We start from the raw sequence: 144,179 nt of genomic DNA on the forward strand, positions 1-144,179 counted from the left end.
CAAACCAAATAGAAATGTTTTTATCAAACTAAAACTAAATAAAAAACTAGTAAATCAAGTCTTCAAACTAACAAATAAAAATCTAAAAACTAATAGAAAACCCCCACGAATATTAGAGGTAGGTGCCCCAAGGCCCCAAATGCGGTAGTCCGGCCCTGTCTAAAATAGGGGTGTCAAACATATGGCTCTATGAGCCTATTCAATGCATCCCACAGGTGGTTTGAGTAAAACAAATTCTTGATATAGACTGTTATTCTGCTAACAATATGCTTATCCAAATCAATGTGACATCACAGAAGCTACGGAAAAAACTATGTTAATGCTGTTTTCACTACCTCATTGACTCCAGCTCTCTCCAACCAAAATGCCACGATATTGACCTTGGAGGCCCACGTTGGGATCAGACGGGCTGCAATCGGCTGTAAAAAACGTTGGCCGTCATAGTAGTTCAATAGAGCCTCACATTTTAACCACATTTCAATTCTGTAACCTTTTGTTCAAGTGGCCACAGATTGGATCAGTTTCTGGAAGAGATTGCTTCCTGAATCGGAAATGTTGTGCCCGTTTCAAGGGCACATGGCTGCTACTCTCCACTCTTATCGAAACCTGACGGTCAACATTGTTGACACAGCTCTCCATCCTGGACCCAGCACAACAGTTACTGGTTAAAATATGCAAAGTGTTTGTCACAAGTCCCCAAAAACCTCCAATATCTCAAGAGGGGTCATGCTGAGAGCTCAGTCTCAAGTGACACTACTACTGTGTGTTTAATCACAGCAGTTTGGAATCATTATAAAGTGCCAAAAGCATAATTGCTTGAATGTGACATTTCATGTATCATGTTATATAACATCCTGAAACAGTAATCCATCTCCTTAAAGTTCTCATTAGCACCCTTGTGATCTTACAGAGAGCAGAGGTCAAACACCTCTAACACTCATTGATTTCTATCACAAGACAAGTTTTTGAAAAATATATCTTTGTGCATCTGTGTCTCTTTCCTAAGTATGCTACAATCCAGTTGTTCCACACTTTGAACTGTGAGAGTGTCACATGCTCAAGTAGGGAAATACTTCATGATTGTGGCCATTATTTGATAACTTCCTGTGTGATATTGTCTTCGTAATCTTACCACATTAAAGTAAATGTTGGCCATCAATACATGAACCAGAAGTAAGATGGGCCTGTATATTTGAACCATAAGAAATATGCATACTGTAAATGTGACCAAGCTGACAAACATCAGTTTCATGCATTTCTTTTGGTTGCCTTCAAAGTTTGTAGGCTATGTATATTCTAAAAATGTTTACTTTGAAGGTTAAAAGCACCTTAACAATTTGGTTGTAATTTCCCCCAAAATTGGGGGAAAAGATCAAAGTTTGCCTAACAACGATCCCTGTCCAATATGATACCATCTCCAGAATATTATTCATTTTTCAGTTAGTTTGGTTCAGTCCAAAAAGCACTTTGATTTGTAACTTTGGTTCCATCAGTGTCTCTAATGAATGCCATATATCTGTCTCTCAGTGCATAGTGGCTTTGATGATTTGAGGGCACCTTTTACTTTGAGCTGTGTTCATCCAGCATCAATGGAGTTTAAATCTACCGCTAGCATGCTGTATGTCTCACATGTTAGCTTGATCCAACAATCTATGTCATCTAGGGAAAGTTGTAGAGTGTGCTTTGATCTAACACTGTTCTAAGAAGATACATAATGGGGATGATGTAAGTGGATGCAGGGGAGCAGTCCATAAAATTAATACATTCTTTGCAACCATTTTGATATCCATCATGTGCAGGTCTACAGGGCTGACTGTTCATACTAGAGAACCCCAAAGATTTTGAACACACTATAGACTACATAAGACTACATAGGATTATAGAGGAAGCTGGCTGACCATTATTATGTGGTGGAGAATGAGGCAACACTGAATAATGAGGTATTCAGAATGGCCTCTCTTCTTTGTGAGGGGGGCAACTTCCCTCTGACCCTACAAACAGTGCTGATACAGTAATTAACAGCGGACAGACAGAGCCACTGAGACCCCTTTTCACAGAGAGAGTGGAGCAGCCAGAAAAATGTTCCCTTGACAAAGTGCAAGCACACTACGGTACAGAAGACAAGCCCTGTGCTTTGCAAATGTAATCGCAAAATGATGCCAACACGCCTCTGAATGAGCCAAAGAGAGGAGGAAGCTTCTAAAACGCTGGAAAGGTACTCAGGAGCTGATGACATCGTGCCTATTTTTTCTCCTTTCTCCCTCTATCTATCCATTGGTGCATGAGAGAAGTATTTGATGTATGAGGGAGAAGGGAGGAAGTGGTAGATGAAAGGGATGTATCACAAGTGTCAGGGGATGAACTGTGTTTATGCCAAAATCACTGAACTCCACCTGAAAGGATCAAACAAGTCAGGGACTAACCTAACGTTGCAGGCGTAAAATAAATGCTGTCGGGGAGGGAGGAGTGTGGAGGTTCTCACCTGCACTGTTGAACCAATCCAATAAAGTTTAAAATGGAGTGTTGCATCAAAAGTTGCATCAAATGCTCTCTTTCCATTTTCCCTGAAAACCAGATGCATCTGGTTGTTTCCTCCCCACAGACGGTGGTCAGGGTCAGACCCTGAGAGGGAGGAAGGAATATAGAGAGAGAAGGGAGGAGAAAGATAGTGTAAGCTTATGCATGTGTACACACAAAAATGCAATCCTGTATTTTAAAAAGAACACACAAATAAAGCAAAAGAGAACTGTATTTCATGAGGTGGTTTGATGTCATAGTCCTAAAGGCTTGTTTTATCATGAAATATATTTTTATTTCATTATTAATGGAAATTCAATATTGTGTTTGTTTGCATATCACCTCTACAGTCACCTTTCGTGCTACATTTCATGTAAAAAAAAACTAGCTGGCAGCCTACTCAGAGCTATTCTGGCCATCTGTATCTTCACATAAGCTCCAATAACTTTGAAAAGGTTTCAACTACAGGCACTTGAAGACAATCTCTGGATTTGTTGTGTAGTATGTATTGTGTAACAATTTATTACACAATACATATTGAACAACAAATCTGCATTCTGCAAGATGTAGAAATAGATAACAGACTTAAGGTCATCCAGAAAAGGTTTTTGTTGTCATTGTGGATGTATTGTTGCATAAATCAACTATAAAGAAATTATTATTCTGGTGTGTGTGCGTGTGCATGTGTGTGGTTGCAGTATCTTGTAGCCAAGACCCTCATAGCTTTTTAATCTGTGCTGGGACGCTGAGGAGCCCCATGGCATGGGCAATAATACTCTCACAGGACCTAGACAGAGTGGGGCACTGATGGGATCGGCAGATAGCTTTATGTCCCCTTCCCTCCAGGACAGTAGCTGTTACGGATACAAGTATCCTGTGTGTGTATCCTGTGTGTGTGTTTCTTTTCTCTCCGTCTCCCCTCACAGCTGAAAATCATCACTCCCCAATCAGTCACCAATCCAATCATCAATCAGAAGACACACCTCCTCCTGTTTCCTACCCTATCACAGTTCCTTTCCCTTGGTTTAAAAACCCTGTCAGTTGTTTGCTCTAGAGCTCAATCGCTCTGTAAATGCCATGTCTGTAGGTCTTTGTGGTTCACTCTCTTTGTGTATTAACCTCTCTTTTGTTTGAGCACCTCCATAGCACTTTGTCCTCACCTGTGAGTATTGTTTTTGGTTATGGTGTTTGTTTGCTTGTGGGAAAAGGGAAACCAAAACAAGTCGCCCATGGGCATACACTACCCGTAGGTAGACTTTGTTAAATACACTAGTGAGAACTGGGCAGACCACCCACTGTATTTTTGGTTAGTTAGCTGTTGTTAAAGTAGGCTAGTCCTAGCTTAGGGGTGTTTTTGAAAACATATTGTTTCTTTCCTTGGGTCCAGCTCAGCCCCTTTTCCTGCTTCCCCCCCCCCTCCCCCCCCATTACTGTGTTTTCAAATAAACCTTGAGTTTGCCGGTAGATTTCAGTTGTCCTGGTTATTTCGTTCACACTTTTACTTTGTCACTATTATAATTTGCCTGAGTTATGTTACGGTTCTCATTACCATCCCCCCCCCCTCTAGACTGTTGGGCCAAAAGGGATTCGTAACATTAGCATTGAGTTTAGGGAGGAGGGAGAGCATTAGAGAGAGACAACAAGAGTGAGAGATGGAGGTAGCGAAAGAAAGTGTATCCTGTAACAAAAGTGAAAGGGGGAATTGTCACTGAGCAATGTCACTATAGTTCGATTGCTTTTATTGCAGATGCACAGAACTATATTTATTGTAAGTATTTACAAAGATATCAACAGCTTTTCAAAAATTGCTCTACTGTGTAACCAAGATACACAATGAGAACTTAATAATTATTATTATTTGACCATCTTGTCCTGTTAAGTATTTTTCAAATTCTAGGCCCAGTCCCCTAACTATAATCAACACAGGCTTGTATACAGTGCATGGACAGTCTCTCTTCTTTGCTATTGTGAAATTGAACACTGAGTAGCAAATGAGTAATAATAAAATTTGAATATCACATGCACAGGTTCGCAGATGTAGTTTTATATTTTACCAGGTAAGTTGACTGAGAACACATTCTCATTTACAGCAATGACCTGTGGCATAGTTACAGGTGAGAGGAAGGGGGGGTGGGGGGTGGTGGTACTCAACTTCTCGTTCCTAGTGGTACCTGAACCAAAAATGTTTTGGCCCAAATTTTGCTCCACCATGATTACATTGCATGTTCATTTATAATTATGTCCTCACTCTTGGTTGATGGCATTCCAATTGTCCTACTACACCTCCATGTCAGTGTCAATTATTAGTTAAATTGACTATTCTCTCATTAATTTGACTTGCATATTTCAGCTATTTTAGTTTTTTCTCTATAATTGTCTAATGTTGGTGGGGCATATTACTTTGTTTTAATGTTATCCTTAATCACTATGATGAATAAAATGTTTTCAGAGCTGAGACTGCTGGTTATCAAAAGGTCATGACAGGGTAATTCTACACAACACAGACCCCATTTTAGGTGTTTCTAAAATCACCTATGGGAAAAATGAATGGTGGAAAAAGAATTTGAACCATTTCCTTGTTTGACCGCTAGGTTTTATGGGTATTATTACACCTCCACTGTGGGGCTTTATGAACTTAGTTTTTATGTCAATGTGTGTAAAATATGTAAGTTGAGCTATGTTTGGCCCAACACTTATTTGCTTTAGTTCAGGTAACACTTGGAATGATAAGTTGAGTTAACAAATTTCTGTGGAACCAGTTACTTAATAATAATTACTTGAAACTTAATATTTTTTAGTGTATATGCTCATGCACGAGCACACACACACGGCCTATTCACAGAGCTTTTAACTTTCTCAATTCAAACAGGCTCTTTGCATGCAGATATTCATATGAATGTACTAGCAACAGACGATAACAAACACTGAAACAGACGCAATAAACTGGACTACATGAACCATATCTTGCAATCATAGATCTCTTACTATAAACAATCAGTGTCCATTCTCGCTCCAATGTCTTCTCCACGTCCTGATGAACCCATTAGCTGTTGTCCTTCAGTTTCTGTCCGTTAGACGCTGGGTCTACATCATAGACTGGCAACTGTGGAAACACATCGCTCTGTGGTGTCTAAGGTGTACCAACAGTGCCACCATTAGACAGGCAGATGTATTTATTCAAAGGGTTTTGAAATTGCAGATTAAGTTATCACAGTGAACATAAAGGCAGATTTGATGAGTCTGAATACTATGAGTCTTTTTTTTTTTAAATAGCAAAGACATTTTTGTAAATCAAACATACCTCAACAAACTTTAGGCCTCTGAGCTGTCAGCCTGCGTCTCTTCTCACAGTAATGTGTGTAGCCTACCTCTGACTTAGATTAAAGGGACAATCTCCGATTGCACAAGGATGAATCGCTGTTATTCTGAGTGGAATTCATTGTCATCCATCTTTCCTCCATCTCCTTATCTTGTAAGTGGAGCATCAGTCAGATTTCATGATTTATTAAATCACTTACTAATTAAATAAATATTCAGTGTGCTAACACATAAGCTTTTGGTGGAGTGTGATGATTTTCTTTATTGATGATGGCAGAAAGACGTTGTTGGTTTATACACATCAGCCTCCTCCATTGTTTTGCTTTGAGGTGTTGATGTGATGGAATTGCTCCAGTGGTGTGCTGAAATGGAACCTCTTCCACCACCCAAGATGAGACGTGGTCACAAAGAAATAATGAATAAATATTGATTGTGCGTACAGTGCGAGGAAGAGATCTCGGACGCGAGAGAGTTCAGCCTTCCAGCCCGAATTGGTTTCTGGGGCTGTGGCAGAGTGAATTACACTGTTAGACTGTGCCTAATGCCGTTCCCCTCAGTTCCATGACAGGGAGGGAGCAGGACCTTGTACAGAAGAGAAGGGGGGGAGAGAGAGTACATAGTTGTTGTAGGGTTGCCTCTGCATTACATTTGAGGGTATTTTATGTGTGTGTGTGTGGTGAGGAGGTGGTATAATGTTGTGGTTTATTATGACCATTGTGTATGACATGGCAGGACCCAAGACACTCACAGAGCATTCAGAACATCCTAGTCTTTCTACGGAACCAAATTATGTATGAGCTGCATAGAGAATTAGCTTACACTTTTGACTTGCAATCCTTGACTCCCTCAAATCAAAATAAAAAACAATTGTATTGGTCACATGTGTTTAGCAGATGTTATCGCAGGTGTAGCAAAATGCAGTCTTCATGGATGCTGTCTGTCTGGCTTTATAAATAAATGTACTTGCCCCTGAAACATTTTAATATGTGAATGTGAATTTGAACACGCTCCAGAGGAGGACAATAAAAATGTATACATGCATTGATCCAGATGTAGCTCCAAGTGAAAGGACTCTCAGTAGCTAGAAACATGAAGAGGATACAAGTAGCTAAAATAAAAACTAACAAAGTATGGATAAATGTCACACAGACATGCTATTGTCTCGCTCCCCAGACTGCCTCTCAGATGTAATGAAGGCTTTGCATTGCTTCTGTCAAACAAAGGCTTTAGGGTCATACTGCCCCACTGTAGCAGATTCTCTTGATATCATAGAAAGTGTAAGGGCAGAGAGACAGAGGACACTCAACTATCAATCTCTTATTACTTCTCTTTATTACTCTTAGTCGGTCTGTATCTCTGTCATTGTCCCAATGTCTCTCGCTCTCTCTATTAAATTCAATTCAATTTCAATGTAAGGGCTTTATTGGCATGGGAAACATATGTTTACATTGTCAAAACAAGTGAAATAGGTAATAAACTAAAGTGAAATAAACAATACAAAAATGAACAGTAAACATTACACTCACAAAAAATCCAAATTAATAAAGATATTTCCCACATCATATTATGTGCAAATAGTTAAAGTACAAAAGGGAAAATAAATAAACATAAATATGGGTTGCATTTACAATGGTGTTTGTTCTTTACTGGTTGCCCTTCTCTTGTGGCAACAGGTCACATATTGCTGCTGTGATGGCACACTGTGGTATTTCACCCAACAGATATGGGAGTTTAACAAAATTGTGTTTGTTTCCAAACTCTTTGTGGGTCTGTGTAATCGGAGGGAAATATGTGTCAGACATTTGGCAGGCGGTTAGGAAATGCATCTCAGTTTCCACCTTATTTGTGGGCAGTGTGCACATAACGTGTCTTCTCTTGGGAGCCAGGTCTGCCTACAGGGGCCTTTCTCAATAGCAAGGCTATGCACACTGAGTCTGTACATAGTCAAACCTTTCCTTAGGTTTCGGTCACTTTTACTCACAGCTTTGTGGAAGTTACCTGTGGTGCTGATGTCTAGGCCGAGGTATGAATAGTTGTTTGTGTTCTCTAGGGCAACGGTGTATAGATGGAATTTGTATTTGTCAACTGGACCTTTTTAAGAACACCATTATTTTTGTCATACTGAGATTTACTGTCAGGGCCCAGGTCTGACTGAATCTGTGCAGAATATTAATGTGCTGCTGTAGGCCCTCCTTCGTTGGGGACAGAAGCACCAGATCATCAGCAAATAGTAGACATTTGACTTCAGATTCTAGTAGGGTGAGGCCGGGTGTTGCAAGCTGCTCTAGTGCCCTTGCCAATTCGTTGATATATATGTTGAAGAGGGTGGGGCTTAAGCTGCATCCATGTCTCACCCCACGGCCCTGTGGAAAGATGTGTGTGATTTTTGCCCATTTTAACCACACACTTGTTGTTTGTGTACATAGATTTTATAATGTTGTATGTTTTTCCCACAACATCACTTTCCATCAATTTGTATAGCAAACCCTCATGCCAAATTGAATCAAAAGCTTTTTTGAAATCAACAAAGCATGAGAAGACTTTTCCTTTGTTTTGATTTGTTTCTTCGTCAAATAGGATGTGCAGAGTGAATACGTGGTCTGTACGGTAATTTGGTAAAAAGCCAATTTGACATTTGCTCAGTACATTGTTTCCACTGAGGAAATGTACGAGTCGGAGGGTAATGATAATGCAGAGGATTTTCCAAAGATTGCCGTTGACGCATATCCCACAGTATTTATTGGGGTCAAATTCGTCTCCACTTTTGTGGATTGGGGTGATCAGTCCTTGGTTCCAAATATTAGGGAATATGCCAGAGCTAAGGCTTATGTTAAAGAGTTTAAGTATAGCCAATTGGAATTTGTGGTCTGTATATTTTATCATTTAATTTAGGATACCATCAACACCACAGTCATTTTTGGGTTGAAGTGTTAGTATTTTGCCCTGTAGTTAATTCAATGTAATCTCTCTCTCTCTCTCTACACAGCCTATCTGTTGCTTTTGAGCTACACTAAACTATGTATTCTTTACTGTTATATATTTGGAGCTATGCACACTAATCTGTTTCAAAGTTATGTTTGTGAGTGATACGCACAGCATATATCTTTTCCTTCACAATTATGTTTTGGAGCTGCTACGCACACACTATATCTGTTTCACGCTGATGTTCTCTGAGGTCGCATTGTGCACGGCTCCACTGACCTTAACTCCCATGGCTCGTTTGGCAACGGACAAGTCCATCTGTATTTTATTCTCCCGGTCGTGCACATGCATCTGATTACATCACTGATTCTGCCCCGGACCTTCCCTCCTCTGTGGCAGAGCACGTCATCGAGGTCTTTAGCTCTGGTAATTACCCATTGCTCATTGGGTTTGATTAATACATTGTGGCTGCTGGCTAGCCCTAAAATGAGTCACCCTCTGTTCATTATCTCAGTGGCGGCTTCACCCTACCAGGGCACCAGCGGCCATCTTTCACTGGCCTGGTGTCACCTTACTGACAGGCTAGCTAAAGCAGCTGTTATCACAGCCACTAAAATCAAAGTCCAGGATAAAACAACTCCATACACTCACTCTAATATGGATATTACGTAGGGTGTTCTCCTAGTTGTGTGTTTGAAAAGAATGTGCAGCAATCTTGAATATTGGAGTCAAGAGCCATTCCACTTCTTACCCTTATTTGATCTGTAGAGTAATATATGTTCCCAGAAGAAGTCACCGGTGTCGTTTGGTACTACCATGGTTTTGTATGGCAGTCTTCTGTGGTATCGTAATAGTATTGGTACTGTTTTTTACATTTCAGTACTGTTTCAGTCCTGAGCTCTAGTAGTACACTGTCTCCTAAGCCATGTTTGGTGGCTCTCTAAGCCAAGCAAACACACACACACACACACACACAGTTCTTAAATGATCTCTCTGCCCATATCAGCACTCCCTATCTTAATAATGTAACACTTCCTATTTTCCCAATGACATTCACTCCCATTATTCTCCAGTAAATGTTGGTGCAGGGGAGGGTTTAGGGATGAAAGCTATCTCTTTATGTTATCAGCATGAAATAATATTACGATAATAATCATGGAACAGGATGTGGGGATGAGGATGTTTGGGTTAGTTTGGTCTCTTTCTTCTTCTTTTCTTCTTGTAAAATGTGATGTGTTTGTACTGATGAGTCTGACATCAGAAAAACCATTAGCAAAAATATATATATTTTTTAGGTGATTTTCCATTTCTCTATTCTGTCTTGTATCCTGCAGTATTTGCAATTACTTTTGAGCGCTGTGATTCTCCCATTGTAATTGCTCACTGCATCACTGCACTGCAGAGTATTACTAAGGATGCAGGTCTCATATTAAACTCTCTGTCACGCCTTGTTCTAAGTATTTTGTGTTTTCTTTAATTATTTGTTCAGGCCAGGGTGTGACATGGGTTTATTGAATTGTCGTATTGGGGTTTTTGTAGGCATTGGGATTGTGGTTGATTAGGGGTGTGTCTAGTATAGGCTTGGCTGCCTGAGGCGGTTCTCAATCCGTCAGGTGATTCTTGTTGTCTCTGATGGGGAACCGTATTTAGGTAGCCTGGATTTCACTGTGTATTTCGTGGGTGATTGTTCCTATTTCTGTGTAGTTTCACCAGATAGGCTGTAATTAGATTTCACGTTCCGTTTGTTTTGTATTTTGTAATAGTTATTTCATGTATCGCGATCCTTCATTAAAGATCATGAGTAACCACCACGCTGCATTTCGACTCTCTTTTGACAAACGAAGAACGCCGTTACACTCTCTCTTTCCAGTTAATGTAGAGGGTTAAACCAAGTCTGGCCCCATCAAGAGACAATGTATCATATTTATCCACAGCAAAGTGGAAGTGGCAGTGCTACTGTACACCAAGCACAATTGTAATATTAAAAGGCAGTAGTGCTATAATGTACTGATCATTAATTGATGGTATACTGCAATGTAGTTGTCAATTAAAAAGGTAGTAATAGTAATAGTGTAGAAGTAGTAATAGTGTAGAAGTAGTATAGTAGTAGTATTAGTAGTAGAATTAGTAGCAGTAGTAGTAGTCATCGTCGTAGTAGAAGGAGTAGTACTGTAGTAGTTGTAGTAAGGGTTAATAGTTCTATAACTACAGCAGTAGTGATAGTAGTATAGTGGTAAAATACATAATATATTGCGCTACTGATAATATCACAGAGTATTTCTAGAAATAGATTTAGTACATATAACGCATGACATCAATCCTTTATTGTTAGCAGCAAAAATATGAGTGTGTCCTCTGAGGCGGTTGCTGGCCATGTGGAATGAATTGAGTGCACTTCCGGGTAGGCAGAAAGGCTCTGGAAGCTTGACCACAGTGTCAGCAGGTTAAATCTCAGAGGCCCAAACCACTCTCCCTGTGCCCTTGACCAAGGTTCCCTTCCAGGGAGGATACTTGGGAAATTAGGCCGAACAGCAGAGTGGAAGATTTGTTTAGAAATGTCAGATGAAGCCTCTTTCAAACACTTGCAGGGTGATTTTGGTACTTGCTCCAAGAGACGAATGGATGGTTGCAAATTTTTGTTTGTCGTGCATTACCAACAGCTAGATTTATTTTTCACAGTCAGCAACTGGAAGAGTCACCAAAGCCTTCGACTTTCTCATCAGTACAACACTAGATCTGGGCCTGTACATGGCTGCACTCACAAGTTGGTTGACATTCTTTTTTTCCCATTTTTTTCTGGTAATGTCTGCTTATCCCACTTTCACTCCCATCTGAGTAAGAAGTTACCCACTGGTGTCACGACTTCCACCGAAGTCGGTTCCTCTCCTTGTTCGGGTGGCGTTCGGCGTCACCGGTCTTTTAGCCATCGTCGATCCACTTTTCATTTTCCATTTGTTTTGTCTTGTTTTCCTACACACCTGGTTTTCATTTCCCTCATTAATTGTTGTGTATTTAACCCTCTGTTCCCCCCATGTCTTTGGGTGGAATTGTTTGTTGTAAGTGCTTGTGCACATGTTTACTGGTGCACGTCGGGTGTTGTACCCATGTTGGTTATTTCTTCATGCCGTTGGTTTTGCAATTAAACTGCTCTGGCTATTACCTAGTTCTGCTCTCCTACGTCTGACTTCCCTGCCACCAGTTATGCACCCCTTACAACTGGGCACAAACTTGAATGAATCAATGTTGTTTCAACCTAATTTACCAAAATAATGTGACGTGGAATCTACGTTGAAAAAACATTGTTTTTGAAAATGGAGACCACAGGATGATGTCATCCTGGTAATTAAATTTCAGCATAAACAACCTCAGATCTTCAACTTTATATAAATTATCAGAAAAAAACTATAGGCTGCGCAGCACCTTCAAATGTAATATTTAGTGATGTTGAATTGTGTTTGGTTGTCAAGAAAATATAAACATTTGAAGGTGATCAAATGTTTGAAAGAAATCAACCATAACTTGAAACCCTAGGCCTTTTGTATGTCTATTTTTAGTTGAATTCTGGGTTGATTTGAAGCAAATGCTATGTAGGCCTAAACATCATCCTTGATGACATATGAGTGATAAATTATAGTCACATTAAATTAGCTCTGTTAAGCCTATCCTCTGGACTGACATTTGGGTGACAACTAAACCAAAAATTCAGACATATTTTTTTTAAATTGGAATTTGGATGGTATAGTGATAACACATTGGAAATTCAACTAACTTTTGGCTGTCTTTTTGAGTGGGTGAATATAGGTTGTAATCTCATGACCAACATCAACCAAATATTACCCAATTATCCACTTTGAAAAGAAAGTGTGCCTAGTGGGTAGTTCATCCCTCTGGAAGGCACAGTGCTGTTGCCTGATATGTAAACATCAAACAAACATTTTTTCCAGCAACTTCCTCTCCCTGACGTGCAACTCATTAAATGCATCTCTTCTCTCTTTGAGTGCAGGATGATTTCAGCCATGTGTCGCCTATCTCCTCTGCCTCTAGTTTGTAGGCCTTAACATGCTTTGAAATCTCCTAAAGACAGTGGTCATGCCCAAATACCCATACTAGCGTACTACATACTTAGACTGCATACTATGTACTCATCGTTGCATACTATTTAGCATATACCGTTTAGTAAAAAGTAGTATGCCATGGCCGAACGCAGTAGTGGCTCCTGACTGGCTGAGTAGGTCCAGGTGTGGGTGAATTCTTCCAAATTCAACAGACATACATCGATTAACCAGTTTGATAATAGCTCATTTCCAATACGATTGATTTCTCTAGACTCTGAATATAATAGGAATGTGATAGTCTGCCTACTCAGACTATCACATTCAACCTATATCTGTAGCCCAGGACTTGGTTCTATTTCATCATATTTATTAGTGAAACCAAAGTGCTTTAAAATATACTGAACAAAATTATAAAAGCAACATGCAACAATTTCAATGATTTTACTGAGTTCCAGTTCATATAAGTCAATCAGCCAATTCAAATAAGTTAATTAGGCCCTAGTCTATGGATTTCACATGCCTGGGAATACAGACATGTTGGTCACAGATATCTTAAAAAAAGGTAGGGGCATGGATCAGAACCAGTCAGTATCTGGTATGACCAGCATTTGCTTCACGCATCGCAACACATCTACTTCGCATAGAGTTGATCAGGCTGTTGATTGTGGCCTGTGAAATGTTGTCCCACTCTTCAATGGTTGTGCGAAGTTGCTGGATATTGGCGGGAACTGGAACACGCTGTCGTATACATCAATCCAGAGCATCCCAAACATGCTCAATGGATGACATGTTTGGTGAGTATGCAGGCCATGGAAGAACAGGGACATTTTAAGGTTCTAGGAATTGTGTACAGATCCTTGTGACATGGGGTTTTGCATTATTATGCTGAAACATGAGGTGATGGCGGCGGATGAATGGCACGACAATGGGCCTTCCAAATCTTGTCACAGTTTCTCTGTGCATTCAAATTGCCATTGGTAAAATACAACTGTGTTCGTTGTTCGTAGCTTATGCTTGGCCATACCATAACCCTACCACCACCATGGGGCACTCTGTTCACAACGTTGACATCAGCAAACCGCTCGCCCACACAACACCACACATGTGGTCTGCAGTTGTGAGGCCGGTTGGACATACTGTCAAATTCTTTAAAACGACGTTGGAGACCATTTCTTTACAATAAGCTAACATTACAATCTCTGGCAACAGCTATGGTGGACATTCCTGCAGTCAGCATGCCAATTGCAAGCTACCTCAACATTTGAGATATCTGTGGCATTGTATTGTGTGACAAAACTGCACATTGTAGAGTTGCGTTTTATTGTACCCAGATCAAGGTGTACCTGTGTCATACTGTTTAATCATCTTCTTGATAGGACACACCTGTCAGGTGGATGGATTACCTTGGCAAATGATAAATGCTCACTAACAGGGATGTGAACAAATTTGTACACAACATTTGAGAGAAATAAGCTTTTTGTGCATATGGAACATTTCTGGGATCTTTAAATTTCAGCTCATGAAACATGGGACCAACACTTTACATGTTGTGTTTATATTTTTGTTCAGTGTATATAAATGAAATCAAATAGCCTAGTACACACAAACTTTTCAAATGTTCAAATCAAAAGGCTATTGCACAGAAAAACATGGACAGTTGGGTGCATCGCAAATTCAGAACAGCTGGACAGCAACACAATAAGCTGAAGAACTGATCATTGGGAACGAGATAAGAATGACTGCTAAGGCATGATCCATAATTTAAAAATTAAATTAGGTAGCCTAGCCGACAAAACTAAAACAATCCTTATGTTTAAATCAAAATCCCTGATTAACATGACATCCATAACTCAGCAACATCCCGAGTCCCCTGTGCCAGCACATTCAGAAATCAAAAGGGTTTAGATTTAATGTAAAAGCTCTGACGAAGGCCAAGAGAACAAGACATTTTCAATGAGAAAACAGAAATTCACTCTGGACAAATATATAGATTTTTAAAGATTTCTGTTTAAAAAAATGCAGCATACAATGCAATACTCGTGATCATATTAAGTAGCCTAGTAATTGTTGTTCGGCTTCTTGAATAGAACTAGGGCCTATCACTCGCAGTCCACCTTTTCAGTGCATTGTGGTAAAGTGTGCATCAAATTCTACTTCATTAAGAGCCGAAATGAGAATAACATCCTGGCATTTAAACCATACTCGGTTTTTCAAAAATTAACATAGGCCTACTATAAAACATTATATTTTTGCATACTGAGAACGCGATTGTGTCGTTTCCAGCTATTTGTTGATTTCAGTAGCGCATCCCCATAACTAATTCATCAGCTGTTGTCAAAGCCAAAATGTGTATGACATCCAGGCTTTTAACATGTGCTAGATCTTCAAAATGTTGCATACTATTAAACTGTATTTTTTTTGCATAATCAAACGCCCTACTATTTAGGAAGTAAGTATGGGTATTCAAGTACTGTTATTCGGACAAGGCCACTGTCATAAAAAGGTTGTATTGTCTCAGTACTCCACTTCATTTAAAGAAGCACCCAAAATCTATAGTACAACAATTTGTTCACTTTCTCCCTCTCGTTCTCTTTATCTCTGTATGTTTGTGTGTGTGTGCCTTCCAGTATGACTGTCATCTTGTACTCATTCCACACTTGTCAGTATACTGCTAACTTACACTACTTATAAATATGTTAATTTGCCCCTATTCACACATGTTCAACATCTAAAGAAGCTTGGGGCCATTGTGGGGGAGTTATATCAAAGTCTATAAAACCCTAAATAAAGCATTGAGGATTTATCAATCTTCTCTAATTGCTGTTTATTCAGTTTCTGGCTGATCTGTTGAGCTTGATGATGTCGATGTTGTTTTGTTATAACTGAGGCGTGGGCAGTGACGGTCCCTGTTGTGGAAGACAAGCTGACAGGTCAGGAGCAGCCATATGCTGCATCTTCATTTCCCTGTTGTAAATCAGGGAGAGAGTAATGTGCCTATGTCTCGATCACACCAACAGCGGCAATGCACAAAATGGTATGCTACATCATCTGGATATGTGTGCCACAAAAGTTCAACATTCACCTTCTACCATTTCTATTCAGCCATCTGCGCATATAATTTGATAAATCCAAAGTATGCACCACATAGAACGCACTGCAACTGCCTCTGCAATGCAAATCTGCAAGGCTAACGCAGCGTACCATTGAAAACGAAATGTCGCTGTCAGTGTGATCGAGGCATGAGGCTGAAACAAAGGTGTGATTGTCTACATTGTATAGGTTGTTTTCTGTGAGCTACAGAAACAGCAGGATGGCTCATCTCCTCCTACTGGAGAGTTGATCAACTTCTTATAACAGACCTAATGCATTACATTTTCACAGGACAGCCTTGAAATAACCCTTCAACTCTTAATCTTCCCCAACCTCGCTCTACTCATTCAAATCCTCAACCGGAAAATGTTATTTAGAAGAAAAAAGTGTGAACCTTGGTGCAAATGAAGATAATGTCTGGAGATGCGGAGGGAGAACATCTGACAAATTGCACAGCGAGAAAGAAATGAATAGATTACCCAATGTCAGACTGTGACTGTGCGAAAAATGTGCTGCCACTGATAAGTATTCAACTTCACTGACTAATTGGTACTTTTGTTAAAGAAATCAAGCAGCTATGGAAAACTATTGTGTCACATTCAGGATTCATTTCAACAACCGGTCAGGAAACAAATGTCCTGTTTGTTTGCTTTTTTGATGTCATTAAGAGCATGTTGATATGACAGAGGTTGTGAGAGGTGTCCTTATGTTGTTATTTTGACTTTCAGGGATAGTAAAAAAACAACTGATTTATCCTGTCCAAAGATTTGAAGCTGGAGCAAACAACCAAAGCTCAGCACCTGATCCTAAAAGCTCCTATAAATGTCCAGCACTCGTTGTACAAAAGGATCTCTTCAGTTACTGGAAAATCAACCAAATGTTTTTACAGTCCAAATATTGGCTGTGAAACTTTGTAAAAGTCGCTCTTTTAGGGCTATAGAAACGAAAGTGACCTTGAGATCAGAATGCAGTCTTCACTCTAGTAACATGTCACAAGTTGTTACCATCAGCAGGACTCTGGTATTTCCCCAGTAAGCAGAGTAGTATTGATTGGCGGAGCACTCCTTTCACACCGCTGAGTGGGAGAATGGCTGGGTGAAGTTGTTTCACAAATGGCTGTGGCAATGTTTGGAAAAAGCTAATGCACAATGGCTGTGCACCTAGCCAGACCACAGCAAAATTGTTTTTCTATGAGCTCAAACGAGACTAAAAATCTACCTGCTGTTGCTCAGACTCAAATCACCTCCAGACTACCATATCACACACATGTACACATACACAAACCCAGAGAAATAGGAGAGAGAGTAATCAATCCATAGTATAATTCCACTACTATTAAGTCATAGTCAGTGTGTCTCTGGCTGTAAGCAGTGGCCTGAGTAGAACATTGAGGGGACTCAACTAACCCAGTATCACAGATTATTGTGATAGACACAAATTGCTTATTGGAAATTTGCGACAGGCACACTAATAATACTTTTTTCATGTGCAGTACACAATTTTGTATACAGTGCATTTCAATCACAGATATCAACCGTAGGTAACATAAATGATAGGAGGGAGATTGGTCAGGAAGGATGAGTGGGTGTATAATGGAAATGTCTATTAACCCAAAGGTTGCGTGTTATCTCATCATGGACAATTTTAGTATTTTAGGCAACTTTGCAACTACCTATTACTGTTTAGCTACTTTGCAACTACTTTAGCATGTTAGCTAACCCTTCCCCTTTAACCTAACCTTAACCCTTCAACTACTTAGCTAGCATGTTACCTAAACCTAACCTTAACCCTAATCCCTAAACCTAACCATAAGCTTAACCCCTAACCCTAATTCCTGACCTAGCTAAAGTTAGCCACCTAGCTACCCTAGCTAACGGAATTTGTGGAATATACACAAATGCGTTATGACTAAAGGAAATCGTGTAACACACAAAAACATGTGTCCGTCATTCATTTTGAATAAGTCATTTGTGTCTATTTCAAAATAAGCCGTTATAGTGTGTTTACTCAACAGGGAACCATCTTCAACTCCATCCTCAACTCCCCTGCACTTCCTCACAAATAATACAAAATAAAAATAACTCGAATCTGTGTCACGACTTCTGCCAAAGTAGGTCCCTCTCCTTGTTCAGGTGGCGTTCGGCGGTTGACGTCACCGTCCTTCTAGCCATCTCCGATCCACTTTTCATTTGTTTTGTCTTTGTTTTTCACACCAGGTTTCAATCCCCCAATAACTTGTTCATTATTTAACCCTCTGTTCACCCATGGGGTTTTGTGAGTAACTGTTTTGTATGTAGTAAGGTCTGTTTATGTGGACTCTCTTTTGTATCGCATTTGATTCATGTTGAGTAAAGTATGTTTATTTACTCATATCTGCTGTCCTGTGCCTGACTCCTAACCAGCTACACACAGAGCTCATTACACTGTGAAATATCCTGCAGTTGCAGTTACTTCAGAAGAGATGCATTTGCATTTAATCTCATTTTGGTTGGTACAAAATACTGTTCACATCCACGTCCTTCCAAATATTCATTAAGTTTCACAGTACCCTAAAAACACATTGTTGTCTCCCACAGTGTTTTACTTTCACAATAACTCATGGACACAAACTGCTTATGGAATCTAAAAGCTAGATAATACATTTCTACACTGGTCATTGTGAAAACTAAGACTCTCACACTGTACATCAGGCAACATTGGATGCTTCATAATGGAGTACTGATTCATACGCTGTACCTGTATACACTCAGTTAAAATCTCTATTTATATAGTCATCTGAACTTTTCACATAAGTTGCTTTCCTCACCCACAGTAACATGATTATGCTGTTTGGTAGGTGTAAGACATAGTGAACATGAGGGGAGAGGTGAAGAAGTAGAGGTAGTTGAGACTCAATAAGAGGGTGATCTACAAATCTCCTGTTTTACTCCAGTCTCCCAGAAAGAGGAATAAAGTGTCACAATTTTCCCACGCCACATTCATGACAAAGTTACAATTCATAGCAAATTACATCCTCAACATGTGATAATTGTGGTAAACCAGCGTGTGTACAATACAATTGACATTACTGTATAGTTGTGTTCTTAACTCTCTGCCTCAGATCACAGTTATGACTATGAACATAACTCTGGATCAGCATTATAATACATTTTTTAATGAGGAACATAGGATTCTCTAACAAGAGACCTGATTTGAGGAGAGTTTAGTTAAACCCAGTTTAGTTAAACCCCACACCATGCTGGAGGGCTTGTAAAGGTGCATTTAATCAAGGGTTAAAAAGACAGGATGTAGACCTGGTCAACCATTAAAATGTTATACTTGGTGGGCTGAAACATTCCCTAGTCTCCTTTCTTAAAGGCCCCTTTTTCACTCTGTACATCTCCACAGCCGTCAACTAGGTTAATTAGTCCCTCACCCCTGCACTTAAGAAAGGCTGTGTTTTTAACCTTTGGTCTTATATCTAAAAATGATACAGTATACATAGTATGGAGACTAATGTGTCCATGCACAAAGGTGTGTGCAAATTCACTATGCATGTCTGTTCCCCATCCATATACTCAAACCAAATCTATGTGAAGCCTTTTTCAGTTAAAAACATAGTACTGTATGGTCTCATAGACCTTCTTTCTTACAGAGAGCTCATTTGAGGAGTGAAAAGTCAGCCAGAGCAGCAGTTGGTGTTTGACATCCAATGCCCAGAGGGACTCTATTAGCTCAACAAATCGTTATGTAGGCCAAGAGCACAGCCAAAATATCCCTGGATCTATCTAGCTCTGCTGAGACCTGCTTTAACATACAACATCTATAGACTTTTTGTCTTTTAAGACTAAAAACCTCTCCTTGTGGAACTGTTATCCGCTCTGTGTTTTAGCACCTTTTGTGTGTGTGTCATTTAAGGTGCCATCCCTGAAATGAAAAACCCTTGTTTCAGTGTCTTACCAGAGCCATCATGGCAAAACATGGAAATTCTCTGCCACAGTTTTCCCATGTGAATGGTGAGCCTAAACATGTTGTGTTGACTGTGACTGTACTGAAATATGCTTCTCGCAGTGTGGTCTTAAAGGCAAATAAACTTTTAGGCAAATTAAGTTCAAGGCAAGAATCATGCCCTGAGTAACCTTACCTGGGATTTGGAGACATAAGTGTTAGAGTAATATGTAAATAAATGAGACTATTATGATAACAGAGAGTAATAGTGAAATTAGACTACAAACTGTTTTGAGAGCATGGAACTTTGTTCCCCACAATTAACTAAATAATTTGAGATGAATAACTGTTTCTGTCATGAGAGACTTGTGTATTTGGTGACATCACATTTCTTTGAATATAAAATGTGAATTCTAATATATCTGGTCTTAGCAATTAGGATCTGTTCTTCGGGGTGCTGAGGTATTTAACCTGATCAAGCTAAGCTATAGGTAGACAGACGAGCAGAACCAAAAGCAGGTGAAGGGTGGGGTGGTGGTGAGGAAAAGGCTCAGCAGCAACAACGTTTGCCCAAATACTGCTGAAGATCCGATTGAATGGACTACAAAATACAGTTGAAGACAGAAGTTTACATACACTTAGGTTGGAGTCATTAAAACTTTTTCAACCACTTCACAAATTTCTTGTTAACAAACTATAGATTTGGCAAGTCGGTTAGGACATCTACTTTGTGTATGACAAGTAATTTTTCGAACAATTGTTTACAGACAGATTATTTCACTTATAATTAATTTAATCACAATTCCAGTGGGTCAGACGTTTACATACACAAAGTTGATTGTGCCTTGAAACAGCTTGGAAAATTACAGAAAATTGTCATGGCGTTAGAAGCTTCTGATAGGCTAATTGACATCATTTGAGTCAATTGGAGGTGTACCTGTGGATGTATTTCAAGCCTACCTTCAAACTCAGTGCCTCTTTGCTTGACATCATGGGAAAATCAAAAGAAATCAGACTCAGAATTGTTTTTGTAGATCTCCACAAGTCTGGTTCATCCTTGGGAGCAATTTCCAAATGCCTGAAGGTACCACGCTCATCTGTAAAAAACAATAGTACTGAAGTATAAACACCATGCGACCACGCAGCAGTCATACCGCTCATGGAAGGAGACACCTGTCTCCTAGAGATGATCGTACTTTGGTGCGAAAAGTGCAAATCAATCCAAGAACAGCAGCAAAGGACCTTGTGAAGATGCTGTAGGAAACAGGTACAAAAGCATCTATAGCCACAGTAAAATGAGTCCTATATCGACCTAACCTGAAAGGCCGCTCAGCAAGGAAGAAGCCACTGCTCCAAAACAACCATAATTAAAGCCAGACTAGGGTTTGCAACTGCACATGGGGACAAAGATCGCACTTTTTGGAGAAATGTCCTCTGGTCTGATGAAACAAAAATAGAGCTGTTTGGCCATATTTACCATCGTTATATTTGGAAGAGAAAGGGGAGGCTTGCAAGCCGAAGAACACCATCCCAACTGTGTAGCACGGGGGTGGCAGCATCATGTTGTGGGGGTACTTTGCTGCAGGAAGGACTGATGCACTTAACAAAATAGATAATATCATGAGGGAGGAAAAACATGTGGATGTATTGAAGCAACATCTGAAGACATCAGTCAGGTTAAAGCTTGGTCGCATATGGGTCTTCCAAATGGACAAATGACTCAAAGCATACAGTCGTGGCCAAAAGTTTTGAGAATGAGACAAATATTAATTTCCACAAAGTTTGCTGCTTCAGTGTCTTTAGATAGTTTTGTCAGATATTACTATGGAATACTGAAGTATAATTATAAGCATTTCAAAAGTGTGAAATATGTTTATTGACAATTACATGAAATTGATGCAAAGAGTCTATTTGCAGTGTTGAACCTTCTTTTTCAAGTCCTCAGCAATCTGCCCTGGCAATTAACTTATGGGCCACATCCTGACTGATGGCAGCCCATTCTTGCATAATCAATGCTTGGAGTTTGCCGGAATTTGTGGGGTTTTGTTTGTCCACCCGCCTCTTGAGGATTGACCACAAGTTCTCAATGGGATTAAGGTCTGGGGAGTTTCCTGGACCCAAAACATTGATGTTTTGTTCCCCGAGACACTTACTTATCACTTTTGCCTCATGGCAAGGTGGTCCAACATGCTGGAAAAGGCATTGTTCGTCACCAAACTCTTCCTGGATGGTTAGGATAAGTTGCTCTCGGAGGTTGTGTTGGTACCATTCTTGATTGACGGCTGTGTTCTTGGGAAAAATTGTGAGTGAGCCCACTCCCTTGGCTGAGAAGCAACCTCACACATGAATGGTCTCAGGATGCTTTACTGTTGGCATGACACAGGACTGATGGTAGCGCCCACCTTGTCTTCTCCGGACAAGCTTTTTTCCGGATGCCCCAAACAATCGGAAAGGGGTTTCATCAGAGAAAATGGCTTTACCCCAATCCTCAGCAGTCCAATCCCTTTACATTTTGCAGAATATCAGTCTGTCCCTGATGTTCTTCCTAGAGAGAAGTGGCTTCTTTGGTGCTCTTCTTGACACCAGGCCATCCTCCAAAAGTCTTCGCCTCACTGTGCATGCAGATGCACTCACATCTGCCTGCTGCCATTCCTGAGCAAGCTCTGTACTGGTGATGCCCTGATCCCGCAGCTGAATCAAATTTAGGAGATGGTCCTGGTGCTTGCTGGACTTTCTTGGGCGCCCTGAAACCTTCTCCAGAACAATTGAACTGCTCTCCTTGAAGTTCTTGATGATCCAATAAATGGTTGATTTAGGTGCAATCTTACTGGCAGCAATATTCTTGCCTGTGAAGCCCTTTTTGTGCAAAGCTATGATGAAGCCACGTGTTTCCTTGCAGTTAACCATGATTGACAGAGGAAGAACAATGATTCCACGCACCACCCTCCTTTTGAAGCTTCCAGTCTGTTATTCGAACACCTGTGTTAACGAGAGAATCACTGACATGTCAGTTGGTCCTTTTGTGGCAGAGCTGAAATGCAGTGGAAATGTTTTTGGGGGATTAAGTTCATTTGCATGGCAAAGAGGGACTTTGCAATTAATTGCAATTAATCTGATCACTCTTCATAACATTGTGGACTATATACAAATTTCCATCATACAAACTGAGGCAGCAGACTTTGTGAAAATTCATATTTGTGTCATTCTCAACTTTTGGCCACAACTGTACTTCCAAAGTTGTGGCAAAATGGCTTAAGGGCAACAAAGTCAAGGTATTGGCCATCACAAAGCCCTGACCACAATCCCATGGAAAAGCTGTGGGTAGAACTGAAAAAGCGTGTGTGAGCAAGGAGGTCTACAAACCTGACTCAGTTACGCCAGCTCTGTCAGTAGGAATGGGACAAAATTCACCCAATGTCACGCCTTGGTCATAGTATTTTGTGTTTTCATTATATATTTGGTCAGGCCAGGGTGTGACATGGGTTTATTTTGTTGTGTTTCGTATTGGGGTTTTGTAGGCATTGGGATTGCGGCTGAGTAGGGGTGTAGCATAGGTTTGGCTGCCTGAGGCGGTTCTCAATCAGAGTCGGGTGATTCTCGTTGTCTCTGATTGGGAACCATATTTAGGTAGCCGGGGTTTCACTGTGTATTTCGTGGGTGATTGTTCCTGTCTCTGTGTAGTTGTTCACCAGACAGGCTGTATAGGTTTTCACGTTCCGTTTGTTGTTTTTGTATTTATATTAGTTATTTCATGTATCGTCTATTTCTTAATTAAAGAACATGAGTAACCACCACGCTGCATTTTGGTCCGATCCTTGTTCTACCTCTTCGTCAGAGGAGGAGATAGAAGAACCCCGTTACACCCAACTTATTGTGGGAAGCTTGTGGAAGGCTACCCAAAAAGTTTAACTTCTTGCGTTGAGCCATCCGGGATCGTGACTACAGCCTCAAGGCCATTACCATAACGCAACGTTAACTATTCATGAAAATCGCAAATGAAATGAAATCAATATGCTAGCTCTCAAGCTTAGCCTTTTGTTAACAACACTGTCATCTCAGATTTTCAAAAATATGCTTCTCAACCATAGCAAACTAGCATTTAGCATTTAGCGTTAGCATTTAGCATTAGCATTTAGCGTTAGCATTAGCAGGCAACATTTTCACAAAAACATTCAATAAATCATTTACCTTTGAAGAACTTCGGATGTTTTCAATGAGGAGACTCTCAGATAGCAAATGTTCAGTTTTCCTGAAAGATTATTTGTGCAGGAGAAATCGGTCCGTTTTCTGCGTCATGTTTGGCTACCAAAAAAAATAAGAAAATTCATTCATCCAAACGCCAAACTTTCTTCCACATTAACTCCATAATATCGACTGAAACATGGTAAACGTTGTTTAGAATCAATCCTCAAGGTGTTTTTCACATATCTCTTCATGATATATCATTACTGGAAGTCTCCTCTCTGTCTCAATCACATGGATGAATGCGAGCAGCTTGGAGATTACGCAACAATTTCAACAAAGGACACCGGGCGGAACCCTGGTAAATGTAGTCTCTTATGGCCAATCTTCCAATGATATGCCTACAAATATGTCACAATGCTGCAGACAACTTGGAGAAACGATAGAAAGGGTAGGCTAATTCGTGGCGCTTTCACAGCCATATAAGGAGACAATGAAAAACAGTGCTCATTTCCTGTTTGAAGTTTCATCTTGGTTTTGCCTGTTGCATCAGTTCTGGGGCACTCACAGATCATATCTTTGCAGTTTTGGAAACGTCAGAGTGTTTTCTTTCCAAAGCTGCCAATTATAGGCATAGTCGAGCATCTTTTCGTGACAAAATATTGCGCTTAAAACGGGCACGTTTTTTTATTCAATAATGACATAGCGCCCCCATAGGATGAAGAGGTTAAAGAAGTTAGGGCATATTTTGGCAGCCTGTAGTTTATCTATCGTACATTCATCCTTGTGTTCATTCAATCCCTCAGTCAGAACAGAACATTCTCACGTGACCAAACAGTCGAGATGAGGTTAAAAAGTGAGATGCACCATTACTAATGTCTGTGGTATATGGCTGCACATAATGTACCTGTACATAATGTATTTAGCCATTCAGCAGACAGGGTGAATGGAACAGAGTTTTACTCCACATATAAGGATTCTGCATTGAATGCCTAGAATTTGTCTACCATCAACAAAATTCAATTTTAACCCCTGACATGCAGCCAGACATTGTTTAACCTCTTGCTCCTACCTGACACGCAGGCGTCCCATCTAGACATCTGGAAATGCAAATGCGCTACGCTAAATGCTAATAGTACTAGTTAAAACTCAAACGTTCATTAAAATACACATGCAGGGTATTGAATTAAAGCTACACTCATTGTGAATCCAGGCAACAAGTCAGATTTTTAAAATGCTTTTCGGCGAAAGCATGAGAAGCTATTATCTGATAGCATGTAACACCCCAAAAGACCCGCAGGGGACGTAAACAAAATAATTAGCATAGTCGTCGCTACACAAACCGCACAAATAAAATATAAAACATTCATTACCTTTGACCATCTTCTTTGTTGGCACTCCTAGATGTCCCACTCCTAGATGTCTTTTTTTCAATTAAATCGGTCCATATATAGCCTAGATAACGATCTATGAAGACTGTGTGATAAAGGAAAAATAATAGCGTCTTATAACGTAACGTCATTTTTTTTAATTAAAAAAGTTGACGATAAACTTTCACAAAACACTTCGAAATACTTTTGTAATGCAACTTTAGGTATTAGTACACGTTAATAAGCAATCAAATTGATCACGAGGCAATGTATATTCTTTAGCTGTCCGTCTGGAAATAATGTCCGGATAAATCTCAACCAAAATATCTGGTCGGAGACCTGAACAAATGGCTTGTCTCTTCTTCGTTTGACCAAGAAACAAAAGGCAAAGCCTGTTGACATTAATATAATAATATAATAATAATATAAATGACAAGACTGTTGACATTGTGTGGAAGCTGCTAGGGTATTGCAACCTCAGCCCCATTTATTGTGGTTCGTCTTTATCAATGGGTTGAAGTGGCGGATGGATATATATTTCCATTTTCAGTGATCAGATTTTCCTGCGCTTTTCGATGAAACGCACGTTCTGTTATAGTCACAGCCGTGATTTAACCAGTTTTATAAACGTCTGAGTGTTTTCTATCCACACATATGCATATACTATATTCCTGGCATGAGCAGCAGGGCGCTGAAATGTTGCGCGATTTTTAACAGAATGTTCGAAAAAGTAGTGGGTAGGAGTAACAGGTTAATCTATGTGTTGATCATTCCTGATGTCTCCCAGTGTTGACAGAAGCTGTGTATGTTAGGGTGCTGTTGGCCACACTCCTTTTTCTGTGCTTCACCTGGTCCAAGCCCTCCATGGTACAGCCAAAGATCAAAGCCATTCCAAAGTTTTTGGGTACAGGATTATTTTATTAGACTCATTTTAGTTTCAAATGCAAACTTCGAGGAACATAGCATGGTCAACAATATTTTCTTCTTGTCTGCTCTACCATTAAAAATGTTTAGGTTTATTGAAGAGTGAACAAACTCAATCAACGCAAGTAAGTATGACACCTACAATACAGACACTAATGAATTTGATTAACCAGACATGTTCGGAAAGAAATTAGAATGATGAGGTTCACAAACCTTCTAATGACATACTGGAACAATTTCACTTTTAGTTAGATTCAAATAGTTAATTAAACTGAGTCTGTTGCTTTAAGTTGTCCATTATTGACCCTTTTTCACTGGTTTTCCAGTAATGCAACCTATCATCATACCCTCAGGGACACAGTGGGGTTTATAGCACAACCATTAATAAATGCATCCTCTTTCTTGTCAATATACTCAGTGCTTTGATGCTCTCCCATCGCTGAAGGTAACTCACTGACATTAATCACAGCAATAATTTGTTATTTGATTAACATTTAATTAAACAATTAAATGAATGTAACGGCAATGTTTAAAGCAGCTGTCCTAATCTGTCGCTAATGAGCACAGTAATTCCCTCACAATTGAAATTCCCCTAAACTCATAATCATTGCTTATTTATAATCTGAAAAATTATCTGAAAAACAACAAATGCATCCAACAAGTTTTTAGAGTCACAAGCTTTATGCAGTCATTGCGTGCTTGGAATATCACACCAAATACTACACTTCTGACTATTTTATTTATAACAATCTTTAGTTGTGTCAATAACGTTGACCCCTACCTTTTTGAAAAAACAATTATTACTTGTTCAACAAAATCTCTTTCTCTGAATAATTGTATTAGTATAAAATAATATAGTAAATGGATAAAAAAATGGATTTTATACAGTCATTATTGCTCATCTTTATCAAGGGTGTCAATAAATTGACCCCACTGTACATCAATACTTCAGGGTGACACGGCACATTACTGTTGTATCTGTGGGGAAAATAGTCTAATGTCTTCTTACCGGTAGATCCAGGAAAAGTCTAAACATGTATGGCAAGGCTATCCAGTTAAAAAGCTTCCGCCTATAGCTTGTTAAAATAACATTTTTCATATTTAATAAGCCCATAATTGTTATTAATACATTATTTTCCATCTCAATTACTAGAACAAGTTGAACAGCAAGACAAAGTAGCTGATCGTAGACTACAAGAAATGGAGGGCCGAGCATTCCCCCATTCACATCGAAGGGGCTAGAGTGGAGCGGGCCGAAAGCTTCATGTTCCCCGGTGTCCACGTCACTAAGGACCTATCATGGTCCAAACACACCAAGACTGTCGTGAAGAGGGCATGACAATGCCTATTCCCCCTCAGGAGACTGAAAAGATATGGCATGGGTCCTTAGATACTTATTTTCCAACATAATTTGCAAATAAATTCATTAAAAAATCCTACAATGTGGTTTTCTGGATTTTTTTTCTCATTTTCTCTGACATAGTTGAAGTGTACCTATGATGAAAATTACAGGCCTCTCATCTTTTTAAGTGGGAGAACTTGCACAATTGGTGGCTGACTAAATACTTTTTTGCCCCACTGTAATTGACAACTTAGGATAGAAAACACTCTAAAGTTTTCAAAACTGTAAAAATATTGTCTGTGAGTTTAACAGAAGTGATATTGCAGGCGAAAGCCTAAGAAAAATCCAATCAGGAAGTGACTCGTATTTTGAAACCGTTGTGTTCCTATGCATCCCTATTGGCCATTGAAAGGGATATCAACCAGATTCCTTTTTATGTGGCTTCCCTGAGGTGTCTACAGCCTTTAGACATAGTTTCAGGCCTTTATTTGGAAGAATGAGCGGAAACGACGACATTGCGTCAGTGGCCAGCTGAGGGCTCTCAGAGTGATTCTTGCGTAAAAGACAGAGGTAGTCATTTTTCCTCTCGGCCCTACTGAAAAGCCAATTGTCCCAGTTGATATATTATCGAATAGATATTTCAAAAACACCTTGAGGATTGATTATAAAAAACGTTGCCATGTTTCTGTTGATATTATGGATATAATTAGGATTTTTTTTGTTGTTGTCGTGACCGCTATTTCCGGTGGATTTCTCAAAATAACATGACAAACAAACGGAGGTATTTTGGGTATAAAAATAATCTTTATGGAACAAAAGGAACATTTGCTGTCTAACTGGGAGTCTCGTCAGTGAAAACATCTGAAGAGCAAAGGTAAACGGTTAATTTGATTGCTTTTCTGATTTTCGTGACCAAGCTTCCTGCTGCTAGCTGGACATAATGCTATGCTGGGCTATCGTAAAACTTACACAAACGCTTGTCTTGCTTTGGCTGTAAAGCATCATTTCAAAATCTGAGACGACAGGGTGATTAACAAAAGGCTAAGCTGTGTTTCCCTATATTTCACTTTTGATTTCATGAATATTAAGATTATTAAGATTATTTGGCCGTTGCGCTATGCTAATTAGTGTAGTTGATGACAATTCTCCCGGATCCGGGATGGGTAGTTCCAAGAGGTTTTTAACATCAGAAGCCTCCTCCCTAAGTTTGTTTTATTCACTGCTTTAGCACACCCCGCCAACCCTGATGTCCAAGCCGTGTCTAAATCCTGGTTTAGGAAGGCCACCAAAAAATCTGAAATTTCCATCCCCAACTACATTTTCCGCCAAGATAGAGCTGCAAAAGGGGGCAAAGTTGAAATCTACTGCAGAGATAGTCTGCAGAGTTCTGTCATGCTATCCAGGTCTGTGTCCAAACAGTTTGAGCTTCTACTTTTAAAAAAATCCTCCTTTCCAGAAATAAGTCTCTCACTGTTTCCGCTCATTATAGACCCCCCTCAGCCCCCTGAACACCATATGTGGATTGATTGCCCCCCATTTATCTTCATAGTTTGTACTGTTAGGTGACCTAAACTGGGATATGCTTAACAACCCGGCAGTCCAACAATCTAAGCTAGATGCCCTCAATCTCACACAAATTATCAAGGAGCCTACCAGGTACAACCCTAAATCCGTAGACACGGGCACCCTCATAGATATCATCCTGAACAACCTGCCCTCTAAATACACTTCTGCTGTCTTCAACCAGGATCTCAGCGATCACTGCCTCATTGCCTGCATCCGTAATTGGTCTGTGGTCAGAAGATCACTCCTCATCACTGTCAAACACTCCCTAAAACACTTCAGTGAGCAGGCATTTCTAATCAACCTGGCCCGGATATCCTGGAAGGATATTGACCTCATCCCGTCAGTAGAGGATGCCTAGTTATTATTTAAAAGTGCAAATCCAGATAGCTGATGTTCTGAAAGGGGCTGAAAAATCTCGGCCCCTATAAAATCAGCTGGGCTAGACAATCTGGACCCTCTCTTTCTAAAATTATCTGCTGCAATTGTTGCAACCCCTATTACTAGCCTATTCAACCTCTCTTTTGTGTCGTCTGAGATCCCGAAAGATTGGAAAGCTGCAGCGGTCATCCCCCTCTTCAAAGGGGGAGACACTCTAGACCCAAACTCTTACAGACCTATATCTATCCTGCCCTGCCTTTCTAAAGTCTTCTTAGGCCAAGTTAACAAACATCACTGACCATTTCGAATCCCACAATACCTTCTCCGCTATGAAATCTGGTTTCCGAGCTTGTCATGGGTGCACCTCAGCCATGCTCAGGGTCCTAAACAATATCAAAACCGCCATCGATAAAAGACAGTCCTGTGCAGCTGTCTTCATTGACCTGACCGAGGCTTTCGACTCTGTCAATCACCTCATTCTTATCGGCAGACTCAACAGCCTTGGTTTCTCAAATGACTACCTCGCCTGATTCACCAACTACTTCTCAGAGTTCAGTGTGTCAAATCGGAGGGCCTGTTGTCCGGACCTCTGGAAGTCTTTATGGGGGTGCCACAGGGTTCAATACTCGGGCCGACTCTGTTTTCTGTATATATATCAATAATGTCGCTCGAGCTGCTGGTTATTCTCTGATCCACCTCTATGCAGACGACATCATTCTGTATACATCTGGCCCTTCTTTGGACACCATGTTAACAAACCTCCAGATGATCTTCAATGCCATTCAACACTCCTTCCATGGCCTCCAACTGCTCTTAATTGCAAGTAAAACTAAATGCATGCTCTTCAACCGTTTCCTGCTCGCACTCGCCCGCCTGACTAGCTTCAATACTCTGGATGGTTGTGACTTAGGTATTTGTAGTTGTCCACATATTCTAGGTGTCTGGTTAGACTGTAAATTCTCCTTTCAGACTCATATTAAGCATCTCCAATCCAAAATTAAATCTAGAATCGGCCTCCTATTTCGCAACAAAGCCTCTTTCACTTACACTGCTAAACCCTCGTAAAAAAATCAAATAAAATTGTATTTGTCACATACACATGGTTAGCAGATGTTAATGCGAGTGTAGCGAAATGCTTGTGCTTCTAGTTCCGACAATGCAGTAATAACCAACAAGTAATCTAACTAACAATTCCAAAACTACTGTCTTATACACAGTGTAAGGGGATAAAGAATTTGTACATAAGGATATATGAATGAGTGATCGTACAGAGCAGCATAGGCAAGATACAGTAGATGGTATCGAGTACAGTATATACATATGAGATGAGTATGTAAACAAAGTGGCATAGTTAAAGTGGCTAGTGATACATGTATTACATAAGGATGCAGTCGATGATATAGAGTACAGTATATACATATGCATATGAGATATATAATGGTACTTACCATACATTATTCAAGGTAGCATTGTTTAAAGTGGCTAGTGATATATTTACATCAATTCCCATTATTAAAGTGGCTGGAGTTGAGTCAGTGTCAGTGTGTTGGCAGCAGCCACTCAATGTTAGTGGTGGCTGTTTAACAGTCTGATGGCCTTGAGATAGAAGCTGTTTTTCAGTCTCTCGGTCCCAGCTTTGATGCACCTGTACTGACCTCGCCTTCTGGATGATAGCGGGGTGAACAGGCAGTGGCTCGGGTGGTTGATGTCCTTGATGATCTTTATGGCCTTCCTGTAACATCGGGTGGTGTAGGTGTCCTGGAGGGCAGGTAGTTTGCCCCCGGTGATGCGTTGTGCAGACTTCACTACCCTCTGGAGAGCCTTACGGTTGAGGGCGGAGCAGTTGCCGTACCAGGCGGTGATACAGCCCGCCAGGATGCTCTCGATTGTGCATCTGTAGAAGTTTGAGTGCTTTTGGTGACAAGCCTAATTTCTTCAGCCTCCTGAGGTTGAAGAGGCGCTGCTGCGCCTTCTTCACGATGCTGTCTGTGTGAGTGGACCAATTCAGTTTGTCTGTGATGTGTATGCCGAGGAACTTAAAACTTGCTACCCTCTCCACTACTGTTCCATTGATGTGGATAGGGGTGTGTTCCCTCTGCTGTTTCCTGAAGTCCACAATCATCTCCTTAGTTTTGTTGACGTTGAGTGTGAGGTTATTTTCCTGACACCACACTCCGAGGGCCCTCACCTCCTCCCTGTAGGCCGTCTCGTCGTTGTTGGTAATCAAGCCTACCACTGTTGTGTTGTCCACAAACTAAATGATTGAGTTGGAGGCGTGCGTGGCCACGCAGTCGTGGGTGAACAGGGAGTACAGGAGAGGGCTCAGAACGCACCCTTGTGGGGCCCCAGTGTTGAGGATCAGCGGGGAGGAGATGTTGTTGCCTACCCTCACCACCTGGGGGCGGCCCGTCAGGAAGTCCAGTACCCAGTTGCACAGGGCGGGGTCGAGACCCAGGGTCTCAAGCTTAATGATGAGTTTGGAGGGTACTATGGTGTTGAATGCTGAGCTGTAGTCGATGAACAGCATTCTCACATAGGTAATCCTCTTGTCCAGATGGGTTAGGGCAGTGTGCAGTGTGGTTGAGATTGCATCGTCTGTGGACCTATTTGGGCGGTAAGCAAATTGGAGTGGGTCTAGGGTGTCAGGTAGGGTGGAGGTGATATGGTCCTTGACTAGTCTCTCAAAGCACTTCATGATGACGGAAGTGAGTGCTACGGGGCGGTAGTCGTTTAGCTCAGTTACCTTTCTTGGGAACAGGAACAATGGTGGCCCTCTTGAAGCATGTGGGGACAGCAGACTGGTATAGGGATTGATTGAATATGTCCGTAAACACACCGGCCAGCTGGTCTGCGCATGCTCTGAGGGCGCGGCTGGGGATGCCGTCTGGGCCTGCAGCCTTGCGAGGGTTAACACGTTTAAATGTCTTACTCACCTCGGCTGCAGTGAAGGAGAGACCGCATGTTTCCGTTGCAGGCCGTGTCAGTGGCACTGTATTGTCCTCAAAGCGGGCAAAAAAAGTTATTTAGTCTGCCTGGGAGCAAGACATCCTGGTCCATGACTGGGCTGGATTTCATCCTGTCGTCCGTGATTGACTGTAGACCCTGCCACATGCCTCTTGTGTCTGAGCCGTTGAATTGAGATTCTACTTTGTCTCTGTACTGACGCTTAGCTTGTTTGATAGCCTTGCGGAGGGAATAGCTGCACTGTTTGTATTCGGTCATGTTACCAGACACCTTGCTCTGATTAAAAGCAGTGGTTCGCGCTTTCAGTTTCACGCGAATGCTGCCATCAATCCACGGTTTCTGGTTAGGGAATGATTTAATTGTTGCTATGGGAACGACATCTTCAACGCACGTTCTAATGAACTCGCACACCGAATCAGCGTATTCGTCAATATTGTTATCTGACGCAATACGAAACATATCCCAGTCCACGTGATGGAAGCAGTCTTGGAGTGTGGAGTCAGCTTGGTCGGACCAGCGTTGGACAGACCTCAGCGTGGGAGCCTCTTGTTTTAGTTTCTGTCTGTAGGCAGGGATCAACAAAATAGAGTCGTGGTCAGCTTTTCCAAAAGGGGGCGGTGCAGGGCCTTATATGCGTCGCGGAAGTTAGAGTAACAATGATCCAAGGTTTTTCCACCCCTGGTTGCGCAATCGATATGCTGATAAAATTTAGGGAGTCTTGTTTTCAGATTAGCCTTGTTAAAATCCCCAGCTACAATGAATGCAGCCTCCGGATAAATAGTTTCCAGTTTGCAAAGAGTTAAATAAAGTTCGTTCAGGGCCATCGATGTGTCTGCTTGGGGGGATATATACGGCTGTGATTATAATCGAAGAGAATTCTCTTGGTAGATAATGCGGTCTACATTTGAATTCTAAATCAGGTGAACAGAAGGATTTGAGTTCCTGTATGTTTCTTTCATCACACCATGTCTCGTTAACCATAAGGCATAAGCCCCCGCCCCTCTTCTTACCAGAAAGATGTTTGTTTCTGTCGGCGCGATGCGTGGAGAAACCCGTTGGCTGCACCGCCTCGGAAAGCGTCTCTCCAGTGAGCCATGTTTCCGTGAAGCAAAGAACATTACAGTCTCTGATGTCCCTCTGGAATGCTACCCTTGCTCAGATTTCATCAACCTTGTTGTCAAGAGACTGGACATTGGCAAGAAGAATGCTAGGGAGTGGTGCATGGTGTGCCCGTCTCCGGAGTCTTTTTTCGGAGTCGTTTTTTTGGGTCGCTGCAAGGGATCCCTTCTGTTGTCCTGTTCGTAAGGCAGAATACAGGATCCGCGTCACGAAAAACATATTCTTGGTCGTACTGATGGTGAGTTGACGCTGATCTTATATTCAGTAGTTCTTCTCGACTGTATGTAATGAAACCTAAGATGACCTGCGGTACTAATGTAAGAAATAACACGTAAAAAAAGTTTTAAAAATTACATAGTTTCCTAGGAACGCGAAGCGAGGCGTCCATCTCTGTCGACGCTGGAAGTAGGTGTAAAACTCACTATCCTATCGATTCTTCACTTCGCCGATGTCAATTAAATATTGCCTCCAACACTCTACTCAGCAAATTGGATGTAGTCAATCAAAGTGTCATCCGTTTTGTCACCAAAGTCCCACAACTGTGACCTGTATGCCCTCGTTGGCTGACCCTTGCTTTATATTCATCACCAAACCCACTGTCTACAGGTCATCTATAAATCTTTGCTTGGTAAAGCCCCGCCTTATCTCAGCTCACTGGTCACCATAGCAACACCCACTAGAAGCACGCGCTCAAGCAGATACAGCTGAAGTCGGAAGTTGACATACAACTTAGACAAATACATTTAAACTCAGTATTTCACAATTCCTGACATTTAATCCTTGTAAAAATCCCCTGTCTTAGGTAAGTTAGGATCACCACTTTATTTTGAGAATGTGAAATGTCAGAATAATAGTAGAGATTGATTAATTTCAGCTTTTTATTTTCCATCACATTCCCAGTGGGTCAGAAGTTTACATACACTCAATTAGTACTTGGTAGCATTGCCTTTAAATTGTTTAACTTGGGTCAAACGTTTTGGGTAGCCTTCCACAAGCTTCCCACAATAAGTTGGGTGAATTTTGGCCCATTCCTCCTGACAGAGCTGGTGTAACTGAGTCAGGTTTGTAGGCCTCCTTGCTCGCACACGCTTTTTCAGATCTGCCCACAAATGTTCTATGGGATTGAGGTCAGGGCTTTGTGATGGCCACTTCGTTGTCCTTAAGCCATTTTGCCAAAACTTTGGAAGTATGCTTGGGGTCATTGTCCATTTGGAAGACCCATTTGCGACCCAGATTTGACTTCCTGACTGATGTCTTGAGATGTTGCTTCAATATATCCACGTAATTTTCCTCCCTCATGGAGTCATCTATTTTGTAAAGTGCACCAGTCCCTCCTGCAGCAAAGCACCTCCACAACATGATGCCGCCACCCCCATACTTCACAGTTGGGATGGTGTTCTTCGGCTTGCAAGCCTCCCCCAATTCTATTTTTGTTGATTTGCCCTTTTCGCACCAAAGTACGTTCATCTCTAGGAGACAGAACGCGTCTCCTTCCTGAGCGGTATGACGGCTACGTGGTCCCATGGTGTTTATACTTGCCTTCTATTGTTTGTATAGATGAACGTGGAACCTTCGGGCATTTGGAAATTGCTCCCAATGATGAACCAGACTTAGCCTATCAGAAGCCTCTAAAGCCATGACATCATTTTCTGGAATTTTCTAAGCAGTTTAAAGGCACTGTCAACTTAATGTATGTAAACTTCTGACCCACTGGAATTGTGATACAGTGAATGATAAGTGAAATAATCTGTCTAAACAATTGTTGAAAAAAATTACTTATATGCACAAAGTAGATGTCCTAACCGACTTGTCAAAACTATAGTTTGTTAAGGAATTTGTGAAGTGGTTGAAAAACTCATTTTAATGACTCCAACCTAAGTGTATGTAAACTTCCGACAACTGGTCATCCCCAAAGCCAACTCCTCTTTTGACCGTCTTTCCTTCCAGTTCTCTGCTGCCAATGACTGGAACGAGTTGCAAAAATCACTGAAGCTGGAGACTTATATCCCCCTCACTAACTTTAAGCATCAGCTGTCAGAGCAGTTTACCGACCACTGCACCTGTACACAGCCCATCTGTAAATAGCCCACACAACTACCTCATCCCCATATTGTTATTTATTTTTTCTCTTGCACCACAGTATCTGTACTTGCACATCATCATCTGCACATCTATCACTCCAGTGTTAATGCTATATTGTCATTATTTTGCCACTATGGCTATTTATTGCCTCACCTCCCTAAAAAGAAATGGTCCTTTCACTGTCAACTGTTTATTTTCAGCAAAATTAACGTGGAAATATTTGGATGAACTTAAATAACATGAGTCAACAACAAACAAACTGAACAAGTTCCATAGACATGTGACTAACAGAAATTTAATAACGTGTTCCTGAACAAAGAGGGGGGGGGTCAAAATGAAAAGTAACAGTCAGTGTCTGGTGTGGCCACCAGCTGAATTAAGTACTGCAGTGTATCTCCTCCTCATGGACTGCACCACATTTGCCAGTTCTTGCTGTGATATGTTACCCCACTCTTCCACAAAGGCACCTGCAAGTTCCCAGACATTTCTGGGGGGAATGCGTTACAGGCCCTCACCCTCCGATCCAACAGGTCCCAGACGTGCTCAATGGGATTGAGATCCGGGCACTTCGCTGGCCATGGCAGAACACTGACAATCCTGTCTTGCAGGAAGTCACGCATAGAACGAGCATTATGGCTGGTGACATTGTCATGCTGGAGGGTCATGGTAGGATGAGCCTGCAGGAAGGGTACCACATGAAGGAGGATGATGTCTTCCCTGTAACGCACAGTGTTGATATTGCCTGCAATGACAACAGGCTCAGTCCGATGATGCTGTGACACACCGCCCCAGACCATGACGGACCCTCCACCTCCAAATCGATCCCGCTCTGGAGTGCAGGCCTCAGTGTAATGCTCGTTTCTTCAACAATAAACGCGAATCCAACCATCACCCCTGGTGAGACAAAACCGTGACTCATCAGTGAAGAGCACTTTTTGCCAGTCCTGTCTGGTCCAGGGACGGTGGGTTTGTGCCCATGGGCGACGTTGTTGCCAGTGATGTCTGGTGAGGACCTGCCCTACAACAGGCCTACAAGCCCTCAGTCCAGCCTCTTTCAGCCTATTGCAGACAGCCTGGGCAGTAATGGAGGGATTGTGCGTTCCTGGTGTAACTCGGACAGTTGTTGCCATCCTGTATATGTCCTGCAGGTGTGATGTTCGGATGTACCCATCTTGTGCAGGTGTTGTTACACGTGGTCTGCCCCTGCGAGAAAGATCAGCTGTCTGTCCTGCCTCACCGTTGCGCTGTCTTAGGCGTCTCACAGTATGGACATTGCAATTTATTGCCCTGGCCACATCTGCAGTCCTCATGCCTCCTTGCAGCATGCCTAAGGCACATTCACGCAGATGAGCAGGGACCCTGGGCATCTTTCTTTTGGTGTTTTTCAGAGTCAGTAGAAAGGCCTCTTTAGTGTCCTAAGTTTTCATAACTGTGACCTTAATTGCATACCGTCTGTAAGCTGTTAGTGTCTTAACGACCGTTCCACAAGTGCATGTTCATTAATTGATTATGGTTCATTGAACAAGCATGGGAAACAGTGGTAAACGCTGTACAATGAAGATCTGTGAAGTTATTTGGATTTTTACAAATGATCTTTGAAAGGCAGGGTCCTGAAAAAGGGACGTTCTTTTTTTTGCTGAGTTTATTTCCTGGTCTTTTCTTACTTTTTAACTCTGCATTGTTGGGAAAGGGCTCGTAAGTAAGCATTACACCGAAAAGTCTACACCTGTTGTATTCAGGGTATGTGACAGATAAAATGTGATTTGAACAATCGTGAACCCAGTGTGCTATTCAAAGTGAATGCACACCAGCTCACTTTGCCTTTCTTGTAAGAAGTGTGGGCTGCTTCGATGGCAAGATGTGAGTTACGGGTGAGAGGTACTGAGAACAGGTCATTTTGGAACTGAGCACACATCTCAATTGTGAGTGACTGCCTCAATTTTCTTAGGGCTAGGCATCCCGTCAGCGGAACACCAGTCGACAACATCCGGTGAATTTTGAGGGTGCGCAATTCAAATAAAAAAATCATAATATTAAACATTTATGAACATACATGTTCTTATATCGGTTAAAAGCTTAAATTTTTGTTAATCTAACTGCATTGTCCGATTTACAATAGCTTTTACATCGAAAGCATACCATGTGATTGTTTGAGGACGGCGCACCACATCAACATATTTTTCAACCAGCACAGGCTTCATAAAATCACAAACAGCGATTAAATAATCACTTACTTTTTGAAAATCTTCCTCTGTTTGCAATCCCAAGGGTCCCATCTACAATATGCATGGTCGTTTTGTTAGATCAAATCCTTCTTTTTTCCCAAAAAGTCAGTTAGGTTGACGCCATCGATTTCAGTAATCCACTCGTTCAACATGCAGACAAAGGAATCCAAAAAGCTACCGCTAAACTTTATTAAAACAAGTAAAACCACATTTCTATTTAATACTCAGGTACCCTAAAGTGTAATTAAACTATAATATTTTATACAGAAAGAAGTATGTTCCATAGAAAAGTAAAATTAGCAAGTGCGCGTCCTCTTCGTCGCAAAACTGAAAATTCTTCCTAATTTTGGAAGAAACAAGCCTGAAACCTTGAACAAAGACTATGGACATCTAGTGGAAGCCATGTGAATTGCAATCAGGGAGCTGGAATTGCATAGGACCCATAGCTTTCCATTGAAAGAGCATGGAATCTCCCAAAAAATTCTGGTTGGTTTTCATTTGGATTTATGGCTACCATATCAATTGTGTTATAGTCTCATACATTATTGTAACATTTCCACAAACTTCAAAGTGTTTTCTATCCAATGGTACCAATTATATGCATATCTTGGCTTTTGGGCCTGAGTAACAGGTAGTTTACTTTGGGCATGTAAGTCAGGCAAATATTCAGGCAAATATTCCTAGCAAAATTTGAAATTGTGTATTTTACATTAGATAAAAGTACAGACAGAGATAGAAAATGGTATATCATACACTGCAGTTGAGGAACAATGGAAAAGTAATTCTGCTTTGAAAGTTGATAAACTTGTAACCCCACTTTTGAGAAAATGGCCATTGAATATTTTGGTACACCTACTGGAGAGCTCTTCTTTGTCTACACCCATTCAGCATCGTTCACACACTCTTAAGTATTAGCCCCATCTCTTTAAGGATTCACATTAGAGGCCATTATTTAACTAATTCCTATTTACAATGACGGCCTAGGAACAGTGGGTTAACTGCCTGTTCAGGGGCAGAACGACAGATTTGTAACTTGTCAGCTCGGGATTTGAACTTGCAACAATTCCGGTTACTAGTCCAACGCTCTAACCACTACCCTCTATGGTTCCTGGCTGATGTTTTGGTCACTTTTGAATGCTGGCGGTGCTTTCACTCTAGTGGTAGCATGAGACGGAGTCTACAACCCACACAAGTGGCTCAGGTAGTGCAGCTCATCCAGGATGTCCCATCAATGCGAGCTGTGGCAAGAAGGTTTGCTGTGTCTGTCAGCGTAGTGTGCTGAGCATGGAGGCACTACCAGGAGACAGGCCAGTACATCAGGAGACGTGGAGGAGGCCGTAGGAGGGCAACAACCCAGCAGCAGGACCGCTACCTCCAACTTTGTGCAAGGAGGAGCAGGAGGAGCATTGTCAGAGCCCTGCAAATTGACCTCCAGCAGGCCACAAATGTGCATGTGTCTGCTCAAATGGTCAGAAACAGACTCCATGAGGGTCGTATGAGGGCCCAACGTCCACAGAGAGTCTGGAGACGCCGTGGAGAATGTTCTGCTGCCTGCAACATCCTCCAGCATGACCGGTTTGGCGGTGGGTCAGTCATGGTGTGGGGTGGCATTTCTTTCTTTTTTCTTTTCAGCCCTCCATGTGCTCACCAGAGGTAGCCCGACTGCCATTAGGTACCGAGATGAGATCCTCAGACCCCTTGAGACCATATGCTGGTGCGGTTGGCCCTGGGTTCCTCCTAATGCAAGACAATGCTAGACCTCATGTGACTAGATGTCAGCATGTGACTAGAGTGTGTCAGCAGTTCCTGCAAGAGGAAGGCATTGATGCTATGGACTGGCCCGCCCGTTCCCCAGACCTGAATCCAATTGAGCACATCTGGGACATCATGTCTCGCTCCATCCACCAATGCCACATTGCACCACAGACTGTCCAGGAGTTTGGCCACCTCATCAGGAGCATGCCCAGGTGTTGTAGGGAGGTCATACAGGCATGTGGAGGCCACACACACTATGGAGCCACATTTTGACTTAGTTTAAGGACATTACATTAAAGTTGGATCAGCCTGTAGTGTGGTTTTCCACTTTAATTTTGAGTGTGACTCCAAATCCAGACCTCCATGGGTTGATACATTTGATTTCCATTGATCATTTGATCAATGTGATTTTGTTGTCAACACATTCAACTATGTAAAGAAAAAAGTATTTAATAAGAATATTTCATTCATTCAGATCTAGGATGTGTTATTTTAGTGTTCCCTTTATTTTTTTGAGCAGTGTATATTTTATTTAAAAAATGACATTATTCGATGATAGTGCCTGCTAAATCAGGGCATCAATATTGTTGAGAAAAAATAGCAAAACGTTTGTAGTTCTCAATGGCTAATGTTATATCTTTCAAAAACGGCGTGGTAGAAAGGACTGTCAACACATACTGAATAGCTCACATTATAGACAGAAGCATGCTACATGGCAGACCAATCCAAACTCATCTCCCGTCATGTCCAGCCCATCCATTATCACAGCCAATCAAGGCTTGCGGGAAGGTTCCTGTCTTTTTTTGTCTTTATGGATGAAACACAAGTTTGTTATTAAGGCACTTGAACGTTCACATGTTCCAGAAGGCATTTCTGCCAGAAAAATAAAATAAATAACAATATTTATGTTCAAATGCCACTCTTGTGAAGTAGTGACGTGCGACATACGCCTAGTTTCCTGAAAGGAGTCACAATTTAACTGCAGTGTCTGTGAAAGAGCTGAATTGAGCACACAGCCTACAGATGGCAGTAGAAACTCACTATGTGACATGGTTGCCCAGTCTGTTGCACTGAGATAGCAGAGATTACTACAATTGAATAGAAAGTCTAAATATGTATATGTAAGAGGCTGTGCCCTAACAGTCTTAACAGTCTTAACTAGCTGACTTTTCTTGCCTCTCATTCTGCATGACTTCTAATCTGAAAATGAATTAAACAATCAAATATAATTCAAGGTCAAGGCCACTCACCCATTCCGTAAGGGAGCAGCACAGGGAAAGGATACTACAGTATTCCAAAGTATTGGGACACAGTCTGGAAATATATACTGTACAGTTTTAAACAGTGTGCTCAATGTGACACATTTTATTCATTTTAGCAGCACGAGTAGCGTTTACAACAACATCATGGTTGAGCTGAATATTGTCCTTGTGAATGGTGAGTTTCATTATAGAAGCCCTTCTATGTAATAGAAAAGGCATACACTTTAAAGACACTTAAAGGCACTTTGACAACTTTTGAATAGTTTTTCAGTAAGTTCATTCAAATTGTTTGTTTCTTTCAAGGTGAGTGGGGAGATTGAAAAGATTGATTCCGTAAACATATATTCTGAAAGTAAGTGCCTCTGGTCTCTGCATATAAACAGGAATTCAACATAATAAAAAAATACAATGTTACTTCCTGGTACTATTTTGGTGCATCCTAAAGAAATAAGCTTTAGGTAATTAACATTTTACATTGGAATTCGCAGGTACCCGGTAAATAGTGCACTGTAAAACCATGCATAAAAAAATGCTTCCTGCATTTAGGTGAGGACTCGTTGGTGTTTCCTGAGGGATATTAAACTCCAAATAATTGTTCTGGTGGCCTCAGAAGATCCAGCGTCAAAGTAAGTTGAATTGACTTAATTGATATGAAATTGATCCCAACCCTTCACAGTAACTCCAACTCTGGATCGGGAATGACTAAAAGGACTTTTCTGACCAGCATCCCATTAACAACCCAATTAGACAAAATCACTGTCACTGTCGGAGCAGGTGATATGAATGGACAGAGCCCCTTTGAGAAGGTACAGTAAGAATGTACTTTTCATTTCAAGGTTATAAAGTTGAAAAAAAGCTAATTGTATCCACTTTGTGTCAGTTAATCATACATTGTCTTGTTTGTTGGTGTACATCCTCCATATAGGTTGTGAAGAACAATGTTGAGACAAATGTGTATGATGGCTGGCCAGGTGTGGTGGAGGTGGGAGGCTGCATTCCGAGGAGGAGCAGAGAGTAAGGAATATGATGGTTGCACAGAAGAGTTCCTTTACAGAGCTGTCCTCATTATTTGATATGTAAAATATTACTTGTTGATGTCTATTTCTAGTTTACTTAAACTCTATCAGTTTATTTATCATTTTAGAATTGATGTATGATTTTAGAATACTTGTGTATAATAAATCTATTGATTGTACATCATCTATAATCTTTGATAGATAATGTACAAAGGGACTTCTCTTTCTCCACCTGTCTTACCCTAGAGGCTGTTAAGCAAATGGTAGAAGCAAAGTTGGGAGTTAAAGTTTCAGAGCTACATGTAAACTTAGGAAAGCAAGTAAGATGGAGTAAGGGAATGAGAACAAGAACAAAGACATTGTGTGTACAGTAGGAGTGAACCAAACCAAAGGTGGCCTTTGAACTCTCTGTGGGCTGCCTTAGCTGTGTCTGCAGAGCTAGCCCTCTGTGATTTCATAAGCTTGCCCAATCTGTGGCATCTGCTGCTAGTGGCCAAATTCCAAAACAGGGAAAGGGAAGACACTCAGAACCCAGGGCTGTATTTCATTCAGTGAACAAGGGACAAGGGAGTAAGCAAGGACATAAGCGATGGAGCAACTTTCTGGAATGAAATGCAGCCCTAGCAGAGCCTGAGAAGGTGAGAAGACAAAAAGACCATAAACAGCTAGAAACTCCCCCCCACACACACACACCTAGGTATAGTCCGTCCAGCCCAGTGCTGTCCAGCTCCTGAAAGTAGCCAGGGTGGTGACTGGTGACAGTGACAGCCATGACACAGTGTGCTCTCTTCCTGGCTTCCTGCTCTGTCAGGCCCAATTACCATAATCCCCCTTCTGTCCTTAAGTCCGCTAAGAGTGGGGAGTCAGCCAGCAACAGGTGGCTGAAAAGGGTCAGCTCTTCTACAATGGCCATGCTCAGAAGTCCTTCCCCTCACTCACACACATACAGTACACACACTCCTATCTCTCTCTCCCTCTCTCACACACACTACCCAGCCTTCTTTCTCTCCCTCTCTTTATACAATCTGACTCATAGCATGACCTTGCAATAGTTGAGATTTGATTTGTGGCGTTATGGATCCCTCCTCAACCAGCCAGGACAGCCAGTCTTAAGGAACACCTTGTAAACTAGTATTGTCTGGAGTACAGTACAGCACCCCTGTCTGTTGTTGTCACGGTGCCAGAGGGAGAGCTTGGAGGCTCCTCTTCGCCCCCGTCCATCTGCCCCCTCCCTGGAGCATGCAGGAAGGGTGGACAGAGCAGAGCTGAGCTGAGGGAGAGCCTGGAGCCTGGCCCTGCCTAGAGGAGTGGAGGGACTTAGAGGAGCTACACCTGAGCAGGCATACGGAGTAGAGCGACCAGCACATCCAGCAGTATGGGGGCATCTTATTCAAAGAAGGTAAGTCGGCTTCCTATTCTAAGACAGGTTGGAGTTGCTGTTCAACACTGTTCATTTGTCATACTATACTGCCCAAATACATCTTGTTAACCATATATATGTTTGCATATTTATTTATTTACCTGTTGATGGTGTAGTTTAGGTATAAGGGGGAGTCACATGAGTGGGCCTTTGTGCTAGAGTACAACTTATAACTAAGCTGTTATCTAATTTGCTGAATACTTAGGATTTATTTGAAGACTCATAAAGAACCAAGAACACCTTTTGGCTTAAAATAGACAGAGACACTTGTGTCTGTTTACAATAATACTATATTCAGTGTATGGTAACTGTGGACATTACAGACTAACAACATAACTTAATCACTTGGCTGAACTTCACATAGAACATAACAACTTGTATTACTTTGTCTTGACACTTGTCATATTAGCGGTTTGAATGGCAGGATTACCAACCTTGACCTTCCCATTGTTTCCCATCACACAGCCATGCATGAATGTAACTGTGCATAATGCTGGGTATGAAGGCATTTATAGAGAATGTAAATTCTGCAAATACTCCAGAGGTTTCTCATTATCCAGGGAACCTCATTGTTGGCTGTTGATCAGGCATATAATGTCCAACAGAGTATGCACACTGCTGCATTCACAAATATTTGAGCTATGGGGTGGGACACGCCTGTTTAAGGGTGTGGATCGGGGTGTGTTGACACCATGGAGCCACCGAATGTGAGCTGACAGCTGGGGTTCCCAGAGGGTTACTAGGGCAGCATGGGATGCATGCATGTGTCTTAATCATTTTAGTCAATAAGATTCTTGCTACGTAAGCTTAACTTTCTGAACATTCGAGACGTGTAGTCCGCTTGTCATTCCAATTTCCTTGCATTAGCGTAGCCTTTTCTGTAGCCTGTCAACTATGTGTCTGTCTATCCCTGTTCTCTCCTCTCTGCACAGACCATACAAACGCTCCACACCGCGTGGCCGCGACCACCCTAACCTGGTGGTCCCAGCGCGTACGACCCACGTGGAGTTCCAGGTCTCTGGTAGCCTCTGGAACTGCCAATCTGCGGCCAACAAGGCAGAGTTCATCTCAGCCTATGCCTCCCTCCAGTCCCTTGACTTCTTGGCACTGACGGAAACATGGATCACCACAGATAACACTGCTACTCCTACTGCTCTCTCCTCGTCCGCCCACGTGTTCTCGCACACCCCGAGAGCTTCTGGTCAGCGGGGTGGTGGCACCGGATCCTCATCTCTCCCAAGTGGTCTTTCTCTCTTTCTCCCTTACCCATCTGTCTATTGCCTCCTTTGAATTCCATGCTGTCACAGTTACCAGCCCTTTCAAGCTTAACATCCTTATCATTTATCGCCCTCCAGGTTCCCTAGGAGAGTTCATCAATGAGCTTGATGCCTTGATAAGCTCCTTTCCTGAGGACGGCTCACCTCTCACAGTTCTGGGCGACTTTAACCTCCCCACGTCTACCTTTGACTCATTCCTCTCTGCCTCCTTCTTTCCACTCCTCTCCTCTTTTGACCTCACCCTCTCACCCCTCCCCCTACTCACAAGGCAGGCAATACGCTTGACCTCATCTTTACTAGATGCTGTTCTTCCACTAACCTCATTGCAACTCCCCTCCAAGTCTCCGACCACTACCTTGTATCCTTTTCCCTCTCGCTCTCATCCAACACTTCCCACACTGCCCCTACTCGGATGGTATCGCGCCGTCCCAACCTTCGCTCTCTCTCCCCGCTACTCTCTCCTCTTCCATCCTATCTTCTCTTCCCTCTGCTCAAACTTTCTCCAACCTATCTCCTGATTCTGCCTCCTCAACCCTCCTCTCCTCCCTTACTGCATCCTTTGACTCCCTATGTCCCCTATCCTCCAGGCCGGCTCGGTCCTCCCCTCCCGCTCCGTGGCTCGACGACTCATTGCGAGCTCACAGAACAGGGCTCCGGGCAGCCGAGCGGAAATGGAGGAAAACTCGCCTCCCCTGCGGACCTGGCATCCTTTCACTCCCTCCTCTCTACATTTTCCTCCTCTGTCTCTGCTGCTAAAGCCACTTTCTACCATTCTAAATTCCAAGCATCTGCCTCTAACCCTAGGAAGCTCTTTGCCACCTTCTCCTCCCTCCTGAATCCTCCCCCTCCCTCCTCCCTCTCTGCAGATGACTTCGTCAACCATTTTGAAAAGAAGGTCGATGACATCCGATCCTCGTTTGCTAAGTCAAACGACACCGCTGGTTCTGCTCACACTGCCCTACCCTATGCTCTGACCTCTTTCTCCCCTCTCTCTCCAGATGAAATCTCGCGTCTTGTGACGGCCGGCCGCCCAACAACCTGCCCGCTTGACCCTATCCCCTCCTCTCTTCTCCAGACCATTTCCGGAGACCTTCTCCCTTACCTCACCTCGCTCATCAACTCATCCCTGACCGCTGGCTACGTCCCTCCCGTCTTCAAGAGAGCGAGAGTTGCACCCCTTCTGAAAAAACCTACACTCGATCCCTCCGATGTCAACAACTACAGACCAGTATCCCTTCTCTCTTTTCTCTCCAAAACTCTTGAGCGTGCCGTCCTTGGCCAGCTCTACCGCTATCTCTCTCAGAATGACCTTCTTGATCCAAATCAGTCAGGTTTCAAGACTAGTCATTCAACTGAGACTGCTCTTCTCTGTATCACGGAGGCGCTCCGCACTGCTAAAGCTAACTCTCTCTCTCTCTCTCATCCTTCTAGACCTATCGGCTGCCTTCGATACTGTGAACCATCAGATCCTCCTCTCCACCCTCTCCGAGTTGGGCATCTCCCGGCGCGGCCCACGCTTGATTGCGTCCTACCTGACAGGTCGCTCCTACCAGGTGGCGTGGCGAGAATCTGTCTCCTCACCACGCGCTCTCACCACTGGTGTCCCCCAGGGCTCTGTTCTAGGCCCTCTCTTATTCTCGCTATACACCAAGTCACTTGGCTCTGTCATAACCTCACATGGTCTCTCCTATCATTGCTATGCAGACGACACACAATTAATCTTCTCCTTTCCCCCTTCTGATGACCAGGTGGCGAATCGCATCTCTGCATGTCTGGCAGACATATCAGTGTGGATGACGGATCACCACCTCAAGCTGAACCTCAGCAAGACGGAGCTCCTCTTCCTCCCGGGAAGGACTGCCCGTTCCATGATCTCGCCATCACGGTTGACAACTCCATTGTGTCCTCCTCCCAGAGCGCTAAGAACCTTGGCGTGATCCTGGACAACACCCTGACGTTCTCAACTAACATCAAGGCGGTGTCCCGTTCCTGTAGGTTCATGCTCTACAACATCCGCAGAGTACGACCCTGCCTCACACAGGAAGCGGCGCAGGTCCTAATCCAGGCACTTGTCATCTCCCGTCTTGATTACTGCAACTCGCTGTTGGCTGGGCTCCCTGCCTGTGCCATTAAACCCCTACAACTCATCCAGAACGCCGCAGCCCGTCTGGTGTTCAACCTTCCCAAGTTCTCTCACGTCACCCCGCTCCTCCGCTCTCTCCACTGGCTTCCAGTTGAAGCTCGCATCCGCTACAAGACCATGGTGCTCGCCTACGGAGCTGTGAGGGGAACGGCACCTCAGTACCTCCAGGCTCTGATCAGGCCCTACACCCAAACAAGGGCACTGCGTTCATCCACCTCTGGCCTGCTCGCCTCCCTACCACTGAGGAAGTACAGTTCCCGCTCAGCCCAGTCAAAACTGTTCGCTGCTCTGGCCCCCAATGGTGGAACAAACTCCCTCACGACGCCAGGACAGCGGAGTCAATCACCACCTTCCGGAGACACCTGAAACCCCACCTCTTCAAGGAATACCTAGGATAGGGTAAGTAATCCTTCTCACCCCCCCTTTCTCCCCCAACAAGATTTAGATGCAAGTGGCTGTTCCACTGGTTGTCATAAGGTGTATGCACCATTTGTAAGTCGCTCTGGATAAGAGCGTCTCTAAATGACTTAAATGTAAATGTAAATGTCTTCTCATCAGGGGTCTTGTGTCATATCTGAGGAATTTATGACAGTCAGATTAATGGGAGTATATCTGACCTGATTCATACAATATATATTTCTGTGCTATGGTGAAGCCAGCCTGGAGTCAACAAGTGTTAATTTGAATGAGCTGTGAAGTTAAGAATTTTGTTAGAAGAGAACACATTACAATATCACCTACATCAGACACCTGCAGGTGCTTTACCCTCATTGATATAGATTCACTGGAGTTTGCTGCAGATTTTTTTGCATTGCTTTGTTTACCATGCCATTGTCTGTTATGTTATGAAATACAACCATCATGACATTCACGGATCTCAACACAGTGTGACTGTATCTTAAGGTATCTCTTGTCATTTTCACCAATGAAATGACTCAACCTTGCCCAACACCACCACCATTTCAACTACAAAGTCCAAATCAGAATTACCCCCATGGGTAAATATTAGGAGGAGGCATATGCGCTCTCTATTTTTGCCCCACACATCCATTAGTGGAGGGGAGGATGGAGAGATAGAGGGAAAGTGCACTGAGTGATCGAGTGAGAGAGGGAAAGAGCACTAGGCTCTCAGAACAGTGAAAATGTCACTGCACGACCAGGCTGTAATTTCATCCCCTCTGCCAGTTTCCGGGCCCCGCTTGGCACCATGTGAATACCCGGTCAGCCTGGACCTCACTAAACAGCGCCGGTACCAGCCATCAGCCCCACCAGCACAAAACAACACTCCCTTTCACTGCGACTAGCACAGAGACCGGAGGGGAATGGAGGAGGAAACTATTTGGCTGGTGCTTCCCCTCTTCTTGTGTTGCTGGAATGGGTGGGTGTTTGGGTGGTATGGCCTAAATGTAGCAAGCATAAACAACGTAAGAAGTGAGGCGTTAAGAATCATACTCACATGCTTCGCTACACCAGCTAAAGGAGGCTGTAATTATAATGAGGAAATTTTGCTCTGATTAATTTTCATAACAATTTCTGGTTATTTAATGTAATAGAATATTATGTAATAGAAAACAGTTCATTAGACAACTAGCTGTAACGTGAGATTCTATCTCTCCCATTGGATGGCTGGCTTAGTTTTATAAATCTATAACCTATAAGAAAACCTGTCTCAGGAACCATAACAAACTCCCCTTAATCACAGAGGGGACGAGATGGATGTAACACCATGGGGAAGAGATTGATGTAACACCAAGATATTTGATTTGGCTGCACCCATGATGAGAGCAGCATAGTTATGGCACTCCGTGTCTGCACTGATAATACTGTGATTGCTCTACTGCTATCTGGGACATCAAGTAGAGTTAAATCCGTCTTGTGCCAAAGACCCACTGAGGCAGATTAAGGCAATCAGAGAAAATCCCTGTCTACATTACCCAACGGACAGTCTAAAAATACTGGTTACCTCTTAGAAAGAGTTTTACTGTGAAGTACCTGGTGTTATGGTCTCAGGCATGCAGAGAAACGATACAGTATCAGTGATTTGTTTCCTCAAGGATCTAAAGTTATCCTAAATCTTGCCATCTTCTTTTCAGACTTAATTGCAAAGTAATGTGATATAACAGCACTATAAGAATGCCGAATAACAACCATTCCTCTGTTACATTTCCTACTACACAACCAGAAGAGTAGGTTATGTGTAGGTATTTGTTGCATAACTGTTTAATTAGACATCCAGACATAAGAACAGACCCATGCAGCTATTTGGAATTCTTTTCTATTCAACTGTCTGGCTCATCAAAGGGGTTCTTTAGTCACTATTGTCTGTGGCCACCAACACTATCTAAATCAGAGAGGGAGAGAGATGTTTGAGGGAGATGCAACTAGAAGGTGGTTAGTAGCCTACAGGTCCTTAAAGTGCTGGGTCATGGCTAAGTACATGTGTGTATGTGCTACGAGTGTTTAACAAAGGAAAGTGTAGTGTCTTAGCTCTTATAATACAATACAATACGAAATACTCTGAATACAAGGAATTGAACTGGAGCTTCACATTTACTAAAACGAGTTAGTACCAGAATAACGTAGAACACTGCGCATGACCAAGGGTGCCCCATTCTTAAAGGGGACATCAGTAATTAACAGAACAGAAAGTATTCTGAATCCCCAAACAGTTGACAGTCAATGCACAATTGAACTGGAGTACACAGGGTACAAAAGAAAACATCTATTTTGAAATCTACTCACTACTCTCAATGTTATTTTCCATAAGTACCATTAGATCAGTTGTGGAGTTTATGTAAACAGTCACACCATTCTGATTGAGAGCTTTGGGAGTAAATCAGTGCATGGTTGAGGTGAAGCACGGTATGTTTAACATCTGTATTGATCTGGCTGTAGTGAGAAAGTAAGGGGTAGGTTATCGTAGGCAGATGGCTACACCGACTTAGGAAACATCCATTAGTTAAGTTTGGCACACCAGATATACTGCTTACGTATTACTCACACAGAGATGGTAATGACGCTAGGACTTCTGACTAAACCCCTCAAGACCAACAATAACCTCAGATTCTGTAATGCAACGGTTTCCTGTTACACCATTCAATGTTCAAGACGCTCAGAAGACCAGGACAAATTCCATGCTTGAAAACGAACGTGAGCTACAGTGGGGCAAAAAAGTATTTAGTCAGCCACCAATTGTGCAAGTTCTCCCACTTCAAACGATGAGAGAGGCCTGTAATTTTCATAATAGGTACACTTCAACAATGATAGACAAAATGAGAAAAAAATCCAGAAAATCACATTGTAGGATTTTTAATGAATTTATTTGCAAATTATGGTGGAAAATAAGTATTTGGTCAATAACAAAAGTTTCTCAATACTTTGTTATATACCCTTGTTGGCAATGTCAGAGGTCAAACGTTTTCTGTAAGTCTTCACAAGGTTTTCACACACTGTTGCTGGTATTTTGGCCCATTCCTCCATGCAGATCTCCTCTAGAGCAGTGATGTTTTGGGGCTGTTGATGGGCAACACAGACTTTCAACTCCCTCCAAAGATTTTCTATTGGGTTGAGATCTGGAGACTGGCTAGGCCACTCCAGGACCTTGAAATGCTTCTTACGAAGCCACTCCTTCATTGCCCGGGCGGTGTGTTTGGGATCATTGTCATGCTGAAAGACCCAGCCACGTTTCATCTTCAATGCCCTTGCTGATGGAAGGAGGTTTTCACTCAAAATCTCACAATACATGGCCCCATTCATTCTTTCCTTTACATGGATCAGTCGTCTTCGTCCCTTTGCAGAAAAACAGCCCCAAAGCATGAGGTTTCCACCCCCATGCTTCACAGTAGGTATGGTGTTCTTTGGATGCAACTCAGCATTATTTGTCCTCCAAACACGATGAGTTGAGTTTTTACCAAGAAGTTCTATTTTGGTTTCATCTGACCATATGACATTGTCCCAATCTTCTTCTGGATCATCCAAATGCTCTCTAGCAAACTTCAGACGGGCCTGGACATGTACTGGTTTAAGCAGGGGGACACGTCTGGCACTGCAGGATTTGAGTCCCTGGCGGCGTAGTGTGTTACTGATGGTAGGCTTTGTTAATTGGTCCCAGCTCTCTGCAGGTCATTCACTGAGGTTGTGGACAGGTGTCTTTTATACTGATAACAAGTTCAAACAGGTGCCATTAATACAGGTAACGAGTGGAGGACAGAGGAGCCTCTTAAAGGTCTGTGAGAGCCAGAAATCTTGCTTGTTTGTTGGTGACCAAATACTTATTTTCCACCATAATTTGCAATTAAATTCATTAAAAATCCTACAATGTGATTTTCTGGATTGGTTTTCTAATTTTGTCTGTCATAGTTGAAGTGTACCTATGATGAAAATTACAGGCCTCTCTCATCTTTTTAAGTGGGAGAACTTGCAGAATTGGTGGCTGACTAAATACTTTTTTGCCCCAAACTGAGACAGGAAACTAGTACCTACTACTTCAACTGAACACAAGCCATTCTCAAGATTAAGGTTAAAGATTAAGCCACACACTAACCTTTCCCTGACCCATGACCCTTTGTGATACATTGAGAAAGACACATGAGAAGGCATGTGTGAGTTCAGCCCTCTTTAGGGCATGTAAAGTACACAGCCCCTTTGAGGGATTTGCACATGGTGTTGAGTGTGTCCTGTTGGATGTGTTGTGATGAAGGAGGAAAGGGTTGAGAACACCTCAGACACAGCTTGCCCTGGCAGTGTCCGTAAGACTTCATTAAACAGGAGGAATTTAGGATCAGTCTCAGTGAGCTACAGAGAAAGCTGTGGATAATGGGTTTAAATATGTCCAAAACAGTAGGTTGTGTCCCTGTGAATTTCCTTATAAAGGCAATTTGGAAAATATAATAATACACAGAGGTAGACACTTGTCAAAAGTGAATGAGGAGAATTGGAGGTATCTGCATCTGTTGCTGTTGTTAGGGGTCACTGAATGTTTAAAAAGGAAGGGTTGACCTTTGCCCTCTGGGTCCTGAAGTTTGACCAAATGCTTTTGATCCATGTTGAGTTCTAACCAACCCAGGGCATCCAATCACCAGTCAATCCCTCAACCATGACGCCAACCGTGTCTGGTACTGTATAAGACTCGAAGCAGGAGACTCATAGCCTTCATAATAATTACCACAGGGAGAGACAACAGAGAGAACCATACAATGTAGCTGAGAGTGACTCGACTGAACTGGGCTGAACAGCTTGTGCTGTATCTGTGCTTTGCCTTTATATCTTGTAAAGCTGCAGAGGGTAATGGAACAAAAACTAATCTAACTACTTCTTCAATAAACTATAATTACTGTTATTGTTATCGAGCAGACTGAAATAGCCCATTTCAGTCTGTTTTTGCAACAAACTAAATGGCACTCTGCCTTATGTTATGGTAACAGTAATCATTACTGTGCTGATTAAACATCTTTCACATGACATGAGAACATTACAATGACTGTCTGTCCTTGAGATCATTAGAGTCGTCTAGAATATGCACCAAAAACAGGGGAGAATGATGTCTGTATCATGGCAATAGTGAAAAGATATAAAAAGTGGAGTACCCAAAGATTCCGATAGATGCAGTAAAGAGGTCAATGGAATACAGACCGTGGGGGATAGAAGGACGCTAGATTGGTGCACTTTCAACAAATCTGCAAAGTAGATAATTATCAAATCCGTCATGATTGATGTATTGAAACAGGCCTACAATGTGGTTACTAAGTCCAATTTGGATATTTGTCTGTTTTCTATGCATAACATTTAGAAGTGCATGCTAAATACTAACTCTTGTTAGTGTAAGCTGGTAGCATCGCTAGCATACAGAAATCGGTGGTGGTAGTCAAAGTCGTTTTTTAACTGCAAAGAAATTGATTGGTGAAGATGACATGTGTTTAGGTTGACATCCATACAAGCATTATACTCAGATTGTTACCTCAGATTGTTATACTCAGATTGTGAAATACACATGTAAACAATAGCCTAAATGTGGGTTAATTTTGCTGGGGGGCAATGAGAAGATTTGGGATCTTTCTCCCACGGCATATTCCACCCACACGTTTCCATGGCATTTCTATTGTTTGGGTCTAGTTCCATTGACCTATTTACCACATCTACTGTAAATCAAATTGAGCCCAACCCTGATGGACAAGCAATTGATAAGAGGCTGGCAGAGCAGCAAACCAAGACAGAAGGCTGTACCAGCCAGGCCAGGTCACTCACCTTTCACCTGTGGGTCACACTTTGATCCCAGACCATGCCAGGCTGAGGCTGGTGTCAGTGCAGCCTGTGATGGAACTTCAACATGTCCTGTGTCATCCGTTCTTGCTGTCAGACATCTGTACCTGGCATGTGACCCAGTGTTGTAGTACTCGAGACCGGTCTCACTGAGACACTCAATACGGATGCTCAATACGGATGATCAAACTAGCATGGGCAATGATCACAAGCCAGTCATAACGTGGCTAATAGGCTAGCCTATCTATTTATGTAGCAAGCTAAAAACACAGAGACTAACGTGAGCAAGCCAGCTGTTAGGAGGATGTCATGCCATTGGAGGAGTGGGTGAGTGACTGACTTTTTCCCCTCATATCGTTTTCAGTGGCTATACACAGCTAAAGATGCAGGTGTCATTTGTTTAGCTAGCAAGAGCTTGAACGACTATTATCCAGTTATCATATCTCTTGGGTTCGCAAATTCACTCTGGTTATCTACTCCAATCTCAGAGCACTTTCGTCGGAGTGTGCCAGAGAGCAGAGGAGCTGATGAATTTACAAACTAGCAAAACCCAATTTAATATGACCGGTGTCAGTAAACGTAGGCAAAATAAGTAATAGTTAGTCAGACAGTGTCTTCATCAAACAACACTGTTTTACGACGCATCAGTGACATGGCAGGAGATGTTTTGAAACAATTACTGCTTCGCATACAAGCCTGTGAATTATACAGCTGGATGAGTCAACAGACGTGGCGGGCCTGGCACAGCTCCTGGTATATGCCCGTTACGTTTATGGGGGGTCAATTAAGGAAGAGGATATTTATATACATGAGAGGATATTTTTAAAGTACTGTACAGCTTTGTGACATCAAATGGACGGTCAATGGTGGTCAAGATGTGACGGTGTCTGTACTGATGGCGCAAAAGCCATGACTGGGAGACATCGTGGAGTGGTAACGCACGTGAAAGCAGTTGCTCCCGACACCACTTGGGTACACTGCAGCATCCACCGAGAGGCTCTTGGTGGCAAGTGAATGCCTAACAGTTTGAAAGATGTTTTGGACACTACAGCGAAAATGGTTAACTTTCTTAAAGCAAGGTCCCTGAACTCTCGTGTATTTTCTGCATTATGCAATGATATGGGCAGCGACCATGTAACGCTTTTGCAACATACAGAAGTGCACTGGTTATCAAGGGGCAAAGTATTGGCACGTTTTTTTAATTGAGAGACGAGCTTAAAGTTTTCTTTTACTGACCGTAAATTTTCACTTGTCTGACCGCTTGCATGATGACGAGTTTCTCACACAACTGGCCAATCTGGGTGATGTTTTTTCTTCCCTGAATGATCTGAATCTAGGATTACAGGGACTCGCCACAGCCATATTCGATGTGCGGGACAAAATTGCGGCTATGATTAAGATGTTGGAGCTCTTCTCTGTCTGCATTAATCTGTTGCGACGAGCAATCCCGTATCCGGGATCTTAAGTATAGCCTCAAGCTCATTAGCATAACGCAACGTTAACTATTCATGAAAATCGCAAATGAAATGAAATAAATATATTGGCTCTCAAGCTTAGCCTTTTGTTAACAACACGGTCATCTCAGATTTTCAAAATATGCTTTTCAGCCATAGCAAAACAAGCATTTGTGTAAGAGTATTGATAGCTAGCATAGCATTAAGCCTAGCATTCAACAGGCAACATTTTCACAAAAACAAGAAAAGCATTCAAATAAAATAATTTACCTTTGAAGAACTTCGGATGTTTTCAATGAGGAGACTCTCAGATAGCAAATGTTCAGTTTTTCCAAAAATATTATTTGTGTAGGAGAAATCGCTCCGTTTTGTTCATCACTTTTGGCTGAGAAAAAAAAACGAAAATTCAGTCATTAAAACGCAAACTTTTTTCGAAATTAACTCCATAACATCGATAGAAACATGGCAAACGTAGTTTAGAATCAATCCTCAAGGTGTTTTTCACATATCTATTCGATGATAAGTCACTCGTGGCAGTTTAGTTTCTCCTCTCTTCAAAATGGAAACATGCACGCACCTGGAGATAACGCAATAGTTTCGACGGAGGACACCGAGCAGACACCTGGTAAATGTAGTCTCTTATGGTCAATCTTCCAATGATATGCCTACAAATACGTCACAATGCTGCAAACACCTTGGGGGAACGACAGAAAGTGTAGGCCCATTCCTTGCGCATTCACAGCCATATAAGGAGACATTGGAACAAAGCGCCTCCAAAATCTGGGGCATTTCCTGTTTGAAATTTAATCTTGGTTTCGCCTGTAGCATCAGTTCTGTGGCACTCACAGATAATATCTTTGCAGATTTGGAAACGTCAGAGTTTTTTCTTTCCAAAGCTGTCAATTATATGCATAGTCAAGCATCTTTTCATGACAAAATATCTTGTTTAAAACGGGAACGTTTTTCATCCTAAAATTTTAATAGCGCCCCCTAATGCATAACTGGTTAAACTTCTCTAGGAAAGGGGGCAGCATTTGGAATTTTGGATGAAAAGCATGCCCAAATTCAACTGCCTGCTACTCATCCCCAGAAGATAAGATATGCATATTATTAGTAGAAACTCTGAAGTTTCTAAAACTGTTTGAAACATGTCTGTGAGTATAACATAACTTATGTAGCAGGCGAAACCCCAAGGACAAACCATTCAGTTTTTCTTTTTTTAGGTCACTCTCTTTTCAATGGGTTTTCATTGGGAATCCAGATTTCTAAGGGACTTGCTTGCAGTTCCTACCGCTTCCACTGGATGTCACCAGTCTTTAGAAATTGGTTGAGGTTATTCCTTTGTGTAATGAAGAAGTACGGCCATCTTCAACGAGGGTCACTTCATGTGTACTCTTTGATAGAGGCGCATGACCAGAAAGCATGCGTCAGTTTGTTTTCTTCCTGTATTGAACACATATCATCCCCGTCTTCAATTTTATCGATTATTTACTTTTAAAAATATCTAAAGTTGTACTACAAAAGTAGTTTGAAATGTTTTGGCAAAGTTTACAGGTAACTTTTGAGATATTTTGTAGTCACGTTAAGCAAGTTGGAACCAGTGTTTTCAAACGTGCCAAATAAATGGACGGAATTAATCGAACAAAAGGACCATTTGTGATGTTACATTTTTATTTCTGCATTTTGTGACGCGCCTGCAGGGTTGAAATATGTTCTCTCTTTTGTTTATGGAGGTGCCATCCTCAGATAATAGCATCGTTTGCTTTCGCCAAAAAGCCTTTTTGAAATCTGACATGTTGGCTGGATTCACAACACGTGTAACTTTAATTTGGTATCTTACATGTGTGATTTCATGAAAGTTTGATTTTTATAGGAATTTATTTTAATTTGGCGTTCTACATGTTCTCTGGCTTTCGGCCAAGTGGGACGCTACCGTCCCACATATCCCAGAGAGGGTTAACAAGGACAACACACAGGTCTTTCCATCATTGTATGATTTTTTTGTGTGCAAATGAACTCAAGATTACGGACAATGTCAAATGTGATATAGCGAAGCACCTGAGTGAGCTGGGCGCACAATTATGTTGGTACATTCCCGAAATGGATGACACAAACAACTGGATTCATTATCCCTTTCATGCCCTGCCTCCAGTCCACTTACCGATATCTGAACAAGAGAGCCTCATCGAATTGCAACAAGCGGTTCGGTGAAAATTGTATTTAATCAGAGGACACTGCCATATTTCTGGATAGGGCTGCGCTCAGAGTTTCTTGCCTTGGCAAACCGTGTTAAGACACTGATGCCCTTTGCAACCACGTACCTATGTGAGAGTGAATTCTCGGCCCTCACTAGCATGAAAACTAAATACAGGCATAAACTGTGGAAAGACTCTCTCCAATACAACCCAACATTGCAGAGTTATGTGCATCCTTTCAAGCACACCCTTCTCATTAACCTGTGGTGATTTATTCACAATTTTTCATGAACAAATAAGTTTTCATATGTAAGCTGGCTAAATAAAGAGCAAAATTATTGATTATTGTTATGTTATTATTTGTGCCCTGGTCCTATAAGAACTCTTTGTCATTTCCCACGACCTGGGTTGTGACAAAAACTCACACTCATTCTTATGTTTAATAAATATATTGTATCGTGTGTATGTATGTGGCAGGCTTACAATGGTGGCAAAAAACAACATTTGAGAGTGAGCTGACCCTGGTACTAGAGGGGGTATGCAGCTGGAGGTTGAACGTTTGAAGGGGTACGGGACTATAAAAAGTTTGGGAACCACTGCCTTAGTATACATAATTCCCAAACATTCTAAGAATTTATGAAATCTTGAAAATGACCATATGTGACCGAGCTCCTCGATTTGGTCTTATCTAGAAAAATGTGATAAAAAAAAAAATTACATTGGATAAAAGTAGAGAGTTGGGGCTAGAAAATTTTATGTCATACACTGCAGTTGAGGAACAATAGGAAAGTAATTCTGCTTTGAAATTTGATAAACTTCTAACTACACTTTTGAGAAAATGGCCTTTGAATGTAATGGTACACCTACTGGAGAGCTCTTCTTGGTTTACACCCATTCAGCATCGTTCACACCCTCTTAAGCCTTAGCCCCACCAATCTCTTTAAAGATTCACATTTGGCCATGTGGTAAACACACGCTACATGAAGTTTATTTGTCACATGCACAGGATACAATCACTGCCCCAGGGCAGTGATTGGGGACACTGCCCTGTGTCGGGTGCCGTCTTTCGGATGGGACGTTAAACGGGTGTCCTGACTCTCTGAGGTCATTAAAGATCCCATGGCACTTATCATAAGAGTAGGGGTGTTAACCCCGGTGTCCTGGCTAAATTCCCAATCTGGCCCTCAAACCATCACGGTCACGAATAATCCCCAGTTTACAATTGGCTCATTCATCCCCCTCCTCTCCTCTGTAACTATTCCCCAGGTCATTGCTGCAAATGAGAACATGTTCTCAGTCAACTTACCTGGTAAAATAACAAATAAAAAAATAAACGGTACACTGAAATGGTTAATTGCATAGTAGCAATATCAAAAACAGAAAGTGTCCAGATATAAATATTTTATAATTATTATATGACGCTCACCCTACACACATCTCTAAATTGATGGGACGTGTGAAGGAAATGCTATAACCATCCCCCAGCCACATCTAGCTGTGTATGGGACACTACTGTCTAGACATTTACGTTCAAATGCCGCTCCTGTAAAGTAGTGATGTGCAACATACGCCTAGTTTCCTGAAACCAGTCCCATCTTAGTGGTCAGTTGTCAGAAAATGTTTTAAAAAGTGTCATATTCTTCCCAGTGGTGTACATTAAAAGATTTTAATGAGATTTCAAGTTGCTAAAATGCGGTCAGTTCCACTTTAAATGCTACAATGTTTCACGCACATACGTTATTTTCAAAGAGATGACGAACAACAGTAAGCACGCTGTAATAAAAAAACAGATGTCGATCATTTGAAACATAACTTCTTGTTGAAAGTTATTCTTGAAAAGGCAGTTGCTAACAAATTTGCAACAATATCCTCTTTGATAACACCTACTGCAGCCGCTTCAAACTAGCCAACAACAAAAGCTAGCTAGAAGTTTCCATATGTTTTAGTAAAAGCAATCCCACCCATTAAGTCAAAATGTGATAAATTGATTCCACTGTCACTCCAAAATGTTGCCCTAATATAGTTGAATGGCAGATGTCTTTATATAGCTAGCCAATGGCTGACATTGCTCGATTTATCTCCCCAGAGACCAGCAAAGAAAAATCCTGATTGGATATTGTTTTCTATTCAGTGTTAACCCTTTCCTTTCCAACAAAAACTGAACAGATTAAATCAGATCATTGAAAAATAATAATATAATTATAATAATTACTGTAGAAATCCTTAAACCTTCTCTGAAGGCATAGTAGGCCCATTGTTCCCCACTGTGTTTGGGTTACTAATCATTTGTAGACTCTCTCTATTTTCCCTCAGCATACATTTTTTCACTATTCTGAATGTCTGAAGAATCCATACATTGTTCTGAAATATGAACACAGAAATATTGGACATGTTGAACTCTGTTATGGTGGTGATTTGAAAAAATTACAGTCATGGTCTTGAATTGGACTCTCATTTTTCTGGTCTCTGTCTTGCCTCGGTCTCGAACCCCTTGTCCCCCTCCTGGTCTCGGTCTTGAATTGGTCTTGCTTTAAGTGGTCTCGAACACAACACTGATGTGACCTACAGGGGCCCAGCTGCAGATTTATAGGGCCAGATGTTTTTTTTGTTTACCTGCATGGCCCTGTCCTCATAACAAGCTCTTCTGGCTCCAGCATATAGGACATTATACTGAAAACAGTTCAAATCCCTCAGAGATCTGTTTATTCACTGAAGCATATGGTTAGTGCCCGACAATTACATGACCTGAAATGGTACTGTAGCTGTAATGAGCTTAGTTATCTTTAGCGTGCCTTGCTCTGAAGTTAATTACTGCCACCACGATCTGAAGAGAGCAGAGAAGTATACCTGTTTGTCCACTAGATGGCAGACTCAACTCAATCTGATCATGTAAGAATCTGAATCAGTACCATTGGGTTTATTATGTGTTGTTGTTGAGTGTCTGTGCGTGTGCGTGTGCGTGTGCATGTGTGTGTGTATCGTGCATGTTAAAGCCTGTTGCAGGAAAGGGAACGCTTTGTAGTTTACAAGGCCTCCCAGATCTGAACGTTACATCTTAAAACCATCTGTAAAACATTGTGTCCTGTCTAAGTGCATTACTTTTCCTTCCTGGAGGGTAGCTGGAATAGTGGAACATGGTTCATGTTGAGCTGTGATGACCTGTGGTGCAGAATCTGCCTTCCTGAGAAGACAGGGGGAGGTGAGAGTGACTAATGTACTGGCCTGAGGGGGGCACTGTCCCTAAGAACTGATCTTGGATCCGCTTCATGGCATGGTTCCCATCTTTGTTGTGCTGTGACCATCGAAGGCTGGGATTCAATCCGACCGGCAGTAGATCTGGGGCAGCAGGTAGCCTAGTGGTTAGAGAGTTGGGCCAGTAACTGAAAGGTTGCTAGATTGAATCCCTGAGCTGACAAGTAAAAATCTGTCATTCTGCCCCTGATCAAGCCAGTTAACCCACTGTTCCTAGGCAGTTATTGTAAATAAGAATTTGTTCTTAACTGACTTGCCTAGTTAAATAAAAAATACAAATCTGCGTTACAGCGCACTTGGCATTTAACGGTAATTTCCAATTGAGCCGACATATGCAGCATTTAATGTGATTGCAGTCTCCGTGAATGTGGGAACATTGTCTTATAGACTTATTTAGGAAAAGATAAGGACAGAGAGGGGCATGGAAAAGTGTATTTAGTAGCACAGACACATGCTGGTGACAGGCCCTTCAGCAGTGTACAACATGGTCAGTGTTTCAGTTTGCCCACTGATTACTCCAGTTAGGATTTGGAAAAGCTATGTTAGTTCCTTGGTAAGTCAGGATCTACATGAGGTTTGTTGTGGGTTGCTAACTGGGTCTCTATTTACAGGGTCCTGACTGTTTTTGTTTAATGAAAACTTGGGGTGGGTTTCAAACCGATCATACTTTGCAACTTTTAAATAAACAATGCATTTGTTATGGTGAGTGAGCGTTGCACCTTTTCCTTTTCAATGTCTTACTACAGGTGTCAGGTTCTAAATCTGCATTTTGGAGAGTATGTCAAGCCAACAATCTCTGGGGCAGTAGTTCCCTCTGTCTCATCTATTGGTAGTGTCCTGAATGCCACTGACAAGCTCTCCTTTTACTGAGCTTTCATCTCACTAGGAGAGCACTACGTTAAGGGGCTCATATGACTCAGGGGGGCGTAAAACAAAAATGGTTGGTGAAGGCTGTCACCTTTCACCTTTCATCTCACTAGGAGAGCACTACGTTAAGGGGCTCATATGACTCAGGGGGGCGTAAAACAAAAACGGTTGGTGAAGGCTGTCACCTTTCACCTTTCATCTCACTAGGAGAGCACTACGTTAAGGGGCTCATATGACTCAGGGGGCGTAAAAAACAAAACGGTTGGTGAAGGCTGTCACCTTTCACCTTTCATCTCACTAGGAGAGCACTACGTTAAGGGGCTCATATGACTCAGGGGGCGTAAAACAAAAACGGTTGGTGAAGGCTGTCACCTTTCACCTTTCATCTCACTAAGAGCACTACGTTAAGGGGCTCATATGACTCAGGGGGCGTAAAACAAAAACGGTTGGTGAAGGCTGTCACCTTTCACCTTTCATCTCACTAGGAGAGAGTTAACATATGACTCAGGGGCGTAAAACAAAAATGGTTGGTGAAGACTGTCACCTTTCACCTTCATCTCACTAGGAGAGCACTACGTTAAGGGGCTCATATGACTCAGGGGGGCGTAAAACAAAAACGGTTGGTGAAGGCTGTCACCTTTCACCTTTCATCTCACTAGGAGAGCACTATGTTAAGGGGCTCATATGACTCAAGGGGGCGTAAAACAAAAACGGTTGGTGAAGGCTGTCTCCGACATCTGTCTGTTTGCTCTGACCTCTGCTGCTAAAAAAATACATTGAAACCTAAAGAATATTTCAGTGAGTGTGGGTTTTACGTTCTCATTGGGGACAGTAAAACGTCAAAATCCCTTATGTAGGGAACACAGTGTACTGTACTGAGGCAGTGTCAGCTACAAGACTTGATTTTGTAATTAGAGAAATGTATATTTAAATGTATTTATTTATATCCATGGTTGAAATTACTCGTGTTGACTCAGTGTCCAATATTCAAATATTCAGTAAGACTCTATTCAAAGGGATAATCCAAACATAATCATAACTTTGTGTAATTATCATGATATACTCACATTTTGTGTGGGTGCATGTGTGCCTGCATACATGTTTGCGTATGTGTAACTGAGTGCTTAACTGGGCGTGAGCGGGTAATCAGGCAATATCAAGGTTATGGTTAAGGTGCGGGTTCAAGTTAGAGTTAGTAGTTGGAAGGTGCATTGCGTGTGTACTTTTCTAGCAACCTTACTCTCCTGTCCACGGCCTCTGCTAACAGCCTGTGTCGTCTGGGTAACCTGACTACCCTGAGGGGTGAAACCAGAGCACCAGATCACCGGATCAGGGTCCAAATTGATTTGACAAAAAAAGGTCAAACCTCTTTGTCTCACCCCTTATTATAGGGTTAGAGGTATAGAATCACTTTCTGAGTCTGCTTAATAAAACATGAGGGAAATCAAACAGGACTCTGATTGGAAAGGTCAAATGACCACTAATGGTAATGAGACACTGGGCCAGGGAAAAACACAACACAACAAACACATTCTAGACCCAGGTCAGCCAGCCTGCACAGTAGGGACTTGGTCCAGTGCTTCCAGAACGGATTTAGACCAGGAATCCTCCAACTGGGATTTCTGGAAAGTTAGCAGAATTTTGCAGCCCTACTGAGACCTGTTTGAATTTAAATGTCCACTTACAGAAGCAAGCCACGAACCAGACCTGTTTGGATTTGATTGTCCACTTGCAGAGGCAAGCCACGAACCTTGATACACTCCTGGGGCAGGAAAATGAAGAGGATAAAGTTATGGACACTCATAATCACCGAGATCAATACGGAGCTTACTGTTCTTTATTCACACAGCTCATAGACGTTGTGAGGTGACTCATCAATGAGAGAGGGGTTTATGCAGTGTGGCTGTAAATATGGAGTTTTTATTCCCTCTAAGCTCATTTAAAACTTGACTCAAGTGTTATTAGAACAGGCTTTGCTTCTTATATCTTCTTAGTGAGCCCCTGGTAATCATAATACTGCTTAGAGCAACTATGTTGTACTTTAAAGTAACGAGAGAGAGCATGAATATTAGGAGCAATGTGTTGTAGAAAAAATAGATTATTTCCATTATTACTATTACATTTTATAAATCATGAATGTATTCCATTTACCAATTTAAAAACTAGTCTCTAGACATTATCATGACTGAAGCCTCTATTTTGATCATGTTAGAAAAAATAACATGCATAATAGTACATGATACAATCAACAGAGTTTAGGTATTTTCCATGTGAGGTCATCTATTATTCATGTTTGTTGCTGTTTGTCATATTTACAGAACATTTTTTAGAGTACATGAGGAACACCCTGTCCCAACACAGTGACAGAGACACATTTAGGAGAAAGAGATCATTCATTAAAACACTGCCCTCCCCAAACCTCCATTCCCCCAAACTCTCCATTTCCATGCACGACACAGAATTTACCCTGTACCCCACCAGTGGATTAACAGAAATGCCCCCACCCCCAGTAATGCCAGGGAGGTAGGGGATGGGGGGGACTCAAGACAGTAAGGGCCTTGTCACCAAACCAAGCCTGAGAAAGCCTCTCCTAGCAACCGTTAGACGGCAACACAATATCCTTTCACACAGCCGAGAGGGCGTCCAAAAGGACCTTTGAATGGAGCTCAGCTCACCCCTGTGAAGAGGCTGTGCTGCAAGGCTTCAGTATGGACAACCAGGCCTCTGGGGCCCTGTCAGAGAGAGAGGGATGGGGAGGGCGAGAGATGGAGGGGGTGAGAGAGAGAGAGAGAGAGAGAGAGAGAGAGAGAGAGAGAGAGAGAGAGAGAGAGAGAGAGAGAGAGAGAGAGAGAGAGAGAGAGAGAGAGAGAGAGAGAGAGAGAGAGAGAGAGAGAGAGAGAGAGAGAGAGAGAGAGAGAGAGAGAGAGAGAGAGAGAGAGAGAGAGATGTGGGGAGCAGAAGGAAAGGGGGAGGAGCAGTAACACAAGGGGTGTAGAGGTATGGGGAAGAGGAGGGATACGGGTGAGGAGGAGAAGGGAGAGAGGATGGAGGAGAAGGATGAACAGGAAGGGATGTGGGGAGCAGAAGGAAAGGGGGAGGAGCAGTAACACAAGGGGTGTAGAGGTATGAGGAAGAGGAGGGATACATGTGAGGAGGAGAAGGGAGAGAGGATGGAGGAGAATGATGAACAGGAAGGGATGTGGGGAGCAGAAGGAAAGGGGGAGGAGCAGTAACACAAGGGGTGTAGAGGTATGGGGAAGAGGAGGGATACAGGTGAGGAGGAGAAGGGAGAGAGGATGGAGGAGGAGGATGATGATGAGAGGAATGGCTAGAAGTAAGAGGAGTAGAAGTGAGAGAGATGGAGGAAGAATGGAAGGGTGAGAGGGCCAGTTTAATGCCTGCTGTCACTGTGTGTCAGTGGCCTTTAGCTGTTTATAGCCCCCAAACCGGTAATGTCCATTTAAAATCAATGAGACACTAATGACATCACAAGCATGCTGGGCGGATGTGAGAAATGGCAATGATGAGGGTCTGATGTATCGTCTGAACCCATTTCTATTTCTCTCCCATCCCACCCATCTCTCTCTATTCTTCTTTCCCTCTCTCTACAGAAGACGTATAACATCAACCAACAGCAGCAGCAGCAGCAGCAGTGTGTGAAAAACGGAAAGCACAGGAATGGCAGAGGTACGTCTGGCCCTCTCCGGTTACTGTCTCATGGAACAATAACATGCCTGGGAAGTAAAGCCAAGCAACTCTGAGTTACCATCTTGTGTTATCACTGCCTCTCATTGTACACAGCAGAGTAATGGACCTGGCCCTCCAATCACTGTGACCATACCAGCCAGGTAGAGGTACTTCCGCACACTTGGCACGTTTGGCTGTCCACTGGTCTGGTTACACTGTTTGTGTTATGTATAAAAAAACATGTTTTTTAAAGGGCTCAAAGCATCCAGTAAGAACCTTAAGAGTCTTAAAAGAGTCTTACAATTTAGTGACTGTGCTAACATGATAAACTCTGATTACGTTGATTTTGTGAAAGGGATTTCGTGGTACTCGACATAAACTAAAGTGTCCAACTTTGAGATCAACATGTCTTGGAGAGTTTTCATCAGTGCTGAAGAGATTTACATTTCTTCCTAATCCCATGTCTTACTTTGTTGACAAATTTAGGATATGTTTTATCAAAAGCATTATTTATAACTAACAAATAAGTCAGTGAACACCTTGTCACTTGTCACTCAGTTATTTTCTATAGTGGTAAGTGCACCACTCTTTGTCAGGAAAAAAATATCACATTGATACTGACATCCCTCATAATCTCTATCTAGCTAACACTGTATACATTCTACATCCCCTTAAAGCAGAGGCATTGGGAAAGCCATGTGTAGATGAACAGCCCAGTGTGCTCTCTCCCAGTACTGCCAGCCTGGCTACTGTACTACACTGCTGAGTATGAAAGCACCCAGATGACTTATGGTTAATATGAGCATTAGGCGAGAGAGCTTAAGCCTTCTGCTAATCCTACCAGCTACAGACCACTGAGGATCAGAGAGAGAGAGGAGTGAGAGTGTGAGTGAGAAAGAGGGGATAGAGTGGAAGATGGAGAGAGAAAAGAGAGGGAAGGAAAAAAAGAAAGAAAGAAAGAAAGAATGGAGGAGAGAACTAGAGAGATTGAGAGTAGGGGAGAGAGGGAAAGTGAGAGCATAGAGAAAAAGACAAAAGAAAAAGAGGGAGAGAGAGTATCTAACAGCAGGCTGGAGACAGAGGGGAGAGGCAATAGATAGAGTAATAATATTAGAGATAAAGAGTGAGAGAGGGAGGGGCGGGCCGTGGAATGCCTGGGGGTCATGTGACTGTTTACTCTAGCCTGGGCAGAGAAGCATGCTTAAAGGAGTGCTGAAGCAGGACACACACAGATACACCCGGACACAGAGAGAGGGAGACAGACAGACAGACACCAAGAGAGGCATGGCACAAAGAGTCACCCACAGTCACAGCCTGTTCCCTTCTGGCCAGGCTGAGAGGACCAGGGACGTACTGGTCAAGTCAGGTAAGACCCATGCAGAGCTATGCTCCACTCTGTCATTATGACAGAACAGCGGGGCTGACACAGAGGCTTCAGCAGAAGCCAGATTTCGCAGGACAGTGGTTAATATGTTATAGGCTCTGTTTATTTATGGGAAAGGGAAATTGTGCAAGTAGAGAGAAGGTGGGGGAACAGGAGGGAACTTTGTAGATACGAGATGTTGTTATCTGCTACAATTGTCTCTACTTATGGGGGAGAAGGTATTTTAGACAAATTTAGGAGGGCTCATTGTTTGGGCCTGGAACAGACAAACATGAACTGAAATGTACTGTACATATATGTGTACTTGAGACACAGAAAGCATCAGGGGGCAGCAGGGTAGCAGGGGGCACCTGGGGCGTCAGGGTAGCCTAGTGGTTAGAGCATTGGGCTAGTAACCAGAAGGTTGCAAGTTCAAATCCCTGAGCTGACAAGGTACAAATCTGTCGTTCTGCCCCTGAACAGGCAGTTAACCCACTGTTCCTAGGCCATCATTGAAAATAAGAATTTGTTCTTAACTGACTTGCCTGGTTAAATAAAGGTAGAAAAAAAGATCAGTTTCATAGAAAAATCCACTGAGGACAGGTAGCTATGTCTATAACGTATGCATTGGTACAGCAGCACAGATTGTCATGTTAACAGTTTGGGAACGATGTGCTGGACACACCAAGGTATCACCAGGCACAATGACTTCACATAGCAAGAATAATTCAGATAATGTCATTATAATGCTTAAGCAGGATTTGCTTGTTTTGTACTCTTGAGTCTTGGGACATGACATGTTCTTTGTGTAGAAGAGCCATATGTCCTTCAATTGGACAATACAGGACCACTTACAGTTGAAGTCAAAAGTTTACATACACCTTAGCCAAATACATTTAAACTCAGTTTTTCACAATTCCTGACATTTAATCATAGTAAAAAATTCCCTGTCTTAGGTCAGTTAGGATTATCACTTTATTTAAGAATGTGAAATGTCACTATAATAGTAGAGAGAATTATTTCTTTCAGCTTTTATTTCTTTCAACACATTCCCAGTGGGTCAGAAGTTTACATACACTCAATTAGTATTTGGTAGCATTGCCTTTAAATTGTTTAACTTGGGTCAAACGTTTCGGGTAGCCTCCCACAAGCTTCCCACAATAAGTTGGGTGAATTTTGGCCCATTCCTCCTAACAGAGCTGGTGTAACTGATTCAGGTTTGTTGCTTCTTGCTCGCACAAGCTTTTTCAGTTCTCCCCACATATTTTCTATGGGATTGAGGTTAGGGCTTTGTGATGGCCACTCCAATACCTTGACTTTGTTGCCCTTAAGCCATTTGCCACAAACTTTGAAAGTAGGCTTGGGGTCATTGTCCATTTGGAAGACCCATTTGTGGCCAAGCTTTTAACTCCCTGACTGATGTCAGGGGTGGCAGGGTATCTTAGTGGTTAGAGCATTAGACTAGTAACTGAAAGGTTGCAAGATCAAATCCCCAAGCTGACAAGGTAAAAATATGTTGTTCTACCCCTGAACAAGAAAGTTAGCACACTGTTCCTAGGCTGTCATTGAAAATAAGAATGTGTTCTTAACTTAGTTGCCCAGTTAAATAAAGAAAAATGTCTTGAGATGTTGCTTCAATATAGCCTCATGATGCCATCTATTTTGTGAAGTGCACCAGTCCCTCCTGCAGCAAAGCACCCCCACAACATGATGCTGCCACCCTCGTGTTTCACGGTTGGGATGGTGTTCTTCGGCTTGCAAGCCTCCCCCTTTTTCCTCCAAACATAACAATTGTCATTATGGCCAAACAGTTCTATTTTTGTTTCATTAGACCAGAGGACAATGCTCCAAATAGTATGATCTTTGTCCCCATGTGCAGTTACAAACCTTTGTCTGTCTTTTTCATGGCGGTTTTGGAGCAGTGGCTTCTTCCTTGCTGAGCGGCCTTTCAGGTTATGTCGGTATAGGACTCATTGTACTGTGGATATAGATACTTTTGTACCTGTTTCCTTCAGCATCTTCACAAGGTCCTTTGCTGTTGTTCTGGGATTGATTTGCCCTTTTTGCACCAAAGTACATTAATCTCTAGGAGACAGAATGCGTCTCCTTCCTGAGCGGTATTTTTTATTTTATTTTACCTTTATTTAACTAGGCAAGTCAGTTAAGAACCAATTCTTATTTTCAATGACGGCCTAGGAACAGTGGGTTAACTGCCTGTTCAGGGGCAGAACGACAGATTTGTACCTTGTCAGCTTGGTATGACAGCTGCGTGGTCCCATTGTGTTTATACTTGCGTACTATTGTCTGTACAGATAAACCTGGTACCTTCAGATGTTTGGAAATTGCTCCCAAGGATGAACCAGACTTGTGGAGGTCTACAATTTTTTTCCTGAAATCTTGGCTGATTTCTTTTGGTTTTACCATGATGTCAATCAAAGAGGCACTTAGTTTGAAGGTATGCCTTGAAATACATCCACAGGTACACCTCCAATTGACTCAAATGATGTCAATCAGAAGCTTCTAAAGCCATGATATTATGTTCTGGAATTTTCCAAGCAGTTTAAAGGCACAGTCAACTTAATGTATGTAAACTTCTGACCCACTGGAATTGTGATACAGTGAATTATCAGTGAAATAATTTGTCTGTAAACAATTGTTGGAAAAATATACTTGTGTATGCACAAAGTAGATGTCCCAACACTTGTCAAAACTATAGTTTGTTAACAAGAAATTTGTGGAGTGGTTGAAAAACGAGTTTTAATGACTCCAACCTAAGTGTATGTAGATTTCCGACTTCAACTGTATGTGCATTTTAAACTGATCAATGGCAGCTGTGTTGTCATATGTCTCAAACGTATTGAGCCACATTTCGCAAATTATGTGGGTTCACTTGCAGTATCTGGATGTCTTGTTATGGCTGAGTTGTGATCAAGTCAAATAAACTGTGCTGCCTGCCGGACATGTTTGAACAGTTATCAGGGGATTGTGACTGACTGTCCTGAGTACAGAAACAGTCAAATAGTGTACTTAAACAAGCACACCGTGTACTGGGGTCCCTTATTCAAGCAGCATGTCTGTACTGTTCTGTCTGTATAACTGATTCATTCAATTCCATGAAGTTTACTGTATGTTCTGTATGATTCTGATGGCATGTCTGGTTACTGGCTGGTTAGTTGGCTTCTGCTGTTATGTTAGACCCTTGCCTATTTGAATGATAATGACTTCATGGAGCCTCAGTCTGAATTTCATGGTGTGTCAACAATCTGTATTCACAGTGTATTCTGGGAAAACAACTCCCCCGCCCTGTCCCTTGGGAGACTGGGTGCTTTGGTCATCTTAGGGGCTAAGCCTGTGTTGCCACGACGACAACCAGTGTTCTGTTTGTATACAATCTGAGAACCCTTTAACTCTCAGATTTTTCCTCCCAAGGTGCATAGCGTCATAAAATGAGACAGGAATTAAATAATTTCCCTACCCATCTGCATTCACCTGTTGGGGTAGCAGTGAAGTAAATATCACATAACAAATGTGAATGTGCTTTGGCAAAAGTCAAAAGGAAATAGTTGGTTGACAGACCAAGCTATTTCACCATAATTTCCCATACTCATTTATAATCAAACAATGTGTAGCCTGCTTTGACTCCAATAACCACTTACTCAGAATATGCAAACATAACCTAATAGTGACATTATAAAGCATTTCAAAGAACAAACAGCGACTCAAATGGCATTTTACCTTAAAATGGTTTACTGCAAAGATTGTGGAATAATGAAGATTGAAAAGGCTCCTGTTTCTCTAGCCACTCTGCTGTAGCCTGAGCCTCATCCCCTGTCATAGACACCCAGAGGAAAATATGATTTGCCATACTCCTCCAGGGTTATAAGAGATCCATCTAAATGCATTGTGCCAATGTAACTGGATGATGGACTCAGTGCACACAGATATTACTAATTTACCCAGGGTGCACTGAGATGGCATCTAGCATGTCCTAAATGTCAAATCAATACAACCACAGCCAGGATTATATGACTCAAGAACTACCGAATTATCGTACATGTCTGTCTCTTATGTGACTAGGGTTGCAAAGGGAGGGTATTTTACTGGAAATAAACATTTAACATTTACCAGTAAACTACCAGAAATGTGTAAATGTCCAAGGATTTTATGAAATCTATCACATCTAGTGGCCCTTTTGCGAACTTCAGATTTTTACAGTTGTTAGTAATTATCTTTGGTCCTCTACGAAATAATTCAATAAGATTAGAAAAAAACTAATAGAATTACAAAGCTCTAAAACATTATCCTAAATATAAACAATGAACTTAGTGAATACCATTGGTATTTAATATGAGTCTTTCAGCATGAAATATAAAAACATTACACAATTGTATTTATTTTTTGGAAGGACAGATGCTGGGAGACAAGAAGCAAGTACAGGGAGGGGACGTTTAATAAATAACCGACATGAAACAAACAAGGACAGCATCTTGACTGGAAGCATAACGTCAATAATGCTGACACGGGTATCAAACCGAGGAACAGACAGATATAGGAGGGGCAAAGTAATGGAGTCCAAAGATGTGCTGTGTCTTTACAATCGTTAACTGAAGACTTTTCGTTTTTTTTATCAAAGATTCTCTGTAATTAGCATTTCGTGATTAACTAATCAGGCAAATGTAAATAACTAGGAAGTCAGGGCACCAAGGAAAATATTCCGATTACAAAGTTATAATTTTCCTAGTACAGCTTTTCAGATATTTTAATATCTGATCAATTAGTCTTCTTAATTAATGAATTATTAATTTTACCTCACGTTAGTCTCATTCCAAATGTCATAAATTGTTGGCTATCTGCACAAACCAAGTCTTCACTATGAGTCATCCATACATCAATTGTCTTAAATAATTTATTTACTAACTTAGTAATTCACAGAAATGCATAAACAAACAGTAGATAGTTATAAGGAAATGATAACGGAGTTTCCCTAGTGGGATAAACCGGCATCGTGGCTTGGTGTACAAAAGGGAAGTGGGGGTCGACTGAGATAAGACAGAGTTGATAATTATAACAATTAAAATGCTAATCCTTTGCACATGAACGCTCACTCATTCGGGAACAATTTCAATCAATCAATATATTTACGCTCTCAGTGTGTCGTCGGGATCTCAGCTGAAAAGTTTGTTTCTGTTGGAGAGTTTATCCTCCCTCTCTGTCGTGGTTAGAATGGATAGTTCAGAGTGACATTCATTCATGTGGTTATAGAATAGATGGTTCGGTGGTTGTCGGTCTTCGCGTTCAATGATACCGAATTCCTAGCTGCAGACTAGTAATTAATATCAAAGACTTGTTCTTATTCTGTCGGTATCGATAGTCTAAGAGTTTAACCATGTGGGATGGTTAAAAGATTCAGCAGTCTGGTCTCAAACCTTGATAACGAGAGGACCAAGGTAAGCTGGTCTGCAACCTTTGTCCTCTCGTAATTGAGAGCAACATGGTCTGTTGAGAAATGCTCAAGGTGGGGGTTTTATTCGGAATTGCAGAAAAAGCTGTCTCATGACGTCAGGTCCTAAATGTGCTCATGGGCGGTCCTCTGATTTACTTCAACTCAAAAGGGAATTGGAGTTTCCTTCATTAAACAGTCCAAAATCACATTACACAATTTTACAAACAGTATCATCCTCAGTCATTCATCTTATACAACGATTAGATGTAAACCTCATATCTGAGGCTATTATATAAACAGCGTTATGGTAATGTGGCCGTATTGCCTCCCATGAGTTTCACAAAATTGTACCAAACGGACCAGTTCATAGCTGGATTCTTCTCCAATCTTTTATACCTTCTCCAGAACCTAAATGTTGGTCGGACCTCAAGTTCTGTGAGGTGGAAAAAAATCCTTTGTTCTCTTCTATGAAAACTCTACTCTCTCTCTATACTGTGGCCATGATGAGATAATCTCCTCCAGGATTTTACGACCTCACTCTGACCACAGCAGCCTGGGAGTAGGAGACAGGGAGAGGGGGATGGGGCTTGCTGTACCCAAAGAGGGAAACGTCATGACAATGGGCAGCCTAGTGCCCTCGAGCACCAGGGAGGGGGAGGAGGAGCAGGCGTGACAGTACCCCGCCGCTAGTGGCGCCACCCTGGGTGAGCCTGATGGGCTTGCCGAGACATGAGAGCCGGCTGAGGCATGGATGCCCGACGAGCCGGCTGAGGCGTGGGAGCCCGATGAGTCGGCTGAGATATCGTGTGTGACTAAATAGTTAAAGATCATTACTATAGCTCCTGTCTTGGGCCAATGAGTTTAATTTGTAAATGCCGGATCTCTATGGCAAGATACATCATTCACTCAAGTTTAGTAAAAATCGGCCCAATACTGTCTGAGAACGCGCGTTACTAACGAAAAAATGGATGAACGAATGGACGGAGACAGATTTAAAAGTTATTCAAGTATGAATTACCAAATTTACGATAGATTGTCATCGTTTTCTGTTCGTTACCAAAATGACTGAAGATTCCGGTAACATTGATAAACTGTGGTAGCTTTGTAACTCTATATGTGACACTGCATGTCTGTCTTGATCTTTTGAGGGAGACTTGTCTATTTTTATGAAGGATAAGCAAACATTCCACACAGAACTTTGTGGACTTACATTGCATAACAAATGATACAACTGGCCTTCCTTTTATGTTTGTTGCCAGCCTGGTCTCATAGACGAGTCGTAACATAGTAAATGTAAATCCGGGACACTCAAATTAGTATGATACGTAACATTTGGTGTGGTTACATAAGACAGATTTTACCTTTATTTTACTAGGCAAGTCAGTTAAGAACAAATTCTTATTTTCAATGACGGCCTAGGAACAGTGGGTTAACTGCCTGTTCAGGGGCAGAACGACAGATTTGTCAGCTCAGGGATTTAAACTTGCAACCTTTCGGTTACTAATCCAACGCTCTAACCACTAGGCTACCCTGCCGCCCCGGTTAGTTAACCTCTTGCTCCTACCTGACACGCAGGCGTCCCATCTAGACATCTGGAAATGCAAATGCACTACGCTAAATGCTAATAGTACTAGTTAAAACTCAAACATTCATTAAAATACACATGCAGGGTATTGAATTAAAGCTACACTCGTTGTGAATCCAGGCAACAAGTCAGATTTTTAAAATGCTTTTCGGCGAAAGCATGAGAAGCTATTATCTGATAGCATGTAACACCCCAAAAGACCCGCAGGGGACGTAAACAAAATAATTAGCATAGTCGGCGCTACACAAACCGCACAAATAAAATATAAAACATTCATTACCTTTGACCATCTTCTTTGTTGGCACTCCTAGATGTCCCATAATCACTATTGGGTCTTTTTTTCGATTAAATCGGTCCATATATAGCCTAGATATCGATCTATGAAGACTGTGTGATAAACAAAAAAAATAGCGTCTTATAACGTAACGTCATTTTTTTTAAATCAAAAAAGTCGACGATGAACTTTCACAAAACACTTCAAAATACTTTTGTAATGCAACTTTAGGTATTAGTAAACGTTAATAAGCGATCAAATTGATCACGAGGCGAAGTATATTCTATAGGGGTACGTCTGGAAATAATGTCCGGGTAAATCTCAACCAAAATATCCGGTCCGAGACCTGAAGAAATGGGCTGTCTCTTCTTCGTTTGACCAAGAAACAAAGCCTAGGCAAATGACAAGACTGTTGACATCGTGTGGAAGCTGTAGGAATTGCAATCTCGGCTCCAGGTAATTTGCTTTCCCATAGACAATTCATGCAAGTGGCGCATTGATATATTTTCCAATTTTCAGTGATCAGATTTTCCTGCGCTTTTCGATGAGACACACGTTCTGTTATAGTCACAGCCGTGATTTAACCAGTTTTATAAACGTCTGAGTGTTTTCTATCCACACATACTAATCATATGCATATACTATATTCCTGGCATGAGTAGCAGGGCGCTGAAATGTTGCGCGATTTTTAACAGAATGTTCGAAAAAGTAGGGGGTAGGAGTAACAGGTTAACACAGTGTCCAAAGAATGGCCAGAAGTATACAGAATGGTATCGTCTGCGTAGAGGTGGATCAGAGAATTACCAGCAGCAAGAGCAACATCATTGATATACAGTATACAGAGAAAAGAGTCGGCCAGAGAATTGAACCCTGTGGCACACCCATAGAGACTGCCAGAGGTCCGGAGAGCAGGTCCTCCAATTTGACACACTGAACTCTATCTGAGAAGAAGTTGGTGAACCAGGCGAGGCAATCATTTGAGAAACCAAGGCTGTTGAGTCTGCCGATAAGAATGCAGTGGTTGACAGAGTCGAAAGCCTTGGCCAGGTCGATGAAGACGGCTGCACAGTACTGTCTTTTATTGATGGCGGTAATGATATCATTTAGGACCCTGAGCGTGGCTGAGGTGCACCCTTGACCAGCTCGGAAAACAGATTGCATTGTGGTGAAGGTACGGTGGGATTCGAAATGGTCTGTGATCTGTTTGTTAACTTGGCTTAAGAATATTTTAGAAAGTCAAAGCAGGATGAATATAGGTCTGTAACAGTTTGAAGAGGGGGATGATAGTGGTAGCATTCCAATCTTCGGGGATCTCAGACGATATGAAAGAGAGGTTGAACAGGCTAGTAATAGGGGTTTCAACAATTTTGCCGGATAATTTTAGAAAGAAAAGGTCCAGTTTGTCTAGCTCAGCTGATTTGTAGGGATCCAGATTTTGCAGCTCTTTCAGAACATCAGCTGTCTGGATTTGGGTGAAGGAGAAGTGGAAGGGCCTTGGGCATGTTGCTGCAGGGGGTGCAGAGCTGTTAGCCAGGGTAGGGGTAGCCAAGTGGAAAGCATGGCCAGCCCTAAAAAAAATGCTTATTGAATTTATTGATTATCGTAGATTTATCGGTGGTGACAGTGATTCCTAGCCTCATTGTAGTGGGCAGCTGGGAGGAGGTGCTCTTATTCTCCACTGACTTTACAGTAATTTTGGAATTAGTGCTACAGGATGCACATTTCTGTTTGAAAAAGCTAGCCTTAGCTTTCCTAACTGACTGTGTATATTGGTTCCTGACTTCCCTGAAAAGTTTCATATCGCAGGGGCTATTTGATGCTAATGCAGAATGCCACAGAATGTTTTTGTGCTGGTCAATGGCAGTTAAGTCTGGGGTGAACCAAGGGCTATATATGTTCTTCGTTCTATGATTTTTGAATGGGGCATGCTTATTAATTTATGATGGTGAGGAAAGCACTTTTAAAGAGCAACCAGGCATCCTCTACCTCTACTCTATCCTTCCAGGATACCCGGGCCAGGTCGATTAGAAAGGCCTGCTCGCTGAAGTGTTTTAATTTGTGTGAGATTGAGGGCATCTATCTTAGATTGTAGGACGGCCGGGGTGTTAACCATATCCCAGTTTAGGTCACCTAACAGTATGAACTGATAAATGACTATTGTAGCTTGAAACATCTGATTTTTTATGGAATATCTACGTAGGCGTACAGAGGCCCATTATCAGCAACCATCACTCCTGTGTTCCAATGGCATGTTGTGTTAGCTAAGACAAGTTTATCATTTTAAAAGGCGAATTGATCATTAGAAAACCCTTTTGCAATTATGTTAGCACAGCTGAAAACTGTTGTCCTGATTAAAGAAGCAATAAAACTGGCCTTCTTTAGACAAGTCGAGTATCTGGAACATCAGCATTTGTGGGTTCGATTACAGGCTAAAAATATCCAGAAACAAAGCACTTTCTTCTGGAACTCATTTGTCTATTCTTATTCTGAGAAATTAAGGCTATTCCATGCGAAAAATTACCAAGAAACTGAAGATATCGTGCAACGCTGTGTACTACTACCCTTCACAGAACAGCGCAAACTGTCTCTAACCAGAAAAGAAAGAGGAGTGGGAGGCCCCAGTGCACTGTCTAGTTTGAGAAACAGACGCCTCACAAGTCCTCAACTGGCAACTTCATTAAATTGTACCACCAAAACACCAGTCTCAATGTCAACAGTGACGAGGCGACTCTGGGATGCTGGCCTTATTGGCAGAGTTGCAAAGAAAAAGCCATATCTCAGACTTGCCAATAAAAATAAAAGATTAAGATGGGCAAAAGAACACAGATACTGGACAGAGGAACTCTGCCTAGAAGGCCAGCATCCCGGAGTCGCCTCTTCACTGTTGATGTTGAGACTGGTGTTTTGTGGGTACAATTTAATGAAGCTGCCAGTTGAGGTCTGGCAGTTTGTAAGTAAGCATTTCACTATAAGGCGAATACGTACGTGACAAATAATATTTGATTTGATTTGAACCTTTTTAGCTAACCCTTTTCTAACCCTAACATAACTCCTGAACTTAACCCTAACCTTAATCCCTAGCCTAGCTAACGTTAGCCAGAATTTGTAACATATTGTAAATTCAGCAAATTCGTAACATATAATAAAAATTGTAATTCGTATCATACGAACATATCATACGTAATGGGTCTTCGACAACCCCAATTAATACATACCATACGAAATGTAACATATCATACTAAATAGAGTGTCCCGGAATTACGTATGTAACAATACGAAATTCTCTGAGACCAGATTGTTGTTGCTGGTCAAAACGAATGCACAGGAAAACAAGACCAGCACAATATGTTGCACATACAGATGTGAATGTACACCCAAACAGTACAATACATACTCTCAGCATGCATGTTCATTAGTATGTCCTGTAAGTGTTACAGTATAGCCATAGAGAGGGTATGAGTATTAGTGATTGTGTAGGGATCCAGCAGAGAGCTGGAGCACAGTAAGCTGCTTTAGACATCGCTACTGCTTTAGGAACCTCTCCCTCCATTTACCTCCAAGGAATTAGAAGGCATCTGTGATTACAGTGAGTCTGCAATGCTGGACCAGCGCTCATAAAAAAACAATTACCCTGGGCTTCTCTTTCTCTCTCTCCCCCGTTCTATTTCTCTCTGTGTCCCTCCCTTTCTGTTGCTCACGTTCTTTTATGACCTTTTTATCCTGTCTCTCTCTGTTCCCCTGTCTCTTTCATTGTAATACTTCTGTTATCTTCAGCTCTCTGTGTATTGCTCTCTTTCTTTTGATTACTTTCTCTTTCATTTCCTCCTCTGTATTGCTTTCTCTCTTTCTATTACTTTCTATCTTTCCCTCTCTATGAATTGCGTTCTCCCTGTGCTCTCCCTAATGCCCTATTAATCCTCAGACAAATGACACAGTCTGGATCACATGTTTCTGCTGTTGTTCCTTCAGAGTTACTGCAAGTTACTGCACTGTGCAAGGCTAAAAAGCAATAATTGTACTGTAGTTGTCATTCTGCTGTTAGTGGCATTCTGTCAGAATGAGAATGAGGCAGATAAACAAAATGGCCCAACTAGCATTTCAAGCAATGGCCTGAATTCAATTACCTGTATTTGCTAATGCAACACAGGAACCAGATGTATTTTTCCATCTAAAATGTGTTGATGTGTTTGTTACTGTTTCCAATGCCCAAATCATCTCCTGTTGGCTCCAGCCTATCAACAACCTGTCACGAGCCCTGATTGGGAAGAGCTGGGACAAGACAACCACAGCTCATTTCATTTTTCTGAAATATTAAGTAGCAGAGATGGTATCTGGTTGCACTTGAGAAAGAGTCATTGTTCTGAGCTGGCCTGCTTGCGTATGACATCTGATCTCTCTCCAGAAACACTCTAGCACAGATCAGGTGCCTCTTAATCTGTCTGTTCTGATGGAACAAAACCCACTGAAATATGGAAAATACAATGGGAAAATACAATGGGCTGGGACATTTGGTACAGACATTACGAAACCATGTCTTTGCTTGAATGTATCTTTGTATGTTCTGATGGGACCATTCACATCCTAACGACGGAACCAGCATTCTATGAATGATCCTATCACTTCCATTGAGAGTGCTGCAGAATGACTAAATCCCATGCACGTCACAGATGTCACTGAGGGAATGAGTGGTAGTTGCCCCACCTTTATGGAGTACCTAATAATTGACGCAGAAAGTTAAAGCTCGGTGAACATGACATTCCCAAAGGGGGTTGCTTGCGTGCATGGTTTACAGTGAGCAAAGAAGGTGTATCCTAGTGTGTCAGCATCTCAACCCACAGCAGAGAGGGGAAAGGGGATATGGAATTTCCTCTAGCTCTAAAGAACACAAACGGAGCCAAGTGCCTGGCGGCTCACCTGCCCTTGCTCAGCTGCTGCCCGGCTACTGTGTGAAAAGGAGCAGGATCCAGAGATTTCCCCATGATGGGACTTTGGAACCTCTGCTATGGGCACCTTCCTGTTACCTTCAGTCACGCCTCAATTTCTAGGATACTTTTCCACTGTATGTTTCTTAATCACTAACACTGGTGTCTTTCTCTGTCCATTTCTCCTGTCCCACCCTCTCTCCTCCTCTCTGTCATTCAGCGTCAGCCTATGCGGACCTGCAGTGGGAGCAGCAGCCCAGGCAGGATGGGAGCCACCCACCTCAGGACTACCCTCACAGGGACCACCCCCCCGTGGCTGGCTATGTCCCCCAGCCAGATTACATGGAGGGAGATGATGATCTCATCAAGCCCAAAAAGCTCCTTAATCCAGTGAAAGCCTCCAAAAGCCACCAGGAGCTCCACCGAGAGCTGCTCATGAGCCAGAAACGGTACAACTCCAACCCAACAGAGTCCCATACAAGATCTAAAACTAACAGCTGATTTAGCTTATTATCCAACAATCTAGCTATTGGTATGATTTCAACACTTTCACTGTGCTTGTTTGCATGTTTATGCATCTGTGTGTGCACACAGACAGTCAACCTGATAAGTCATTCAGAATTCTCAGCCAAGCCCTCTGTAATGTTTTGCCTCACATATACTTATATTATATCACAGAGGATGGATATTTCCGACCGTAATTCCCAATTATAGATTCATATGATATGATATTTTAGGCACATACCCATATCATGGCATTACGTAAATATAGAAATACAGGATTTCTAGTGATCACTGTACATGCCTCAACATGTACGGATTTACATAAAAGGAGAAGTACATTCTAAAACATAAACATTAGTCATGAAAGGTCAGATGACAAAGGTGTAATCTAGCTTCTCATTTATATAAGCCAAAGGTACTGTATTGTAACAACATAACAAACAGAAAGGATAGGTTTAAAAAGGGTCATAATGATCTAAACAAAGTGTGATCGTAGGCAGCATTCCCATTTACCCTCTCACTGCCCCTCTAAAATGCTTTCTGAAAGTGGTATTGGTCATCCACTCACAACATAGGCTAGTAAGTACACTTAAAAGTTCCAGAAATATTTTGCTAGCTACTGCAGCACTGGAAGTAAGAGGACTGTTCAAAGCAGCAGATCCCTCCCTTTAAACTAAGGAAGCAGGATATTTTCAGCATGCAGGTTTGGGTATGGGGGATGGAAGGGGAAAACACCCCCTATTTAAAATGTCTCAAATAGGAATTCTAAATGGGCTTCAAAGAATCAGCTCTGTTTGGAGTTTGGTATGAAGAAAAACATGCCAGCATTTAGAAAAAATTTGCAAATTCATCACAAGTCCAGCTGTGATTGTAATAGTGGTGGGGTGAACAGAAAAGTGTGGTTCAACTTTATACTGCTGCTAAGCTATGGCAAAACAAGCCAGTGATCATATATAGTTCATATTTGTGTTAACACCCAAAGTTTTAACCAATCCTAGACTCAGTTGTTATTCTTTTACCCCTACGAATATGAAAAAAATGCCATTCTAAATAAATACTGCACAGACAGTGTATGGCATATCAAATAGCAACTACCCAAACAGAGCAGTATTTTCTCTCCATTGAAGCCTGTCGTCTGTCTCTCTTGATCAACATCTCTTTAATTAGCAGGCCCATTAGAAGCCAGTTGTTGCTAGGTGACAGCCCACCACGATCCTGTCCCTATCACTGAGTTGTTGGGATCTGGGCAAATCCCCATGGCTCCAGTACTCCAACCCTCCATGAGGTGACAGTGGGAACTCAGACCCTTAAGAGAGTGGGCAACAGAGGACCGTTTATGCCCCTCCAGCCCTGCTGTTTCACTGCCATTGAAGAGTAGGCCCATAGAAAACCAGGCTCTGGAAGTAAAAATGTCATTCTTCTAGTGTTCTTCTTGTTGGTGTCATTATGCAGTCGGATTTCTCTTTATAATCATGGTTTTCAGTGATCATAAACATGAATCCTAATATTTTCCATAAGAAAAATGTAATTGTAGAATGCCGTAGAATGCCGTAGAATGCCGTAGAATGCCACAGAATGTCAAAGATTGCCATTGCGCGGAATCCCAATTTCTAGGAATATGGAATGCAGTATACAACAGGTAAATATCTCCCTTATCTGCTCTTAACTTCCCTTTCTGTAATCTCTCTACAGTACGATAATTTCCCGTCTTATCTGTGTGGTGTGTCTGACCTGTATCTGAACCTGTTTACTCTGTAGCATTGGTCAGTTAATCAGTCAGGCGCTAAATAGGTTATAATAACAATATCCTACAGAAGAGCCAGACCAATCAGTCATAACCCACTAGTCTACTAATAAATCATTCATTGTGAAGCAAATCTGGTAGAAAAGGACATGCATGTCACGTCTGCTGTCTATCTATCTTCTAGTAATATGACTCTTATCGAATATATCCACATCCTAGTATTGATCTGACAGAGAGAATGACACAGTACACTAAAACCTGGAGTGTAATTAGTGTGAGAAATGGGAAGAATATAAAACATAAATGTTAATAGATAAATATAGCAGAACATTCAAGTCTAATTTACAGTATCCAATATCTTCCCACATAACAAATACTACAGTTTACTATAGAACACTATAGTACTTCATTTAGAATTCTATAGAATTCTGTAGTAAAACTGTAGTACACCGTAGAATCCTATACTCCACACTGTAGTATCCCTCAAACATGTAGTGCATACTACAGACTTTTGTAGTATACTGTAGTTTACTATACTACACACTCTAGTATCCCTCGATCATGTAGTGCTGCTTACTTTAGAATTTTGTAGTATACTGTAGAATACTTTATTACACGCTGTAGTATCCCTCGATTGTGTGGTGCTTACTATAGAATTTAGTAGTATACTGGAGAATACTATACACTGTAGTATCCCTATACTACACATTGTAGTATCCCCCTCGATTGTGTAGTGCTTAATATAGAATGTTTTAGTATACTGTAGAATACTATACTATACACTGTGGTATCCCTTGATCACGTAGTGCTTACTTTAGAATGTTTTGATCGATTGGACTGCTAGCCAGCTTTACTGCTAGCTGCTAGCCAGAGGTGATTACATGTACTTAAGTACATTCTGGTGGCGGATGAATGGCACGGCAATGGTCCTCAGGATCTCGTCACGGTATCTCTGTGCATTCAAATTGCCATCGATAAAATGCAATTGTGTTAGTTGTCCTTAGCTTTTGCCTGCCCATACCATAACCCCACTGCCACCATGTGGCACTCTGTTCACATGGTTGATATCAGCAAACTGCTCGCCTGCACGATGCCATAAGGACGACAAGCATGCAGATGAGTTTCCCTGAGTCCGTTCCTGACAGTTTGTGCAGAAATTCTTCAGTTGTGCAAATCCATAGTTTCATCAGCTGTCCGGGTGGCTGGTCAGACAATCCCGCAGGTGAAGAAGCCGGATGTGGAGGTCCTGGGCTGGCGTGTTTACACGTGGTCTGTAGTTGTGAGGCCGGTTGGACGTACTGCCAAATTATGATTATTTATTTATTACTTACATGATTCTTATCGGAATTCCTACCTTGATGTTTATTCCATGCTGAAAGGTGTCTGATCTGCATACTAGTAACATGATTGATAGTGACATTTCGATATTGTTATTTGACTGTTTTATCACTTACCTGATCCTCTTGATATTTCCTTCTGAGTTAAAAATAATTAAACATTACACTTGGTGTAAATATTTTTAGCAAGCATTCACCATCACATGTACTTGAAATTATAGTGAAATTAATTTTCATTCATGTTATTAATTTACCTTTTTATGAAATTGAGCACATTGATAGATATTAAGTCAACATTGAATAGGACCGTAGTTTAAACTGTACAACCTACACACACGCATTCAGAGGTAAGCTGGCAGGGTGTCATGCTTTCAATTAAGCATCTACATGTATCTGCTGGGCTTGGGTTGGCACTGCTACTAGTGCTAAAAGGGGTATGGCTATGAGAGTCAAAGCCCAGAACAGGCCATCTGTGTTGGGCACCATGACAGAGAGAGAGCCCTTACAGCACTGGGAGATCAGCCACACCACTGGGATGGGAGTGCAGGTCATCAACTTGAACAGTCTTTCTCATTCTTACTGAGTGGTCTCCATTTTCTCTGATTGCTGTTTCGCTACCTCTCTCATTCACTTTCTCACTCTAGATAAGTATTTTTGTGTCATTGAGCATTGATGTCTGAGGTGGTAGATGTAAGATGAAAGAGGGAAAAAAGCATGGACCACAACACAGAAAAAAACATGTTTTGTTTCAAATGTCAATGCTGTTTACAATGCTGAGTAGTAAGAAAGGACTGTATATTGATTTTTGAGCAGTGAGAAGGTATAGAGGAGTCAGGGGTCCCAGAGTATGTTATGAATAGGACTATGGATGACAGCAACCAGAAAGTAATATAGTGGACTCAAATATTAGCCCTTTCACTGTGCTATTCTTGTCCTGTGCTTGGCGATCAAACTATACCTTCTACAGATTATTAGGTAGTGTGTTTCTTTCATAAACTATCTACAGTACACAGGCTACTGCTATAAACTGTGTGTGTGTGTGTGTGTGTGTGTGTGTGTGTGTGTGTGTGTGTGTGTGTGTGTGTGTGTGTGTGTGTGTGTGTGTGTGTGTGTGTGTGTGTGTGTGTGTGTGTGTGTGTGTGTGTGTGTGTGTGTGTGTGTGTGTACACCGCTCTGACTTATTTGATGAGCAGAGACAAAATTAACAAAAACACTAATCACACCTCAATAGCAGCCCTCACTCTCTCTACCAAACAAAAACTATGGTGACTGCACCTCCCTAAGGGGGCCAAAGGCACTAGATGAATTGAATTAGCAGTCTCAAAGAGGAGAGGTGAGAGGAGGGTTACAAAGAGAGCTCAACACTTTCTATCTTATCCTGAGTATAATGGCATTTCACTCTGAAGAGGTCTGATGTTAGATATTGGGGGGAGATATTGAATGAATTCTTGATGAGTTTTAGAGGCCATATACTGTGATTGAATTAACTCAAAGTTGATTAACAATTGAGAAAGATGGTTTTCTTCCTTTCGGATAAAACAAAACAAGGGTCCCACCACCAAACCTCAGCGGTGTGCTTCCTGCTGTCTTTTTCTGTCTAATAAGAAAACAGGATCCTAATTCATCTGGTATCACCATAGAGATTTAGAGACAAACACCGGTCTGTGGATCACAAGTCCCGTAGCCCTTGTTAGGACTACAGGAGCATTTATGAGCAGGGAAATAAGCTTTACTTCTATGAAATTGTTATTTGCTAAAATGCAACATAATCCTTTTGCATTTTATTTTTGTCATATGAATATAATTGAATCCTGAAAAAAAAAATCAATGGTTGAGCAGTGGTGTGTATTTATGGATGTCAAGGGGAGCCAGGTTTCAAGGGGAGCCCATGCCAGGGTGTGGCATGGGTTTTTGTATGTGGTGTGTATATATTGGGATTGTAGCTAGTGGGGTGATCAAGCAAAGTCTATGGCTGTCTGGAGTGGTTCTCAATCAGAGGCAGGTGTTTATCGTTGTCTCTGATTGGGAACCATATTTAGGCAGCCATATTCTTTGAGTTTGTCGTGGGTGATTGTCCTTAGTGTCCTTGTTCCTGTATCTGTGTTTGCACCAGATAGGACTGTTTAGGTTTTCACTTTTCTTGTTTTGTATAGTCTGTTCATGTTTAGTCGTCTTCATTAAAAACATGAATAACCACCACGCTGCATTTTGGTCCGCCTCTCCTTCACACCAAGAGAACCGTTACAGAATCACCCACCACAAACGGACCAAGCAGCGTGTCAACAGGCAGGAGCCACAGGAGAGGCAACAGAGGCAGCAGCAGCAGGAGCAGCAGCAGCTGCAGTGGGAGAGGCTGCACTACCTGGTGAAATGGACATGGGAGGACGAACTGGATGGTAAAGGACCCTGGGCTCAGCCTGGAGAATATCGCCGCTCCCAAGGAAGAACTGGAGGCAGCGAAAGCTGAGAGGCGCAGGTATGAGGAGGCAGCACGGCGTAGCGGATGGAAGCCCGAGAGTCAGCCCCAAAAATGTATTTGGGGTGGTCTCACAGGGAGTAGGGCTACGCTAGGTAGGAGACCTACGCTAACTTCCTGTGGTTACCGGGGGGCTAGAGAGACCGGGCAGGCACCGTGTTATGCAGTGGTGCACACGGTGTCCCCAGTGCGGGTGCATAGCCCGGTGTGGTAAATTCCAGCTCCGCTTATCGGCCGGGCTAGATTGAGCGTCGAGCCAAATGTCATGAAGCCGACTCTACGCATCTGGTCCCCAGTGCGTCTCCTTAGGCCGGCTTACATGGCACCAGCCTTGCGCTCGGTGTCTCCGGTTCGCCTGCATAGCCCAGTGCGGGCTATTCCACCTCGCCGCACTGGCAGGGCGACCGAGAGTATTCAACCAGGTAAGGTTGGGCAGGCTCGATGCTCAAAAGCTCCAGTGCGCCTGCACGGTCCGGTCTATCCAGTACCACCTCCACACCCCAGCCCTCCGGTAGCAGCTCCCCGCACCAGGCTTCCTGTGCGTGTCCTCGGTTCAGTACCACCAGTGCCAGCACCATGCATCAGGCCTACAGTGCGCCTCGCCTCTCCTGCGCTGTCGGAGTCTCCCGCCTCTCCAGCGCTGTCGGAGCCTTTCTCCTCTCCTGTGCTGCCGGAGTCTCCCGTCTGTTCAGCGCAGCCAGAGCTGCCAGCCTGCATGGAGCAGCCAGAGCTGCCAGCCTGCATGGAGCAGCCAGAGCTGCCAGCCTGCATGGAGCAGCCAGAGATGTCAGTCTGCATGGAGCAGCCAGAGATGTCAGTCTGCATGGAGCAGCCAGAGATGTCAGTCTGCATGGAGCAGCCAGAGATGTCAGTCTGCATGGAGCAGCCAGAGATGTCAGTCTGCATGAAGCAGCCAGAGATGTCAGTCTGCATGAAGCAGCCAGAGCTGTCAGTCAGCGTGGAGCAGCCAGAGCCGCCAGTCAGCATGGAGCAGCAAGATCTTTCAGTCTGCCAGGATCCGCCAGTCAACCAGACTCTTCCACATCTGCCAGTCAACCAGACTCTTCCAGATCTGCCAGTCAACCAGACTCTTCCAGATCCGCCAGTCAACCAGACTCTTCCAGATCTGCCAGTCAGCCAGACTCTTCCAGATCTGCCAGTCAGCCAGACTCTTCCAGATCCGCCAGTCAGCCAGACTCTTCCAGATCTGCCAGTCAACCAGACTCTTCCACATCTGCCAGTCAACCAGACTCTTCCAGATCTGCCAGTCAACCAGACTCTTCCAGATCCGCCAGTCAACCAGACTCTTCCAGATCTGCCAGTCAGCCAGACTCTTCCAGATCTGCCAGTCAGCCAGACTCTTCCAGATCCGCCAGTCAGCCAGACTCTTCCAGATCCGCAAGTCAACCAGACTCTTCCAGATATGCCAGTCAACCAGACTCTTCCAGATCCGCCAGTCAGCCGGGATATGCCAGAACTGCCAGTCGGCCAGGATCTGCCAGTCGGCCAGGCTCCGCCAGTCAGCCAGGATCCGCCAGATCCGCCAGTCAGCCAGGATCTGGTAGATCTATCTACCTGCCTGAGCTTCCTCTCACTCCCGAGCTTCCTCTCACTCCCGAGCTTTCTCTCACTCCCGAGCTTTCTCTCACTCCCGAGCTTTCTCTCACTCCCGAGCTTTCCCTCAGTCCCGAGCTGCCTCAGTCCCGATCTGCTCCTCAGTCCAGTGGGGTTCTGGGTGAGGACTACTAGGCCATGGTCGGCGGCGAGGGTGGACTATCCAGGGACGCGAGGAGAGGGGACTAAGACATTGACTGAGTGGGATCCACGTCCCACGCCGGAGCCGCCACCATGGACAGACGCCCACCCGGACCCTCCCTATTGTTTTGAGGTGCGTTCGGGAGTCCGCACCTTAGGGGGGTTCTGTCACGCCCTGGTCGAAGTATTTTGTGTTTATCTTCATGTATTGGGTCAGGCCAGGGTGTGGCATGGGTTTTTGTATGTGGTGTGTATATATTGAGATTGTAGCTAGTGGGGTGATCTAGCAAAGTCTATGGCTGCCTGGAGTGGTTCTCAATCAGAGGCAGGTGTTTATCGTTGTCTCTGATTGGGAACCATATTTAGGCAGCCATTTTCTTTGAGTTTGTCATGGGTGATTGTCCTTAGTGTCCTTGTTCCTGTCTCTGTGTTTGCACCAGATAGGACTGTTTTAGGTTTTCACTTTTCTTGTTTTGTATAGTCTGTTCATGTATAGTCGTCTTTATTAAAAACATGAATAACCACCACGCTGCATTTTGGTCCGCCTCTTTCACCAGAAGAAAACATTTACATGATCTCTCTGAGTTTTATAAATGTCCTTCATATCGCAAGAGGCTGAATATACAGTATCTCACCGGAGAAAGCATCCGAACTAACAAAACTGTGCCCCCTCTGTCTCAGTATGTGTAGTCCATCTAGCTGACGCCGTCAGGTCAAAAAGGGTATGACACTGTTGTCAGCAAGCATTTGGCCTCCCTTGAAAACAAAATATATCAAATATAGCCAATCAGAGTTGAGCTAAACTGAGTGAGCTCAGCTGTGAATAGTCCTGGCACACCAAAAAAAAGGGAAGCCAGTTTGGCACACCAATCACATTACATCTGAAGCCAAATGTCATTGACAGAAAAAAAACTTGAATTGCTGTGTCTCGTTGCGTCTCGTGTTGCTGTCCTCAGGTGGCTAGCTAGCTAGCTAAAATCGGCCATTTCTTAAATTAGACAGGAATATATATATAGGGATTTGGACTTGTGTTTTTACCTACTTCTCCATAGTAGCATCTACATGTGATTTATAACGCAGATTCTGATCAAACCATTAATTCATACATTGTGCCCCTGGCCAGAGAGGATGGAAGTGCAACATGTGGTTAGATGTACTAGGCTAATGTTATCTAGCTGGGCTGGCGCATCGTTGCCCATGAAAGGCAGTTAGGCTAGCGAACAAGCATAGGAAAACAAAAACTAAAAGTATGTACTGTGTGACCGAGTTATAGACCATTTAGCAATGGTGTAAAGTACTTAAGTTAAAATCCTTTAAAGTACCACTTAAGTAGTTTTTGGGGATATTTGTACTTTAATTTAATATTTATATTTTTGACCATTTTTACTTTTACTTCACTACATTTCGAAATAAAATAATGTACTTGAACTCTATTAATTTTCCCAGACACCCAAAAGTACTCGTTACATTTTCAATGCTTGGCAGGACAGGAAAATGGTCAAATTCACGCACTTATCAAGAGAACATCCCTGGTCATTCATATTGCCTCTGATCTGGCGTACTCACTCAACACAAATGCTTAGTTTGTAAATTATGTCTGAGTGTTGGGGTGTTCCCCTGGCTATCTGGTTTGCTTAATAAGGAATTTGTAATGATTTATACTTTTACTTTGACGTTGACACTTATTTTAGCAATTACATTTACTTTTGATACTTAAGTATATTTAAAACCAGATACTTTTAGACTTTTACTCAAGTAGTATTTTACTGGGACACTTTTACTTGAGTTATTTTCTATTAAGATAAGATTAAGATCTTTACTTTTACTCAAGTATAACAATTGGATACTTTTTCCACCACTGCCGTTTAGGGAACATAAAAGAGGAGGATGGTGTTGGCGTTTCTCTGCAATTAGAGTCAACATGTTTTTTCTTTGCATGAAAACACACACACACACACACACACACACACACACACACACACACACACACACACACACACACACACACACACACACACACACACACACACACACACACACACACACACACACACACACACACACACACACACACACACACACACACACACACACAGAGACAGAAATCAGTAACATGGTAACATGGACAGCCACACCTTATTTAGCTTACGTTGATTGGAGTAAATCTTTATTGGTATCTTTTAGTTGTAACTTTATTAGACTAAGCATAGGTGTTTATATGATGTTGAAACGTTGTCATGGTGCTGGAAGAGTGGCGGCAGCTCCTGTTTTCTTTGCAACTTGCGGTAACTCTCTGTGGTTCTAAATCAATAGTTATTTAGTGGTTTGAAAATGTCGGAAACATTAACTTGCTCTACCATGCTGTATGTCACGTAACTGTTTGTGGACTTCACCGGACAGATGTTGAATTTATTCTGCTCACTGTGTCTTCTTATTGTCTCAGCCATAGGCCTATACAGTTGAAGTCGGAAGTTAACATACACATATGTTGGAGTCATTAAAACTAGTTTTTCAACCACTCCACAAAATTATTGTTAACTTCTTAAGGTATAGGGGGCAGCATTTTCACTTTTGGATGAATAGCGTGCCCAATTTCAACCTCCTGCTACTCATACCAAGAATGTAAGATATGCATATTATTAGTATATGTGGATAGGAAACCCTCTGAAGTTTCTAAAACTCTTTGAATCATGTCTGTGAGTATAACAGAACTTATGTAGCAGGCAAAACCCTGAAGACTAACCATTCAGATTTTTTGTTATTGAGGTCTCTGTCTGTTCAGTGAGTTCTCATTGGGAAATTATATTTCTTAGGAACTTGTTTTCAGTTCCTACCGCTTCCACTGGATGTCACCAGTCTTTGGAATTTGGTTGAGGTTTTTCCTTTGTGCAATGAAGAAGTACGGCCATCTAGGAACTGCGTAATACTGTTGAGAGTTGCGCAAGACTTGAAAAGTAGCTTGGTTTGTTGTCTTCCTGTATTGAACACAGATAGACCCGTCTTCAATTTGATCGATTATTAACGTTTAAAAATACCTAAAGTTATATTACAAAAGTAGTTTGAAATGTTTTGGCAAAGTTTACAGACAACTTTTGAAATATTTTGTAGTGACGTTGCGCAACTAGGCAGGGTAGCCTAGTGGTTAGAGCGTTGGACTAGTAACCGGAAGGTTGCAAGTTCAAATCCCCAAGCTGTCAAGGTACAAATATGTCATTCTGCCCCTGAGCAGGCAGTTAACCCACTGTTCCTAGGCTGTCATTGAAAATAAGAATTTGTTCTTAATAACCTCTTAGAGCAAGGTGAGACGCTAGCGGAAATGCAAATGCGCAACGCTAAAACTCAAAATTTCATTAAAACACACATGAGCGCGGGTACTCAATTAAAGCTACACTCGTTGTGAATAGAGCCAACATGTCAGATTTTTTAAATGCTTTTCGGCGAAAGCATGAGAAGCTATTATCTGATAGCATGCAACCCCCCGAAATACCTGAAGGGGACGTAAAACAAAAGAATTTGCGTAGCCGGCGCTACACAAAACGCAGAAATAAAATATAAAACATTCATTACCTTTGACGAGCTTCTTTGTTGGCACTTCTATATGTCCCATAAACATCACAATTGGGTCTTTTTTTTATTAAATCCGTCCATGTATACCCAAAATGTCCATTTATGAAGCCCGTCTGATCCAGGAAAAAACAGCTTTCCAAAATGCAAGGTCATTTTTTTAAATTAAAAAAGTTGCCTATAAACTTTGACAAAACACTTCAAACTACTTTTGTAATCCAACTTTAGGTGTTAGTAAACGTTAATAATTGATCAAATTGATCACGGGGCGATCTGTACTCAATAGCAGCAGGTCTTGAAATCTTGGTCGATATTTTCTCTTTCATAACTTCCTCCGGTGTACCCGATGACAGGAAGTGCCTATTCTTCATTTCACCAAGGATTAACTTCAACCCAATTGCCAAGACTGGCGACATCGTGTGGAAGCTGTAGGCATGGTAACTGGGCGCTATCTATTTTCCCTTGCCATAGACAATACAGACAACTGGCGGAGGGATGTATATATTTTTTTTTGGGTGAACAGTTTTCCTTGGGGTTTTGCCTGCTACACACGTTCTGTTATAGTCACAGACATGATTTAACCTCTTACCTCCACCCGACACGCAGGCTTCCCATCCAGACATCTGGAAATGCATATGCGCTACGCTAAATGCTAATAGCACTCGTTAAAACTCAAACGTTCATTAAAACACACATTTGGGGTACTGAATTAAAGCTACACTCGTTGTGAATCCAGCCAACAAGTCAGATTTTTAAAATGCTTTTCGGCGAAAGCATGAGAAGCTATTATCTGATAGCATACAACACCCCTAAAGACCCGCAGGGGACGTAAACAAAATAATTAGCATAGTCGGCGCTACACAAAATGCAGAAATAAAATATAAAACATTAATTACCTTTGACCATCTTCTTTGTTGGCACTCCTAGATGTCCCATAAACATCACTATTGGGTCTTTTTTTCGATTAAATCGGTCCATATATAGCCTAGATATCGATCTACGAAGACTGTGTGATCAAGGAAAAAAACAGCGTTTTATAACGCAACGTCATTTTTTAAAATTAAAAAAGTCGACGATAAACTTTCACAAAACACTTCAAAATACTTTTGTAATGCAACTTTAGGTATTAGTAAACGTTAATAATCGATCAAATTGATCACGAGGCGATGTATATTCTATAGCTGTACGTCTTGAAATAATGTCCGGATAAACCTTATCCAAAATATCCGGTCGGAGACCAGAAGAAATGGGCTGTCTCTTGTCCGTTTGACCAAGAAACAAATACTAGGCAAATGACAAGACTGTTGACATCGTGTGGAAGCTGTAGGTATTGCAACCTCGGCTCCAGGTAATGTGGTTTCTGTTCAACAATACATTCAAGTGGCGCATTGATATATTTTCTAGTTTTCAGTGATCAGATTTTCCTGAGCTTTTCGATGAAACGCACGTTCTGTTATAGTCACAGCCGTGATTTCACCAGTTTTAGAAATGTCTGAGTGTTTCCTATCCACACATACTAATCATATGCATATACTATATTCCTGGCATGAGTAGCAGGGCGCTGAAATGTTGCGCGATTTTTAACAGAATGTTCAAAAAAGTAGGGGGTAGGATCAACAGGTTAACCAGTTTTAGAAACTTCAGAGTGTTTTCTATCCACACATACTAATCATATGCATATACTATATTCCTGGCATGAGTAGCAGGACTTGAAATTTTGCGCGATTTTTCACAAAAAGTTGAAAAAATTCACCCGATCTTTAAGATTAACTGACTTGCATAGTTAAATAAAGGAAAAATAAATAAACATTTGGAAGCTGTTTTTTTCCGGATCAAACGCGCCAAATAAATTGACATTTTGGATATATATGGACGGAATTTATCGAACAAAAGGACAAATTGTGACGTTTATGGGACATATTGGAGTGCCAACAAAAGAAGCTCGTCAAAGGTAAGGCATGTTTTATATTTTATTTCTGCATTTTGTGTAGCGCCTGCAGGGTTGAAATATGCTACCCTCTTTGTTTACTGTTGTGCTATCATCAGATAATAGCTTCTTATACTTGCAGCGAAAAGCCTTTTTAAAATCTGACATGTTGGCTGGATTCACAACGAGTGTAGGTTTAATTTAGTATCTTACTGTATATGTGTGATTTAATGAAAGTTTGATTTTTATATAATTTCATTTGAATTTGCCGCTCTGCATTTTCCCTGGCTTTTGGTCAAGTGGGACGCAAGCGTCCCCTATACCATAAGAGGTTAACAAACTACAGGTTTGGTAAGTCGGTTAGGGCATCTACTTTGTGCATGACACAAGTAATTTTTCCAACAATTGTTTACAGACAGATTATTTAACTTACAATTCACTGTATCACAATTCCAGTGGGTCATAAGTTTACATACACTAAGTTGACTGTACCTTTAAAGAGCTTAGAAAACTCCATAAAATGATGTCATGGCTTTAGAAGCTTCTGATAGGCTAATTGACATAATTTGATTCAATTGGAGGTGTACCTGTGGATGTATTTCAAGGCCTATTTGCTTGACATGATGAGAAAAATGAAAGAAATCAGCCAAGACCTGTAGACCTTCACAAGTCTGGTTCATCCTTGGGAGCAATTTCCAAATGCCTGAAGGTACCACGTTCATCTGTACAAACAATAGTACGCAAGTATAAACACCATGGGACCACGCAGCTGTCATACCGCTCAGGAAGGAGATGCGTTCTGTCTCCTAGAGATGAACGTACTTTGGTGCGAAAAGTGCAAATAAATCCCAGAACAACAGCAAAGGACCTTGTGAAGATGCTGGGGGAAACAGGTAGAAAAGTATCTATATCCACAGTAAAACAAGTCCTATATCGACATAACCTGAAAGGCCGCTCAGCAATAAAGTAGGCACTGTTCCAAAACCGCCATAAAAAAGCCAGACTAAGGTTTGCAACTGCACATGGGGACAAAGATTGTACTTTTTGGAGAAATGTCCTCTGGTCTGATGAAACAAAAATAGAATTGGGGGAGGCTTGCAAGCCGAAGAACACCATCCCAACTGTGAAGCACGGGGGTGGCAGCATCATGTTGTGGGGGTGCTTTGCTGCAGGTGGGATGGTGTTCTTCGGCTTGCAAGCCTCCCCCAATTCTATTTTTGTTTCATCAGACCAGAGGACATTTGCACTTCACAAAATAGATGGCTTCATGAGGAGGGAAAATTATGTGGATATATTGAAGCAACATCTCAAGACATCGGTCAGGAAGTTAAAGCTTGGTCGCAAATGGGTCTTCCAAATGGACAATGACCCCAAACATACTTCCAAAGTTGTGGCAAAATGGCTTAAGGACAACAAGTCAAGGTATTGGAGTGGCCATCACAAAGCCCTGACCTCAATCCCATAGAAAATTTGTGGGTAGAACTGAAAAAGCGTGTGCGAGCAAGGAGGCCTACAAACTTGACTCAGTTCCGCCAGCTCTGTCAGGAGGAATGGGCCAAAATTCACCCAAATTATTGCGGGAAGCTTGTGGATGGCTACCCAAAATGTTTGGCCCAGTCAAACAATTTAAAGGCATTGCTACCAAATAATAATTGAGTGTATGTAAACTTCTGACCCACTGGGAATGTGATGAAAGAAATAAAAGCTAAAATAAAAAATTCTCTCTATTGTTCTGACTTTTCACATTCTTAAAATAAAGTGGTGATCCTAACTTACCTAAAACAGGAGATTTTTACTAGGATTAAATGTCAGGAATTGTGGAAAAACTGAGTTTACATGTATTTGGCTAAGGTATATGTAAACTTCCGACTTCAACTGTATATCAGGTTGTCAAGCAATATTATCTAACACGATACAGCAACCAACGCAATTATCACTACACAGGTTATAATATGGCTTTTTTCCCCCAGTGATTTTACCCACACACCACTGCTTTGGGTGAGGAAAGGATATTGTTTGAGAGAGCAAAATCAGAACATAGCATTTAGCATGATTAGAGTTCCCTCTGCTGGAGACAAGAGGAAAACACTGAAGTGAAATTAAAATGCAGATGACCTTAGTAAATACCTTCTCTCTCGATCTCTCAGGAGTGGCGGTGTTGGGATGGAGTCTAAGCCGGAGCTGCAGCGTGTCTTGGAGGCCAGGAAGAGGGAACAGATCCTCAAGCAGAGGAAGGAGGAAGATGAGGCCAGAAAGAAGATCTCCCCTCTGGAACAAGAGCTCCTCAAGAGGAAGGAGAAGCTAGAAGAGGTAGGAGAGATCATCAATCGGTCAATACAATTATATTGCTATAGAGCTTTTTACAATTTAATCTAATCGTAATTGATTGAATTAACTCCCTTTTGTTTCTGATGCAGCTGGAGAAGGAGCAGGGAAAAAAAGAGGAGACTGTGAGAGCCCCAGAGTTTGTCAAGGTCAAGGAGAACTTGAGACGAACGTCCTTTCACAATAATGGAGAGAAAGAGGTGTAGGGACAAACCGGTCCAAGTATACCATTGAGTTGGAATCTGCTGGAGTTTGTACACTTGTGTGTATTATGCGCGTGAGTGGACACAGAACAGCTGTGTTGTGTTGCTCTGACTGCACCACTCAAGACAACAGCAAGGAACTTCTACCTACAAGGACTGGTCGGCAAGCCATGACACAATGCCTTCACTAACCCACTCAGAGCAGAGACACAGCGGGAGAGACAGAGAAGGAAGGTTGACTCTGCAATGGCTACTGTTACAGGGATAGGTCAAACTGTATCTGTGATATCCACCGTAACTGACATGAGAGTGAGTGTTAGGGTCAAAAAGGACAACCTGGACTCGGGGGTAGACGTAACATAGTAAACGTAATTCTGGGACACGCCAAATAGTTATATATATATATATTAAATAGTGATATGTTACATTTCGTATGGTATGAATTAGTTTGTGGATGTCCGTCATTTCGTATGATATATTACGAATGACAATTCATACAATATGTTACGGATTGTTATTTGTACAATATGTTAAGAATTTGCTGAACATATGATATGATACGAATTCCAATTTGTTAGCTAGGTGGCTAGCGTTAACGGTTAGGGTTTTTTTTTTTTTTTTTTTTTACCTTTATTTAACCAGGCAAGTCAGTTAAGAACATATTCTTATTTTCAATGACGGCCTGGGAACAGTGGCTGCCTGTTCAGGGGCAGAACGACAGATTTGTACCTTGTCAGCTCGGGGGTTTGAACTCACAACCTTCCGGTTACTAGTCCAACGCTCTAACCACTAGGCTACGCTGCCGCCCCGGTTAGGGGTTAAGGATAAGCTTAGGAGTTAGGTTAAAGGGTTTGGGTTATGGGAAGGGTTAGCTAACATGCTAAGTAGTTGCAAAGTAGCTAAAAAGTAGTAAATACCTGCAAAGTTGTTAATTAGCTAAAATGCTAAATGTTGCCCGTGATGAGATTTGAATACACAACCTTTGGGTTGCTAGACATTCGTGTTATAGGCCTACTCATGCATCCCGACCAACCACCCTACTTTTGTTTTGACCTTAAGTAACCATACCATACCAAACATAACATATCATACAAGTGTCAAATATACGTTTACTATGTTACTTCTAGTCTATAAGACCAGGCTGAAGAAGAGGGGAGAAGCTATTCACTAGTGGATGTAGTGTTCCGTACTGCAATGACTCTAGAAACAAGGACACGTAAGGTGTTAAGAGACAAAGCCAAAGTTGGTTGTTTTTCTCAAGTGTGTAACAAAGCAGTGGTCACTTTTCATCTTAGGCTGTGTATATCCAATAGTAATTCTCTATGTTACCATATAAGAAGCACACTGTACCTGCACACACAATCAGTACAGATTGTTAATAACAGTAAACAATCAAATGTTCCTCCTACTAATGGCATTTATCTTCAATTCAAGGTCACATGTCTCAATGTGAAATCTCTCACTGAGAAAGCACCTATCTCTAACAGTGCCTTCCTACCTCTAGCTGCATGTCATCCTAATCAAAAAGTTCAAACCAACGCTATCTTTATGAAATGGTGGTGCGTGTATCGCTTATACCAACGGTATACTATCAAACCACATGATCTGAGGAATCAGATAAGAGTATTTGTACAGTATGTAGGTGAGTGTGAGTGGTTGTGTGAATGCATGTTGAAGACACAAGAGACTGACAGATATGGCGGTCCTTTGTAGCTCAGTTGGTAGAGCATGGCGCTTGTAACGCCAGGGTAGTTTAATTCCTGAGACCACCCATATGTACAATGTATGTGCGTGTGAGATTGTATAAAAGCATCTGCTAAATGGCATATGTTATATTAAAGATTTTTCTCTAACCCCATTTCACCATTTTTTTTGTAACATATACATGTTTTGAAAAGGGATATTTATGTTTTGTGCTTAAGGTCTGAGACCAGGTAGATATTCTCACATTTGTAATTGTATCACAGCGCTTTTTAAATAGTATTATGTAGCGATACAAAATCAAATGCAATCATTTGAATCTTATTTCCATAAGGCACTTTAGAACATTGAAATTATGTATCTGAACATTTATTTTACCAATCAATTATGCATTTGTCATTTTTGAAATGTCTTTAATGTTTTTATCCTGATTGCATATAGATGGCCATTTGTATTTTGGTGTTTTTTGCACCAAATATTGTTCTACTTGTATGAAATATCTGCCTTTACTGACTCCTGAAGCCACTTAAGATGTTTAATATTACAAAACTGTACATGTTATAAACATGAATACATTATCTAATTTCTTTTTCAGTCTCTTCATTGCATAGAAGCATGAAGATATTAATGTATGAATATTTCAATAGCTTTCACAATGACAGAATGATTGTTATGAATAACAAAGGTTTGTACTTCAAATTACTATGGTACATGTTTGAGAAGAGAGGTACAAAGAGCTGGAGAAAATTGTATTCCTTTCTAAGAAAATAAATAAAGGACAAACACTGCATTGATAGTTGCACTGTGACTTTTCATTTGGTCTGATAATGTCTGGATCATTCCACAAAAATAGTGGCTTTCCTGTCGCCCGCCTTCACCACCTGGAAAATCACTTAAAAAGGTCAGATAATAACACAAAATACATATTTTTGTTTAAATGTTAGTGTATTATTGTTAATAAAACATATGTAAGACAGTTACATTGCAAAACATTATTGTATACATCGTAGAACAGGGTTTCCCAAGCTCGGTCCTGGGCCCCCCCTGGGTGTACGTTTGTTTTGGTTTTTGCCCCAGCACTACACAGCTGATTAAAATAATCAGGTTATTTGAATCGGCTCTGTAGTGATAGAGCAAAAACCAAAACGTACACCCAGGTGGGGCCCCAGGACAGAGTTTGGTAAACCCTGTCGTAGAACACGGTCAGTATCATGAAAATGGCTTGTCCCTCGGGTCATGAGTCGTGGTTTAGTGACATATTATTGAGTTAAAATATATTGTTATATGTCATAATACAAAGGAAAGTATTACAGTTATTTAGTAGATTACCTGAAAAACTAAAAGATCAACTAAATATTGTAAATAATTTACAGGGAATAGTTGTCCCTCAATTTCATGCCACTGGTGGTACACCCATTATAAAAACAGCCATTTAAAAAAAAAAAACATTCTTTCCAACTAATTCCTGGGTCAAAGGTTCATTGGAGGTGGGGCTGTTATGAAAAGCACATGGTGAGTCTGCACTCTCTCTTCATATGTTAGCAACTTGATTATTCATTTGGTAATTCCATGAGAAGCATAAAGATGTGTCACTGGTGTTACACAGTTTATACTAAAGGGAACAGGACATTTTATTCAACTAATTTATCAAATCACATGATTAAGTCATTTATTTACAATTTAAGTACTGTGGTTTGAACAACTGTGGCCGCCTTAGATATTATATATTTTCTGCAGATTTGTCACTGGTGTTACTGATCCTGCTGGATGTAATAGAATAGTCTGAAGATACTGTCAGTGGTGCTATTATAGAAAAATGTGTTTTGTTTAAAGTAAATTATTACTAATTAAAAAAATATCTATATTATCAATTACCTTTTCTGTCTTAATTATATATGCAAAGTAAATAGTCAAATTACTTTCTGGAAAACCTGAATTGTCATTAAAATATACAGTAGGTAACACAAGGCAACACAATCATGTTTAAAATGTAATGTAGTAGAAAATATAAAAATACATTAAGATTGAATTCATGTTGATAAACGGGCTTATTATTATCTAAGTCAAAATAAATCAATAATAATAGATGTTGAACAGGAGATTAATAATATTATTTGGTGAGCTAAGTTACAGAGACAAACACACAAAGTTCTAGAAAGTTTTAGCAAACAACGTTCGCATCATCAGTGAGTTTGCAACAGCACCACATGCACTGTGGTGTTTAATGCAGCTGGTGGCCACACCAGATACTGACTGTTACTTTTAATATTTACCCCTCTTTGTTCAGGGACACATTATTCCCTTTCTGTTAGTCACATGTCTGTGGAACTTGTTCAGTTTATGTCTCAGTTGTTGAGTCTTGTTATGTTCATACAAATATTTACACACGTTAAGTTTGCTGAAGATAAATGCAGTTGACAGTGAGAGGACGTTTATTTTTTTTCTGAGTTTTTATTAAGTACTGTGTTTTTCTTTTTGTTAGCTCTGCTGAGGAAATACACAGCTTCTGACATCCTGAGACCAGTGAGAGAAAAGTGTGCTGCAGGGTGTTTCCCTGCACGCTACAGTATGGAGGACAATGAGGCTGAGGAGCTAGTGGAGGCCGACTTCTTGAGTTCAGGCTGGCAGACACACATTGAAGTATAGACAGTACATATGGGAACTCTATATCATAGTATTACTCAAATGTCAAAATACCGCACTTGAGACCAGCATGCTATGGTGTTCCTCCTTTTAGAATGGCTTAGTTTAAGCTAGAACTAATCAAATCTGTTTCAGCTAACTGGGTCTCTCCTGAAAAATAGATGTTTATCTCTGTAACTATATTGGCCATAAACATTGCAACCTGGACTCAGGTAAAATCAAGGACACACAAATGAGCATAATGTGTTACATTTGGTATAGTATGTATTAATTTGAGGATAATACATGTATTTTTATTTAACCTTTATTTAATTAGACAAGTCAGTTAACAAATTCTTATTTACAACGACGGCCTACCCCGGCCAAACCCTAACAATGCTGGGCCAATTGTGTGGTGCCCTATGGGACTCCCAATCACAGCCGGTTGTAATACAGCCTGGAATTGAACCAGGGTCTGTAGTGACGCCTCTAGCACTGAGGTGCAGTGCCTTAGACAGCTGCGCCACTCGAGAGCACAATTCTTATGATATGTTACGGATTACAATATGTTCAAAAGTTGGAATTTGTTGTGGCTAATGTTAGCTAGGTAGCTAACGCTAGCTAGTTGGCTAACATTAGCTAGACTATGGGTTAGGGTTAGGAGGGTTAGAAGTTAGGTTAAATGTCTAGCGTTAAGGGAAGGGTTAGCTAACATGCTCAGTAGTTGCAAAGTAACAAAACAAGTAGTAAGTAGTTGCTAATTAGTTAAAATGCTAAAGTTGTCCGTGAGGAGATTTGATCACACAACCTTTGGGTTTGCATTATAGCCCACTCATCCACACCAACCAACTACCCTCCCTCCTTTTGTTTTTGCGTTAAGTAACCTTCTGTCTTATGTAACCATACCTAACATAACATATCATACTAATTTGAGTGTCCCGGATTTTCGTTTACTATGTTGTGTCTAGTCTATGAGGTCAAGCTAGACTGACAAACATTACTCTGGAAGTTGAACCTCCAGGGCAGTGGTGCAGCTCCCACTACCATGCTCTGACATACAGAGGAACAAAGACAGCTCAGGACATTGACCCTGACGTTGTTACAATCTGTTTCATTTGCACCCGCCTCAAATATCACATTAGATTTCTAGTATGAGAATCATACCTTGTCCTGAACTTGAACAACTGTGGCTAACTCAACAGACAGTAGTAATATGGAGTACTTCATATTCTGTAATACATTAAAGCCTGCTATTTGTAGCACAATTTGTGAGGATTACATTACTTTTTCAATTCACATGAGGACAGTTCAAAGATGCTGTTGAATGGCGATACTGTGGCAGTGGTGAAATCGGTAAGTTACAAGTTTTTCAAACTTTTGATTGAAAAGAAGGTGCACAGTCCATAATTTTGTTTTCTGCGTCTTTTTTTCAGAGCCCTAGCAGTGGGGCTATGCTGGAAGGCTCAGAGATGTAGCCCTGGGGTGTAATGTAGCATAATCAGGCCAGGCCAAGGCCAGGAAATCTGGAGCGGAGAGAGAGAGAGGAGAAGCTTGGGTCTTATCTATAATGAATGACACAATGGAAGGCCAAATATTCCACTTTATTCATCATTATCTCTTTGGGGTGGGAGGAATCATTAAACATTTAAATACAGGAAGTATATAACTGCAAGGTCTTTGTGAAATATGGATGTAATTTTAATATTGTTATTCTATCTGCTTTGTCAAACCATTTGATTTATGATTTGTGCGTTTTCAAAGTATTTTTTTTATTTCAACAAAATAACTTCTAACACTTGTTTTATTAGTTAACCTTAGAAAGGATTATATAAATGCCATATTGGTGCTTTGTAAGAATGGTGCTCACTTAATTTATTTAGCAAGTTATCATTGTATCATCATAGATCTTAAATTGCATAAGTACAATTATTTCGAAGCCATGCATTGTCCAAAGAAAACTATTTTTCCCTTTGAAAGTTAAGTGGTAAAGCATGATGCAAATGTAATGTAAATGTGATGCATTAGAAAATGTTCTTTTTGCAGATTTTGCTGAACATTTTTTGTAGAGTAATATTTTGGAATGAGCCAACTCCCAAGTAAAATTGTTTACTTATGGGAATTTATAATGTACAATTAAATTCACCCTAGACTGTATTACCTGTACTTAAACATCCAGCTTACTGATTTAGAAATAAATAGGCAGGCCTACCTTGATATGTCTGTGTCAAGATCTCAATAAATGAATATTTTAACCAATTGCTGTCATTTGTCTCAGCCTCCAGTATTTATGCTGCAGTAGTTTATGTGTCAGGGGGCTAGAGTCAGTTTGTTATATATGGAGTACTTCTCCTGTCCTATTCGGTGTTCTGTGTGAATTTAAGTGTGCTCTCTCTAATTCTCTCTTTCTCTCTTTCTTTCTCTCTCTTGGAGGACCTGAGCCCTAGGACCATGCCTCAGGACTACCTGACATGATGACTCCTTGCTGTCCCCAGTCCACCTGGCCGTGCTGCTGCTCCAGTTTCAACTGTTCTGCCTTATTAATATTGGACCATGCTGGTCATTTATGAACATTTGAACATCTTGGCCATGTTCTGTTAAAATCTCCACCCGGCACAGCCAGAAGAGGACTGGCCACCCCACATAGCCTGGTTACTCTCTAGGTTTCTTCCTATGTTTTGGCCTTTCTAGGGAGTTTTTCCTAGCCACCGTGCTTCTACACCTGCATTGCTTACTGTTTGGGGTTTTAGGCTGGGTTTCTGTACAGCACTTTGAGCTATCAGCTGATGTACAAAGGGCTATATAAATACATTTGATTTGATTTTGATTTGTATGTGGTGTCTAAGATAATAGCATTCCCCCAATCTACATAACTAATTAAGTGCAAGGCAATATTATTTCACATGAAGAGAGCAATGGAAAGAGCTATGTAAGCTTGTAAAGAGGAAAACACAATATCTGCAATATAGAATGAAACATCAGTACCTCGGAAGGCAAATTCCCTTTTTGAGAAATCAGTAAATGAGAAGAATATGTGTAAATCTAAACTCTGCTGCCATCATCAGGCAAAAGATGAAACCATGCTTAGAACCATGAACCAGAAAGGAACGTCACAGATTTCTGAAAAGATAGAATTACTGTCCTAAACGATACATAATTCATTCTCACTGGAAATTCCTTTTCCTACCAGGAGAGAGAAACCACATGTAAATCCAACCTACCTGCATCTGTCCATTGTTGTCCCCAGCTCAGTGTATGAGATTATGTACATTATGTATTTTAATTGTTTTGTTTCCTGTTTGGATCACAGGAAGAGTAGCCATCAGCTTATTGAGGATCCCAATAAAATACTAAATACAAAAAATACTAAAACATGTTGACAGGGGGGCTTGGCAGGTCCAGACAAGGATATCAGGGAGAACTACAGTATAACACTGTGTTCTGACACTGTCCCTACCTGTTGCTGGTGAGATGTTCCTAGGAGAAGCCAGCCAGGAAAGTATGGAGGCTGGTCAGCTATACTGTGGGAGAAGAAATGCTCTAGAGAGCTGGGAAAGGGACCAAGTCTGGAGTTGGGCTGGGCTGGGAATGGGAGAGGAGTTGTAAGGATGGAGGTCTGAGAAATAGGAACACCACAAAAACAAACAGGAAGCACAAAAGGTACTTTGATTTTCTAGAATGTAAACTGCTGGCGCCATTGTTTTATTTGATTGAGTTAGGGTGTTAGTCCCATGAGATAAACATGTAAAACAGTACTATGGACCAGAGCACTCAAAAGGATGTTGTACATTCATTTTCTAATGAGTGTGTCGTCTGTCGGTTGGAAAATAACATACAACACGGTTGGCTGCCGCTATCTACCATGCTACTGCCACAAGGGGGCAGAAACACGCTGTAAGTATTTGCCGCTATAATTGCTCTCAACTCTCAAATGATGTATTTTCAGATGTTGCTGTCTAGTAATGGAACAGTGAAGTGTAAGGTCGAATTCCTGACAGATTAGATGTGCATGCATTGTATTGTATGTATGGAACGATTCAGAAGGGTTGGGTTAAATGCGGAAGACACATTTCAGTTGAATGCATGCAGTGGTACAACTAACTAGGTATACCCTTTTCCCCACCCACAGAACACAACTGTGAAGAGTTTACGCACATATTCGCGTCATAGGAGCTCTTATTTTGGGACTTTGACTGTGGGAAATCACCTCCCCAATCAGCCTATTGTTTGTATTGACATTTATATTGCACTGGACAGCCTTACCCCATTTCATTGATCCCCAATCCTTAGATATCAGTCTACTCAGTACCCAAGTGCTTTTTTTCCCAAAGTCCTCCTCAAGAGTTATCAGGTTCCCAAACATCCAGGTCGTATTGTTTTTCCTCTAGAATAGTGTTCAGTACACATAGTAGGTTGACCGGTACAATAAATGTGGTTCAATTCACAGTGGTTTCAGAGTCCCGCAATAACAGCTACGACACTAATGTCCTCTTGGTGTCACTGATACCCCATCCACAATCCATAGGTAAGGCTGTACAGTGAAATAAAGTATGTCCCCAATGCAATTCTAAAATCTAATACATCCAGTGTGATTAACAGATGTTTTTCATATTAACAACTTATTGTATTTTGTTGAATTTATATGAGAACATTCCAACCTTGTTTAGCATGATTTATTCCATTCTCCATTATGACATGATTCCACTATTTGTATTCATTTGCATCAATTTCAATTAGACTTATTTTTGAAGGCAAACTGCAAATTCCACTATTATAGATACTCCTTATTGTGGCTAGCTTCGCATAGGTGGGTCAGATCACTATTAATCAAATAAGGACTGTCTTAGATGATGACGCCTAGCTAGGTAGTTAGCAAGCTAACTATAGCTACTGAAAGAGATTGTCGTTTTGCTATGTTTTTGGGGAAGAACATTGTTTGCATCCATCAACTAGCTAGTTTATTTATAACCAGCACTGTCCAGAGCTTTGGGATGTGTTTGCATGAAATAGGAGTGATGGTATTATCAATGTGTAATATTACGTAAAAAATTAATGGACGTGTTAAATTATTACGTGAAGTGCAGCCATATTCAGGTCCTGATTAATAAGCTTATTTGATGCATAAAATAGTGTTATTTGTCACGTCAAATAGTGATATTTGACTTGTATATTTTTTGACATGCAAAGACCCAAACGGTGTTCCATATGTATCAACCAAAGGTTCCGTGCCATGTCATCAACTGTGCAGTCTGACATCAAATTGCTATACACCTATCCTGCCATTATGAGATCTGGAAAGCGTCTACAATATTTTCGGGCCACAGGCATACCACTCACCCCGCAGACCCGGCAAGGGTCCAAAGCCCCTGGACATAGGTTTATCTCGATTCAAACTCAAAAGTTGTTAACCTGCGCAGACATTGCATGCATTAACCATTGGTTGTGTGACACGTCATCGACTGTGCCGTCAGGCACCAGATTGCAGATTGGAACACAACCAAAAATGCCATGTGACATTATTGACAGCCAATGACCTAACCTGTTGGCCTAGGCAACTCCATCCACATAAATATTAATTTGCTGAATCGAAATAAAGTATATGTTTTAAACTAGGCTAGACTACTCACCAAGAAATGAGAGATTGGAACTTTTATTTTAGTGGCTCCATGAAATGCTACTGTTGACAACTTGACACTATAGTAGTGTTACCCAACTCCAGTCCGAAAGTACCAAAAGCACACATTTTTGTTGTAGCCCCGGTGGTTTGGAGTTGGGAAACACTGCACTATAGCATTGATATTTAAATCTTACCCCTGAAGAGCTGAAGTAATTTCCTCCTGGTTTTCTATTTTACCTGATAATTAATTGCACCCACTTGTTGTCAGGTCTAAATCAGTCCTAAATTAAAGCAGAAAAAAGCAGTGGAACTGGCTTTGAGGTCCAGATTTTAATTTGAGAGTACTATAGCCTGAAATATGCCAAGGGCTAGGTTAGATAGTCCTACAGTACATATTAGGTTACGTAGGCTTAATAAACCTTACCTGGACATAGGGGTAATAAACCTCACCTTAAAGGGATAATGCGAGATTTTGGCAAAAATTAGTAGAGACAGGAGTCTTATAAAATGTGTCCAGCTGCAGGGAGTCAGCATTGAATTTAGAAAATGCTCAGTTATTAAAATAAATAATTTTTTTGTCGATAGAGGAGGAAGGGAAGCGCTACTAGGGTACACAATAGTACATTTTGGTAGACAGAAGGTGCTCTTTGGTAAAAGGAGTGAATTGGTCATCAAAAAGAAAGGAGGACCAAGGCACTCTTCATATAATTAATTAAAATGCCTTTATTTGTATGGCATGTTCAATAGAATCAAAGTTTTAAAAATCTGATGCTTTTCGGCTGCATGGCCTTCGTCAGGGAGTACAAGGAAAAAATACAATGTCCTCTTTTGAACAGCTTTTCCAGTGATCCCTAAATTGAAGAGGGAGTGGTTGCAAAATTGATTGGACACACCGTGTAAGCAATACTATACACATTAAAAAGTGAAAAGTATGTTATCAAAAAATTCAACTACGAGTTGAAGTATCAGAATGCAGAAGGTAGTTCTAACCTTAAATATGACTAGGAGAAGTGTCAAGAATAAGAAAGCAATATATTCCGTAGTACACTAGAACAGAGAAAACATGGACAAAAACAGTCTAAACATAGCTGAGGGCAATTGAGCAAAATGTCCACTAGATGACAGCAAATGGACTTATCACGACCCTACAGGAAGGGTGAGAAATCCATATCTTCATTTAAATCATGGTACTTAGTGGCCTGTAGTTTGTAAATCCCAAAACGTTCCCTTTAGTTTAACTGTTTAAGACATTCCCCTTTTCTAATTGAGGCCGGAACATGATCAATACCCATAGGGAGGCAGGGTTGCCATGGTGTAAGGTCATGTAGTGCCTGGCCATGGGGTAGTCTTCATTGCCTACCCTTATGGCGTACTTGTGTTCTGCTAAGCGGTCTTGGAGGCTTCTCTTTGTCCGTGCAATGTAGAACACCTTGCACTGTGGACATTACAATATGTAGATGGCATGAGTGGTTTTGCAGTTAATGAAATGCTTGACGTAATAGTCCATTTTAGAAGCTGTGTCAACAAAATGCTTTTTTTGTTCCATGCAGTAGTCCAACAATGTCAGAGAGATGTCTGTTATCATGACATACAGCACTTTGGAATGGACACTCAATTAGAACAGACTTGAAACAGATAAGATGGCAGCGTACACTTTGTTGGATTACTTCATGGAGCAAAAACGTTTCTTTTCATAACGGAGCATTTTAAACATTTAAACGGACCCCATTTTGAGACTCCTGTTTCCACGAATTGAGGACAAAGACAGCATCGCCAAGCTAAGGTTGTTACAAAATTCCCTCAGCTACACTAAACAGTACCTATCCTGTAACTCTTTTTATATATTTTTTTTTTAATTTAACTAGGCAAGTCAGTTAAGAACAAATTCTTATTTACAATGACGACCTACCAAAAGGCAAAAGGCCTCCTGTGGGGACGGGGGCTGGGATTTAAAAAATACAAATAAATACAAATATAGGACAAAACACACATCACGACAAAGGAGACAACACAACACTACATAAAGAGAGACCTAAGACAACATAGCATAGCAGCAACACATGACAACACATGTTAGCAACACAACATGTTAGCAACACAACATGTTAGCAACACAACATGTTAGCAACACAACATGTTAGCAACACAACATGTTAGCAACACAACATGTTAGCAACACAACATGTTAGCAACACAACATGTTAGCAACACAACATGTTAGCAACACAACATGTTAGCAACACAACATGTTAGCAGCTCAAAACATGGTATCAAATCAAACTTTATTTGTCACGCGTGCCAAATACAACAGGTGTAGTCCTTACAGTGAAATGCTTACAAGCCCAAACCAACAGTGCAATTAAAAAAAATAAACAAAAGTTAGAGACAGTAGTGGAGAAGGTGGAAAGTTAAGTTCCTTGGCGTGCACATCACGGACAAACTGAAATGGTCCACCCACACAGACAGCGTAGTGAAAAAGGCGCAACAGCGCCTCTTCGACCTCAGGAGGCTGAAGAAATTTGGCTTGTCACCAAAAACACTCAAACCTTTACAGATGCACAATCGAGAGCATCCTGTCGAGCTGTATCACCGCCAGGTACAGCAACTTCTCCGCCCACAACCGTAAGACTCTCCAGAGGGTAGTGAGGTCAGCACAACGCAACTCCGGGGGGCAAACTACCTGCCCTCCAGGGGACCTACACCACCCGATGTCACAGGAAGGCCAAAAAGATCATCAAGGACAACAACCACCCGAGCCACTGCCTGTTCACACCGCTATCATCCAGAAGGCGAGGTCAGTACAGGTGCATCAAAGCTGGGACAGAGAGACTGAAAAACAGCTTCTACCTCAAGGCCATCAGACTGTTAAACAGCCATCACTAACATTGAGTGGTTTCTACCAACATACAGACTAAATCTCTAGCCATTTTAATAATTCAGAAATGGATGTAATAAATGTATCACTAGTCACATAAACAATGCCAATTTATATGTTTACATACCCTACATTACTCATCTCTTATGTATATACTGTACTCTATACCATCTACTGCCTATGCCGTTCGGCCATTGCTCATCCATATATTTATATGTACATATTCATAATAATTCCTTTACACTTGTGTGTATAAGGTATTTGTTGTGAAATTGTTAGATTGCTTGTTAGATATGACTACATGGTCGGAACTGGAAGCACAAGCATTTTGCTACACTCGCATTAACATCTGCTAACCATGTGTATGTGACCAATTAAAACCTGTTGCGACTCTAGGGGCAGTATTTTCATTTTTGGGGGAAAAAAACGTTCCCGTTTTAAACGGGATATTTTGTCAGGACAAGATGCTAGAATATGCATATAATTGACAGCTTTGGATAGAAAACACTAAAGTTTCCAAAACTAAAGATATTGTCTGTGAGTATAACAGAACTGATGTTGCAGGCGAAAGCCTGAGAAAAATCCAATCTGGAAGTGCCCCATATTTTGAAAGCGCTGCGTTCAAATGAGTCCCCATTGAGCTGTAAATGTGCTATGAACCAGCTTATGCTTTCTACGTATTTCCCAAGGTGTCTACAGCATTATGACGTAGTTAAGCATTTATGTTGAAGAATACCCTGCTACATTGTGCAAGTGGTCACATGATGCTCCCGGAGAAAATCTTGTCTAAAGTACAGAGGTAGCCAATTATCCAATCACGTCTACTGAGAAACCAATTGTCCCGGTGGATATATTATTGAATAGATATTTGAAAAACACCTTGAGGATTGATTCTAAACAACGTTTGCCATGTTTGTCGATATTATGGAGCTAATTTGGAATATTTTTCAGCTTTGTCGTGCTTTCTCAGCCAAACGTGAAGAACAAACGGAGCTATTTCGCCTACAAAAATAATCTTTTGGGAAAAAATTAACTTTGGCTATTTACCTGGGAGTCTCATGAGTGAAAACATCCAAAGTTCAAAGGTAAACAATTTAATTTGATTGCTTTTCTGATTTGTGACAAGGTTGCCTGCTGCTAGCAAGGCATAATGCTATGCTAGGCTATCGATAAATTTACACAAATGCTTGTCTAGCTTTGGCTGTAAAGCATATTTTGAAAATCTGAGATGACAGGGTGATTAACAAAAGACTAAGTAAGCTGTGTTCCAATACATTTCACTTGTGATTTTTTCTAGGAAGATTTGTCCGTTGCGTTATGCTAATTAGTGTCAGATGATGACGGTCCCATTCACGGGATGGGGTGTCACTAGAGGTTAAATATTATTTGATTTGAGGGGTTGAAAGCACGTGCTGGTGGAATCAAATGATGTACCACCTGCAACAAAACACACAACAATACACCATTTAACCAACCCACTAATTGTATTGATCTCTATTAGACTGGCTAGCTTAGCACACCTAACATGGACATTTCAATATTGTTAGCTTGCTGTTAGCTAGTTAGCATAACGAAATTGGCAGCAAGATTGCTAGCCAGCTGGGAACCAACTAATCAAATCAAATCCAATTTTATTTGTCACATACACATGATTAGCAGATGTTAATGCGAGTGTAGCGAAATGCTGGTGCTTCTAGTTCCGACAATGCAGTAATAACCAACGTGTAATCTAACAATTTCACAACTACCTTATACACCCAAGTGTAACGGAATGAAGAATATGTACATAGAAATATATGAATGAGTGATGGTAGAGAACCAAAAATAGAAAATGTATACTCATTCTTCATGACTAATTTACCAACACACTGAATATGAGTTAGCTATATCAACAAGGGTGGAATAGATGTCTACCCAATTGACTTACTCTTATATGTTTATGTTAGCTAGTTTACGTTAGCTAATGTTAGTCAAAGATAGAACTAACCTTCTGCTGAAGGTAGCTACCAGTCTAGCAGTGACTATCATGGCATAGGCAAAATTGATTGACAGTGTGTATCCTAAAGATACAGTAGTTTTATGATTTAGCTGATGGCTTTCAGAATTCAATACAGGATTGTAATGTTAGATAGCTAATTTACCTAGTCCAGCTAACATTACTTTACCTCTAATTGAGAATCTTCTGTTTTGTTGTGAAGGGACAAAACGATGGTATCGCATCACTTCTCAGCTGTCGTCTAAATGGATTCCGTTCAGCCTTAACATCTCTGGGATATGTGTGACGCCACCTGGCCAAAAGCCAGTGCGCCAAATTCAAATAAATTACTATAAAAATCAAACTTTCATGAAATCACACGTAAGATCCAAATTAAAGCTACACTTGTTGTGAATCCAGCCAACATGTCAGATTTCAAAAGGGATTTTCGGTGAAAGCAAACAATGCTATTATCTGAGGATAGCACCTCTAAACAAGGAAAAAAAGCATATTTCAACCGAAGGCGCGACACAAAATGCAGAAATAAAAATTAATCATGCTTTACCTTTGACAAGCTTCTTTTTGTTGGCACTCCAATATGTCCCATAAACATCACAAATGGTCCTTTTTTTCGATTAATTCTGTCGATATATATCCAAAATGTCCATATATTTGGCGCGTTTGATCCAGAAAAACACAGGTTCCAACTTGCGCAACGTGACTATAAAATATCTCAAAAGTTACCTGTAAACTTTGCCAAAACATTTCAAACTACTTTTGTACTAGAAATGTAGGTCTTTTTTAAAGTAAATAATCAATAAAATTGAAGACGGTATGATCTGTGTTCAATACAGGAAGAAAACTGACGTTACCTTTCTGGTCACGCGCCTCTATCCAACAGTACCCTCGTTTTGAACATTACACAAAGGAAAAACCTCAACCAATTTCTAAAGACTGGTAACATCCAGTGGAAGCGGTAGGAACTGCAAGAAGTTCCCTTAGAAATATGGATTCCCAATTAAAATTAATTGAAAAGAGAGTGACCTCAAAAAATTATTCTGAATGGTTTGTCCTCGGGGTTTCGTCTTCTACATAAGTTATATTATACTCACAGACATGATTCAAACAGTTGTAGAAACTCCAGAGTGTGTTCTATCCACATCTACTAATAATATGCATATCTTATCTTCTGGGGATGAGTAGCAGGCCGTTGAATTTGGGCATGCATTTCATCCGGATGTGAAAATACTGCCCCCTGGCACCAAGATGTTTTAAAATCCCTCTGATAATCTTTGGTCACCATAAATATCATTCTTGATATCCGCAAACTACTGGCAATGTCAGGGTTCGTCTCTGGTAGGTAGAATTGTGAAAAGGTGAAAGAACTCATTTAGCACAGACATGCAGAACACCACACGGGAATGATGACAGTGTAAAACAACATTTTTCAAAATATTTTTTTATAGAGAAGTTATGAGATTACTTTGTGTTGGTCATGAGAAGTAAACACCATCAACCAAGTTTGTTGGCATGCCTAGTGGGGCAGTATCTGCATTTGCTATGAATGCTGTACATTGAGCAGAAGAATACAAAGAGAGAAAAAAATTAAATATTCCTGCTGTTAAAAAAATATATATACAGTGCCTTGCGAAAGTATTCGGCCCCCTTGAACTTTGCAACCTTTTGCCACATTTCAGGCTTCAAACATAAAGATATAAAACTGTAATTTTTTGTGAAGAATCAACAACAAGTGGGACACAATCATGAAGTGGAACGACATTTATTAAACTTTTTTAACAAATCAAAAACTGAGAAATTGGGCGTGCAAAATTATTCAGCCCCTTTACTTTCAGTGCAGCAAACTCTCCAGAAGTTCAGTGAGGATCTCTGAATGATCCAATGTTGACCTAAATGACTAATGATGATATATACAATCCATCTGTGTGTAATCAAGTCTCCGTATAAATGCACCTGCACTGTGATAGTCTCAGAGGTCCGTTAAAAGCGCAGAGAGCATCATGAAGAACAAGGAACACACCAGGCAGGTCCGAGATACTGTTGTGAAGAAGTTTAAAGCCGGATTTGGATACAAAAAGATTTCCCAAGCTTTAAACATCCCAAGGAGCACTGTGCAAGCGATAATATTGAAATGGAAGGAGTATCAGACCACTGCAAATCTACCAAGACCTGGCCGTCCCTCTAAACTTTCAGCTCATACAATTAGAAGACTGCTCAGAGATGCAGCCAAGAGGCCCATGATCACTCTGGATGAACTGCAGAGATCTACAGCTGAGGTGGGACACTCTGTCCATAGGACAACAATCAGTCGTATATTGCACAAATCTGGCCTTTATGGAAGAGTGGCAAGAAGAAAGCCATTTCTTAAAGATATCCATAAAAAGTGTTGTTTAAAGTTTGCCACAAGCCACCTGGGAGACACACTAAACATGTGGAAGAAGGTGCTCTGGTCAGATGGATACAGATGAAACCAAAATTGAACTTTTTGGCAACAATGCAAAACGTTATGTTTGGCGTAAAAGCAACACAGCTCATCACCCTGAACACACCATCCCCACTGTCAAACATGGTGGTGGCAGCATCATGGTTTGGGCCTGCTTTTCTTTACCAGGGACAGGGAAGATGGTTAAAATTGATGGGAAGATGGATGGAGCCAAATACAGGACCAATCTGGAAGAAAACCTGATGGAGTCTGCAAAAGACCTGAGACTGGGACGGAGATTTGTCTTCCAACAAGACAATGATCCAAAACATAAAGCAAAATCTACAATTGAATGGTTCAAAAATAAACATATCCAGGTGTTAGAATGGCCAAGTCAACGTCCAGACCTGAATCCAATCGAGAATCTGTGGAAAGAACTGAAAACTGCTGTTCAAAAATGCTCTCCATCCAACCTCACTGAGCTCGAGCTGTTTTGCAAGGAGGAATGGGACAAAAATGTCAGTCTCTCGATGTGCAAAACTGATAGAGACATACCCCAAACGACTTACAGCTGTACCTGGCCCGGGTATCCTGGAAGGACATTGACCTCATCCCGTCAGTTGAGGATGCCTGGTCATTCTTTAAGAGTAACTTCCTCCCCATTTTAGATAAGCATGCTCCGTTCAAAAAATGCAGAACTAAGAACAGATACAGCCCTTGGTCCACTCCAGACCTGACTGCCCTCGACCAGCACAAAAACATCCTGTGGCGGACTGCAATAGCATCGAATAGTCCCTGCGATATGCAACTGTTCAGGGAAGTCAGGAACCAATAAATAATAATAATAATAATAATAATACACGCAGTCAGTCAGGAAAGCTAAGGCCAGCTTCTTCAGGCAGAAGTTTGCATCCTGTAGCTCCAACTCCAAAAGGTTATGGGACACTGTGAAGTCCATGGAGAACAAGAGCACCTCCCAGCAGCCCACTGCACTGAGGCTAGGTAACACGGTCACCACCGATAAATCCATGATTATCGAAAACTTCAATAAGCATTTCTCAATGGCTGGCCATGCCTTCTGCCTGGCTACTCCAACCTCGGCCAACAGGTCCACCCCCCCCGCAGCTCCTCGCCCAAGCCTCTCCAGGTTCTGCTTTACCCAAATCCAGAGAGCAGATGTTCTGAAAGAGCTGCAAAACCTGGACCTGTACAAATCAGCTGGGCTTGACAATCTGGACCCTCTATTTCTGAAACTATCCGCCGCCATTGTCGCAACCCCTATTACCAGCCTGTTCAAACTCTTTCATATCGTCTGAGATCCCCAAGGATTGGAAAGCTGCCGCAGTCATCCCCCTCTTCAAAGGGGGAGACACCCTGGACCCAAACTGTTACAGACCTATATCCATCCTGCCCTGCCTATCTAAGGTCTTCGAAAGCCAAGTCAACAAACAGGTCACTGACCATCTCGAATCCCACCGTACCTTCTCCGCTGTGCAATCTGTATTCCGACCTCTGGGGAAACTCTGTACACTCTCATCAGGAATCCCAACAAATGACGGCTTAGTGGAAACCACTAGAGATGGAAACACGACAGGCCATACACGCTCACTACCCCTAGGTAAATCTGGGTCACCTTCCCAAAACAAACTCTCCCCTGAGATCTTTCCTTCCCTAACCAACTCTATACGTTCTTGTTGCAACTTGATTTTAGCACGCTCCATATCTTGTTTAAATGGCAATTCCTTTTCATATTTTACACAATCATGCTCTAGCTTCTCACGATCATGCTCTAGCTTCTCACGATCATGCTCCAGCTGTAACAAAAGCAGTTCTTTCTGCTGTTCAAAAAGAAGGCTACTAGGACTAACCAATGGAATGGCCATTGTAACTTTATGGGGAGACGACAAATCCTCAGCAGAGGCTGGCCCGGTGGTAACTTCAAGAATACCACTCCATCAGATTGGCCTTCAATATCAACCTAATGGAATTCTTTAGACGTTTATCACTAATCTCAACCTTGTAGTGTTCCGCGACCTTTAACAGCTGTTCTTTCGTACCTAAATCTAACAATTCCTCTGATGGAGAGCGAATTAACTTATCTACATAAGACGCCATAATCACACAAAAAAAAAATCTCGCTCTTCCCTTCTGCTGAGCACACTAGACCACAACCCGAGAATTGACAATCACCCTGAGCACCACAGAAGAGAGATGAGATACAGAGCTTCCCCAAAACCTACAATAACTCAACCCTAGTCTTCGTGCAGATTTGCAGTGAGAATTTACGCACCGAGACAACTGCTCAGTCCACAGACACCACACAAAAATAACAAACATTAACCATGCCCAACATATTCCAAAAAATGAAACACATCGCTAAACCTATCAGGGGAAAAAGGCTATAGCTCCGGGTAGCAAGTTCCACTACCCTACCCAAATCTCCCACCGAGGTACACAGCAGATTACTCACCTCAGACTGACATCCCAACAGAAAGTAGAACAAGAGTTCAGGCTAGGCAGGCCCTGGAAACTAAACATTATACTCTCCAACACAGCACACAAACCAAACAACAAAGGCAACCAATACTGGGCCTATCAAACTCAAACAAAATATGCAAACCAAACACGTACCTTCACGGTCTCCCAAACCAATAGTTCAAATATCCCGGATGAGCCCCCACTTGTCACGAACCAGCTCAAAGCCCGTAACAAAGGGAGACAACGTGGAGATAAGGAGTAACAAAATATATATTTATTAACTAAAGCAACTAAGGAAATATACCTTAGAACATTTTTAATTGACATATATTAGAGCCCTGAGTGAGTAAATCTAAACATTCTGGCCACGGTCAGGAAGAGGTCAACTATAAAAAAGCCATAGAGGCATAAGCCATTATTCTAGTAATTTGGCTCGAATATGAAAAAAAATCCAATCATGGATAAAATTGGGCATCATTTCCCTACTGATGGGAAATATTCAAGAGCAGATATAAATGTATTGCTTTAACCAATTATGGCAATTTGTTAATTACGCTATCCTTATGAACCGCATAGCAAATCATTACAGCAATATGTACTGGTAGTATATGTTAGCTAGCTACCTAACGCTAGTTGGCTACTAATACATCGAACTTTCCAGTATATTAACTACAATTGAATTCGGAAGTTTACATACATCTTAGCCAAATACATTTAAACTCAGTTTTTCACAATCCCCAACATTTAATTCCTAGTAAAAATTCCCTGTCTTAGGTCAGTTAGGATCACCACTTTAATTTAAGAATGTGAAATGTCAGAATAATAGTAGAGAGTGATTTATTTCAGCTTTTATTTCTTTCATCACATTCCCAGTGGTTCAGAAGTGTATATACACTCGATTAGTATTCGGTAGCATTGCCTTTAAATTGTTTAACTTGGGTCAAACATTTTAGGTAGCCTTCCACAAGCTTCCCAAAATAAGTTGGGTGAATTTTGGTCCATTCCTCCTAACAGAGCTGGTGTAACTGAGTCAGGTTTGCAGGCCTCCTTGCTCGCACACACTTTTTCAGTTCTTCCCACAAATGTTCTATAGGATTGAGGTCAGGGCTTTGTGATGGCCACTCCAATACCTGGACTTTGTTGTCCTTAAGCAATTTTGCCACAACTTTGAAAGTATGCTTGGGGTCATTGTCCATTTGGAAGACCCATTTGCGACCAAGCTTTAACTTCCTGACTGAAAAGCATCCCCCTTTTTCCTCCAAACATAACGATGGTCATTATGGCCAAACACTTCTATTTTTGTTTCATCAGACCAGAAGACATTTCTCCAAAAAGTACAATCATTGTCCCCATGTGCAGTTGCAAACTGTAGTCTGGCTTTTTTTATGGCGGTTTTGGAGCAGTGGCTTCTTCCTTGCTGAGTAGCCTTTCAGGTTATGTCGATATAGGACTCATTTTACTGTGGCTATATATACTTTTGTACCTGTTTCCTCCAACATTTTCACAAGGTCCTTTGCTGTTGTTCTGGGATTGATTTGCACTTTTTGCAACAAATTACATTTATCTCTAGGAGACAGAATGCGTCTCCTTCCTGAGCGGTGTGAATGCTGCGTGTTCCCATGGTGTTTACACTTGCGTACTATTGTTTGTACAGATGAATGTGGTACCTTCAGGCGTTTGTAAATTGCTCCCAAGGATGAACCAGACTTGTGGAGGTCTACAATTGTTTTTCTAAGGTCTTGGCTGAGTTATATTGATTTTCCCATGATGTCAAGCAAAGAGGCACTTAGTTTGAAGGTATGCCTTGAAATACATCCACAGGTACACCTCCAATAGACTCAAATGATGTCAATTAGCCTATCAGAATTTTCTAAAGCCATGACATAATTTTCTGGAATCTTCTGACCCCCTTCAGTTGTGATACAGTGAATTATAAGTGAAATAATCTGTCTGTAAACAATTGTTGCAAAAATTACTTGCATAAAGTCATGCATAAATTATATGTCTTAACACACTTGCCAAAACTATAGTTTGTTAACAAGAAATTTGTGGAGTGGTTGAAAAACAAGTTTTAAGGACTCCAACCTAAGTGTATATAAACTTCAGACTCTAAATGGTATAGTCGTTGTGCGTTCCCATCGGACATTGTTAATTAGAATGCTATCTAAATTCGCTCTGGCTATCTGCTCAGATTTCAGAGCACTCTTGTCTGAATGTAACAGAGTGCAGAATAACTGATTCATTTACGAACGCTCAACACTGTTGAATATGGCCAGTGTCAGTAAATGTCGGGGGAAAATAACGTAATTAAATTGTTACCAGCAGCACAGTTAGTCATCAAAGCTTTGGATAACATGGGAAAAGCCAAACCAGCTCTGCTAGTGTGAGTAAAATGGTCTGAGTGATGAGGTATTCTCTTATTTGTGTTTGGAAGTAGCTAGCAAGCTAGTCAACTTAAGCCAGTTATCTTGGGTGTTTGACTGCCAATGTAAGGTCAGAACGCTCTGATCAACCCTGCTCCTCGTCCAGGGCGGGCAGTGTTCGCTCTGACCATTCTGAATTTCTAAAACACCCGAAGTTGTAAAATGTCTAACAAAAAAACTTCTAACAAGCTAGCAAGAGGCTGCATAGCAACAGCATCAACCTCCAGTAGACATGCAAAGCTCAACTGAAAGGTTACCGTTTGTTTGCAGTCTTTTAAGTAGCAGAAATCTATTCTGAGGAGGTTGCATTGTTAAAAGAATCTGAGAATAGGATTAAACAGTCACACTGGTCTCAGAAATCACAGAGATAATCCTTCCTTTATGCAGTTGCTGCTTTCTAATTTCTTACGCTATCTGAAAAATTAATCTCCCTTGTGTCACGCCCTGGCCATAGAGAGGCTTTTATTCTCGATTTTGGTTAGGCCAGGGTGTGACTAGGGTGAGCATCCTATGTTCAGTTTCTATGTTTTGTATTTCTTTGTTGTTTGGCCGGGTGTGGTTCTCAATCAGAGGCAGCTGCCTATCTTTGTCTCTGATTGAGGACCATAATTAAGTAGCCTTTTACCACATGGGTTTGTGGGTAGTTGTTTTCTGTTCTTTGTGTCTACACCAGATAGAACTGCTTCGTTTGTGCCGCTTTGATAATTTTTGTTCTAGTGTTCGGTTATAATAGAAATCATGAACACGTACCACGCTGCACCTTGGTCCTCACCTTCTTCCACCAACAGCCGTTACACCTTGAGAATTAGACTAGGATACAATGAATTAAAAGTATAAAGTATATACTCAATAATGATATAGTATACCGTATATTATGTGAGTATATTGATTAAATGTGTACATATGTTTTGATGGCAAGTTTGAAACCTGTTATCAAAATGGATATTGGGGGGTTAGCAGAAAATCTGTGTTATATGTGAAAGCACAACTATTGAAACAAGAGTTAACATATTTAGAGGTTTTAATCTCGTGAGATTTATTCTGAAATTTGATTTAGAAAATAGATTTATAGAATTGACGAAAGGGAAGAGGGGGGTCACGAGTAATTAAAGTGGACTCCCGCTGAAGAGATGTTTTGTTTTGTCTGTAATTTAAACCTTTTGTTCACCTGGTAAAGTAAAGTTAGACGGAAAGACAGAGGTAGAGTATACTGTAGTAGAGATTGAGAGGGCTTCTGAGTTAAAGGAAACAGAGATGTAGACGTTAACAAAGGTAATTAGAAAGTAAGAATTTCTCATTTGAATTGTTTGGACTGATTAAGATTTAGCAAAATGGAAATGAACTAAATGTTTATTTTCTCTCCCTTTGAAATGTTTCCAGAGGCTGTTGCATTGGGAGAGTAGTAAGTGAAATTCATCAGTTCTATAAAAGTGTAAAGTTATCAGATCCGGATGTAGAGGGAGCTCCCAAATAAGTAAGACCTGGCATTTGGTTTGTTTGTTTTACCACACGTTTTACCAGCACATGCACACACAACTCACTGGTTATGAATATGTGTTAAGTGGTGTTATTACCATGTTTGATTTATTGTGTGTTTTTTGGGGGGGGGGCAGTTGTTTACTGGGTATGCAGAATGATGGAAATGTTTGAAATGGTTTTTAATGGGTTCGAAATAATAGGGAAAGAAAACACTTAATGGGGTTGAATGACCTTTGTTATGACTTCCTAGTGATGCCTGATCACCCTCACTAGAAAGACTGAAGAGATTGGGTGAGATTTAAATGGGCTATGTAAACAATAATAATTAGGAAGAAGTTTATAATTTAGCAGTAGTCCTATGTGTGATTTGGAACACGAAAAGAAGAGAGAGGGCGTTGCTCCTGAATGAGGAATGACACCTGTCTCTAGTCTATTATACTATTACCTTATGGAATACAATTATTTCCTTATGGAGTTATCAAGAGTTGTAATTCTAATTTTATTTGTTATTCTAATTTGTTTATTTTTCATTTAACAGGCGGCGTTGTTGTTTTTAATTACCGTCCACTGGGACCTTTGGTAAATATGCAAATTTGTTTCTTCACATGTCTGCCTATGAAAGGAAGAAACGTTTTTTCCCACCTCTAGTTTAATATGAATAAGTGTATTGCTCTTCCTGTGTTGTTTGTTGTTGTCTTGCTTCCATAACAAATCTCATCAGATTGGGGTTGCTGTATGGTCGGGATGACTCCCTAAGGATTGGCCCTCAAACTCCCTGACCCTGTAACTTTGCTGTGAGATCGCCAAGATGATAGAGGAGTATAAGCCAATTTGGGGGGACATTGTTTAAACTGTGTATTCTTATTCTCTTTGACATTTGTAATAGAAATCTGTATTAAGAATATTGCTAGTAGTAAAAATTTGTCATGCAGAAATATTTGGATTTCCTGAATCAGAAGTGCCCTAAACTAAACTGTTGTTCGGGTCTATCCTCGAGGTTGTGGCAAATGTGACCACAGATGGTGTCTAGATGCTTGGAAGGGATAAATAGATAGCACCAAGAACAGTGTGAACTTCAACCCTCCCTAACTGGCTGAAGCAATGTTGACAATGGCATTCAGTATGGTCCTGCGCCACTCCTACCTTGAAACCGAACCAGCAACCTTTACACAGCATCCAGTCAAAGTTATCATCTGCCTTTTCTCTCATGCTTTTTCTCTCAGGACTGCAACATGAGTCCGCATGGAGAGAGATCCTGTAAACTTCTCTCATGCTGCTGGTGTACTGTTAGCTAAATGGACATGACATAATGGACTGTAAAGGACAGTGGTGGCTCAGGTGCAAAACATTATCAAGTGCCATCCACTTTGAACATGTGCCATTGGAAGGAAGAACTGAAACACTATCTGAAGAAGAACATGAAGACACAACAGAAGGAGAAGTGCCGGGAGGAGGAGGGGGGGTGGTCAACCGTGCCCATAATTGTTTATTTGGGGTATCAGGTTGATTATGGAGGTCTGCAGACTGCAAAATGTATAGTAATTTAGACTAAGAATGCATTGAGCTACCAATCTGTCAGTAACATGCCACTAATGACAGTGTAAGACGGGGATAGACGGGGGCTGTAATGAGAAAAGTTAATACTGGTAATAAGTAGTACAAACTGTATGGTCCCCTGTTTGTAAATACACATTCTAACTGTGTTGGTGTTGAATTTGAGTGATAGACTCAACATGGAGCATTGAAGACTGTCATTAATATTAGGGGTTTTGTTTTACCATCAGAATTCCAATGTTAAATCGCACCAATACATATGGTTTTCTGGATAATACAGTACAATTGACTTGAACATGTTTTAGTATGTTAATAACTATGTAAGTGGACTAGCAGTAGTGACTAACATGTTATGGGTCAGGTAGAATGAATAACTGTGCAAAATGTATTTGTATCCGGAGGCTAAGTGCATACGGGGACAGAATGTTTGCATAAGAGTGTGCCAAATGATAGGTGAACATTGCTGTACTTTCATACCCCAGGGTGAGGGTGACTTTACTATTGTAGTGGAACATCTGAAAAAGCTTAATGGTGATCTCGCAAAAGAACACCAACCAGACAATGATTGGAATCCATTTGGATGGGTTCAGTAATTATTTTGTGTAATGGGAGCTACAATATTTAATTGGTTGATTTATGGCTTAGTTATTTTTTTACAATAATGTGCATTATAACTTGTGCAGCCATGCCATTACTGACCCCTGAGAGAGACTCCTCAGAACCCTATTTACCTGATTTATTTCCTATGTCTGATTACATGTCTGATGAAGACGATAACAATCCATAACAGCAAGGTAAAAACATTGAGTTAATGGTGCAGCATGTCCATAGGACATGCTCACGGCGAGGGTTATGTGAATAATGCTCCCAAGGTAGCATTCAGGGCCTACCGTCATGGTGACCCTGTGGCAATATGGACAGTCTCAATGAAGCGAAGTATGAAGTATGTACTGATATTTAAATTCATATCTTCCTTTCTCCCTTCTGAGAATGAATTGCACTATGTGAAGGATTGAAACTCAATGACAGTGGAGGACATTTACAATTGTAATGTACTAAGTGTAAGAAAGTCTTTCCTTTTCCCTCTTTTCCCTCATGTTTAATGAAAATGCTTGTAAGTAATGTTCTCAAAAGGGAGGAAATGTTGTGGAAAATGACATAATTAGTCATGCGATCCTATGTTTTACTGTTTAAAGAACTGTCTCTTGTTATATGCTTGTTATATGTGTTTTTTTCTAACCTGATACAAACTTGTCTTTGTATAGTTAAGGTTAATTTAGGTGCGACCTCAGCATGTGACATCCCGTGGGTTTGCTATCTACAGAATTTCACATATATGGAAACATGCAGAAAGGAGCACATTATAGTGTGTGCTGTTGTGAATGCAGTTAGACGGTTAAGCCGCCAGGCTATCAACCTAGTGCTATCTTAAATCTGCACAGAAAACGAATAGCCTTTTACACACTATCTGCTGACTGCCACGTACACAAAAAGGATGTGCTTCTCTATAAAAGCTGAGGAGCAACACTGTTCGTTGGGCCTTAACTGTGCAACTGTTGAAGTGCATAGTTAACTGCTCCAATCTTATAATAAAGTGTTGTTTGAAAGAATCTGCAGTCTCTCTTCCTATATAATTGCTTCCACACATGTATATGGTTGTGTCACGCCTTGCTCATAGTATTTTGTGTTTTCGTTATATATTTGGTCAGGCCAGGGTGTGACATGGGTTTATTTATGTTGTGTTTCGTATTGGGGTTTTGTAGGAATTGGGATTGCGGCTGAGTAGGGGTGTAGCATAGGTTTGGCTGCCTGAGGCGGTTCTCAATCAGAGTCAGGTGATTCTCGTTGTCTCTGATTGGGAACCATATTTAGGTAGCCGGGGTTTCACTGTGTATTTCGTGGGTGATTGTTCCTGTCTCCGTGTTAGGTTTCACCAGACAGGCTGTATAGGTTTTCACGTTTCGTTTTGTTGTTTTGTATTTATTTAGTTATTTCATGTATCGATATTTTTTCATTAAAGAACATGAGTAACCACTACGCTGTATTTCGGTCCGACTCTCTTACGACAAACGAACGCAGTTACAGGTTGAATCACCAGCATACATGGACAGAGGTTTTTTTTAATGCCAGTGGCATGTCATTGGTAAAAATAGAAAAAAGTAGAGGGCCTAGAGAACTGCCCTGCAGTACACCACACCCTACATGTTTGACATTAGTGAAGCTTCCATTAAAGATAGATAGCTCTTAATCCCGATATGGCAGAGGTTGAAAAGCCATAAAACAAAAAAAGTTTTCTCAACAACAGGTTTTGGTCAATAATATCAAAGGCTGCACTGAAATCTAACAGTACAGCTCCCACAATCTTCTTGTTATCAATTTCTTTCAACCAATCATCAGTAATATGTGTCAGTGAGGTAAATGTTGAGTGCCCTTCTCTATAAGCATGCTGAAAGTCAGTTGTCAATTTGTTTAGAGAAATAGCATTGTATTTGGTTAAACAGTTTTTCACAACAGTTTGCTAAGAGCAGTGAACTGATTGGTCTGCTGTTAGAACCAGTAAAGGCCACTTTACCACTCTTGGGTAGCGGAATGACTTTGGCTTCCGTCCAGATCTGGGGACAAACACCTTCCTCTAGATTCAGATTAAAGATATGACAAATAGGAGTGGCCATAGAGTTAGCTGTCATCCTCAGTAGCCTTCCATCTAAGTTGTCATTGCCAGGAGGTTTGTTATTATTGATCGATAACAATTATTTTCCACCTGTTCCACACTAACTTCAAACTTACGATGCTTCTCTTTCATTATTAACTTTTCATGCATGAATACGATGGATCACTGTTTGTTGTTGCCATTTACTGCATGTAGGTGGTAAAGTGAATTTGCATAGATAACAGTTTTTCAATTCCTCATCAATCCATGGAGCCTTAACAGTTCTAACAGTCAGTTTCTTAACAGGTGTTCTGTCCTGTCGATGCACGGAAAACCCAGCCAACTGTATATTATCTGTGTCGTCATTCAGTTACGACTCTGTGAAAAATAAGATATTACAGTTTTTAATGTTCCGTTGGTAGGATAGTCTCAAACGGAGCTCCTCAGACTCCGTCCAGGTCTCACGTGGAGATTCTGCAATTCTGTCTACAATGATGTTGTTCAATTCACATACAGCACTAATGTCCTCTTTCAATGACTTACAGATTGTTGTCATCCTGCTGTTTTCCTGTTTAAACTCATTGTGCTGACCCTGGGAGAAATGCAAACTGTCCTTCAGGTCCTGGACTTCTCTTGTCAGTTCGTCCATTATTTTATTCGTTAACTCCACAAGTATTTGAACACAACAGTTGAAGTTTTTTTGTGGTTGTTGTAAGAACTGCTTGTGGAACGATTTTTGTTTGTTTCAAAGATCCTTCACCTGTGACAGCAAGGCCAAAAAGATAACCAAGGACATCAACCAGCCGAGCCACGGCCTGTTCATCCCACTGTCATGTAGACGATGTCAGTACAGGTGCATATCAACACCAAAAAGCCTGAGATTTAAACCGGGTAATGCATGTTGAAAATATAAACCCTTAGTCAAATTATACAACAGTAGGCTCTAGTGTAATTTTAAAAACATGGCCTAGGCCTATTGGTGTAAAGGCCTGCCTCAGGCATTAGATCTGCCAAAAGGAAAAATGTTGCCCCTTCGAGCCATCTTTGCCTAGGCCTACTATTTTTCTGCATGGTTGGCATGGGTTAATTCATCACTCACCTCTAATGAGGTAATCTTGTACCCAGGAAGGGGGATACCTAGTCAGCTACACAACTGAATGCATTCAACCTAAATGTGTCTTCCGCATTTAACCCGAACCCCCTTAATCAGAGAGTTGTGGGGGGGCTTTCTTAATAAATGTCCACGTCATCGGCGCCCAGGGAGCAGTTGTTGTTGGAGGTTAATTGCCTTGCTCAAGGGCAAAACGGTCGATTTTTCCACCTTGCCGGCTCTGGGATCCAGATCAGCAACCTTTACTGTCCCAATGCACTTAACCGCTAGGCTACCTGCCACCTCTTGGAAGAGATTACTAAAGAGGAGATAACTGGGGAGTTGTTCTGCTGGGAAGGACATTCCCATGATAATTGTTGTAAAGTAACTAAGCGCTTCATTTACAATTTGCATAAAACATACCGTTGGCTACACATATTACATATTATAAATGTAAACTTGAATAGGCAGCTTGCTATGTCTTAACCACTACCTCCAGAGGTAGTGCACGACAGTCACCTGACAGTTACCCTCCTTGAAGCAGTGCAGCGTAAACAGAATTGCCATGTTGAGCCAACACTCCTAAAGTATAAATGGTACTAACAGTTTTTGAAACAGCTGAAATGTATGGACTTTCTCCTAATATTTGAGACTTGTTTTATTGAGTTTTTACCTGAAATTGCAGTAACAGCCTGTTGTCGCTGGCTGCACTGAGCCGTGTAAAACTATGGCAGCCGATCCCCACCACCAAAAACATGTAAAATGTAGATCATACAAATGGGATATGTTTAAAAAAAAATGTATAACATTGTGTGGTGATTACAGAGGTGCCACCACAGGTCCCAGAGTTGTGGGGGTTCATTTCTTTTAACATGGCTGAGCTTGTTGTATGCATGGTTGCATCATGCAGGCCTTTTGCATCTGTAATTAAAAAGATACCCGTACTGTATGTCATCACTATTGTGTTGATTGATTAATTCCAGTCAATAATTGTGGATTAAAAAGGCCTAGGTATCTTAGCCACCCAAAGTTTGAGTATGAAACAAAGTTGATAACATTCACATTTCTCAGAACACAAATATTTTAGGCTATGAATACATAGCTTTTGCTATAAAAACATTACGTTTCCCCTGGCCAGGCCCAGATGGGATCAGAGCGCATAGGCTTCTCTAAGCTACCTGCAGCTGTGGTTGTTATCAGTAGGATACAGTTGATCAGACTAATTGTGGTCAGCTATGGGTTCATAACAGCTCCTCGCAGTGAATTCACTTATACCCATGTTTTCAGTCCAATTTGATATTGATATTTAAAACACGAAGTGTGGTTTCTTGTAATGTTATAAGGTCGGCCTACTGTACTTATCTTAGTATGAGAGGGTTAATGGTACATTTTTGATAGGCTCATGTTACTTGATGAAGACATGCTGTTAGTAACTCTGTGATTTTGTCTTGAAGCTAAAATGTAATGAGTGTAGCCTATAGCCAAGAAAATAAACCCTTTAATTTTCTCCACATAATTGTGAATTGTTGCATTATTCAATAGTGCAATATGTTTTGGTCGCATTATTCATTAGTGTAATATTTTAGAAGAAAAGTCCCTGTCATAGATACGCTAAAGAGGTCAATAGAACTTGACCAATGCAATAGAATTGCCATGGAAACGCGTAAGGGAAAAGGCCTTGGGGCAAAGATCCCGAGTCTCCTCATTGCCCCCCAGCAAAATGTGCCTTCATTTAGGTTTATATTCATGTGTATTTCCCACTATGTTGAGGTAAAAATGTGAGTATAATGCTTGTATAAATGTCAATCCTAACACATGTTCTTGTCATTGTTACAAATCAACTGCATTATAGTTAAAAACGACTTTGATTACCACCACGATTTCTGTATGCTACTGTAGCTATGCTAACCCGCTATACAAACGGGAGTTAGCATTTAGCAGTCAAATCTTCTAAACCTGAAAAGGGACTTCTACATATTATGCTGCGAAAACAGCCAAATAAACTCAACATAAAAAGAAACGTCCTCTCACTGTCCACTGCATTTATTTTTCAGCAAACTTAACATGTAAATATTTGTATGAACGTAACAAGATTCAACAACTGAACAAGTTCCACAGACATGTGACTAACAGAAATGGAATAATGTGTCACTGAACAAAGGGGGGTCAAAATCAAAAGTAACAGTCAGTATCTGGTGTGGCCACCAGCTGCATTAAGTACTGCAGTGCATCTCCTCCTCATGGACTGCACCAGATTTGCCAGTTCTTGCTGTGAGATGTTACCCCACTCTTCCACAAAGGCACCTGCAAGTTCCCAAACATTTCTGGGGGGAATGGCCCTAGCCCGCACCCTTATCCAACAGGTCCCAGACGTGCTCAACGGGATTGAGATCCAGGCTCTTCGCTGGCCATGGCATAACACTGACATTCCTGTCTTGCAGGAAATCATGCACAGAATGAGCAGTATGGTTTTTGGCATTGTCATGCTGGAGGGTCGTGTCAGGATGAGCCTGCAGGAAGGGTACAACATGAGGGAGGAGGATGTCTTCCCTGTAACGCACAGCGTTTAGATTGCCTGCAATGACAACAACAAGCTCAGTCCGATGATGCACCGCCCCAGACCATGATGGCCCCAGACCATGACGGCCCCAGACCACACTGCCCCAGACCATGATGGACCCTCCACCTCCAAATCAATCCCGCTCCAGAGTACAGGCCTCGGTGTAACGCTCATTCCTTCAACGATAAACGCGAATCCGACCATCACCCCTGGGGAGACAAAACCGCAACTCGCCAGTGAAGAGCACTTTTTGCAAGTCCTGTCTGGTCCAGCGACGGTGGGTTTGTGCCCATAGGCGACATTGTTGCCGGTGATGTCTGGTGATGACCTGCCTTACAGCAGGCCTACAAGCCCTCAGTCCAGCCTCTCTCAGCCTATTGAGGGCAGTCTGAGCACTGATGGAGGGATTGTGCGTTCCTGGTGTAACTCGGGCTGTTGCCATCCTGTACCTGTCCCGTAGGTGTGATGTTTGGATGTACCGATCCTGTGCAGGTGTTGTTACATGTGGTCTGTCACTGCGAGGACGATCAGCTGTCCGTCCTTTCTCCCTGTAGCACTTTCTTAGGCGTCTCACAGTACGGATCTTGCAATTTATTACCTTGGCCACATCTGCAGTCCTCATGCCTCCTTGCAGCATGCCTAAGGCACGTTCACGCAGATGAGCAGGGACCCTAGGCATCTTTCTTTTGGTGTTTTTCAGAGTCAGTAGAAAGGCCTCTTTCGTGTCCTACGTTTTCATAATTGTGACCTCAATTGCCTTCCGTCTGTAAGCTGTTAGTCTCTTAAAACCTGTTAGGGATAGGGGGCAGCATTTTCACTTTGGATGAATTGCGTGCCCATAGTGAACTGCATCCTACTCTGTCCTAGATGCTAATATATGAATATTATTATTACTATTGGATAGAAAACACTCTGAAGTTTCTAAAACTGTTTGAATTATGTCTGTGAGTATGACAGAACTCATAGGGCAGGCAAACTTCCAAACAGGAAGTGGAAATTCTGAGGCTGGTCGAATTTGAAGTCATCGCCTGTCCACATCCAAGCAAGATATGGATCTGTTCGTACTTCCTACGCCTTCCACTAGATGTCAACAGTCAGTAGAGCATGGAATGAAGTCCCTAGTGTGATGTTTGACCGAATGGGAGGGGAATGAGTCACTGGCCTGGCAGAATGCCATTTCTTGGTTGCGCAATTTTCTGTTGATATCGCCTGCGTTCCATGACTCTGTAGACAAAAATGAATGCTCCGGCTTGAACGTTATTGGATATATATGAAAATAACATCCTGAAGATTGATTCTCTTCTTAGTTTGACCAGTTTATTCGACCTGGAATATAACTTTTTGAAGATTTCGTCCGAGTTCGCCTGGACCAGCGCCAGCTTTTGGACATGTGATTTAAACGTGCTAGCAAAAGCAGCTAATTGGACACTAGTAATGGACATTATGGAACAAAACAATGATTTATTGTGGAACTAGGACTCCTTGCACTGCATTCTGATGAAAGATCACCAAAGATAAGGGAATATTTATGACGTAATTTCATATTTCTGTTGACTCCAACATGGCGGAGAAATATTGTGTACCTCTGAGCGCCGTCTCAGATTATTGCATGGTATGCTTTTTGCGTAACGTTTTTTTAAAATCTGACAGTGGTTGCATTAAGAACCAGTGTATCTTTAATTATATGTAAAACATGTATCTTTCGTTAAAGTTTATGATGAGTATTTCTGTTATCTGACGTAGCTCTCTGTAATTACTCTGGATGTTTTGGAGGCATTTCTGAACATGGCGCCAATGTAAACCGAGATTTGTGGATATAAATATGCATATTATCGAACAAAACACAAATGTATTGTGTAACATGATGTCATATGAGTGTCATCTGATGAAGATTATCAAAGGTTAGTGATGAATTTTATCTCTAATTCTGTGTTTGTGACTCTATCTTTGGCTGGGAAAAATGGCTATGTGTTTTTTTGGATTTGGTGGTGATCTAACATAAATATATGTTGTGTTTTCGCTGAAAAACATTTAAAAAATCGGACACGATGGGTCGATTAACAAGATGTTTATCTTTCATTTGCTGTATTGGACTTGTTAATGTGTGAAAGTTAAATATTTCAAAAAAATATTTTTGAATTTCCCGCGCCACCTCTTCAGCGGAATGTTGGGGGGGTTCTGTTAGCGGAATGTGTGTCCTAGACAGGATATTAACAACCGTTGCACAGGTGCATGTTCATGAATTGTTTAGGGTTCATTGAACAAGCATGGGAAACAGTGTTAAAACCCTTTACAATGAAGATCTGGGAAGATATTTTGATTTTTACAAATTATCTTTGAAAGACAGGGTCCTGGAAAAGGGACGTTTCTTTTTTTGCTGATTTTATATCCAAATCGGACTGAAGTAACCACATTGTGGGCCTGTTACAATACATAAATCATGACAGGTTTGACAAGTATCCACTTTGTTAGATCAGATTTGAATGTGCCAATCTGAACAATGGGATTATCTGCGTTCCATTGACCCCTTAACCGCATCTATTGTTGAATCGTTTGTGCCTACTGGCTGGTGGCTACTGTGATATTTACTGTAAATTTGAACTGCCGACCAAGAATGCCACATTGCCAGACACGACGAAAGGTAAGGCAAAGATTTGATGGAAATTGAAAGTAGAATTGTCTTTTGCTCCTCAGACTCTCCTCCAAATCAAATCAAATTGTATTTGTCACATGCGCCGAATACAACAGGTGTAGGTAGACCTTACAGTGAAATGCTTACTTACAAGCCCTTAACCAACAATGCAGTTTTAAGAAAAATAAATGTTAAGTAAAAAATAGATAAGTAATAAATAAAACATTAAAGTAACAAATAATTAAAGAGCAGCAGTAAAATAACAGTAGTGAGGCTATATACAGAGGGTACCGTTACAGAGTCAATGTGTGGGGGCACTGGTTAGTTGAGAAAATTTAGGTAATATGTACATGTAGGTAGAGTTAACGTGATTATGCATAGATAATAAACAGAGAGTGACGGCAGTGTAAAAGGGAATACAGCCTAAATAAAAAATACTTTGAAGTACTATTTTTTTTGAGCATCTGTATTTTTTACAACTTTAACTCCACTACATTTGTAAAGAAAATATGGACTTTTTACTCCCATACATATTCCCTGACACCCAAAAGTACATGTTGCATTTCGAATGCTCAGGGAGGACAGCCAAATGGTCAAATTCCCACCACTGGCATCATTTCAGCTAAACCTAGGGTATAGCAAAGTGGATTTTTATTTTATCAAATTGAAGCTCATTTACTGCATTTTTACAGAATTTTACAATTCCAAAATGCAATTTGAAGAACAGCAAAAACAAGATAAATTCACTGCAGCCATTATCACTTTGTTTTGCTGTAGCTTCATTCACCTCAGTCAATATGGGACATAACATTCTACAAACACATGTTAAACAAGAATTCGCTGGTATGTGTCATGTCATGTCAAACAGCAGCTACCTAGCCAACACAATCTACTACAGCCATCTTTACCTCTGCACTGTTTTCGAGAAAAAGTTGCACTATTCCCTGCATCTGCATTATGAGCTCTCCATAAAGTAGGCCAGCCATATAAACAGCCTTCCCTCCTGCTCCCAGGTGTATGCATGATCCTAAAGTCAGCCTTTTAATACTGCTGAACTGCATTTGCCTTTTAATCGGAATTGGAATTATTTCAGTACCCTATTTCAAATTGTTGGTGGATCCCCAATTGATTTTACTTGGCCCACCAAGGTAACTTTTATTTTTTGGGGGGACATAAAAGGCTATAAAAACGCCAGCAAATCAGCTCTACAGTATGTGATTTTAATTTCAGAAATCTTTTCCGAAGTATTCCCACACATAATAAAGAGATATATGTGATCGTATACAAATGCAAGCAAGGTTTGAAATCATATTTTTTTCGTCACATATTTTATCTGTTTGGGCTTCTTGCGGTCAATTTGCAGTCTATAAATTATTTGTATTATGTTCTGGCCCCTTGACCATCTGCTCAAGAAATAAATTGGCCTGCGACTGAATCTATTTGATGATCCCTGAGCTAAGGTAATGGCGCCTGTTCAAATATTGTGTTCGTAAATTATGTCTGAGTGTTGGAGTGTGCCCCTGGCTGTCCGTAAATAAATTCGATAAACAAGAAAATTGTGCCTTCTGATTTGATGTATGGTAATTACTTTTACTTATTAACTTTACTCAAGTATGAACATTGAGTACTTTTCCCACCACTGTACTTATGTACATTTAAAACCCGATACTTTTGGACTTTTCCTCAAGTAGCATTTTAATGGTATCTTTACTTTTACTCAAGTATGACAATTGAGTATTATGTTTTACATCACTGCCCATGACAGAGGTGCAATGCTGGGATAAAGGCATGATGTTACATGTCATTGTAGCAGGCCTACTGTTCAGCCTAGGGTCGCTTCAGGCTGAGACATTTAGGAAATGTATTATTGAACTCTGACCTAATGTTAGCAGCAACTCATCTATCTTTCAGACACCAGAGTGATTAGAAAGTGGTCAAATATTGTATTTCTATCAGCTTCTGGTGGTGTAATTTGTGGGCCACTTCCCACCTCCTTGTGTCTCAGAAATCATGTCCCCAGGGGGACATCGTTTGTCTCTGTGAGAAGGATAAGGTAGCTGTTGCAGGATTTGCTGATAATTAAGTTGTAAATTGCAGGTGCTTATTACCAAAGAAATATAAGAGGAATATAGAAATACACCCAATATGATGTAACATTGGAAATGTATAGAAATAGCCTATACTAGATAATGGTCTGCAAATTGCACATTTGGAGGATTGTAATTTTTTTATAGACTCTCAGTTTTTAAACATGATGACACTGTAGATAACGCCTGATGACACCCTGGATGTCTGATCGAGAGAGGTTAAGTAATATAAAGTGTTAGGTAATAGACAAAGTGGAGAATGACCTCTATGGAGGCTGTCAGAATAGTGCACCCTTAGCGGAGTTGCCAACAAACGGATGCATCCGGTTTTCAGGCATACATCCACTTCGACCTAGCTTCCTCTTCAGCAGGAAACCAGATGTGGGCCCTCCGTTCAGACTTCTTTTTACGCCTGCTATTTTAGGTTAGAATAGAGTGTCAGATATAAAGCGCACTCCGCGCCTCTGAGCGCCTCATTCTATTCTACGGGATACAGGGGAGCTACGCGTAATATTAGATCATCACTCACAGAGTGTAGCCTAGCGTGCAGGAGGGAATGAGGGAGGACAGAGGGGTTTGCATGAGAGAACTGAATCAATAAACTGCTGCGGAGCTATTATATTTGACTGCAACAACTGAGTGACTATATGTCACATTGGTGCTGCGCATTTGCACACAAGCCCATGGAATACAGTCCTGTCGGACAGTTTGATGAGAAATCACTGGTCCTGTAGCGCTCACCCATCACTGCCACAGAATTACGTTTCATAGAAGCTGCAATCGAGACCCGCAGTTGCCTGCCATGGGTGCTATTTTGGCTTTGATTCTGGCGACCTGTTTGAGCGGAGTTTGGGGATGCCAGTTGCCCCATGACTGGAGACCACAGACGGAGGCGTGCCGCGCGGAGCTCGCAGAGATTATCGTTTTCGCCAAGGTGCTTGCGCTGCACAAGGACTCATACAGTGTGTACAACTACTTACCTTGGCAGTATGACACAGACCTCTTCTTTTCTGCCGAGATCGAGCTGCAATGCGACCAGGCGTGGGGCAGCATGCTGGAGGTCCCTGCTGGTTCCCGGTTCAATGTCACCGGGCTGGGCTACTTCCCCTGTTACTCCTATAGCGCAGTGGAGAACAACTCTTACTATTTCTTTTTGAGGTAAGATACATTGACATCCTGGTGTTGGAGGTGCGTTCATCACTGTCAAGTGTGGCGGTGTTGTAAGTCAGAAATGACACAATCATAATTCAACAGAAAAAAGGCATACAGTGATTTGGTTGTATAATTGCAAGAACTTGTGCCTGAACCTTACATTTCCAGCTGTTATTCTTTTTTACAATCACAATGAGAAACTTCTGTTTGATTAATACTTGGTGAAATAGAGTTGAGAGTGATGTTCTGGCCCTTAGGATTCTCTTGGGATGCAAACACAGCAAGAATAATAACCCAAACCTGCTGTTTGTGTGTGTGTGTGTGTGTCTGTGTGTGTGTGTGTGATATGAAGCATGTTATATGGAGTAGCTAGATTGTGAGATTAAAAGCAACAGATTGAAAAGAGGATCAGGTACCAGTCATTCTGAAGTTGCAAGTTGACAGATGCATGATGCACATTTGCTCAGATGTCACACCTGTCACAGGTCCTAATGTGGGGGAAACAGATGGAGAAACAGATGGAGAAACAGATGGGGAAACAGATGGGGAAACAGATGGAGAAACAGATGAGAGAGAGAGAGAGAGAGAGAGAGAGAGAGAGAGAGAGAGAGAGAGAGAGAGAGAGAGAGAGAGAGAGAGAGAGAGAGACTCAGCACAAGCACCACCAGTGAATTTGACCCAAAGTTAACTTTGTCTCACATATTATAGGTAAAACATCTGTTCTACTTTGTGATAGTTAAAATGCCTTACACAATTTACAGCATATCAGTAGATTTGTTTCCACAAAGGCAGGTTTCATAATGTGAGATGATTGACACCTTAATACTTATATCCCTTGGTTTTAGAGTGGAACAACACATCAGTCTTTGAAAAAGTGCCCATGGCATTCCAGCTTCTATAATTACAGAGTCTGACAGTTCCCAACAGCTTAGGGGAGACCCTTAAAGCTGGAAGTTTAGGCTGAGGGTATTATCTCCACACCAACCACAGGCTGGATGGGAAGTCCTTTGTATCCCAACCACAGAACAACCCTGATGAATGACACCAGGCCTTCTGTTCTGAGAGATGAACTTGTGCCGACAGGTTTAACTTGTCTCGTGTCCTGTGTTTCTTTCATTCTCAGCACCTAGAACATTTAAGTGCACATTCTATCAAAGAGTATTTCAAAGGAATTCCAGTGTGGAGTATTTAGCTATTCCGTATGGAGGTTCACGGCCAAGTACAGTAATGACTGTGTGTTTACATAGTCAGGGGGAGAGTGTGTATATGTGTGTGTTTTGTTGATGAGTTGGATGGCCAGCTACATGTTGTATTGTTTTTTTGAAGACCCCAGGTTCACAGGCACTCTGCTGCCAGTCACACACACACACACACACACACACACACACACACACACACACACGTGTGTGTTCTGTTTGAGAGGAAAGGTTTATGGTGTCACTATGTAGCCGTTCTCCATCACTGGGAAACCCATCAGGCCTCAGGGTTTTTTCTGATCTGAAAGTCTCCTCATCCTGAAACTACAATCCATAGTGATTAGCCCTGCAATCAGCCAAGAGGCCCTGGAAGGAAACAACCTAATAAGGATCACAATAAGACACAGACATACGGGTCCAAGGATTCAGTGTGCCATGAAAACTAGAATAAAAAATCCTACGTATACATGAAAAGTGTGTTAAACTGTCACTCAAAGTTACATAAAAAGCCTATATTAGAATATGCCTCCTCTGATGCATCTCTGGACTACCTCCCTCCATTAGGATGCCGGGATGGAGAGGGGGGGGGGGGTCCTGTCTGAGCCCCTAGTGTTGCTCTGCAGCTTCTCAGCTAATCTTAGACCTCCGTCATAAACATTTAACAGAGGAGTCTCCAGTTCCAGAATGCATTGTTCTCGTTGTTCTGCAACGCTGGCACTCTCAGGCGCTGAATCAGCAAGCTAATGCTGAAAAGTTTCCATCAGAGTCTCCAGTGAGCTCCCATTTCCTGTTAAAGCCCCCCAAACGACACAGTCTGAAACAGCCTCCCCAATCAATCACGACTATGAGTGCTCAGGACAGGACATAGGGGAGTTTCGTATATGAAGAAATGCAACAAGGAGTCTCCCACAGGACCGAAACTGTAGACTTGTTGATTGGTCTGCCTGTCTGTGCCAAATGTAGTCATCTCAATCCCATAACATTGTTGCTTGTCTGCTGTTAAACAAAGTGAAGGACAGATTATTATTCTTGGTGATTCTGTGAGTAGAATTTGTGGGTTAAGGCTTTACAGTTCATGTCTCGGTTATGACTTAATAGTTCATCACTTGCTTTCATCTAGCCAAATGGAGTGAAGGGGTCATGACAGCCATTCATTCTGAACTCTCAAGGATGTCTCCACAAGTTCAGTCAATAAATCTCAATGCAGTGGTGGTGCTCTGGCGAGCTTTAAGCCTCAAGACACTCAGCTGCCTGCCCCTAGAGAGGGCTACTTTCATTTGGAAGAAGCCTCCTTCCCTATGTTTTAATTCCAAGAATCACCAATCTGAAAAGATAGAATAGGTGAAAGTACTGAGAACAATAAACAATAGCTATAATCTCTCTATTGTGTTCAGTTCACTTGTGTACTGTAAGCAGGACAAGAAAGGATGCTTGCTTGAATAACTGAGAGTCACAGCATAGTGCTACTGGGGGAATTGACTCCAGAGTGTCTGCCTTAGTCTCCATTACCATGGAGAGAGCTTGGTATTTGGCTCAGGTATATTGCACATCCCAGCGGTTCCCCTTTTGTTTACTTCCTCCTTTGACTCTTTGGTGTGTGGCTGAACCATGAACCAACCAGCCAGCTGGTTCCATTTTGACAGGGCAAAACTCACCAGTCAAACCGTCACAGAAAAGCAAAGAAATAGGAGACAGGCTGCATGGAAACATTAATTAAACCAACATGCTCTTGACTAAACAAGGTTAAGACTAGATGACAAGCTTTCCTAGGGAGGACCAGTTTTTTTGTGTGGAGGAATGGGAGAGTGAGGGAAGTGAGCTCTGTTTAAAGTTGGGGAATTTGAGAGTGGATGTGAAAAAGGGTCTGATGTGTACGCTCTCTGGAAGCCATTAGGGTTTGAAACACAGGATAATCCCTATAACTGCTGTTCCATTGACTGTACTGTATGCAGTTGATACCTTATGCTGAGAGTGTAATGGAGATAATGTGTTGGTTTGGCAGAACTTTTACAATATAGCTGGCTAATACAGACACAGCATCCAGGATAGCTAAACCAGCATAGACATTATTTTTCTTAAGATATTGATTTTTTCTACAACCAGTGACTGGGGAACTGTTTGGGAATGTATACGTCAAGTGGTTAGGACATAATTATGTGTCTGCTAAGTGCCATGGAATTTGTAGAAGCTGAGAAGAAATTGAAACCAGTGGAAACATTGGCTGTTAAACTGCATTTACTAGTGCTTGGTTGACATTACTGCGCCATCTGGGAGTATTTGGTTGGTTTATACATCGAGTTGTAATCCTATAGGGACCAAATGTCTCGAAACTTACATGCTAGACTTGTGAAGTAGGGGAAACACTGGCCACAACTCTCAACATGCAACAGAGCAGAGAGAGACAGAGAGTGAGAGAGGAAGGGATGGAGGGAGGGCGAGAACGATTGAGTGAGGGATGGAGGAAGGTAGAGAAAAAGAAAGAGGGACAAAACATACTGTTTATGAAATATATAAAACAATCCACAAAGCCATGCTTGTCAGGATGGGGAAGGATTCATGTCTCAGGAGCATGGAATTAATAAAAACCAGTGCATCAGTTATTGTTTTGAGGAAGATATTGGTTCCAGTGTCCCTCAAAATATGCAGTGAAAATAATTTCAAAGCCATTGAAATGAACACACACACAGCCATTATCAGTGGTCATGTCCATTGTGAGTATTATCTTGTGTCTGTGCTAAATAGTCTGGTAATTAGAACCATGTGCATTTTTGGGGCCAACAGTACAACACAGAATGTTATTCCCTCTGGATCCTCTCTCCCCATACACATCATTCTCAGGGTTGACCTTGTGTTGCCCCTGCTTACATTCCAGTGCCACAGTAGTTCATCATTATCAACATTATGAGTGACCCCCCACTGTAGGGACAAAACATCAGGCTGTCTGGGTCAGACAAAAACATACACTTGTAAAAAAAATTCAAGTTGCAATCCATTTCTTTCAAAGCTCAACTTACTTTTTCCCTTTGATAAAACCTAATAAATAACCTAAATCCAAACTAATACTTAATGTAAATACAACCAATTTTTTCATATTGTTCCAAGAAGATTTTTCCATTTGATATTACGTATACAATTTGGGTTACAAGCAATTAAATACATTTCCTGTATCAATAAATTCAGTTGGTACAATAACATGAAATCATTACTCATATCACATTCTTTACATAGACTTTCACATTTATTGACTTCAATAGTGTAATCAAATGGTAGCTAGCTTACCAATGAAAACTTTACCAAGCTCTTTAGTATCATTGCAAGCAAGTATCATTACAGATTCAGTGCTGGCAGTGTACATGTTCTACTTTGTGTCTTGTCGTTACTATCATTACATGTGAAGACTGTTATTTTATCAAATCAATTCTCTATGTATAATTATTATTATGTGATTAATTAAACTAATCAGGTAAACTTTAATCAACTAGGAAGTCGGGGCACCATGGGAAAATGTTTATAGTCTCTATTATTACTTCCCAAATCGACTCTTCATGTAATGAGTGCACAGAGAGTCGGGAAGCAAGTTCGGGGATTGAGTGTTTTAATAAATAAAATAAACAATGAACACAAAACATAAACAACGCACCGACATGAAAACAGAGTCAATAACACCTGGGGGAAAAACCAAGGGGAGAGACAGATATAGGGAAGATAATCAAGGAGGTGATGGAGTCCAGGTGAGTGTCATGAGGTGCAGGTGCGCGAGACAATGGTGACAGGTGTGCGGGATAATCAGCAGCCTGATGACCTAGAGGCCAGAGAGGGAGTATACGTGACACTATATTTTCATTTTTCATTTCTTATCGAGTACAGTCTTGTATTAATTATTATTAATCTTTTCCTTCGGTCAGTCTCATTCTAAACTTTGTAAAATTCTTGGTTATCTGCACGAACCCTAGCATAAATTATGAATCTGCAACATATGTACAAATTGGCTTAATTATTTATTTACTTACTAACTAAATAATCACAGAAATACATAAAACAAACACTAGGTATTGGTTAATAACAACGATGGAAAAGTCCCCTAGTGGGCTAAACCAGCTTGGTGGACAAAAGGAAAGGGGTGGGACTGAGAAAGAGTGGGAAAGACCAAATGGATTCAGTACACACAGTCTATAATTATATTCATTGAAATGCTAATCCTTTGCACATGAACGGCCGCTCATCCAAGAATAATTGCAATGTATATATATTTACGCCCGTATGTCATTGTTGTCTTCTCTGTTGGAATGCTCGATCATCCTGTAGGATTATTCAGTCTCTGCTTTTTATGGTTGAAGAATGATACTTCAGAGTATCATTCAGAAATGTTGTCATAGAATAGATGTTTCGGCAGTTGTCAGTATTCTCGTTCTAGATTTACGTCATTTCTAGCTGCAGACTAGTAATTATACGTCTAAGATTTGCTCTTATTCTGTGGGGATCGATAATCTCAGAATTTAACCATTTCCAGCCGTGTAGCCAATGCTCCACGTATAGTATTGTCCTTTGGTAGAGTTGTAGTTTAAACCACTTCACACACCAGTGTCACCCAGTATGCTTTGGTCTTAGAAATTCAACCATTTGCAAACTTAACTTACACTGGGGTTTTATACGTTTCAGTAGAAAAGGGCGGTTCCATGACGCCGACGTAATGTCTATGCTCACGTGGGAGTGGCCACTGACTAGTTCATCTTTATATGAAATTCCATCCTGTCATTTAGAAGGTTAACATCACATTACATCTTTTCACAAATAGTTAAATATTTAATTACATATGTTTCACAATATTTAGATGTAAACCTGACAGCTTGGAAATATACACTTTAATAAGAGATACCATTATGTGTGTTTCCTATCCTTTATCAGTGTACTTATGACCTGTCATAAAGTCACAAACTGTGGGAAGATAGCACCCTCCCCCAGGGCACACCGTGACATTCACATAGAGAATCCAACATAACATAACAAAAATATATTTTTTATTTTATTTTTCATTCCAGACAAATGAAATAGAATAGGTTGAATGAAACAAAACATAATTTTAGATTATACCAATCAGTAAAAGCCATCCAACTTTTTACAGTGTAGAGCTGACAACACACAAACACTCATGAGGTACCTTTTTATTTTGTATTTTTGTGCCATCATCGATTTTCGTTCATCACCCCCAAAACCCCAAGTATGCAAACTGGTATGCTGCCACTGACCAACGTTTTGATGGACAGAGAAACAATAAGCAAGCTTTTGATGTCCCACAAGGGAGACAAGATGGAGTCCAGATGTATGGACTGCCTGCTGTCGAGGGTCAACCTCCAAGCTAACACTTCCGCCTCAGTCTGACACACTTCTAATAGCTGGAGAAAATGTGACCCGGGTGGATTGAAGGTCCATTCCAGTTTTACTTGAACAACATTAAAAATAACAGCTATAAGACTACATGAGGGTTTTCTCTGTGTGTGTGTGTGTGTGTGTGTGTGTGTGTGTGTGTGTGTGTGTGTGTGTGTGTGTGTGTGTGTGTGTGTGTGTGTGTGTGTGTGTGTGTGTGTGTGTGTGTGTGTGTGTGTGTGTGTGTGTGTGTGTGTGTGTGTGTGTGTGTGTGTGTGTGTGTGTGTGTGTGTGTGAAATTCAAAAATTGCATCTTAATCTCCTGTCTATCTGTGTTCCCCAGGATGGATGAGAACTACAGCATTATCCCCCACGGGGTTAACTTCCAAGACCCAATCTTCCCAGACACACCAGAGAACCACCGCATGTTCGCCAGCCTCTTCCAGTTCTCCAACTGCACGGCCGGAACCATGGTCCACAGCTACACCCCAGAGTGGGAGGCTCAGGAGGACAGCCGGGTACGAATTCAACTAACCTATCACTCCGGTTTTTATGTGCCGTTGTTAAGAAAGTCAGAAACAGCAACTCCTAAACAGCAGCTCCTAAACCACCAAAGAGCAAGACTGGCAAGAAAAACTGCCAAGGTTGGAAGAATCTCATCAAAGCACATGCAGGAAAACTTTGACAGCCACACTAATAGACAGCTGATCAATTTTCCTTGCTATTCCCCCTTAATCCATTTTGGTCCCTCCATGGCTGAGGTAGCATTCAGCGTACTATGTCCTAGCAAGTCCTCCGTGATCACTTGCACTTGAGAGCCCAGTAAGGATTAACTAAAGGGCAGTGCTGCAGAGTATTGTATGTTATGCTTAACCTACACTTAACCCCCAATCAGGGAACTTTGCCTATCATGAAAGGGATCTCAATAGGAGCCCCCACTTCACAGGGGATGGAAATGCATGCTATCCAGAAATCATTCTGCTAATGGTGGCTTGTGGTTAGGGCTAACCACAGTCTGCAAAGGTCCAGTGAGGAGAGGCTTGTAAGTGTAATATGTTCTTGGTGTCTGGGAGACCAGAATTATTTGGGTGGTGGATAGAGGCACTGCTCTGATCAGTAGTTAGTCCAGGCAGTTAGAATCCCCTTGGTTTGTGCTTCTCTTTCATGTGTGTCAATGCAGGGTAGAGTATGTTGGCTGTAGAGCAGGATGTGGGATGTGGCTGAGAGACAGGGAGCAGCAGGCTTTTTAACCATCTATGGGGTTTTCTACTATGAGCACAGAACTTACATTCATTAGACTGTACTCCCTGTACCTGAGCCTTTCATACCGATGTTATGGTAGGTGGGCAGCCATCAGTTTAGTGAAATTATTGGATCAGTTTCAAAGCTCTGTCTCGTCGTTGGCGGGACATTGTTGCTCATAAAATCCAGATTGAAGTAGTTTGTGGGAAAGGTTTGCCTCATACACATTGTAAAATACCTAAATGCTAATTAACATACCGATGAGTATGAAGTCTACACATTTCTACATAACATATCCATGGCTCAACTCAACATTTCAGTGTCAATTTGCAAGATAAACACTCGTGATCACGTCATAGTGTCATGCATAGTCCCTCAATAGTTACTAATAATCTGGCATTTCAACATCTCTGGATTCCATTAATTGAACTCATGATTTACACCAGTCTTCTCTGTTTCCAATCATGTGCTAACTACACATAAAAGCCTTCTGTCTCTCTGACAGAATAAGAATGGGCTTATGTTTCCATTAACGACCACATCTCAGCTCAAATCTGTAATCAGAGGCAAAGCCAAGGTAATGCACAAAGTAATTTGTATGATTACACTCTTATTACTAAATATCTGAATGGAATGGCTAGGCCCACAGGTTGGACTGCTGGACAGCATAACGCAGTCATATTGTCATCATGCCACACAGACATGACTGTGACTGTTGTGTAAGAGTGACAGTCTAGGGCCTTCACATGTAAAACTAATGGAAATTACCCAACACACATACTGTCATGATTATATTCGTAGATTTCCTGGGTTAGACTGAAATTCTCATATGCCCACTGGGATACTCTTAACTGGGGCACACGGCTGTTTTCCCTCAAAAACCTTGAAGATGTCCCTCTGCTAACGTGGGAAAATGTCCCAGTAAGACTGGAAATATATTTCTTACTGAAATATATTTCTTACTGGATGAGTGTCAAAATTGCATGTTATGTCTATGTTTCTGTTGAGCCTGGGTCTCTACCATTATGACCACAGTGATAAATCGTCCATCTGCCACTTCAGATTAGTTTGTTGGTTTGGTTGTGTAAACAGTTGAATGTATTACTATTTTTAAGACTGGGTTGTCTGCCATGGGAAAGATATGATAGGGATAGCATTCAGACTTTGGAAGCAAGCACACCAACTCCGTAGCTATGGTGCAGGTGTGGACCATACGTGGGAGGTAGATGCTCAGATCACAGTCCAGATATATTCACAACTCCAGACATGTTCAAGGGCAATTAAATAGGTATGTGTCCACAATGGAGCTTGGTTTAGGAAACCATGGTCTGTCCCATAACAATGGTAGGGAGATGTGGAGATAGGGACTTTACTATAGGTACCTCTGGTCTGAGTGAAACACATACCCAGTTAAAAGAAACAGCTCCACCTCTCCTTCCATCTAGTTTTGTTACCTGGAATTTGTTGTTTAGGGTTATCTGCTGAGTGGCCTGGTTGGTCTTGAGGTAATACCGCAGCCGCCGACACACATACTGTATCTACAGTGTCGGCATAGGTTTGAATCCGGCTTACTGCCCTTTCACACAACCTCTCTCTATCTTTCCCGACGGCCATCCTCTCCCTCTATATGTTCAATAAAGTCAGAAAATACCTTAAAAATATTTTTACAAAATGGTTACCTGCTGAGCCGTTACAACCTTTTCTGAGTCAATATCACTATCGCAATCTAACGCTCAGATTTTTTTTTTAAACATGACAATAACCTACATTTTTTAAACATTAACATAATGAAACCAGTTCTGTAGGAGTGAGGTTTGTGAAGTGAGCCTAATATATTCAATCAAATCAAATAAAATTGTATTTGTTACATGCGCCGAATAGAACAGGTGTAGACTTTACCGTGAAATGCTTACTTACAAGCCCTTAACCAACAATGCAGTTCAAGAAATAGAGTTAAGAAAATATTTACAAAATAAACTAAAGTAAAAAATGAAAATAAAAAGCAACACAATAAAATAACAATAACAAGGCTATATATAGGTGGTACCAGTACAGAATCAATATGTGGGGATATAGGTTAGTTGAGGTAATTTGTACATGTAGGTAGGGGTAAAGTGACTATGCATAGATAATAAACAGTGAGTAGCAGCAGTGTAAAAATAAAGGGAGGGGGTGTCAATGTAAATAGTCCGGGTGGCCACATGATTAATTGTTCAGCAGTCTTATGGCTTGGTGGTAGAAGCTGTTAAGGAGCCTTTTGTTCCTCGACGTGGTGCTCCGGGACTGCTTGCCGTGCGGAAGCAGAGAGAACAGTCTATGACTTGGTGGGCTGGACTCTTTGACAATATTTTGGGCCTTCCTCCTGGATGGCAGGAAGCCTGGCCCCAGTGATGTACTGGGCCGTACGCACAACCATCTGTAGAGTCTTACGGTCGGATGCCGAGCAGTTGCCATACCAGACGGTGATGCAACCGGTCGATGGTGCAGCTGTAGAACATTTTGAGGATTTGGGGACCAATGCCAAATCTTTTCAGTCTCCTGAAGGGAAAAAGGTGTTGTCATGCCCTCTTCAAGGCTGTCTTGGTGTGTTTGGACCATGATAGTTTGTTGGTGATGTGACCACCAGGGAACTTTAAACTCTCGACCCGCTCCACTACAGCCCCGTCGATGTGAATCGGGGAATTCTCGGCCCTCCTTTTCCTGTAGTCGACGATCAGCTCCTTCGTCTTGCTGATGTTGAGGGAGGGGTTGTTGTCCTGGCATCACACTGCCAGGTCTCTGACTTCCTCCCTAGAGGCTGTCTCTTCGTTGTCGGTGATCAGGCCTACCACTGTTATGTCGTCAGCAAACTTAATGATGGTTTTGGAGTCGTGCTTAGCCACGCAGTCATGGGTGAACAGGGAGTACAGGAGAGGACTAAACACGAACCCCTGAGGCGCCCCCGTGTTGAGGATCAGTGTGGCGATGTGGTGTTGCCTACCCTCACCACCTGGGAGCGGCCCGTCAGGAAGTCCAGGCTCCAGTTGCAGTGGGAGGTGTTTAGTCCCAGGGTCCTTAGCTCATTGATGAGCTTTGTGGGTACTATGGTGTTGAACACTGAGCTGTAGTCAATGAACAGCATTCTCACGTAGGTGTTCCTTTTGTCCAGGTGGGAAAGTGCAATGTGGAGTGTGATTGAGATTGTATCATCTGTGGATCTGTTGTGGGTGGTATGCGAATTGGAGTGGATCTAGGGTTTCTGGGATTATGGTGTGGATGTGAGCCATGACCAGCCTTTCAAAGCACTTCATGAATGCCGACGTGAGTGCTACCAGGTGCTAGTCATTTAGGCAGGTTACCTTCGCTTTCTTGGGCACAGGGACTATGGTGGTCTGCTTGAAACATGTAGGTATTGCAGACTCGGTCATGGAGAAGTTGAAAATGTCAGTGAAGACACTATCCAGTTGGTCCACACATGCTTTGAGTACACATCCTGGTAATTCATTTGGCCCTGCAGCTTTGTGAATGTTGACCTGTTTAAAGGTCTTGCTCACATTGGCTACGGAGAGCGTGATCACACAGTTGTCTGCAACAGCTGGTGCTCTCATGCATGCTTCAGTGTTGCTTGCCTCGAAGCAAGCATAAAAGGCATTCAGCTCGTCTGGTAGGATCGCATCACTGGGCAACTGGCAGCTGGGTTTCCCTTTGTAGTCCGTAATAGTTTGCTTGCCCTGCCACATACTGTATGACGAGGGTCTGGGCCGGTGTAGTAGGATTCAATCTCAGTCCTATATTGACGCTTTGCCTGTTTGATGGTTTGTCTGAGGGCATATCAGGATTTCTTATAAGCGTCCGCATTAGTGTCCCACTCTTTGAAGCGGCAGCTCTAGCCTTTAGCTCGTTGTGGATGTTGCCTGTAGTCCATGGCTTTTGGTTGGGACATGTGTGTATGGTAACTGTGGGGACGATGTTGTCGATGCACTTGTTGCTGAAGCCGGTGACTGAGGTGGTATCTCAATGCCATTGGATGAATCCCGGAACATATTCCAGTCTGTGCTAGCAAAACAATCCTGTAGTTTAGCATCCGCGTCATCTGACCACTTCTGTATTGAGCGAGTCACTGGTACTTCCTCCTTTAGTTTTTGCTTGTAAGAAGGAATCAGGATGATAGAATTATGGTCAGATTTGCCAAATGGAGGGCGAGGGAGAGCTTTGTATGCGTCTCTTTGTGTGGAGTAAAGGTCTATAGTTTTTTCTCTCTGGTTGCACATTTGACACGCAGGTAGAAAATAGGTAAAACTGAGTTAAGTTTGTCTGCATTAAAGTCCCCGGCCACTCAGAGCGTCACTTCTGTATTGGCATTTTCTTATTTGCTTATGGCCTTATAAAGCTTGTTGAGTGCAGTCGTAGTGCCAGAATCGGTTTGAAGTGGTAAATATACGGATACGAAAAATATAAATCAAACCTTTTGGTAGATAGTGTGGTCTACACTTTATCATGATGTACTCTTCCTCAGGTGAGCAATACCTCAAGATTTCCTTGATATTAGACATCACGCTACAACTGTTATTGAAAAGTAGACAAACACCCCCAACCCCCGTTTTACCATACGTAGCTGTTCTGTCCTGCTGATGCACAGAAAACCCAGCCAAATGTATATTATCTGTGTTGTCATTCAGCCACAACTTGGTGAAACATAGGTATTACAGTTTTTAATGTCCAGTTGGTGGGATAGTCTCGAACGGAGATCATCCAATTTATTTTCCAGTGATTGCACGTTGGCCAATAGAACGGATGGTAGAGGCGGGTTGCACAATCGCCGATTAATTCTAACATGGCACCCCGATCTCTGCCCCATGTATATCTGTCTTTTCTTCATGGGAATGATGGGGATTTGGGCCTGGACTCTGAGAAACAGTATATCCTTTGCGTCGGACTATTTAATGAAAATTCTTTATCCAGTTCGAGGTGAGTAATCACTCTTCTGATATCCATAAGCTTTTTTCGGTCATAAGAGACGGTATCCGACGGTATCCAAGTTTCCGACTTGCAATTCCAAGTTGGATGATCGTTCAAA

At 41.5% G+C, this 144,179-nt stretch overlaps 2 protein-coding genes across 4 annotated transcripts in view; both read left to right on the forward strand.

Moving 5' to 3' along the window:
* Positions 1–43,058: 43,058 nt before the first annotated feature.
* LOC118388443 (protein FAM107B-like) lies at positions 43,059–96,480 on the forward strand. Of its 3 annotated transcripts, none has more exons than XM_035777533.2 (5): positions 43,059–43,413; positions 64,492–64,567; positions 78,375–78,603; positions 93,609–93,771; positions 93,879–96,480. In XM_035777533.2, exons 1-5 carry the CDS (start codon positions 43,390–43,392, stop codon positions 93,990–93,992), a joined length of 606 nt encoding a protein of 201 aa, XP_035633426.1. In that variant the 5' UTR covers positions 43,059–43,389; the 3' UTR covers positions 93,993–96,480. The 3 variants fall into 3 exon arrangements, with proteins under 3 accessions (XP_035633426.1, XP_052382719.1, XP_035633424.1); XM_052526759.1 differs by lacking the exon at positions 43,059–43,413 and adding an exon at positions 63,915–64,003; XM_035777531.2 differs by lacking the exons at positions 43,059–43,413; positions 64,492–64,567 and adding an exon at positions 65,447–65,933.
* A 34,047-nt stretch (positions 96,481–130,527) lies between these two features.
* LOC118388445 (coiled-coil domain-containing protein 3-like) overlaps positions 130,528–144,179 on the forward strand; it is a 24,881-nt gene continuing 11,229 nt past the window's right edge. The window contains exons 1-2 of the mRNA XM_035777534.2: positions 130,528–131,327; positions 138,225–138,399. Of these exons, the coding sequence (XP_035633427.1) occupies positions 130,972–131,327; positions 138,225–138,399 (531 nt within the window). The 5' untranslated portion in view covers positions 130,528–130,971. The remainder of the gene's footprint in view (positions 131,328–138,224; positions 138,400–144,179) is intronic.

This window comes from Oncorhynchus keta, chromosome 10 (genome assembly GCF_023373465.1).
Source record: "Oncorhynchus keta strain PuntledgeMale-10-30-2019 chromosome 10, Oket_V2, whole genome shotgun sequence".
Lineage (NCBI taxonomy): Eukaryota > Metazoa > Chordata > Actinopteri > Salmoniformes > Salmonidae > Oncorhynchus > Oncorhynchus keta.

What these genes read in the sequence shown, in the direction of transcription:
- LOC118388443 (XM_035777531.2), top strand. Translation starts at nt 65,765, where the DNA reads ATGCTTAAAGGAGTGCTGAAGCAGGACACACACAGATACACCCGGACA. An exon ending in CTGCTCATGAGCCAGAAACG is followed by an intron (nt 78,604 to 93,608) that starts GTACAACTCCAA and finishes TCGATCTCTCAG; the next exon opens with GAGTGGCGGTGTTGGGATGG. An exon ending in GGAAGGAGAAGCTAGAAGAG is followed by an intron (nt 93,772 to 93,878) that starts GTAGGAGAGATC and finishes TTTCTGATGCAG; the next exon opens with CTGGAGAAGGAGCAGGGAAA.